The sequence below is a fragment of the Manihot esculenta genome, chromosome 10 (genome assembly GCF_001659605.2).
Source record: "Manihot esculenta cultivar AM560-2 chromosome 10, M.esculenta_v8, whole genome shotgun sequence".
Classification (NCBI taxonomy): domain Eukaryota; kingdom Viridiplantae; phylum Streptophyta; class Magnoliopsida; order Malpighiales; family Euphorbiaceae; genus Manihot; species Manihot esculenta.
The window spans coordinates 13805510-13945697 of NC_035170.2; the positions used below are offsets into that span (position 1 = coordinate 13805510).

The 140188-nt window shown below is 41.8% G+C and overlaps 3 protein-coding genes across 4 annotated transcripts; 1 reads left to right on the top strand and 2 right to left on the bottom strand.

Annotated features, from left to right (window-relative positions):
* The first annotated feature begins 33508 nt into the window (after positions 1 to 33508).
* LOC110624041 (F-box/LRR-repeat protein At1g55660) lies at positions 33509 to 36590 on the top strand. The gene is made up of 3 exons (XM_021769094.2): positions 33509 to 33660; positions 33741 to 34006; positions 34821 to 36590. The coding sequence occupies exon 3, from the start codon at positions 34854 to 34856 to the stop codon at positions 36444 to 36446; it is 1593 nt and encodes a 530-aa protein (XP_021624786.1). The 5' UTR covers positions 33509 to 33660; positions 33741 to 34006; positions 34821 to 34853; the 3' UTR covers positions 36447 to 36590.
* Positions 36591 to 37377: 787 nt separating this feature from the next.
* LOC110624483 (pentatricopeptide repeat-containing protein At2g29760, chloroplastic) lies at positions 37378 to 39730 on the bottom strand. The gene is made up of 2 exons (XM_021769661.2): positions 39536 to 39730; positions 37378 to 39366 (listed from the first exon to the last, which is right to left on the bottom strand). The coding sequence occupies exons 1-2, from the start codon at positions 39540 to 39542 to the stop codon at positions 37547 to 37549; spliced, it is 1827 nt and encodes a 608-aa protein (XP_021625353.1). The 5' UTR covers positions 39543 to 39730; the 3' UTR covers positions 37378 to 37546.
* A 16201-nt stretch (positions 39731 to 55931) lies between these two features.
* LOC110608001 lies at positions 55932 to 70232 on the bottom strand. Of its 2 annotated transcripts, XR_006352241.1 has the most exons (7): positions 69814 to 70232; positions 67847 to 68052; positions 67224 to 67506; positions 64301 to 64408; positions 63692 to 63746; positions 63221 to 63465; positions 56214 to 56294 (listed from the first exon to the last, which is right to left on the bottom strand). XR_006352241.1 is itself a non-coding variant. In XM_021747195.2 (6 exons), the coding sequence occupies exons 1-6, from the start codon at positions 70045 to 70047 to the stop codon at positions 56174 to 56176; spliced, it is 1197 nt and encodes a 398-aa protein (XP_021602887.1). In that variant the 5' UTR covers positions 70048 to 70232; the 3' UTR covers positions 55932 to 56173. The 2 variants fall into 2 exon arrangements, 1 of the variants encoding a protein (XP_021602887.1); XM_021747195.2 differs by lacking the exon at positions 63692 to 63746 and having other exon boundaries at positions 55932 to 56294.
* Between the last annotated feature and the right edge of the window lie 69956 nt (positions 70233 to 140188).

Below are 140188 nucleotides of genomic sequence, written 5' to 3' on the forward strand. Positions count from 1 at the left end.
TTCATCTCCTTCATGTTTTCATGAGTTCCATGGTTATTTTGAAGAGTTTTAAAGCTTAAACGGAGTTTTGGGAGCTTGGAGCTTTTGGAGCTTGGATTCTCCACATCTCCAAGGTTCGGATCACACCAACCCTCGATCTCCAAGAGGTTAGTGTAGATCTCTGCTTTTCTTTATGTTTTAATGAGTTTTAAGTAAGTTTTAAGGAGATTTGATGTATGTGTTTGGGTAGATATGCATGATAGGGTTTATGTGAGTTTTGTGCCCAATGTATGATTACATGATGTTTTGTTGGGGTTTTAAGTTAGTTTATGCCCCTTTATGCATGTGGGAGTGAGTATGCATGAGTGGGAGAGAGTATGTAAGGATTTGGGTGTTTTGAGTTCGGTTTTTGGCTAGGCAGAATCGGACCTGTCGTCCAGAGGGGACCAGGTTCGGCCGCCGAAAGGAGTTTCGGCCGCCGAACCTGCATGGGAGGCAGCCTTTCGGCTGCCGAACGTGCCCCCGAAGGAGGGACTTTCGTTTCTGTCCAGGGGTTTCGGCCGCCGAACCTGCCGCCGAACTTACCCGAGTTTCGTCTCTGGAAGGGACTTTCGGCCGCCGAAGGTGCCGCCGAAAGTGCCCTGTCCAGCCGTTTCTTGGGTGTTTTCCATGCATGTTTAAGTGATGTTTAGAGGGGTTTTTGGGGAGTTGTTTATGAGTTGTTAGAATGTGTTTGGCACCTCATTCGAGTCCACCTGTGTAGGATCGGACCCGAGGGATCGAGGAGGCCAGTAGTGCTAGCAGTTGCAGAGTCAGTCAGCGTCTGCCAGGAGGTGAGTAGAACTAAACTTAATCTTTTATGCACAAAATCTAATGCCTAAAGCATGTTCATGCATCATGATTATGTTTAGTAGGTTGATTGCACTAGTTCACGAATATGTTGCATTGTATTATTTCATGTTGATGCTGAGGTAGGTTTGGACCAAGGCGACTTCAATAGCCCATATCTGTCATTGAGTCTTGGGTGAGTCTTTTGAGAGCCGGACAAGTACATATAGGAAAGTCCTTGTGAGCTCTCTGTGGACTAGGCACCCTGTCATGTATGTGAAAGTCCTGTGTGAGCTCCTTTGGGGGAGCCGGGCACCGACAGAGGGATTTTTGAGGTCATGTCCGATCCTTGAGAGTAAAGATGCTAGCAATTCAAAGGAAACTCTCTAAAAACAATCCGTGGGGAATATGCATCTGCATGAACCCCGAGACGGACCAGAGAAAGTTATGTGATTTACTTGTGTTATGACGCATTTCATGAGAGCATGTAATTAATGAACTGTTTTCTATGTTTCTACTCACTGGGCTTTTTAGCTCACCCCTCTCCCCTAACCCCAGTGTTGCAGGTTTAAGTCAGAGCTCAGAAGTCAGCAGGGTAAAGATTAAGAGACGTGTGTTTTATGTAATAGTTTATGTTTATGTATCAGTTTAGTAGTTTTAGAAGTGGACATGTAATATAAGTTGATGTAATGTAAATTGAGATAATGTATGTAACTGATAGTAGAGTTTATGTTTATGGATTAGAGTGTGCTTGGCCCTATAGACTAGTTAATCCCTGTTGATGCATGGTTATGTAATGTTTTTATGTTGAGTTGAGAACCAGGCTTGTTGTATGTAATGTTGACCCAGCTAGAGCATTTGATGAGGGCTCTAGCATGGGGAAGTGTATGTTCACAGTTATGTTGTAGCATACGGATCAAGCTTGGTGTATGTTCAGTTTTACAGGTTTTATGTTAAAGTTTTGATCATGTGTGGGATTTGACCAGGTGATAGTATGTATGTTTGGCTTGCTACGGGTCCCGGCGGCCTTAAGCCGATCTGGATCCTAGCGCCGGTGGCGGTTCGGGCCGTTACAGAGGGGTATCGGTTTCCGGGTCGTTACAGAGTGGTATCAGAGCTTTGGGCCTCAAGAGTACGGTGTTTTGAGCAAGGATGCTCAGGGATGAAGGTATCCCACATCGGAAAGAGGTTAGCTTAGAGGTCGTAGAAGGGCAAGCACAATAAGAAAGATTCAGAGTAAGATCATGTCCACTAGGATAGGATGAGGAGTCCTGTCTTGCATGTTGATGTGTAATGCCATGATTTTATGCATGTGCATTAATGTTATGTATGATATGCTATGTATGCATGTATGACATGTATGTAGGTTCATGTGTTTTCATATGAACCGTATGATACTAACGATTGATTGATTGCTCGTGTGTTGTTCTTCAGAGGAGCCAGAATGCGAGGTGCTCGTCGATCTGTGGAATCGACTGGAGTTCCATCTGAGAGGGAAGGTATGGACACCTTTCCCCCTGCTCTGCCAAGAGCGCAGTCTTGGGGAGTTAGCAGATGGGAAACATCAAGGGACCCTGGAAGGTCTTTTGATGCAAGCAGAGAAGCGATGGCTCCAAGAAGGATGTCAGCTAGTATGAGGGAAGTAGAGTCAGATGTTCAGAGAAGGGATGTCAGTATGGGAGTCAGAGTACCTGAAGAAGGTATGGGAGATTCTCAGGAGGATGCTCAGACTCAGGATTCCAGGATCTCAGGTTCAGGAGGGATTGATCCCTCCATTCTGAGTACAGCCACCACTAGAAGAGTGAAGTGGGGCAGAACCCTTAGGGGTAAGAAGAAGAAGTTTTGGCAGAATTTGAAGGCTAGTTTGGGTTTTGGTGGCTCAAGCTCTGGCTCAGGCAGTTCAAGGTGCTTGAGGTGCGGAAGGCCGCACAAAGGAGCCTGTCGGTTTGGGACGACAGCTTGTTTTAGGTGTGGACAGGAAGGACACATAGCACGTGAGTGTCCTACTGTGCCCCGGTTAGCACAGTCTCAACCAGCAGCTTCAGCCATGTTTCAGGTTGGTAGTCGAGGCAGAGGAAGAGGGTCAGCCTTTTCTTCTGAGGGTTCCCGTGGAGAAAGTCCGTCAGCTCCAGCTCGGATCTTCACCCAGGCTCAGCAAGAGGCAGACACATCGAACATGGTGGTGCCAGGTATGCTCACTTTTGAATGTTCTGATGTGCATGTTTTTGTGAACCCTAGTGTTTTTCTCTTTCTTTAGTTACTCTAGGAGCCGTCGAGAGGTTGAGTTGATAGCTTCTGGGCTAGAGTGTTCTCTTTGGGTCAGCGGACTCACGTGTGATCCATCTGTGGCAGAGTCAGTCTGCTAGTTCAGTTCTGTGTCAGTTGAGGGTAGATGCCTTCCACCCGACTTTGAGGTCCTAGACTTGACTGTCTGGACGTCAGTTTAAGGTTGGACTGGGTTTTTCTGCTCGCGGTGCTATCTTGGTCTGCAGAGACAAGGTAGTCAAGTTCGGAGGACAGGATGGGTCAGCGGTAGTCTTCTGAGCACAGAGTAGGGATGCCTAGAGGTTTGATGTCAGCCTGTCAGGTTCGTAGGGTGCATAGGAGGGATTGTCAGAGGGTTCTAACCCTTGTTTGGCAGTTTAGTAGTCAGGTCAGGGAACCCGCCTCCATGCTTGTTGAAGAGAGAGAGAGAGAGAGAGAGTTCTTAGATGTCTTCCCAGATGAGTTGTCAGGTTTACCATCTGTCAGGGAGACAGAGTTTGGAATAGGAATGGTGTCTGGACGCAGAACCATTTCTTTCCATCCCTACAGGATGGCACCTGCAGAGTAGAAAGCAGTTGTGGGACTTGGTAGACAAGGGTCTTATCCGACCTAGTACCTCACCCTGGAACACTCCAGTGTTGTGCGGGAAAAGTAGGATGGATCCTTGAGTCTTTGTAGACACTGTAGACAACAGTTGGACAAGGACACTACCAGGAGTAGGTAACCTCTACTTTGGATTGATGGTCTATTGGGTCAGCTGGCAAAAGTCGGTTGTTTCCTAAGATAAATCTGAGATTCGGGTTTTGGGTTGCTGAAGGCTAGAGCAGAGGAGAGGTTAGGAACAGAAGAAAGAGAAGAACCGAGAATAGTGATAGTAGAGAGAGAAAAGGTATAGCAGAAAGAAAAGTAAGAGCAGAGAAGGAGGAAGAAGGAAAGTATCAGAGTAGCGCAGCAGGAGCCTGTAGAGTTCAGGAGCTTGGAAGTTCTTACTCCAGCGTATCGGTATCTCTCTTGGAGAGAAGTTAGGCATCGCTTGCTTGTTGTATGTTATGTGTTGTTTTAACATTCGAGGACGAATGTTTTTGTAAGGGGGGTAGAATGTAATACCCGGCTAGTTCAGGCATCGGAAACTCTTACCGTCCGGTGGAGTTTCGAATGTCGGAGTGTTCTAGAAGGGTATAACATGGGTAAAACAATGTTTAACAAAGGTTTTCTAAGTGTATTTTAATGTATGTTATGGTTTTAATGCAAAAGAAACTGAGTTTTGGAAGAAAAGACCAAGGAGGCAATTGCCAGGTTCGGCCGCCGAAAGTGAAGTTCGGCCGCCGAACATGGAAAGGCTTCGGGAGCGCCTTTGGCCTCCGAAAGTCTTGTTTGAACGAGCCAAGGTTCGGCCGCCGAAAGTCAAGTTCGGCCGCCGAACTTGCATGAGTTTAGGGGGCATGTTAGGCCGCCGAAGGTCTTCGACCAGGCCACCTATAAAAGGCCCTCAGATCGGAAATGGGAGAGTTTTCTCCCCATTCTCGAGCTCAGGTGAGTTTTGTCCTCCCTTGGCCGTTTTCATGTTCTTTCTTCATCTCCTTCATGTTTTCATGAGTTCCATGGTTATTTTGAAGAGTTTTAAAGCTTAAACGGAGTTTTGGGAGCTTGGAGCTTTTGGAGCTTGGATTCTCCACATCTCCAAGGTTCGGATCACACCAACCCTCGATCTCCAAGAGGTTAGTGTAGATCTCTGCTTTTCTTTATGTTTTAATGAGTTTTAAGTAAGTTTTAAGGAGATTTGATGTATGTGTTTGGGTAGATATGCATGATAGGGTTTATGTGAGTTTTGTGCCCAATGTATGATTACATGATGTTTTGTTGGGGTTTTAAGTTAGTTTATGCCCCTTTATGCATGTGGGAGTGAGTATGCATGAGTGGGAGAGAGTATGTAAGGATTTGGGTGTTTTGAGTTCGGTTTTTGGCTAGGCAGAATCGGACCTGTCGTCCAGAGGGGACCAGGTTTGGCCGCCGAAAGGAGTTTCGGCCGCCGAACCTGCATGGGAGGCAGCCTTTCGGCTGCCGAACGTGCCCCCGAAGGAGGGACTTTCGTTTCTGTCCAGGGGTTTCGGCCGTCGAACCTGCCGCCGAACTTACCCGAGTTTCGTCTCTGGAAGGGACTTTCGGCCGCCGAAGGTGCCGCCGAAAGTGCCCTGTCCAGCCGTTTCTTGGGTGTTTTCCATGCATGTTTAAGTGATGTTTAGAGGGGTTTTTGGGGAGTTGTTTATGAGTTGTTAGAATGTGTTTGGCACCTCATTCGAGTCCACCTGTGTAGGATCGGACCCGAGGGATCGAGGAGGCCAGTAGTGCTAGCAGTTGCAGAGTCAGTCAGCGTCTGCCAGGAGGTGAGTAGAACTAAACTTAATCTTTTATGCACAAAATCTAATGCCTAAAGCATGTTCATGCATCATGATTATGTTTAGTAGGTTGATTGCACTAGTTCACGAATATGTTGCATTGTATTATTTCATGTTGATGCTGAGGTAGGTTTGGACCAAGGCGACTTCAATAGCCCATATCTGTCATTGAGTCTTGGGTGAGTCTTTTGAGAGCCGGACAAGTACATATAGGAAAGTCCTTGTGAGCTCTCTGTGGACTAGGCACCCTGTCATGTATGTGAAAGTCCTGTGTGAGCTCCTTTGGGGGAGCCGGGCACCGACAGAGGGATTTTTGAGGTCATGTCCGATCCTTGAGAGTAAAGATGCTAGCAATTCAAAGGAAACTCTCTAAAAACAATCCGTGGGGAATATGCATCTGCATGAACCCCGAGACGGACCAGAGAAAGTTATGTGATTTACTTGTGTTATGACGCATTTCATGAGAGCATGTAATTAATGAACTGTTTTCTATGTTTCTACTCACTGGGCTTTTTAGCTCACCCCTCTCCCCTAACCCCAGTGTTGCAGGTTTAAGTCAGAGCTCAGAAGTCAGCAGGGTAAAGATTAAGAGACGTGTGTTTTATGTAATAGTTTATGTTTATGTATCAGTTTAGTAGTTTTAGAAGTGGACATGTAATATAAGTTGATGTAATGTAAATTGAGATAATGTATGTAACTGATAGTAGAGTTTATGTTTATGGATTAGAGTGTGCTTGGCCCTATAGACTGGTTAATCCCTGTTGATGCATGGTTATGTAATGTTTTTATGTTGAGTTGAGAACCAGGCTTGTTGTATGTAATGTTGACCCAGCTAGAGCATTTGATGAGGGCTCTAGCATGGGGAAGTGTATGTTCACAGTTATGTTGTAGCATACGGATCAAGCTTGGTGTATGTTCAGTTTTACAGGTTTTATGTTAAAGTTTTGATCATGTGTGGGATTTGACCAGGTGATAGTATGTATGTTTGGCTTGCTACGGGTCCCGGCGGCCTTAAGCCGATCTGGATCCTAGCGCCGGTGGCGGTTCGGGCCGTTACAGAGGGGTATCGGTTTCCGGGTCGTTACACCGTCCTCCAGCATTGCCTAGGGCAATGTCTAGCAGGTCCAACAGGGATAGAGCAGTGAGAGACCCTAGAAGGTCTTTGGATCTGGGTAGAAGCAGATCAGTAAGAGGAACAGTTCAGGGAGGAGTGTCAGAGGACATGGGGGATGATATGGATGTAGAGCAGAGAAGGGATGGCAGTTTGGGAGTCAGCTTGTCAGAAGAGGGAATGGGAGAGTCCCAAGGAGGCACTCAGGCCTCGGGATTTGTTCAGCCACCCCACTACCCACACTTCTCACAACACCCCGGGTATTCGATGGGAGGCACATCGGATTACCATAGCTTCAGCCCTTATCCCACACAGATGCCATACCCACCATACTACCCACCATATTCACAATACCCAATGTATCCACCCCCACCTTACTATCCAAATCCAGCAAACCCTACCTCAGAAAATGTTGCCCCACCTCCACCACCTACAGAACCAGCAGCCCCAGCTACCCAACCTCCTAGACCTAGCTCAACCAGAGGGAGCAAGGCCAAGATGACCGACTACATGAAGTTGGGTGCTCCTCAATATGAAAAAGGGGATGACCCGTTTGTGTATCTGGAGAGGGTCAAGGTGATCACTGATGAGATTGGGGCAGATGATAGTAGAGCCATTCAGATGGCCGGGTTCACACTCAATTGCAAGAAGGCCCGTGAGTGGTTTAAGAATTATGTGAACCCCAGAGTAGACAACATGTCTTGGGAAGAGTTTGCAAACGAGTTTGCCGGTTGGGCCTTCCCAGATAGTTCAAGGGAGCTGAAGATGATAGAGTTTGAGCAGTTGAGGCAGACCGATGAGATGAGTGTAGAAGAGTTCACAGACAAATTCTTGGAGCTGTTGCCATTTGCAGGGCAAAACCTTGACACGGATCCGAAGAAGTCAAGGAGGTATATCATGAAACTCCACTCCAGATATTCCTCCTTGATCCAGTCAGCAGATAGGGAGAGCTTCCATGCCATAGTGGATATGGCCCGGAAAATGGAGGCCAGTGCCATCGTTCAGGGAACAGTTAAACAGTCAGTGGCACAGCCTTCTGGTTCTAAGACCCCAGGCTCTTCTTCTTTTAGTGCAGCAGCTTCAGGCAGCAAGAGGTGGAGCAGTACCACCAAGAAGCAGAAGAAGAACAAGTTTTGGAACAAGGTTAAGTCCAGTCTGGGATTAGGGGGCGGCTCAAGCTTTGGTGCTGATAATGCAGTTTGTGCAAAGTGTGGTAGGCTACACAGGGGAGTTTGTCGGGCTGGGACAGCAGCCTGCTTCAAATGCGGGCAAGAGGGACACATGGCTCGGGAGTGTCCTAGGGCAGCTTTTGGAGTACAGTCTCAGCAGACAGCTTCTGGTAGTGTGGCTCAGCCAGCAGCTCCAGCCATGACTCAGGCCAGTGGCAGAGGCAGAGGGAGAGGGGCAGCCTCTTCTTCAGCGGGTTTCAGAGGTGAAGGTCCATCAGCTCCAGCACGGATCTTCACAATGACTCAGCAGGAGGCAGATGCATCTAACACCGTGGTGGCAAGTAATTTAGTCATTGGTTGTTCAGATGTGTATGCCTTGATGGACCCTGGTGCATCTCATTCTTTTATTGCTCCGAGAGCCGTTCAGAGGTTGGGGTTGATGATCTCTGAGTTAGAGTGTCCTCTCTGGGTCAGTGGACCCAAGTGTGATCCATTAGTGGCAGAGTCAGTCTGTCAGTGCAGTCCAGTCTTTGTTGAGGGACGATGCCTTTCCGCCGACCTTGTGGTTCTAGATTTGACAGATTTTGACGTCATTCTAGGGATGGATTGGTTATCTACCCATGGTGCTACCTTGGACTGCAGGGACAAAGTAGTCAGGTTCAGAGGTCAGGATGGGTCAGAGGTTGTCTTCAGAGGAGACAGGAGGGGTACACATAGAGGTCTGATATCAGCTCTTCAGGCTCGTAGGTTGCTTAGGAAGGGATATCAGGGGTATTTGGCTCATGTGAGAGAGCTTAGCAGTCAGGTTAGAGAGCCCGCCTCGGTGCCAGTAGTTAGAGAGTTTCTAGACGTTTTCCCAGACGAACTGCCAGGTTTACCACCTGCTAGGGAGATAGAGTTCGTGATAGAATTGATGCCTGGAACCCGACCGATCTCTATCCCTCCCTACAGGATGGCTCCAGCCGAGTTGAAAGAGTTGAAGGAGCAGTTACAGGAGCTGGTAGACAAGGGCTTCATCCGACCGAGTACCTCACCCTGGGGTGCTCCAGTCTTGTTTGTCAGAAAGAAGGATGGATCCCTTAGACTTTGTATCGACTACAGGCAGTTGAACAAAGTCACTACCAAGAACAAGTACCCATTGCCAAGGATCGATGATCTATTCGACCAGCTAGCAGGAGCGGGTTGTTTCTCCAAAATAGATCTGAGATCGGGGTACCATCAGCTGAGGATCAGAGAAGAAGATGTGCCAAAGACAGCTTTCAGGACCAGATATGGGCATTTTGAGTTCCTTGTAATGCCGTTCGGGTTAACCAACGCCCCTGCAGCATTCATGGATCTCATGAACAGAGTGTTTAGTCAATACCTGGATCACTTTGTTATTGTCTTCATAGATGATATCTTAGTGTATTCCAGGAATGCAGAGGAGCATGCCCATCATCTGAGGTTGGTTCTGCAGACCTTGAGGGAACATGGCTTGTATGCCAAGTTCTCCAAGTGTGAGTTCTGGCTGAGGAGCATTTCGTTCTTGGGGCATGTAGTGTCAGAGAATGGGATTGAGGTGGACCCCAAGAAGACAGAAACTGTGGCTAACTGGCCTAGACCCACTTCAGTGACGGAGATTAGGAGCTTCTTGGGTTTGGCAGGTTACTACAGGAGGTTCGTTCAGGACTTCTCAAAAATAGCAGCTCCTCTGACCAGGCTAACCAGGAAGAACCAGAAGTTTCTGTGGACCGACCAGTGCGAAGAGAGTTTCGAAGAGCTTAAGAAGAGGTTGACTTCAGCACCAGTTTTAGCTCTGCCGTCTAGTGATGAGGACTTTACAGTCTTTTGTGATGCGTCCCGTGTGGGACTGGGTTGTGTACTGATGCAGAATGAGAGGGTGATTGCTTATGCTTCTAGACAGCTAAAGAAGCATGAGTTGAATTACCCCACACATGACCTAGAGATGGCAGCAGTAATCTTTGCACTCAAGATGTGGAGGCACTACCTCTATGGGGTAAAATGTGAGATCTTCACAGATCATAAAAGCCTGCAGTACATCCTGAGTCAAAGAGATTTGAATTTGAGACAGAGGAGATGGGTAGAGCTGCTGAGTGACTATGATTGCAAGATTCAGTATCATCCGGGTAAGGCGAATGTCGTGGCAGACGCCCTAAGCCGGAAGTCACTAGGCAGTCTATCCCACATCATGGCAGAGAGGAGACCAGTGGTGAAGGAGTTTTACAAGCTCATTGATGAAGGTCTACAGTTGGAGTTGTCTGGTACAGGTGCTTTAGTGGCTCAGATGAGAGTGACACCTGTGTTTCTGGAGCAAGTGGCTCAGAAACAGCATGAGGATCCAGAGTTAGTGAAGATTGCCAGGACTGTTCAGTCAGGCAAAGACAGTGAGTTCAGGTTTGACAGTAAGGGGATCCTCCGCTATGGGAGTCGACTGTGTGTACCAGATGACATAGGGCTAAAAGGAGACATTATGAGGGAGGCTCATAATGCAAGATACAGCATTCACCCCGGAGCCACCAAGATGTACCAAGATATGAAGAAAGTGTATTGGTGGCCAGCGATGAAGAAGGAAGTGGCACAGTTCGTGTCAGCCTGCGAAGTGTGTCAGAGGGTGAAGCTGGAACATCAGAAGCCGGCTGGAATGCTTAACCCGCTACCTATTCCAGAATGGAAATGGGAGAACATAGCTATGGACTTCGTAGTGGGGTTACCGGCGACGTCCAACAGATTGGACTCCATATGGGTGATTGTGGACAGACTCACCAAATCTGCTCACTTCATCCCTGTCAGGAGTGGCTACTCTGTGGACAAGTTGGCGCAGGTGTATGTAGATGAGATCGTCAGGCTGCATGGGGTTCCTGTTTCGATAGTGTCTGATAGAGGACCCCAGTTCACCTCTAGGTTTTGGCGGAGTCTGCAGAACGCCATGGGTACCCGATTAGATTTTAGCACTGCTTTCCATCCACAGACGGACGGACAGTCGGAGAGGACCATCCAGACTATCGAGGATATGCTTAGAATGTGTGTACTGGACTTTGGCGGTTCTTGGAGGCAGCATCTACCTTTGGTGGAGTTTGCCTACAATAACAGCCATCATGCTAGTATCGGGATGGCCCCATATGAAGCTTTATATGGAAGGAAGTGCAGATCACCTGTTTGCTGGGAAGAGGTTGGAGAAAAGGCCTTGGCAGGGCCTGAGCTAGTAGAGATCACCAGCAGGGTGGTACCCATAATCAGGGAGAGAATCAAGACTGCTGCAAGCAGACAGAAGAGTTATGCAGACATCCGCAGACGGCAAGTAGAGTTTCAGGAGGGGGATCTGGTATTGCTCAAGGTGTCTCCAATGAAAGGAGTGGTTCGCTTTGGGAAGAAAGGTAAACTAGCCCCACGATACATCGGACCCTTTGAAGTCTTGCAAAAGATTGGGAATGTGTCGTACAAGCTGGATTTACCTGCTTCAATGGCAAGAATCCATCCGGTTTTCCATGTTTCAATGTTGAGGAAATTTGTGTCAGATCCGGGCAAGGTTCTTAGTGAGCCTGATGTGGAGATCCAAGAGGATCTCACCTATGTTGAGCAGCCAGTACGGATCCTAGACACCCAGATCAGGAAATTGAGGAACAAGGAAATCCCGATGGTGAAAGTCCTATGGAACCACCACAATTTGGAGGAATGCACTTGGGAGACACGGGAGTCCATGCTCCAGCAATACCCTTATCTTTTCTAAGGTTAGTTCTTGTATGTTTCATGTGTGTTATGTTTATGTTGTGATGACACTATGCATGTGCTAGTTGAGGAACATTCGGGGACGAATGTTCTTAAGGGGGGGAGAATGTAATACCCGGCTAGACTTCGGTATCAGAATTCTTACCGTCCGGTGGAATTTCGGATGTCGGAGACCTCTAGAAGGGTAAAACCATGTTTTCATGAAATGTTTTAATGTTTTTAATAATTTTAAGTAAAGAGGAAATGAGTTTTTGAATGAAAAACACCCTTGGAGGAAACTCAGGTTCGGCCGCCGAAACTCAAAGTTCGACCGCCGAACATGCATGCACTTCGGGAGTGCTTTAGGCCCCCGAAGGCATAAGTGAGGAAAGTCCAGGTTCGGCCGCCGAACCTCAAGTTCGGCCGCCGAACATGGCATGCATGCGGAGGCACTTTCGGCCCCCGAACGTGGCCTGGCCAGCCACTAGAAAAGGGTCCCTTAGCCGAAAACGGGCGAGCTTTTCCCCATTTTCAGCCAAGGTGAGCTTTTCCGCCGTTCCTCACCATCCTTGAGTTATTTCCTTTAAATCTTTCAAGATTTTCACAAGCTTTTACATTGTTTTGAAGATTTTTGAGTTTTAAAGCAAGTTTTGGAGCTTTGAGGTTCAAAAACTCAAAATCTCCCACCTCCGAGTTTAAGACGTCTCTCTCTCGATCTTCAAGAGGTAAGAGCCGATCTTAAGCTCATTTTATGTTTAAAGTAAGTTTTATGCAAGATCTATGGGGTAGAAGGCATGTTTAGCTCATAGTTAGGTTTTTGAGTTAATGTTATGTTTTTTAGCAATGTGGCATGTTTGAAGTGTTGTAGTTGGGGTATTTGATAGTTTGAGACCCCTAGGTGTGATGTATGATATGTATGCATGTTTTAGAACAAGTTTATGCATGATTTGAGGTTTTGGGAGGCAAGAGGTTCATTTGAACCAAGTTTCTGCCCATTTGGGAGAAACCAGGTTCGGCAGCCGAAGGAACTTTCGGCCGCCGAACCCCTTTGTGGAGGCAGCATTCGGCTGCCGAAGCTTGCCCCCGAAAAGAGACTTTCGTCTCTGTCTGGGACTTTCGGCCGCCGAAGGTGCCGCCGAAAGTGCCTGACTTTCGGCTCTGGAAGGACTTTCGGCCGCCGAAGGTGCCGCCGAACCTGCCCTGTCCAGCCTTCCTTTGCATGTTTTTGCATGATTGTTTTGAGGTATTTTAGGGGGTTTTTGGGGAGTAGTTTAGAGTTATGTTCATGTATGTTTGGTCCCTCACTTGAGTCCACCTGTGTAGGTTCGGACCCGAGGAACCGAGGACCCCAGCAGTGAGTCAGTCACTTCAGAGTCAGTAGAGCTTCAGCCAGAGGTGAGTGGAATAACTCTTTATGCTTCTAAATAAATAAATCAGTTTTAGCATGATTCACGCATCATGAATGCCATGAAATATACTAGGGTGTTTGCATTAGACTCACGAATATGTTGCATTGCATAATATGTTTGATGATGTGGATGAATGTTGAATGATCCTTTAGTCCCCCTATGCTATGATGATGATGATATGGTACGGAACACCAGTGAGGCCCATTCTACGCCCCTGGCACTATGTAAGAGAAAGACCAGTGAGGCCCATTCTACGCCCCTGGCACAGTTGGACCATGTTATGTTATGTTATGTAAGAGAAAGACCAGTGAGGCCCATTCTACGCCCCTGGCACAGTTGGTCCATGTAGGGGACTATTGGTGACAAATTCATCCTTGATGTGATTAGCTGTGTTGTGATGCATTCCATGTTATCATATGTTTTAAATTGTTTTATTATTCTGCTCACTGGGCTCTTGTAGCTCACCCCTCTCCCTTAACCCCCAGGCTTGCAGGTTCAGGGTAGACCAGGAGGTCAGCAAGAGTAAAGAAGTCCTTGTTTTGTAATAGATAGAAAGTGGACATGACAAATTATGTAATGATTTAATGTTATGTTTAGCCATGTTATGTAATGATGAGATTAAGGTTTAGAAGTGTGCTTGACTATAGTCTGTTGTAATCCCTTTTTGTTATATACATGATCTTGATGTCTATTGATGTTTATGTTTTACCAACTCAACTTCTGAGGTATCGCCCGTTGGGGCAAATGATGAGATCCCACAGAGGGATTAATGTTTAAGTTATGCTATGTATAGTGCATGCACAGGTTGAGTTTGGTGTATGAGGAAAAGAAAAGTTTTAAATTTTTATGTATGATTGTTGATCATGTATGGGATTGAACAGGTTCACAGGTTACATGTCAGGCTTGCTACGGGTCCCGGCGGCCTTAAGCCGATCTGGATCCTAGCGCCGGTAGCGGTCCGATTTTCGGGTCGTTACATCAGTGGACCCAAGTGTGACCCATCAGTGGCAGAGTCAGTCTGCCAGTATAGTCCAGTTTTTGTTGAGGGGAGATGCCTTTCTGCCGACCTTGTAGTTCTAGATTTGACAGATTTTGACGTCATTCTAGGGATGGATTGGCTATCTACCCATGGTGCTACCTTGGACTGCAGAGACAAGGTAGTCAAGTTCAGATGTCAGGATGGGTCAGAGGTTGTCTTCAGAGGAGACAGGGGGAGTACACCTAGAGGTTTGATATCAGCCCTTCAGGCTCGTAGGCTACTCAGGAGGGGTTGTCAGGGTTTTCTAGCTCATGTGAGAGAGCTGGATAGTCATGTTAGAGAGCCCGCCTCAGTGCCCGTGGTCAGTGAGTTCTTAGACGTTTTCCCAGACGAGCTGCCAGGTTTACCACCTGCTAAGGAAATAGAGTTCGAAATTGAATTGATGCCTGGAACCAGACCTATCTCTATCCCTCCCTACAGGATGGCACCAGCAGAATTGAAGGAGCTTAAGGAGCAATTGCAAGAGTTGGTAGATAGAGGCTTCATCCGACCGAGTACCTCAACTTGGGGTGTTCCAATGCTATTTGTGAAAAAGAAGGATGGATCCCTCAGACTTTGTATCGACTACAGACAGTTGAACAAGGTCACTACCAAGAATAAGTACCCGTTGCCAAGGATCGACGATCTATTCGACCAACTAGCAGGAGCAGGTTGTTTCTCCAAAATAGATCTGAGATCGGGGTATCATCAGCTGAGGATAAGAGAAGAGGATGTGCCGAAGACAGCATTCAGGACCAGATATGGGCACTATGAGTTCCTTGTGATGCCATTCGGGTTAACCAATGCCCCTGCAGCATTCATGGACCTCATGAACAGAGTTTTCAGTCAATACCTGGATCACTTCGTTATTGTCTTCATAGATGATATCTTAGTGTATTCCAGAAATGCAGAGGAGCATGCCCATCATCTGAGGTTAGTTCTGCAGACCTTGAGGGAACATGGCTTGTATGCCAAGTTCTCCAAGTGTGAGTTCTGGCTGAGGAGCATTTCATTCTTGGGGCACGTTGTGTCAGAAAATGGAATCGAGGTAGACCCCAAGAAAGTGGAAGCTGTAGCTAACTAGCCTAGACCCACTACAGTGACAGAGATCAAGAGCTTCTTGGGTTTGGCAGGTTACTACAGGAGGTTCATCATGGACTTCTCTAAGATTGCAGCTCCTATGACCAGACTGACTAAGAAGAACCAGAGGTTTGTGTGGACCGACCAGTGTGAAGAGAGCTTTGAGGAGCTCAAGAAGAGGTTGACTTCAGCACCAGTGTTAGCTCTGCCAACTAGTAATGAAGACTTCTCAGTGTATTGTGATGCGTCCCGTGTGGGACTGGGTTGTGTGCTGATGCAGAATGAAAGGGTGATTGCTTATGCTTTTAGGCAGCTGAAGAAGCACGAGTTGAATTACCCTACACATGACCTAGAGATGGCAGCGGTAATCCTTGCACTCAAGATGTGGAGGCATTACCTTTATAGGGTAAAATGTGAGATCTTCACGGATCATAAAAGCCTGCAGTACATCCTGAGTCAGAGAGAGCTGAATTTGAGGCAGAGAAGATGGGTAGAACTGCTCAGTGACTATGATTGCAAGATCCAGTACCATCCGGGTAAGGCGAATGTTGTGGCAGACGCCTTAAGCCGGAAATCACTTGACAGTTTGTCCCATATTTCAGCAGAGAGGAGGCCAGTAGTGAGGGAGTTCTTCGAGCTCATTAATGAAGGTCTACAGTTGGAGTTGTCTGGTACAGGTGCTTTGATAGCCCAGATGAGAGTGGCACCCATATTTCTGGAGCAGGTGGCTCAGAAACAGCACGAGGACCCAGAGTTAGTGAAGATTGCCAGGACTGTTCAGTCAGGCAAGAACGAAGAATTCAGATTTGACAGTAAGGGGATCCTCCGCTATGGGAATAGATTGTGTGTACCAGATGACGTGGGACTGAAGGGAGACATTATGAGGGAAGCTCATAATGCCAGATACAGTGTTCACCCTGGAGCCACCAAAATGTATCAAGATCTGAAGAGAGTGTATTGGTGGCCAGCTATGAAGAGAGAAGTGGCACAGTTTGTGTCAGCCTGCGAAATATGTCAGAGGGTGAAGCTGGAACATCAGAAGCCGGCTGAAATGCTTAACCCACTACCTATTCCAGAGTGGAAATGGGAGAATATAGCTATGGACTTCGTGGTGGGCTTACCGACGGCGTCCAACAGATTGGACTCCATATGGGTGATTGTGGACAGATTGACCAAATCTGCTCACTTCATCCCTGTCAGGAGTGGCTATTCTGTAGACATGTTGGCGCAGGTGTATGTAGATGAGATTGTCAGGCTGTATGGGGTTCCTATTTCAATAGTGTCTGATAGAGGGCCCCAGTTCACCTCCAGGTTTTGGCGGAGTCTGCAGAACGCTATGGATACCAAGTTGGATTTTAGCACTACTTTCCATCCTCAGACGGACGGACAGTCAGAGAGGACCATCCAGACAATAGAGGATATGCTCAGAGTGTGTGTGCTGGATTTTGGCGGTTCTTGGAGGCAGCATCTACCTTTGGTAGAGTTTGCCTACAATAACAGCCATCATGCTAGCATAGGAATGGCTCCCTATGAAGCTTTATATGGGAGGAAGTGCAGGTCGCCTGTCTGTTGGGAGGAAGTTGGAGAAAGAGCCTTGGCAGGGCCTGAGCTTGTAGAGATCACCAGCAAAGTGGTGCCCATAATCAGAGAAAGGATCAAGACTGCTGCAAGCAGACAAAAGAGTTATGCAGATGTCCACAGAAGGCTAGTAGAGTTTCAGGAGGGGGATTTGGTATTGCTCAAAGTGTCTCCAATGAAAGGGGTGATTCGGTTCAGAAAGAAAGGTAAGCTAGCTCCACGGTACATCGGACCCTTTGAAATCTTGCAAAAGATCGGGAATGTATCGTATAAGTTGGACTTACCTGCTTCTATGGAGAGAATCCATTCGGTTTTCCATGTTTCCATATTAAGAAAGTTCGTGTCAGATCCGAGCAAGGTTCTTAGTGAGCCTGATGTGGAGATCCAAGAAGATCTCACCTATGTTGAGCAGCCAGTGCGGATCATAGACACCCAGATTAGAAAGTTGAGAAACAAGGAAATCCCGATGGTGAAAGTCCTTTGGAATCACCACAACATTGAGGAGTGTACCTGGGAGACACGGGAGTCCATGCTCCAGCAATATCCTCATCTCTTTTAAAGTAAGTGTTATGTGTTTTATGTGAATGTTTATGTTTTATGCCATGTTATGTTTGTTTGGTGAACATTCGGGGACGAATGTTCTTAAGGGGGGAAGAATATAATACCCGGCTAGACTCCAGTATCGGAATTCCTACCGTCTGGTGGAATCTCGGATGTCGGAAATCTCTAGAAGGGTAAAACCATGTTTTCCTAAAATGTTTTAATGTATTTTATGGTTTTAAGCAAGAAAGGAAATGAGTTTTGTATGAAAATAGCCTTGAAGGAAGACCCAGGTTCTGCCGCCGAACCTCAAGTTCGGCTGCCGAACATGCATGCATTTCGGGAGTGCTTTAGGCCCCCGAAGGCATGAGTGAGGGAAGTCCAGGTTCGGCCGCCGAACATGGCATGCATGCGGAGGCACGTTAGGCCCCCGAAAGTGGCCTTGCCAGCCACCTATAAAGGGGTCCCCATGTCCGAACAGGTGAGCTTTTCTCCCCATTTTCGGCCAAGGTGAGTGCTCCGCCGTCCCTCATCGATTTTGAGCTTCTTCCTTCGAATCTTCATGATTTTCTTATGAGTTTTCACTTGGTTTGAAGATATTTGAGCAAAAGAGCAAGTTTTGAAGCTTGGAGACCAAAGAGTTGATTTCTCCCCATCTCCAAGCTAGGATCGTCTTTCCTCTCGATCTTCAAGAAGCTTAGATCCGACCTTCCTTATATGTTTTAAACAAGTTTTATGAAGATCTATGGGGTAGAAATGCATGATTAGGTTTATGTTGAGTTTTTGGTTTATGTTGTGTTTATGGATAATGTGGGTTGTTTGATGTGTTTTGGTTGGAGTTTAAGTTAGTTTGAGACCCTTATGTGCTTGTTGGCTTGAGTTTGCATGTTGTAGACTAGGTAAATGCATGTTGAATGAGTTGGGAGGCTTTTGTGCATGTTGGAGCTGAGTTTCTGCCCCTTTGGGAGAACTCAGGTTCGGCAGCCAAAGGCTCTTTCAGCCGCCGAACCTGCCTGTGGAGGCCAACTTTTGGCTGCCAAACCCTGCCCCCGAAAGTGGACTTTCGGCTTTGGAAGGGAGTTTCGACCGCCGAAGGTGCCGCCGAACATGCATGAGTTTCGTATCTGGAGGGAACCTTTGGCCGCCGAAAGTGCCGCCGAAGGTGCATGACTTTCGGCTCTAGAGGGCCTTTCGGCCGCCGAACCTGCCGCTGAAAGTGCCCTGTCCAGCCCTCCTTTGCATGATTTCTATGATTGTTTTAAGGTGTTTTAGGGGGGTTTTTAGGGAGTATTTTAGAGTCATATTCTAGTATGTTAGGTCCCTCATTTAAGTCCACCTGTGTAGGTTCGGACCCGAGGAACCGAGGCCCCCAGCAGTGAGTCAGCTGCTTCAGAGTCTTGTCAGAGCTAGCCAAAGGTGAGTAGAATGACTCTTTATATTTTTAAGCAAATAATAAAGGTTTTAGCATGATTCATGCATCATAATTGCCATGTTATATAATAGGTTGTTTGCACTAGAATTCACGAATATGTTGCATTGCATATGATTATGTTGGTGTGGATGGATATTGGATGATCCATAGCCCTCGATTTATGATGTGATGATATGATATGTACAGTATGGAATGAAAGACCAGTGGGACCCATTCTACGTTCGCTGGCACTATGTAAGAGAAAGACCAGGACCCATTCTATGTTCTGGCACTTTGGAATGTTATGCTTAAGTGAAAGACCAGGACCCATTTTACATTCTGGCACGATTGGATATGTAGAGGGCTACTGGTGACAAGTCCATCCTTGATATGATATGTTTGTGTTATGATGCATTTCATGATAGCATGAACTTTTAATGAAATGTTTTATTATTCTGCTCACTGGGCTCTAGTAGCTCACCCCATTTCCCTAATCCCCCAGGTTTGCAGGTACGGGATAGGCCAGGAGGTCAAGAAGAGTAAAATTATGTTATGTAATAGTTAGATGTGGACATGATGAAATGTAAAGTATTGAATAGTTATGTAATGTAATAGTGTTGTTGAGGATAGAATTGTGCCTGACCCCAGTATGTTGTTAATCCCCTTGAGTACATGGTTTTAATGATGTTTTATGTAGACCAAACTTAATGCATGTTATGTTACCCAAGTGGAGCATTGTTGCGGACTCCAGTGAGAGGTTAATAATTATGTTTATGTATAGTGCATGCACAGGTTGAGTTTGGTGAATGAATGAAAAGAGAAGTTCAAAATTTTATGTATGTGTTGATCATGTATGGGATTAAACAGGTATACAGGATGTATGTTTGGCTTGCTATGGGTCCTAGCGGCCTTAAGCCGATCTGGATCCTAGCGCTGGTAGCGGTCCGGATTTTCGGGTCGTTACATTCTTCTCCCAATCCTTTCTCCTCCTTCTCCTCCTCCTCCTCCTCCTCCTTCTTCTTCTGTGTTGGGATGGAGTGAATACTGTTTGGTTGAGTTTTTTTACTTAAAGGGTAGTTTAGTCATTTTCATTAAAATAAATGGAAGGTTAACTGAAAATTTGATGGTAGGGATTATTTTGCAGTTTTTTTAAATGTGAAGGATTAAATTGAAGGTTTTTTAAAACAGAGGGACGAAAGGTTGTATTTCACTAAACTAGATGGATTAAATTGCAGTTTACCCAAAAAATATTGATATTAAAAACTTAAATCTTTGCGAGTTTTTACATTTTAATCCAATTTTTTAGTTTTTGGCATGATAATCTATTATTCAAAATCAAATTAATTATATCCTTCTTTAAGTTCACCCCTTTTCATATCCCAATCACTCTTTTACAATCCTCTCCACTGGAACCTTAACAAGACTCTCTCCATCATCAATCAACATATATCTCCTTAAATCTAAAAGTCTATGAACCTTCAACTCGCATTATGTTGTTGATAGCTTCTTTTCATCCAAGTCATTCCAAATCTCAATTGAAGTTATGTTTGGATTTAGAAGAAGGCGGCAAAGAATGAGATCGAGCAGCAAGTGCCCACATAAAGATGGAGAGTATAAGCATGAGGCCTATTGTATTCTATAGAGTCCACTGAACATCGGCACCATTTACAAAACAACCAAAGCTAGCATATCTTTAGTGTAAAAGAAAAGAGTGGTATGGTGCCATTATCGTGTGACTAATGTAGTAGGGTGACAATGATGTTAATTTTTTTTCTTTGTCCAAAGATAAGAGATTTCATTAAAGCCTTCAACTAAAGTCCAAACAAACTGAAAAAGGCTACAAACTGCAAAAAGATGAAAAGATAAACTACAAGGTCCAATAAAAACAGCCCAGCCCATATGCAAAAATAAGAACCTTCACCCTAACAGAAGTATTTGGAGGAGCTTCTTGCAGTGCCAAAGTAGTAGCCGAGGGGCACTAAACACAGAAAACTTGGCAGCCAACATTCGACAAAAAACCTTCTAGAGGCAAAACCCTAAAAAAGATAACATGCACCCTAAAAAACTTGATCAAAACACCAGATCTAGAAGAGAGGAAGAAGATTCGGCAGAAGGAGAACCATCAATAGTGCCCGTAAGGCTAAACAACACACTGAAGATCAAAGGTTCCTTTAAAAGTGCATCTCTCAGATCTTGCTATTTCAACCGAGCTAAGAGAGAAGAGGGATGAAGCCATAAATTAGAAGTAGGGACAAAGCCAAGGTGAGAAGAAAACCAAATGGCTAAAAGAGGAAAAACACTAAAGAAAAACAAATCATAGGAGGGTGATGACCAGAGCTCCACTTACACGTCTGTAATTGAGAGTTATCAATAATGGCACAAATTCTGGTATCGACTATAGGAGAATAGCTGCCACTGCTAAAGAGAGTCCTCATTCCGATCTTCTTATTTCCATAAGTGACAACAGAATCTGAGGATACTAAGACCATACAACCCAAACTTGTAACAAAAGGTGAATGTAACAGCCCGGAAATCCGGACCGCTACCGGCGCTAGGATCCAGATCGGCGTAAGGCCGCCGGGACCCGTAGCAAGCCTGACATATATCCTGTAAACCTGTAAATCCCATACATGATCAACAAAACTCATAAACCTGTAAACATTCTCATATAACAACCAAGCTCAACCTGTACATAAACATAAACATATCATAAACCTCCACTGGAGCCTTCATCAAATGCTCCAATGGGGTATCTCATCATACATAAGCTTGGCTGAAACATAACCTCATATCTCATATCACAAAGACCATGTACATACAAATGGGATTAACAATCTGTATTGGTCAAGCACAACTCTATCCTCAATATTCAAATTACATAACATAACTTAAAACACTTTTACATTACATCATAATACAATTGTCATGTCCACAATCTAACTATTACATAACATCACTTCATACTCTGGCTAACCTCCTGGTCTACCCTGTACCTGCACATCTGGGGTTAGGGGAGAGGGGTGAGCTATAAAGCCCAGTGAGCAGAATAGAGAAAAACATATATTAAATATTTCATGCTTCCATGAAATGCAACACATCACAAACATATCACATAAGGATGGTATTGTCACCTATAGTCCTCAACATAGTCCAATCGTGCCAGGGGCGTAGAATGGGCCTCACTGGTCTTTCTCTTACATACATAACATAACATAACATTCCGATATGCCAGGGGCGTAGAATGGGCCTCACTGGTCTTTCTCTTAACATAGTCCAGGGGCGTAGAATGGGCCTCACTGGCAATCCGTACCGTATCATCATCATATCATACCATAGGAGGACTAGAGGATCATCCAATAGCCAATCCGCATCCACATCATATTATGCAATGCAACATATTCGTGAATTCTAATGCAAACAATCCTAACATATCACATGGCATATATGATGCATGAACATGCTCCAAAACATTTATATTTCATTTATTTAAAAACTTAAGGTTCATTCCACTCACATCTGGCTGAAGCTTTACAGACTCTGAAGCAGCTATTTCACTGCTGAGGTCCTCGGTTCCTCGGGTCCGAACCTACACAGGTGGACTCCAATGAGGGACCAAACATATATAAACATAACTCTAATAAACTCCCCAAAAACCCCCTAAAACATCCTGAAAATATCACATAGAGATATGCATGAAGTGGCTGAACAGGGCACTTTCGGCGGCACCTTCGGCGGCCGAAAGTCCTGGACAGAGACGAAACTCAGGTAGGTTCGGCGGCACCTTCGGCGGCCGAAAGTCCCAGACAGAGACGAAAGTCTCTTTTCGGGGGCAACTTCGGCAGCCGAAAGGCCTGCCTCCCCAGCCATGTTCGGCGGCCGAAAGTGCCTTCGGCTGCCGAACCTGGTTTCTGCCAAAAGGGCAGAAACTTGGCTCCTTTGTGCATTTTCGCCTCCAAACCCACAAATCATGCAAAAACTAGTTCTAAAACATGCATACCTCACATACATTACACCTAGGGGTCTCAAGCTATCATATACCCCAACTACAACACTTCAAACAACACATAACAAGCTACATTGTTCAAAAATCACATAAAACCTAACATAGCTCAACTAACTTAAACATGCTTTTCTACCCCATAAAACTTCTTAAAACTTCTTTAAAACATATAAGGAGTTTAAGATCGGCCCTTACCTCTTGAAGATCGAGGGTTGAGGAGATCTAAACTTGGAGATGGGAGAAGTTCCAACTTTTGGTCTCCAAGCTCCAAAACTCGTTCTAAGCTCAAAGATCTTCAAAACCAAAGTTATAAACTTGTAAAGATCATGGAAAAAGGAAGGAAAAACTCAAGATTGGGGAAAGATGGCGGAATGCTCACCTTGGCCGAAATGGGGAGAAAAAGCTCGCCCATTTTCGGCTAAGGGACCCTTTTATAGGTGGCTGGCCAGGCCACGTTCGGGGGCCGAATGTGCCTCCGCATCCATGCAATGTTCGGCGGCCGAACTTGACTTTTGGCGGCCGAACCTTGACTTCCCTCACTCATGCTTTCGGGGGCCTAACGTGCCTCCAAAATGCATGCATGTTCGGCGGCCGAACCTGCTTTTCGGCGGCCGAACCTGGGTTTTCCTCCAATGCTATTTTCATGTAAAAACTCATTTTCTTTCATACTTAAAATATTAAAATACATGAAAACATTTTATAAAACATGTTCTTACCCTTCTAGAGATTTCCGACGTTCGAGATCCCACCGGACGGTAGGGATTCCGATACCGGAGTCTAGCCGGGTATTACATTCTCCTCCCCTTAAGAACATTCGTCCCCGAATGTTCCTCGACTAGTACATAGCATAACAAACAACATGACATACATATAAAACACATAGGGACTAACCTTAAAAGAGGTGGGGATATTGCCGGAGCATAGACTCCCGTGTCTCCCAAGTGCATTCTTCTAAATTGTGGTGGTTCCAAAGGACTTTCACCATCGGGATTTCCTTGTTTCTTAACTTTCTGATTTGGGTGTCTATGATCCGTACTGGCTGCTCAACATAGGTGAGATCCTCTTGGATCTCTACATCAGGCTCACTAAGAACCTTGCTCGGATCTGACACATACTTCTTTAACATGGAAACATGGAAAACCGGATGGATTCTTTCCATCGAAGCAGGTAAATCTAGCTTGTACGACACATTCCCAATCTTTTGCAAGATTTCAAAGGGTCCGATGTATCGTGGGGCTAGTTTACCTTTCTTCCCGAAGCGAACCACTCCCTTCATTGGAGACACCTTGAGCAATACCTGATCCCCCTCCTGAAACTCTACTAGTCTTCTGCAGATGTCTGCATAACTCTTCTGTCTGCTCGCAGCCGTCTTGATTCTCTCTCTGATGATGGGTACCACCCTGCTGGTGATCTCTACTAACTCAGGCCCTGCCAAGGCCTTTTCTCCAACTTCCTCCCAGCAAACAGGTGACCTGCACTTCCTTCCATATAAAGCTTCATATGGAGCCATCCCGATGCTAGCATGATGACTGTTATTGTAGGCAAACTCCACCAAAGGTAGATGCTGCCTCCAAGAACCGCCAAAGTCCAGCACACACATTCTTAGCATATCTTCTATGGTCTGGATGGTCCTCTCTGACTGTCCGTCTGTCTGTGGATGGAAGGCAGTGCTAAAATCCAACCTGGTACCCATGGCATCCTGCAGACTCCGCCAAAACCTGGAGGTGAACTGGGGTCCTCTATCCGACACTATAGAAACGGGAACCCCATGCAGTCTGACAATCTCGTTTACATACACCTGCGCTAACTTGTCCACAGAATAGCCACTCCTGACAGGGATGAAGTGAGCAGATTTGGTGAGTCTGTCCACAATCACCCATATGGAGTCCAATCTGTTGGACGCTGCCGGTAACCCCACTACGAAGTCCATAGCTATATTCTCCCATTTCCACTCTGGAATAGGTAGCGGGTTAAGCATTCCAGCCGGCTTCTGATGTTCCAGCTTCACCCTCTGACATACTTCGCAGGCGGACACAAACTGTGCCACTTCTTTCTTCATCGCTGGCCACCAATAAACCTTCTTTAAATCTTGATACATCTTGGTGGCTCCGGGGTGAACGCTGTATCTTGCATTATGAGCTTCTCTCATAATGTCTACCTTGAGCCCTATGTCATCTGGTACACATAATCTGCTCCCATAGCGGAGGATCCCTTTACCGTCAAATCTGAACTCACTATCATTGCCTGACTGAACAGTCCTGGCAATCTTCACTAACTCTGGGTCCTCATGCTGTTTCTGAGCCACCTGCTCCAGAAACACGGGTGTCACTCTCATCTGTGCAATCAAAGCACCTGTACCAGACAACTCTAACTGTAGACCTTCATTCATGAGCTTGTAAAACTCCTTCACCACCGGTCTCCTCTCTGCCGTGATGTGGGATAAACTGCCTAGTGACTTCCGGCTTAGGGCGTCTGCCACAACATTCGCCTTACCCGGATGGTACTGGATTCTGCAATCATAGTCACTGAGCAGTTCTACCCATCTCCTCTGTCTCAAATTCAAATCTCTCTGACTCAAGATGTGCTGCAGGCTCTTATGATCTGTGAAGATCTCACATTTTACCCCATAGAGGTAATGCCTCCACATCTTGAGTGCAAAGATGACTGCTGCCATCTCAAGATCGTGTGTGGGGTAATTCAACTCATGCCTCTTCAGCTGTCTAGAAGCATAAGCGATCACCTTGCCATTCTGCATCAACACACAACCCAAACCTACTCTGGATGCATCACAGAACACTGTGAAGTCCTCATTGCTAGTTGGCAGAGCTAACACTGGTGCTGAAGTCAACCTTTTCTTAAGCTCCTCGAAACTCTCTTCACACTGGTCGGTCCATACGAACCTCTGGTTCTTTCTGGTCAATCTGGTTAGAGGAGCTGCAATCTTTGAGAAGTCCTGAACGAACCTCCTATAATAACCAGCCAAACCCAAGAAACTTCTGATCTCAGTCACTGTGGTGGGTCTAGGCCAGTTAGTCACAGCCTCCACTTTCTTGGGGTCTACCTCTATTCCATTCTCTGACACTACATGCCCCAAGAATGAGATGCTCCTCAACCAGAACTCACACTTGGAGAACTTGGCATACAAGCCATGTTCCCTCAAAGTCTGCAGAACTATCCTCAGATGATGGGCATGCTCCTCTGCATTCCTGGAATACACTAAGATATCATCTATGAAGACAATAACAAAGTGGTCCAGGTACTGTCTAAACACTCTGTTCATGAGGTCCATGAATGCTGCAGGGGCGTTTGTTAACCCGAACGGCATTACAAGGAACTCATAATGCCCATATCTGGTCCTGAAAGCCGTCTTTGGCACATCCTCATCCCTTATCCTTAGCTGATGGTACCCCGATCTTAGATCTATTTTGGAGAAACAACCCGCTTCGGCTAGCTGGTCGAATAGATCATCGATCCTAGGCAATGGGTACCTATTCTTGGTAGTGACTTTGTTCAACTGCCTGTAGTCGATACAAAGTCTAAGGGATCCATCCTTCTTTCTTACAAACAGCACTGGAGCACCCCAAGGTGAGGTACTCGGTCGGATGAAGCCCTTGTCTACCAATTCTTGCAACTGTTCTTTCAATTCTTTCAACTCAGCTGGTGCCATCCTGTAGGGAGGGATAGAGATCGGTCTCGTCCCAGGCATTAACTCTATCTCGAACTCTATCTCCCTAGCAGGTGGTAAACCTGGAAGTTCGTCTGGGAACACGTCTAAGAACTCTCTGACCACTGGCACTGAGGCGGGCTCTCTAACCTGACTGTCTAGCTCTCTCACGTGAGCTAGAAAACCCTGACAACCCCTCCTGAGCAGCCTACGAGCCTGTAGGGCCGATATCATACCTCTAGGTGTACCCCTTCTATCTCCTTTGAAGACGATTTCTGACCCATCCTGATATCTGAACTTAACTACCTTGTCCCTGCAGTCCAAGGTAGCACCATGGGTAGATAACCAGTCCATCCCTAGAATGACGTCAAAATCAGTCAACTCTAGAACCACAAGGTCGGCGGACATGCATCTTCCCTCCACAAAAACTGGACTACATTGGCAGACTGACTCTGCCACTGACGGGTCACACTTGGGTCCACTGACCCATAGGGGACACTCTAACTCAGAGACCATCAACCCTAACCTCTGCACGGCTCTCGGAGCGATGAAAGAATGAGATGCACCAGGGTCCATCAATGCATACACATCAGAACAACCAATGATGAGATTACCTGCCACCACGGTGTTGGATGTGTTCGCCTCTTGCTGTGTCATTGTGAAGATCCTCGCTGGAGCTGACGGACCTTCACCTCTGAAACCCGCTGAAGAAGAGGCTGCTCCTCTCCCTCTACCTCTGCCACTGGCTTGAGTTGGTGCTGGAGCTACTGGCTGAACTACACTGCCTGAACCTGTCTGCTGGGACTGTGCCATAACAGCTGCTCTAGGACAATCCCGAGCCATATGTCCCTCTTGCCCACATCTGAAGCAGGCTCTGGACCCATAGAGGCACACTCCCCTGTGTGGCTTACCACACTTCACACATGCTACATTGTCTGCACCTGAGCTCGAGCTACTTCCTAATCCCAGACCTGACTTGATCTTGCTCCAGAACTTGTTCTTCTTCTGCTTCTTGGTGGTACTGCTCCACCTCTTACTACCTGAATTTAAGGAAGAAGGATCCACTTTTCCCCTACCTGGGGTTTTGGAACCAGAAGGCTGTGCTGCTGACTGTTTGACTTTTCCCTCGACGATAGCACTAGCCTCCATTCTCCTAGCCATATCGACTATGGTGTGAAAACTCTCTCTATCTGCTGACTGTACCAAGGAGGAATACCTGGGATGGAGCTTCATGATATACCTCCTTGACTTCTTCTGATCTGTGCTAAGGTCCTGCCCAGCAAATGGCAGCAACTCCATAAACCTGTCAGTATATTCGTCTACACTCATGTCATCAGTCTGCCTCAACTGCTCGAATTCTACTATCTTCAATTCCCTTGAACTATCAGGGAAAGCCCACCCTGCAAACTCATTTGCAAAATCCTCCCATGGAAGACTGTCCACCCTCGGTTTGATGTAGTTCTTGAACCACTCACGGGCCTTCTTGCATTTTAGGGTGAACCCAGCCATTTGAATGGCTCTACTGTCATCCGCCCCTATCTCATCTGTTATCATTTTGACCCTTTCCAAATACGCAAATGGGTCATCACCATCATCATATTGGGGAGCACCCAGCTTCATGTAGTCGGTCATCTTGACCTTGCTCCCTCTGGATGAGCTAGGGTTAGGAGGTTGAGTAACTGGGGCTGCTGGTTCTGTGGGTGGTGGAGGTGGGGCAACATTTTCTGTGGTAGGGTTTTCTGGATTTGGGTGATAGGGTGGTGGTGGATACATAGGATACTGTGGGTATGGTGGGTAATATGGTGGGTATGGCATCTGTGTGGGGTAAGGGCTAAAACTAGGGTAATCCGACGTGCCTCCCATCGAATACCCGGGGTGTTGCGAGAAATGTGGGTAGTGAGGTGGCTGTACAAATCCCGAGGCCTGAGTGCCTCCTTGGGACTCTCCCATACCCTCTTCTGACATACTAACCCCCAAACTGCCATCCCTCCTCTGGTCCACATCCATGTCATCTCCCACATCTTCTGACATACCACCTTGAACTGTTCCTCGTACTGATCTGCTCCTACCCAGATCCAGAGACCTTCTAGGGTCTCTTGCTACTCTGTCCCTGTTGAACCTGCTAGACATTGCCCTAGACAATGCTGGAGGACGGGCGCTCGTGCCCTCATCCTCAGGTGGCACTCCAGTCAATCGCGCAGATCGACGAGTTCCTCTCATCCTATTCTCTGAAAAACAGCTCATAACAAGCAAACATTAGCATCATATGGTTCATGTGGGCACACATGAACCCGCATCACATACATCACATATCATAGTACATCATTAATGCACATGCATATTATCATGGCATTTCACATCATCATGTAAGACAGGACTCTACATCCTATCCTAGTGGACATGACCTTTCCTATTGTGCTTGACCTTCTATAACATCTATGAGCCCAACACTCTAGGTCCGATCATATGAACCTAGGGCTCTGATACCATTCTGTAACAGCCCGGAAATCCGGACCGCTACCGGCGCTAGGATCCAGATCGGCGTAAGGCCGCCGGGACCCGTAGCAAGCCTGACATATATCCTGTAAACCTGTAAATCCCATACATGATCAACAAAACTCATAAACCTGTAAACATTCTCATATAACAACCAAGCTCAACCTGTACATAAACATAAACATATCATAAACCTCCACTGGAGCCTTCATCAAATGCTCCAATGGGGTATCTCATCATACATAAGCTTGGCTGAAACATAACCTCATATCTCATATCACAAAGACCATGTACATACAAATGGGATTAACAATCTGTATTGGTCAAGCACAACTCTATCCTCAATATTCAAATTACATAACATAACTTAAAACACTTTTACATTACATCATAATACAATTGTCATGTCCACAATCTAACTATTACATAACATCACTTCATACTCTGGCTAACCTCCTGGTCTACCCTGTACCTGCACATCTGGGGTTAGGGGAGAGGGGTGAGCTATAAAGCCCAGTGAGCAGAATAGAGAAAAACATATATTAAATATTTCATGCTTCCATGAAATGCAACACATCACAAACATATCACATAAGGATGGTATTGTCACCTATAGTCCTCAACATAGTCCAATCGTGCCAGGGGCGTAGAATGGGCCTCACTGGTCTTTCTCTTACATACATAACATAACATAACATTCCGATATGCCAGGGGCGTAGAATGGGCCTCACTGGTCTTTCTCTTAACATAGTCCAGGGGCGTAGAATGGGCCTCACTGGCAATCCGTACCGTATCATCATCATATCATACCATAGGAGGACTAGAGGATCATCCAATAGCCAATCCGCATCCACATCATATTATGCAATGCAACATATTCGTGAATTCTAATGCAAACAATCCTAACATATCACATGGCATATATGATGCATGAACATGCTCCAAAACATTTATATTTCATTTATTTAAAAACTTAAGGTTCATTCCACTCACATCTGGCTGAAGCTTTACAGACTCTGAAGCAGCTATTTCACTGCTGAGGTCCTCGGTTCCTCGGGTCCGAACCTACACAGGTGGACTCCAATGAGGGACCAAACATATATAAACATAACTCTAATAAACTCCCCAAAAACCCCCTAAAACATCCTGAAAATATCACATAGAGATATGCATGAAGTGGCTGAACAGGGCACTTTCGGCGGCACCTTCGGCGGCCGAAAGTCCTGGACAGAGACGAAACTCAGGTAGGTTCGGCGGCACCTTCGGCGGCCGAAAGTCCCAGACAGAGACGAAAGTCTCTTTTCGGGGGCAACTTCGGCAGCCGAAAGGCCTGCCTCCCCAGCCATGTTCGGCGGCCGAAAGTGCCTTCGGCTGCCGAACCTGGTTTCTGCCAAAAGGGCAGAAACTTGGCTCCTTTGTGCATTTTCGCCTCCAAACCCACAAATCATGCAAAAACTAGTTCTAAAACATGCATACCTCACATACATTACACCTAGGGGTCTCAAGCTATCATATACCCCAACTACAACACTTCAAACAACACATAACAAGCTACATTGTTCAAAAATCACATAAAACCTAACATAGCTCAACTAACTTAAACATGCTTTTCTACCCCATAAAACTTCTTAAAACTTCTTTAAAACATATAAGGAGTTTAAGATCGGCCCTTACCTCTTGAAGATCGAGGGTTGAGGAGATCTAAACTTGGAGATGGGAGAAGTTCCAACTTTTGGTCTCCAAGCTCCAAAACTCGTTCTAAGCTCAAAGATCTTCAAAACCAAAGTTATAAACTTGTAAAGATCATGGAAAAAGGAAGGAAAAACTCAAGATTGGGGAAAGATGGCGGAATGCTCACCTTGGCCGAAATGGGGAGAAAAAGCTCGCCCATTTTCGGCTAAGGGACCCTTTTATAGGTGGCTGGCCAGGCCACGTTCGGGGGCCGAATGTGCCTCCGCATCCATGCAATGTTCGGCGGCCGAACTTGACTTCCCTCACTCATGCTTTCGGGGGCCTAACGTGCCTCCAAAACGCATGCATGTTCGGCGGCCGAACCTGCTTTTCGGCGGCCGAACCTGGGTTTTCCTCCAATGCTATTTTCATGTAAAAACTCATTTTCTTTCATACTTAAAACATTAAAATACATGAAAACATTTTATAAAACATGTTCTTACCCTTCTAGAGATTTCCGACGTTCGAGATCCCACCGGACAGTAGGGATTCCGATACCGGAGTCTAGCCGGGTATTACAGTGAAGCCAACAGACCACCAAACACAAGCAAAAATAATAAAAAAACACGTATATACACCTATCACCTGAAGGAGGAGAAGAAAATTCACAGATCCGAGTAAAAGGAAGAAGACTTCCTCTTCCCATAAAGGACAAAGGAAGCCGCGAAATTGACAAGTAAAAGAGAATTGGTTCCTCAACAAATCTGAGAATACTAAGACCATACAACCTAAACTTATAACAAAAGGCGAAGTCAACAGACCACCAAACACAAGCAAAAATTAAAAAAAAAAACACTTATATACACCTCTCACATAAAGGAGAAGAAGAAGAAAATTCACATATTCGAGTAAGCTCTTCCCATAAATGACAAAGGAAGCCGCAAAATAGACAAAAGAGAATTGGTTCCTCAACAAAGAAGAAAAAAAACTAGAGAGAGATTCTACAATAATGTTAATTAAAGTATTGAAGTAATCAACATTATATAACTTGCAATCGTAAGGGTTTCTAGTGATAATAATTCACGATATCATTATTTATTCAATATTTAAAAAAATAGAAAAAAAATGGAGTGCAGCATGCAAAGTGTGCTTTGCGCTCAATAATATGTTGTTATTAATTTATTTTTTTAATTATAATTAATTAATAAAATTTAGTCATAGTAATTTTTTATGCAACTCTCTTGAGTTTTACTTGAAAATAATAAAATAATTTATTGTGTCTCACTTGAGAGTAATAAAATAATTTAGTTAATATGTCATATTTTCTCATTTAAAATTTAAATTTAAATAAAACTAAAAAATATTTTAAATTTTAATGCCAAAAAATAAAAAATTAAATTAAATGTAAAAACTCCCAAAGATTTAACTTTTATGGTTTAGACACAAAAAGAGATACTCAAATAACTATATCCATTACCTATTAAATTTTGTTAGAATTTGTGGCTATAATTTTTTATGTATATTTAACATTCAAAATACTAAAAATTTTTTCTTAATTATTTAGTCTAAAGTATTTATTATATTTTCATTTCATAAATTAATAAAATAATTCAATTTATTAAAAATTATATTTAAGTAAAATTTAAAATATTAAATAGTTCAATTTTAAATTTTAACACACTGCCTTTTAGTGTAAATAAATAAAATTTTGGAAGGCTACAGTTTGATTAAAAATTATAGAGTACGCGATTATCTTTTCATCATGGATTCAATATCTCAAACATCGATTAGATGAGATTAATTAGATGAGATGAGAGACATCCTATTGAATCTAGACGAATTTTATAAAATTCAGATTTATTTTAAAAAAATTTTAAAAATTTAAATTTTAATATTTAATTTGAATTCCACTCAAAACTTAAATATTATGATCAACTCAAATTTAAACTCAATTAATAAAATTTAATTAATTTAAATTTTAAATATTAAAATTTTAAACTAAAAAATAAAAAAAAACTTTAATAAAATTAAACATAATTTAATTAAAATTTATTATAACTAAATTTTTAATTTAAAATATAACCTTCAATACTTTATTTTACTTAGTAGTGATTTAATAAAAATGGATTTATAATTTAGTGGGTAAAGAAAGATGGTTTTTTTAATATTCTAGATTCAATTTTCATCAACAGGAAATAATTAAATTTTTTATTTTTTATTTTTTTATTATTTAGATTTTAATATTTAAATTTTCTATTTTTTTATTATTTAAATTTTAATATTTAAATATTTATTTATAACATTAAATATTATTTATTATTCAAATACTAAGTATAAAACTTTTAATTAATTATATAAAATATATGTAATATAAGATTAACGATATAATATTAAATTTAATAATTATTTATTTAAATATTTTTATTATATAATAAATTAATTGAAATATATATAATAAATATATAAATTTATATATAAACAGTTTTGAAAGTTTTAATTAAATTTATGTAATTTTATTGTTAATATTAATAGATATTTTTATATAAAATTTATTAATATATTATCATAGATTCTTAATATGTTATTCTTTATTATTATATATCATTATTTATTTTTATATAAATATATAATTTATATTAAATTATTTTATATTGTATAAAAAATGCTATATATATATATATAATATATAAATATAAAATATTATATAAAATAAATATATTAATATAAATACAATCAATTTAAATTATATAATTATATATACACATTATATTTAAATTTTATTAATAGAATTATATTAATTTATATTTAAATTATACAAAAAATTTAATATATAAAATTAAAAGAATAATATTAAATAAAAAATAATTATATAAATATATATATATAAACATATAAAAAATTAATAATAATAATGATTTATTAAGAAATTTAATAATTTAAAAAAATATATTTAAAAATATATATTGTAAAAAATAAATATAAATTAATAATATAGTTATATAATTAAGATTTAGAGATATATAAATTAATAATATATATAATAATTAAAATGATATGTAATTAATTCATTAATTCTTGACGAGAGCAGCCAGCTTGCTCGACGAGACCAGCCAGCTTGCGAGACGAGACGAGCCAGCTTGACGAGACAGCTCAAATCGAATCTCAAATAGTTTGGTTTACCGCCTAGACTCACAGTACGGCAGAAGAGAAGGGACAAAGACATTACAACTCAGAAGAAACCGACGTCGTTTCTATCATCTCTCTCTGCATTTTCAATTTTCAACTTCTGAGGAGTAAGATCTTCCCTAGGGCAGCCATGGAAAACCCTAAAGTTCAAGAGGTAAGCACTCATTTCTCTGTGTATACCCTTCTGCTTTGACATCGGTTTTGTTCTCTTCGAGTCTTCCTTTGTTTTGGCAGATTATAGAGAAGCAAGTACTTACCGTAGCGAAGTACGTGGCGGACAAATTGGATGAAGAGATCACAGCACTTGAGCTTCTTGATGTCGACGATCTGGAGGCGCTGAAAGAGAGGGCGTATACAGCAGATGAAAAAGATGGCGGAGAAGCGCAGCCGTTGGATCTCCCTCGGCCATGGCGAATACTCTGAGAAGGACTTCTTCTCCGTTGTAAAAGCCAGCGAACGTTGTCGTTTGGCATTTCTATCGCCAGAATTGGCCCTCCAAGGTAAATTTCCATTACCACAATTCTTTTCTTTTTTAAGTAAAAGGACTAGTGTGAAAGTGTTGTTAAGGATTTCAATAAATTATAATTAGGCTGCATAACTTACAGTTGGAACTGAATAGGAAACTTGTTTTAAATGTATTTTTAAATAAACAAAATGCTTAAATTTTCAAAGAGAACCTTATCTGGAAGATTTTGTTGTATATCGTAATCTAGGACTATTGGGTAAATTCCATGATTATATAACCATAAATCTCCTAGATTCTTTAGCCATATTTGCGTTGTCATGAAAAAATTTGTTTTCTCTATTAGCCTCATATATTTTATATATCACTAATATACCCTTATAGCAATTATTTATTTTAACTAACTAAATTAATATCTCCAACCTAATAATCATCCGAATGTGTTATTATCAAATATTTAATATATTAAATATGATTTTTTAAATGATTTGAAGAGCTCTTGTGGAATGGAATAAATATAAAATGTGTTTAAATTATTAAAAATGAGGAATTGGATGATATTAAAAATATCATCCAAACATGGCCTTTAAGTTTTGTATTTCACTCGGGATAGTAAATCAACTCCATCCCACTTGGAAACTCTGATAAATTAATTAATTGATGATATCACCTATCCTAATGTAACTAATTTTTCTCAAAATTCTACTGGGGCTAAAAGTGGAATCCCATGGGGAACTGGAATCCTAAAACATGTTGGAAATATCATTCTGCAATACTCTTGCCTGTGCCCTAAATAAATAAACGTCTTTTCGCTCAAAAGATATATATATATATATATATACATCTTGCAGAAATTTGACGGAAACTGCCACAGACTTATTACTATGGTTCATACCTTTGAATCAAAACTCTGCAGCCTAAGGAAGAAGAAAGGGAATGCAATCCCAGCCAAGAATCGATCGCTATGTAAGCTTGATGCAACAAAAAAGAATCACGTGGGGTTGTTTGATTTTGGATCTGTTTCTTGGATTTGGGATAGAAAAAACGATGACAAGATCGAGAAGTTGTCTCTGGTGAAGGATTGCATAAGTGAATTACCAGATGATGTACTTGTTGCCATACTCTCTCGATTGAAGTTAAAAGAAGCAGCAAGAACCAGTGTTCTTTCCAAGAGATGGAGATACCTGTGGGCATTCTCTCAGGGAATTCTTGAATTTGATGTTTCCGATTTTAGGTCACTTGAGGTTTCAGTGAATAATTTCCTAAATTCCCATCGAGCTCCAACCCTAGATGAACTCAGGATTCGTTTCATAAGGCTTGGCGTCTATTGGTGGCATTTTGGAGGCCAATTCTATAGTTGGACAAATGTTGTCATCGGAAAAAGAGTGAAAAAGCTTGTGTTAGATTTCAGAAACTCCGGCTTCTATCCTTCAGAGTATGATCACTCGCTTGGATCTTCCAGCTTCAGCTCTCTCGTGTCTCTCCACATGACTCATAATAACGCATCTCCCCTGTTGATTCCCTATTTTTTATCTAATTCTCCGCTGCTTGAGGAATTATGTGTCACTGGAAGCTGTCATCTGGATCATCTCAGGATTTGTGGATCATCTCTGAAGCTAAAGCACCTTGATTTAAGGTATGACAGAATCCAAATTCTTGAAATATCTGCACCAAATCTGGAATCATTCCAGTATCATGAATCATTCCACTCTCATGAATTATTCCTGTATCATGAATCATTCTGGAATCCTGAATATGAGGAAAGGACAAGCATTTTTTTCTATGATGTTCCTCGTCTTACGCATGTATCTTTTCGCGGACGTTACTGTAATAAACTTTTAGCAGAAAATCTGCTTGATCTTTCAAGTTTCGTTACTCAGCTAAAGTCCCTCGTATTGGTGATCTCGGGCAAACATAAGTTTATGAGGAATTTCTCACAATTTCCTACAATGGAAAATCTCGAGTATTTGCAGCTCTCATTGTCTAAAGACACTGATGAAAGCTTTCTCATCTATTTCTGCTTGCTGGAGGCTTCTCCATCGTTGCGGAGATCATCATTGAAGTTGGGGTGGTCCAATTATGGCGATATAAAATTGGAGTTTACAAGGAGTCCAGAATTTACCAGGCGTCCAAAACATCAATGCCTCGAGGTGTTAGAAATAGTTGGATTTAGAGAGGATTACAATCATGACAAACTTGTAATCCACTTGGCTGAGTATGCTCCCTTTCTGGAAAAGATAATTATTGATCCCAACAGATATGGATGCGCAGACATTTCAATACACCAAGCTCAGAAGTTGCAATCAAGCCTACCCCCATCAGTGGAATTGGAGATACTTTGTTATGGACTCTTTCGTGGGGATCACATGCGAGAGGAAAGCTCAACAAGTCCAAGAGGAGTGAGTAACGACAACACTATTTTGGATCAGTCTCAAGTTTGCAGAAACACTTTGGATGGCTTTCAGTATTTTGGGTAGCTTTCAAATTCTGTTTTAGCTTTAACCTTCTTATCTGGATTATTTTTAATTTTCCATTAGACTGATTTTCTGCTTGTAAAACTAATTAATATAAATTGTTGAGATTGAATCAATAAAGGATAAGCAGAATTATTTCATTTTTAATTGAGATAGAACTCTCTCTTCCCTTAACGGCTTCAAAGGTTAGAGCCCCTCCATTGAGCAATGAGCTCATAGCAGCAACAATTAGGATCTATATCTAAGGGACTTAACATACTTCAATCTACTTGATTCCACATTTGAATTAACAACCTACTTGTGGCCCTGGTATTTTCATCCTTATCATATTCAGTTTTCTTTTTTGCTGTTCCTTATTTACTGTTCTTGTCAAAATAACTGATGAAAGTGGAACCAAAACGATAAGCAGATCATTAGACCAACGAGCATAATCTTTCTGAGTCCAAAATTTTTCCACCCGGAATTCTGTTAAATCAACAAACCAATCAGTCCCTAACTGCTTTCAACAGAATCAGAATTAAAAGGGAAAAAAAATTGTAGGTTTTGATCAACCCTTTGGAACAGGCGAATGACATCTTTCGTTCTCTCTCTTGTGGCTTCAACCCCAGAGCATACCTGGACATGCTATGATATCATCTTTTTGTAACCAGATCTTATAGCATGTAAGATTCTGTAGGTCCAAATCTCACCTATAACCATTTGTTTACACGAGAAGAATTGTTTCTCGTCTTTGCTGCTCATATCGAGTTTATGTCTCCCTTTTTAAGAGCTTAATTCAATCCACAAAGATTATGGCATAAAGCACTCTTGCATATCAATAGAGCAGAGCGATCGATTTTTTCTATATTCATAATAATTAATTATGAATAACTAAAAATAAGAAAAATAAAAAGTTAATAGCCAAAATTTCATTAATTTTCTAAATTCCTGTACAATTATGTGAGTCCGCTTAAGAATAAGAAGGCTTCTGACATCCCTTTCCCTTCTATAATTCAGTATAAAAGTTATGATCCTCACTTGTGGTCAATGGACAAAATTTTCTCAAAGAGACCATTCAATTGATTTGAGTCTATGAAACAACTCTGACACAATTCAGTGTAACATTATAACTCCAGCTTTGGAGTTTCCTGAGAACTTGCAATCTTCATATCCATTACCAATCCATGTAACATGTGATGTATGCTCTCGATTTGAGGATGCAATGGAGAACCCACTAGAAATTCATGGACAACTCCATTAATGCTGATCCAACTACATCCAGGCTGTTTCCTGACTCCTTTTTCCTTCATAAACCACCTCAGTGCTGATACATCATTCCATCGATGATCAGCGGCAAATACATTAGCCAATATCACATAGCCTGCAGAATTAGCTGGGTCTACTTCAAGAAACCTCTTGTAAACAAGTTTAGCCAAATCTACTTTCGAGTGGAGCAGGCAACCCCCAAGCAATGCTCCCCATACAAAATTGTTAGGCTTAAAAGGCATTAAGGTAGCAACCTTGATTGCTTCTTCCAAATGGCCATTTCGTGCAAGAAGATCAATATAGCAAGCATAATGTTCCAATTTAGGGAGGACGAAAAAGCTTGAGCTCATTTCTTGGAAAATCTTTCGTCCTTCATCTGATAATCCTGAGTGGCTGCAAGCCCATAGAAGGCCTAGGAATGTTCCAGCATTGGGATGTAGACCAAATTCTTTCATAGTATAGAAAAGTTTAACCGCCTCTATCCCTTCACCATTTATTGCAAGACCCATTATCATGGCATTGAATGAGACAACATCTTTGGAAACCATCTGGTTGAAAACCTCCTTTGCCTTGTCCAAACTCCCACATTTAGAGTACATGTCTATCAATGCAGTCGATAGGAATGTGTTGAATTCGAGAACACCTTTGTGTCCTTTGGATTTCAAGTATTCATGAACCCACTTTCCAAGCTCTAGATCACCAGTTTGAGCACAAGCAGAAAGCACGCTAACCATGGTAACATGGTTGGGTCTACATGTAGGATTCTCCACCATTAACCGAAAAAGACCTAAAGCCTCCAAAGGAAAACCATTTTGAACGTATGCATTTATCATAGAATTCCAAGGAAGCACACTTCTTATTCCATTACAAGAAACATTATCAAATCTTTCCCTACTCTTTTGAATCTTTCCCCATTTCCCATACAAATAGACAAGAACGTTATTGACTGAATCACAGCTAGAAGTCTTAGATTCAGTGTTGTTTGTGAATTCAGATAAAACAGTTACCCATTTCTCAATCTCGTGGAATTCAAGGTTTGAACATGCTGATAAAACACTGACCATTGTATCATTCTCTGGTCTCAAATTCTCCTTAACAATCATATCACAGAAGAGCCTCAAAACTTCCTCAGATTGACCAGACTGAGCAAAACCAGCAATCAAAGAAGTCCAACAACAAACTACACCTTTGTCAGGCATTTCATCAAACAACAAACGGGCAGATGCCAAATCTTCAAAGCACTTAGAATAAACAGCCACAAGACCATTACAAACAAAAGGATCAGTAACAAGACCAACTTTTAAGATGTGGGTATGGATTTGTTTCACATAAAGCACATTTCTGGAACCAAAACACGCCTTCAAGATAAATGAAAAGGTCAAGTCATTAGGGGAAAGGGACTGCCGCTTTAATCTGCGGAAGAGAAAGAAAGATTCTCGGAAAGGACCCTCATGAGCGAAGACTCTGATAATAGCATTAAATGGAAACAAATTGGGTCTCTGCAATTGATAAAAAACGCGAAGAGAAAGATGAGATGGGTAATGGCCAATAAGACGAGTTGCTATCAAGTCGTCTTGGTGTGCATGGAGACGGAAGACTCTGGCATGGATTTGGAGGAGATGGGTACGTGGGATGCGGCCTTGCAAGAGATTAGAGAGACCAGCGAAGCTCGGAGGACCTGCTTTGCAACAGAGAGAATGGACAAAGTTGAAATGGCGGGTTTCCAATTTCAATTTGAAGTGGTGCGGAAGTTTAAGCTGTTGAAAGATTGTATAAAAGTATGGTTTTTGAGTTGTGAAAGTGTAAAATCTCATATCAAAACTATGAAATTATTCATGAAAATTGACCTCTCATAGCGTCTTGGGCAGATTCCCGACTGGCAGCAAGTGAAGTAGATTCTGCCCAAATGATCCCGTCTTGACCTCTCAACCGTTTTCATAAATACAGCTCCTTCTGGCAGCATATGAAGCAGATTTCCGACTGGCTTCACCTCAAATACAAACGGCAGCAGGAGAGGCCGAGAGGGGATTATTCTTTTATTTATTATTATTATTATTATTTTATTTTACATTCCTTCAATCCAATGTTGTTTCTCATAGTGAAGTATATGTGTAAATTTAATCTATTATGACATCCTTTATAATAAATTATTTAAAAATTAAATAAATTTAAATAAATTATTACATAATTTATATATAAATTTTATTCTTTAATATTAATTTTTAAATTAAAAAGCTATTTTTATACTAAACATGAAAATTGAATAAAAAAATTGAATTGAATTTTTATAAATTTTTTAATTTTAAATATGGAGTATGTGATTATTGATAATGAGTTAATAGAATCATTCTTGTACAAGGATTTTCTTTTCTGCATTTTTTCACGACTGTGATAATTATAAATTATTAGTATGTTTATTCAGCATTGTCATAATATAACATGATATTGTTAATGTAGACTTTTGTTCGGGATAATTCAGTTAAAAAATTTAAAGTTTTTAAAATGTGTTAAAATTATTTTTATTTAGTTGACATATTTTTTAAATTTCTCACGAAGTTATGAATTTTTTTTAGTAGAAAGGGATAATTTAATTAAGTTATTTTTTAAAAAATAATACATTTGAATCAAACATTATCGTTGTTTTTTGCGTTTGGCTACTCAGCATTTATTTTAAACATAGCATTTATTTTGAACATATATTAAAGTGTCATTCACAATTCTTCCACATTAAAACAATGTCCTTTCAATATTAATGATCATACTAAATATGAATCGAACTGTTTCACAATATTCTAAATAGCTTATGAATCGAACTGTTTTACAGTATTCTATTCTAAATACCTTATGTACCACTTTGATGGACAAACAATCCAACCATTGAAACATGCTACAACTCAGAGGCGGTGAAAAGCCAAACATCGAGGTGCCATCTCCTATCGATGGAAGAGTCTATTATCCCTACGAGACTTGATTAAGTGAACTCTTTCCACATATATATACACACACTGGTAGAGAGGTGGAGATCTTCACGAGCAATCTGAGAGGAAGCCAAATGTAGATATAAAGACACGACATGTCGTCTCTTCCTCGGGTTGAGATAGCCAAACATTAAAGTTCTTCATACAGCAATGCCAGTTTGTGATGAAGTTACTTAGCTACTGAGCAAACAAGAACTACGGCCAGAATTGAACATGATGAGCTACTGTTTAGACAAGGAGAATAAGTTATTGTTTCCCGCGACAGTGAATGAGATGGTGCGTATCAGACAAATGCATACAGTGCTTGATTAAACTAATCAAGCAATACGGAGCGTTTTGTAAACCAAAGCAGCACTTTCATTCTCAAAGACTAATAATCAAAGCTTGTTGTTGACATGAGAATTTCGTGATGCTAAGTTAAGTTAGTTACTGTTACAGGAAATGTTATCTTAGCTGGCAAATTGAATATTTATAGAATTTTGATGATGTAACATTCAATAAATAATTATGAAAATAAATTCCAATTAAATAAAAATTAAAAAAATAAAATAAAAAGAGAAAAGAAGTGAACTATCCTTGCTAATCTATTCCATTTTTCCTTTGTCTTTGTTTCCTCTAAAGTTGCAACTTCACAGTTGTGTAAAAGACAAACTAGAATAGAGAGTCGTTATCAAGAATTGGCAACTCACGTCCTTCCTCATTTATTCTTCACTTTCTTCCATTAGCAAGATAAAATTAAATGACTTTTTATCACTAAATTAACCTCATTTTCTTACTAATCATGCTAGCCATTAATATAATCATTATTCTAAGCTTGCTTTTTGAACTGCAATCTCATTGGATTAAAGCCTATAAGGGCAAAGAAATATAAAAGGACCAAAGGCTGAGAATACACACAAAAGCCCTATAACCAAAAACCCTAACCCATCACATTCAGTGAACCCTAGCCAACTAGGAGCTTCTTTACCGCCTTAGATCACCTTTGCCATCAACACCAAATGTCTTGGACAAATAAAGAAGTTCAGAGGCATCGTCTATGGCTGCTACCCCAAATGCCAATCCATAAACGGAAAACTTCAATAAGCAAAGATAACAAAAGCTCTTCATAAACCAAAGCACTCTTCGTTAGGCAGTAAAAGGAAGAAAGGAATTTATCATACTGTGTCAAATTCACATCCAAAAAAATTATAACTAATAGTCTTGCTCCAATTTGAAAAATTAAATTTTAATTAAAAAATTCTTTAATTAAATAAAAAATCAAAATGAATTTCATTTTCTGTTCAAAGAGACATACTATAATAATAGACCGCTTTATAAAATTTTTTATTTGAATGAGAATTAAGCAAATGTAAAGTTAAAAATATTAATAAATAAATAAAAAAAGCAACAAGATTATAGTAGTCACATGTTACCACCAAACTTCCTTTTACTGCAATACGAAGTCAGCCATGAACATGTAATTGCATCATTGATCCCAAATCATAGGCTTCCTACTAAGTACACTATATTTACAAAAAGAAAAAAACCAAAAACTACAAAGGAATGAAAAAATCTTTATTATAAGAGATATAACAGAAAAGAATTGACTATAACGAATTAAAAAATGGTATGATATACTGTTACTCTAATAATTACGAGTGAGCGTTCAGTCAATTCGATTCAAAACTAAATAAATCGAAAATTGAAATTTTAATATTTATGAAAATTAAACCAAAATTGATTTCAATCAGAAATTGAATCAAATCGAATTAATTTAATTCAGTTTGATTCGATTCGATTTAATCGATTTGAATTTTTAATTAATTTTTTTTATTTTTTATATTTTATTTTTAATATTTTAAAATTTAATTGAAATATTTTAACATTAATATGATCTAATTTCTCTATATTATTGATAATAATATATTATTATTGCCTCAATTCAATAATATATTATTATCGCTAATTGGTTCAGTTCAATTTTTTTAATTTTTTTCTGATCAAAATCGAAACAAACTGAAATAACTACAATATTTAAAGTTAAAAACTAAACCGAACTAAAATAAATAAAAAATCGAACTGAATTTTTAAATTAACTCAATTTGATCAATTTTTTCAATTTTAAACCGAATACTCTTCGCCACAACCAATATCATATCCTTTAAATCATTCCAAGGGATTTTTGATAATTTTTATAACCATAAAACCAGGTTTCACAAATCTTTATAAAGAGTAGCCATCCACCATAGATATATTCTCCAAAATTACTACGATAAGGTAAATAAATAAATAAATAAATATATATATATATATATATATATATTCATGTAATATCCAATATTAATTAATTTAATATTTATATTTAAATTATAATATATTTAACGCTTAAATTTATAAAAATGATGATAATTAAATATAAATTCAATTTATATAAAAAAAAAGTCATAATAGTTTCATTTATTACTTATTATACTCTAAATTTTATTGATTACACTCTAAATTTGATATGGAATCTGAAATTAACTCGTGATCAATAATTTCATTACACGACTTGAACAAAATTAAAATATATTTCAAATATTGATCTTGTTGTCCCTTGAGGCAACCCAAGAGGGGGTGAATTGGGTTTATAAAAAATTTAATGACAAAGACAAGAAATTAGAAGAGAATGGGGAAGAGAAAAATCAACACAAAGATTTATAGAGGTTCAGCTATCCAAGCCTACGTCCTCTCCTCAAGGTCCACTTGAGAGTTCAACTCCACTATCAAATCTTCTTTGGGTGAAGATCAAAACCCTTACAATCTTAGAGCAAGCCTTTGCTCTTTACAAATCTCTTTTTTTTCACTCAAGAGCAATTCTTTGCTCAATGCCACACTCACAACAACAGAATCTCTCAATCAACCTTTACTCACTCAGAAAAGCCAACCAATTACAACTCAAAACAAGCTTTCAAGAAATCAATGCTTTGGCTCAAGGTTTTGAGAGAGAGAGAATGAAAAATGCTGTAATCTCAATAAATATTTGCTTAGATGGTTGTTGTTACCTCACAACAACAAAAACAAGTTGCATTTATAGTTCTATCATAAATATGACCGTTGGGGTGCATTAAATGCTAATAAAGCCGTTTATGTTCAGAAATAACCGTTATACCGTACCCAGAAAAACTCAGGTTCGGCGGCCGAACCATTTGAGGTGAAGAAACTATTCCTTTAAAAAAGAACTTTCGGCGGCCTAAAGTCAGAGTTCGGCGGCCGAACTTGGGTGACTTTCGTCTCTGTTCCTCTCTTTCGGAAGCCGAACTTTTGGCTTCGGAGGCAGATTTAGAACAAACTTTCGGCGGCCGAAGGTTAAAAGTTCGGCGGCCGAAAGTGCGGGACTTTCGTCTCTGTCCCTCACTTTCGGAAGCCGAAGGTTGCACTTCAGGGGGCTGGTTGAAAATCCACTTTCGGCGGCCGAAAGTCAATGTTCGGCGGCCGAACCTATGGGACTTTCGTTTCTGTCCCTCACTTTCGGAAGCCGAAGGTTGTGTTTAGGGGGCACAAAAATTCTTCTTTAAATCTTTGAAAAATCATAACTTAGGCTATAAAAATCCATTTTTCAATCCGTTTGAATATTTGTAACCTATATTTTTAGATCTTTCATTTTGATGAAAAATATTTTCAAAATCACTTCTTTTGGAAAATTTCATTTTGGTCCCTGAAAGTCAAGTACTTCAAAAAAGTGGCCATATCTAAAAGAACTTTTAGAAATGAAAGAACCCTTGAGCCATCACAATTAATTACTTGAAATTCACAATGAATAAAATGACAAGCATAATAAATAAAAATACTTTATGATCCCTTTCTCGTAGTATGCTTCCAAAATTGGCACTTTTCACTTTTGTGATTGAAGTAATATCATTTGTTTCAATAAGGGACCTGCAAGCTCAATACAAACACTCTTGGAAATAATTAGTAGCACACCAATTGTTTATTAATCATCAAAACAAGGATTAGGACATTTAGGTCCAACAATCTCCCCCTTTTTGATGATGACAAACAATTGGTAAACATTAGGATAATAATCATAAGTGTAGTGTGTGCATTTAAAAAAAATTCTCCCCCTTAATGTGCTCCCCCTGTTAAAAATACTTTATGCCATATTTAAAAAGTGAGAAGGCACATAAGGGAGGTTTTGACTCAATGCAATGCTATGAGATGTAATGGATCCTATATGAATGAATGAGTCCCAACAAAAATGCATCTCAAATGAATACACACAATATCCACAAACCAAGAGAGAAAAATATTTAATCCAGACGAGTCAAATAAAAATAGCCAATATCCATAAAAATTATCAAATGTATACATAAGTAATACCATCTCTCCCCCTTTTGACATCATCAAAAAAATATCACAATAACAAAAGGGGAAAACAAAAGTAACCAAATAAACAAACAGATCACTGAGGAGGCTGAGGAGGTGGCACTCCAGATGACTGCTGAAGAAGGTGCAAGATCTGGCTCTGCTGCTCGATCAGGGTCTGCTACTGGTCTGTAAGTCGTGCTAACTGCTGCTCCATCTGAGTCTGGCGATCAGATATCTGAGTCTGGCGATCAGATATCTGAGTCTGGTGATCAGACATCTGAGCCTGGCGATCAAACATCTGAGCAACCTGCAGCTCCAGACGACCCATGGCATCATACAGATCAGATGCAGTCCGTGAAGATGTACCCTGCTCGGTGGACCGCCCGGTACTAGCATCGCCTCTGGGAGCTCGCTCTGTCTCAAGATCAGTAGGAGAAGCATCATCTGACTCCTCATCAGAACCATCATGTGCCTGTGCTGCTCTGCGAGCTGCAAAATCTCTCCTAGAATTATAAAATTCATTGCCTCTCCTAGTCAAACCCATGTGGTGGAGGGTAGCCTCAGTATAGGGGGTGTACTCACTAGACAAAGGTAAGGCCGACTCGGTACCTGGGTCAACACCTAGGGCTCGGAGAAGAAGAGTAAGATGACGACCAAAGGGGAGACAGCCTCGACTCAGCCTAAGGGAGTCTGCTATAGAGTGAATCATAATATGTGGCAGGTTAAGGGCTCGACCCTCTAGCAGACAAGACACTACAAACATGTCAGAGTAGGAGAGTGCAGTCCTATGACCCGATCTAGGGAGAATCTCATAGGTGACTATGTGGTGAACAACTTTGGGGAGAGTGTTGAGGTCACAGGCCTTAAGCCTAGAGGACGCCTCACGATCTACGTCTCCTGAAATGACCCTAGTCTGGTGAAGGGAAGAGACCTCACCAGTGATCCACTTATGAGTGGTGGAGACAACAGCCCCAGAGTTGGGGATACCTAGGTGACGAGCAATGATGTCAGGAGTGAGGTAAACCCTCTGACCATTTACAAAACTGACTAGGTGAGGGGGAGTGTGACGGGTGAAGGTGTGTAGGTTTGCATAGAACTCCCTAACAATCCTAGGATGGGTGTCGGATGGAGTGATAAGAAGGTGCTCCCATCCTTGAACAATGAAGGGCTGTAGGAAACCCTGAGTACGAAAAAGCTGAACACTGTTGGGATGAATTGTTCTCCCAGGATGAACAAACCTGAGAGAAAAAGGCTGAAAAGCAGGATCACCCTCTCTAACAACAGGAAACTCAAAGGGTGGAGAGGTAGGAGGGTCTGGAGAGGGGGACCTAGGAGGCTCAGACTGCCTACTAGACTGACCTCTAAAGTACGGGTGTCTACGGGCTGTGGTTTTTCTACCCATTTTACCCAACCAACAGCTACAGAGGCAAATGATAAAAACAGAAAAGATACCCATAAGCAACACACTACCACAAACTCAACCCATAATCACAATCACAACCAATAAGCATCACAGTCATGTATTGATATATAAAGTTCCAGCTAACAAGATAACCCAACTAATCACAACAATAAGATAACCCAGCTACTCAGTTACTGCACCAAGGCCATATTCAGAGCCAAGGTCATGTTCAAAACCAGAGAAAAATTCTGATACTCCATCGTTTGCAAAAACATAAACAAGTATCTAAGACAAAACCAACCAACTCAATCCAGCTAACAAAATGCATTATAAAGAGAGCAAAAAGAAATATTATATGTATATATATGTATATATACCCAGCTAATTTGTGTTCAGCTAACAGAGAGCAACAAAACAGAGAAAGAATAGGCAGTTTAAAAAAAAACTGTCAATAACCCAGCTAATCAATTACTGCAAAAAAAATTGCCTACATCATTCAAAAACAATTGGTAAAACAACAAACAACCCAGCTAGCCTTATGCACATTTTAACAGAGTAATTAAAAAAAAACAGGCAGTTTTATAAATATGCAACTATCAATAGGATAACCCAGCTAATCACAACAATATCAAAGCAACAGAGTAAAACTTCAATCAACAAACCCAGCTATCAACAATATCAAAGCAACAGAAAATAAATCAAAAAAAGAAGAAAAACCGAAAACTTACCCAAATGGAAAAAACTCGAAATGGGTTCCGTGGGGAGAAACGAAGCTGATTTTTGGTGTTTCAGAGGGAAAAACAGAGTAAAAATGGAAGTTTTTGAGGGAAATGAGGCTTAAAACGGGCGATTTGGGACAGGGAGATGAGGAGAGCTACGGGGAAGAGAGGGAAAGCTTCGGGGAAAGAGAGAGTCGCGCGAGGAAGATGATGAGCTGTCGCGGGGGTTTTTAAGGAACGCGCAGTTTCGGCGGCCGAACTAATCTTCGGCGGCCGAACTAATCTTCGGCGGCCGAACCTGGGCAAGTTTAGGAGGCCGAACTTAATCTTCGGCGGCCGAACTTCACAATGTTCGGCGGCCGAATAAAATGTTAGGCGGCCGAAAAAGAAAAAGAAAAAAGACAAAAAAAAATTCCCGCTTTTCATATTGCCCTTGAAATTGAAGGTTAGGGGGCCGAAAGTGCCTCCGAACCTGGAATTTTTGGGCTTCTCCTCCCCCTTTTTGTTTAAAAAAATATCAAACAATTTTGACATGCTTTCAAAAGGATACACAAAGAAAAAAAATATACACTCAATAACCACCATCTAGCATTCCCAATTCCCTTTTAATGAAGTTAAATCTTTCTTCATTTAAAGGTTTAGTGAAAATATCAGCTAGTTGGTTGTTTGTTTCCACAAACTCAAGAACAACATCACCATTTAATACATGATCACGAATGAAATGATGTCTAATGTCAATATGCTTAGTTCTAGAATGTTGAATGGGGTTCTTGGTTAGATTGATTGCACTTGTATTATCACATTTAATAGGAATGTGATCAAGAGATACTTCAAAATCTCTTAATTGTTGTTTAATCCAAAGGACTTGACTACAACAAAGACCCGCCGCCACATATTCGGCTTCGGCGGTTGATAGTGCAACCGAATTTTGTTTCTTGCTACACCAAGAAACAAGAGATTGTCCTAGAAGTTGACAAGTACCCGAGGTACTCTTCCTATCAAGAATGCTTCCGGCAACCGAGTAGGAACATAAAGTAAAGGATGAACTTCTAGAATACCATAACCCCAAATGCAATGTGCCATGTAAATATCTAAGAATGCGTTTAACGGCATGCAAATGAGACTCTTTAGGACATGATTGAAAACGTGCACATAAACATACGGAAAACATGATATCCGGTCTAGATGCGGTGAGATATAAAAGGCTTCCAATCATACCTCTATAGAGCTTTTCATCAATAGGCTTACCCTTTTCATCCTTGTCAAGCTTGGTGTTTGTGCTCATTGGAGTTCTACTTGGCTTGCAATTCTCCATTCCAAACCTTTTGATTAGCTCCTTTGTGTATTTGGCTTGGTTGATGAAGATGCCATCCTTAGCTTGTTTGATTTGAAGCCCAAGGAAGAATTTGAGTTCTCCCATCATGCTCATCTCAAACTCGCTTTTCATAACTTTTGAAAACTCTTCACACAAGCACACATTAGTAGCACCAAATATAATATCATCAACATATATTTGTACCACAAGGATGTCATTTTCATGATTTTTGACAAAAAGAGTTGTATCCACTTTGCCTTTTGAAAAACCATTTTGCAAAAGAAAATTACTTAGTCTTTCATACCAAGCTCTAGGAGCTTGTTTTAAACCATATAAAGCTTTAGACAATTTAAAAACATGATTTGGAAAGGCATGATTTTCAAACCCCGGAGGTTGCTCAACATAAACCTCCTCCTCAATAAAACCATTTAAAAAGGCACTTTTCACATCCATTTGAAAGAGATTAAAATTCATGTATGATGCATATGCAAGCAAGATTCTAATGGCTTCTAATCTAGCTACGGGGGCAAAAGTTTCATCATAGTCTATGCCCTCCTCTTGGTTATAGCCTTTAGCTACCAACCTAGCTTTGTTCCTTATGATATTGCCATCTTCATCAAGCTTGTTTCTAAACACCCATTTGGTGCCTATGGTGGGGTGATGTTTTGGTCTAGACACTAAGGTCCAAACCTTGTTCCTTTCAAATTGGTTGAGTTCTTCTTGCATAGCAAGAACCCAACTCTCATCACCAATAGCCTCATCTATAGATTTAGGTTCTATATGAGATATGAATGCAATATTATTACATACATGTCTAAGAGAGGATCTAGTAGTTACCCCTTGTGATGTATCACCAATTATTTGATCCTTGGGGTGATCCTTCTTGTAGGCCCAATCCTTTGGCAAGTCATGTTGGACTCCTTGACTTTGTGTAATTTGCATTTGTTGCTCTTGAAGTCCAACTTCATCTTCCTTTGCCTCTATTGAATCCTCCTTGGGTTGACATTGATCTCCATGAGATTGAGGATCTTCAATGGTCAACTCATCAAGGTTACCTACAAGATCATCATCACAAGATACCTCCTTTCTAGAAGCAAAGGGATTAGATTCATCAAAAACAACATGCATTGACTCTTCAACTATCAAGGTTCTTTTATTGAATACTCTATATGATTTACTAGAGATAGAGTATCCTAGGAAGATACCTTCATCGGTTTTGGAGTCAAATTTGCCTAGATTATCCTTATTGTTTAATATGAAGCATTTGCAACCAAAAACTCTAAAATAACTAACTCTAGGTTTCCTTCCATTCCAAAGCTCATAAGGAGTTTTATTTAGGAGAGGTCTAATTAAAACTCTATTTGAAACATAACAAGCCGTATTTATGGCTTCCGCCCAAAAATAAGTAGGTAAATTATACTCTCTTAACATAGTCCTCCCCATATCTAAAAGAGTTCTATTTTTTCTTTCAACAACACCATTTTGTTGGGGAGTCCTAGGAGATGAAAAATTATGAGTGATTCCTAACTTATTGCAAAAAGTTTCAAATTTTTCATTTTCAAATTCTCTACCATGATCACTCCTTATAGAAGAAATTTGAAAACCCTTTTCATTTTGAACTTTCTTTGTAAAACTTTTAAAAGCATCAAAACAATCATCCTTATGAGCAAGGAACACAACCCAAGTATACCTAGAGTAGTCATCAACTATAACAAATCCATAATGCATGCCACCAAGACTAGCTACTCTAGTTGGACCAAATAAATCCATATGCAAGAGTTGCAAAGGTCTAGAAGAGATTACCTTATTAATAGCTTTAAAGGAACTCTTAACTTGCTTACCCATTTGACATGCATCACATACTTTGTCCTTTTCATATTTGATCTTTGGAAGACCATCAACTAGCTCATCTTTGCTCAAATTTTTGAGGAGATCCATGCTAGCATGAGAAAGCCTTCTATGCCAAATCCAAGAGTTATCACTAATAGACACAAAGCACTTCATATCTTGGTTAGTCATAGCTTGTAAGTCAATAAGATAAATATTCTCAACTCTTTCACCAACAAACAATATTTTGTTATCCAACATTCTAGACACAAAACATGATTTTGGCTCAAAGATAACTCTACAACCTTTATCACATAATTGACTCACACTTAACAAATTATGCTTCAAACCATCAACTAATAGAACTTTATCAAGAATAGGAGAGTTTTCCTTACCGACTTTACCTATACCAACAATTTTACCTTTTCCATTGTCTCCAAAGGTTACTTGTCCACTTCCGTCTTTCTTTTCAAGAGAGATGAAGTGATTTGAGTTTCCGGTCATGTGCCTTGAACATCCACTATCTAGATACCATTTGCTTTCAATTTTTGAGGATTTCAAGCGCACCTAAAAGAAAGAATTCAAACACTTTTAGGTACCCAAATGTACTTGGGTCCTTGGGGGTTAGTCATTCCACTATCCAATTTCCATATGCTACCATATCCAAGATGCAATTTTCTAATAGAGCACTTATAGTTGGTGTGACCAAACTTGCCACAATAGTGACAATGACCATTGAACCTTCTTACTCTAGGTCCATAGGTGAGTGAGTGTGTTTGAGTTCTCATGTGGCCATTTCTCCTTTGCTTATTAAAAGCATGTGAGCAAGAGATATGATTAGAGTGGTGATTTTGTGAACTAGAAGTGTGTGTTCTATAATGATCATTTCTCTTATATGCAAATTGCCTAGGTGTGTGTCTTATATGAGTGTTGTAACTAGTGGATTGGTGTACATGTGCATTCCTTGTAGGTGCATTCCTCATAGACATATCGCTACTAGAAACTTTAGGCACATTTCCATTTGAGCTAGAAACCTTAGGTTCATGTGAGTTGGTAGCTTTAACAAAAACGGTTTTAGAAAAATTTGCTTGAGTTGATTTATCATAGCCAAGGCCATACTTGATGCTAGGAGACCTTTGAGAGTCTAAAATCTCATAAAGTTTGTCCTTGCCTTTTAAAAATTTTGAAAGAGAATTTTTCAACTCAAGGATTTCATTTTTCAAATTTTTATTTTCTAGTGAGAGCTCATCTAAGGATTTTTGTAAAGAATCATTTGAGGGTAAAGGTTCCTTAAGTGAGTTCTCACTTTCCTTTTTAAAGCTAGCTAACTCACATTTCAAAATTTTACTTTTCCTATGACTCTTTTCAAGCTCATCATTCATCAATTTTAAAGCACCTACAAGTTCATCATATGAAAACTCAACATCATCATCATTTAAAGTAAAGTCATCAAGAGTAGTTACCTCATCGGAGCTTTCCTCTAGAGCCATGAAGCACATGTTGGCAATTTCATCACCAACTTCCTCTTCTTCGGAATCACTTGACTCATCCCATGTTGCTTTGAAGGCCTTCTTCTTGAACTTCTTGATAGGCTTCTTCAACTTGGGACAATCCACTTTGTAGTGACCCGGCTTATTACATTCATAGCAAATGACTACTTCTTTTTTGCTTGATTCACCCTTTTCCTTTCTAAAATTCTTCCTTGGGATGAACCTTTTATTTTGGAGAAGCAACTTCCTTATTCTCCTAGTTACCAAGGCCAATTCTTCCTCACTTATCTCTTCTTCTTCCTCACTAGTATCTTCGGAGGCTACCCTTAGAGCAATGTTCTTTTTCATCTTGCTAGGTTCCTCCACTTGCTCTCTCTTTAGAGTCATCTCATAGTCAATGAGATTCCCCAAGAGTTCATCCAATTGCACTTTGGTCAAGTCTTTGGCATCCTTTAAGGAAGTTACCTTTGGTAGCCATTCTTTAGGTAGACATCTTAGGATTTTCTTCACCAACTCTTCATTTGTGAATGTCTTCCCAAGAGATTTCATCCCTCCAATGATCTCAATGAACCTATCATACATTTGGCTAATAGTTTCATCGGATTTCATCTTGAACAACTCATATTGATAGATGAGGGATTCCATCTTGTTTTCCTTGACTTGATTGGTACCTTCATGAGTGACAACCAAAGCATCCCAAATTTCCTTGGCGATGGACTTCATGCATACTTTGTTGTATTCACTTCTACTAAGAGCACAAAACAAGATGTGAATGGCTTTGTCATTGAGGGCTACCCTTCTCTTCTCTAGCTCACTCCATTCACTCTTAGGTTTTTGCTCTTGGTTTCCATCAATGAATCTTGTGGGAAAGAAAGGCCCATTCTCTACAATGTCCCACAAATCAACTCCTTCCGATTTAAGGAAATAATACATTCTATTTTTCCAATATAGAAAGTCATTTCCATCAAAGAAAGGTGGTCTCACAACCGATTGACCTTCTTGAGAATTGAGGGCTGCCATTTGATTTTTACTCCAAGATAATTATATCTTCAAGAAAGGGAGACTTAGCTCTGATACCACTTGTTGTCCCTTGAGGCAACCCAAGAGGGGGGGTGAATTGGGTTTATAAAAAATTTAATGACAAAGACAAGAAATTAGAAGAGAATGGGGAAGAGAAAAATCAACACAAAGATTTATAGAGGTTCAGCTATCCAAGCCTACGTCCTCTCCTCAAGGTCCACTTGAGAGTTCAACTCCACTATCAAATCTTCTTTGGGTGAAGATCAAAACCCTTACAATCTTAGAGTAAGCCTTTGCTCTTTACAAATCTCTTTTTTTTCACTCAAGAGCAATTCTTTGCTCAATGCCACACTCACAACAATAGAATCTCTCAATCAACCTTTACTCACTCAGAAAAGCCAACCAATTACAACTCAAAACAAGCTTTCAAGAAATCAATGCTTTGGCTCAAGGTTTTGAGAGAGAGAGAATGAAAAATGCTGTAATCTCAATAAATATTTGCTTAGATGGTTGTTGTTACCTCACAACAACAAAAACAAGTTGCATTTATAGTTCTATCATAAATATGACCGTTGGGGTGCATTAAATGCTAATAAAGCCGTTTATGTTCAGAAATAACCGTTATACCGTGTCCAGAAAAATTCAGGTTCGGCGGCCTAAGCTTAGAGTTCGGCGGCCGAACCATTTGAGGTGAAGAAACTATTCCTTTAAAAAAGAACTTTCGGCGGCCTAAAGTCAGAGTTCGACGGCCGAACTTGGGTGACTTTCGTCTCTGTTCCTCTCTTTCGGAAGCCGAACTTTTGGCTTCGGAGGCAGATTTAGAACAAACTTTCGGCGGCCGAAGGTTAAAAGTTCGGCGGCCGAAAGTGCGGGACTTTCGTCTCTGTCCCTCACTTTCGGAAGCCGAAGGTTGCACTTCAGGGGGCTGGTTGAAAATCCACTTTCGGCGGCCGAAAGTCAATGTTCGGCGGCCGAACCTATGGGACTTTCGTTTCTGTCCCTCACTTTCGGAAGCCGAAGGTTGTGTTTAGGGGGCACAAAAATTCTTCTTTAAATCTTTGAAAAATCATAACTTAGGCTATAAAAATCCATTTTTCAATCCGTTTGAATATTTGTAACCTATATTTTTAGATCTTTCATTTTGATGAAAAATATTTTCAAAATCACTTCTTTTGGAAAATTTCATTTTGGTCCCTGAAAGTCAAGTACTTCAAAAAAGTGGCCATATCTAAAAGAACTTTTAGAAATGAAAGAACCCTTGAGCCATCACAATTAATTACTTGAAATTCACAATGAATAAAATGACAAGCATAATAAATAAAAATACTTTATGATCCCTTTCTCGTAGTATGCTTCCAAAATTGGTACTTTTCACTTTTGTGATTGAAGCAATATCATTTGTTTCAATAAGGGACCTGCAAGCTCAATACAAACACTCTTGGAAATAATTAGTAGCACATCAATTGTTTATTAATCATCAAAACAAGGATTAGGACATTTAGGTCCAACAGATCTATTATATCTCTAATCAATCAATATAATTACTAATATAAATAATTAAACAATTATAACTAAATTACAACTAGAAAATGTTACGATAAATTTTTGAGAAGTTAATTAAGTATGGAGTAAGAAAATTCATATTAAAACGCCACAAGGTTGAATTTTAATAAGTTGCTAATTTTAGAGGTACAACAAATTAATTATCTTTGTAATGAAGAACAGAAATCCTCGTTAGAGAGAAAAATAATAAATCTTTATTTATTAATTTATTTTTTTAGTATACAAAATAAATATTATTTATAGATAAATATCTCTTAATCTTAATTGAAATAGAAAACAAAATAAATCCATTAAAATAGAAAAATAAGATAAATTCTAGTTGAAATATAAAACCTTAAGGTAATTTCATTTAAATAAGAAAAACTATATCTAATTCTATTAATTTAACTTTTAATCCATACGAAATTATAAAAAATATCAAAATATATTAAAATATCTTACATATAAATTTTCAAATGTAAATAAATGATGGTTGAAAATAGACTCACAAATTTTAAGTAAATAAATTTTTTCTTTGTTTTTTTTTAAATATAATATTCAATATAAATACTCAAATTTTTCTTTATTTTTTATAATTTGAAACATTTTATATTAAATTTTTAAAAAGCGAATACTTCAAAGTACAACTTGTTATAAGAGAATGTGTCATTCTCATACTCAAAATTTTTGAAATTTTATAGTTTTTGAAAATAATAAAATTGTTCTCTTCTAATTTAGTCGATTTATAAAAATCTAATAGAGCCAACAAAAACTAAAACAATCAATTTTTATTGTTTTTCAATAAATTATTTATATTTAATTATTGTGATTTCTTGTAAGTTCATGCAATTTTAATTTAGGTATCAAATATGCTAATTCTAATTAGTACAAAGATACAACTATTCCTGATTATAATTATATAATTCCAAGTTGAGAACTTTTAGTATTCATTGTAAGAAAAAAATTTAAATATATTCTTACAAAATCATTCAAAATCCTACTTTTAAAATGGAAACTTTTATTTTTAATTCCAAACCTTGCACCTCTTTTTGTAATATACATAACCACATATCCATTGGCGTACCCTCTTAATCTCCGCAAGCAGTAAGTGTATTTACTTAAACTGTGGAGGTCCAAATTCCAAAATCCCACAATCCCTAATACCTCAATCAACCCAAAATGAAAAGACAAAAAAAGGGAAAAAAGAATGAATGAATGGAAACTGTTCAGCATTACCTTCTCAACAGATTTCTTAAATTTCAGTTGGATACTTCCAAAAAGCAAAAAAAAAAAAAAAAAGGAAGTTAGATACTAAATCACTAACAAGTATCATTTTTATTGCAATTTACACTGCATTATTGCCAAATCAACATACCATATATCAGAACTAATATCGTTAGTCAACCCGACACCTTTTTAGTTATAATAATATAATCCAGAGTACAAACAGTTGCCTAAAAACAAAAATCAATAATCTCTCAAGTGCAAATAAATACGTGAAACCAAATAACCAAAAAAGAAGTCATTTTCAATAGCAATTTACCCCAGATCAATTCACAGGACTTCTAAATCATGCAAAGACCACGGATATAGATTCAAGTAATGAGAACAGCTGAACCCTGAATAAAAGAAGACCAATTTTCTTTTTTTCCTTAACCACAATAATTACACAACAAATCTCAAAGAGAAGTATTCTTGAATTAAAGAAAAGAAGTATCCTTTTACACAATAAAAACAAATGACCTATCCATCCGCAAAGACATAGTCGACCATCTCACTTCAAGCCTTTTCACAAGGATAAACAACTTTTGTATGCACACACAAACATCTCTATGTACAGATGGAAGCATTTGAAATAGACTACCTTCATGCGACTTGATCATCTCCACAAGCATCATGTTTTTCCACATTGCTTGTCAAGGACAAAAGTTCCATTAGCTCCATCCGATATTCAAGGCCTCGAAGGTAGTGTCCCAAAAGCATACACCTTATGGATAAAAGACAAAAGGAGGAGCAAGTAATAGTATTAGGATTTAAATTAGCTATCTCAAAATGCATGAAATTTACTGCATTAGAACGTTCTCTTTGCCTTGTCTTATGCTTTTATTTGATTTGATTTTGTGGGTTACTGCCTTGATTCTATAACTAATGAGGTATCATTACTGCCACTACATGTTCAATTTGCCTTGTGAAAATGGAAGAGAGAGAGGAGTGAAAATGCAAAGCTTGATACACGAGGAACAGTAAAGAGAGAATACAAATTACTAGACACAAATCATAGGCATATCTACAGAGCTTAATTATAGCATTTAAACACGGCATACATCTCTATGATACCTCCATACTTCCCCAAAACTAGAGCATACATGTCATACGCTCCAAACTTGCTACAAATGTACTCAATTCGAGAACCTATAAGGGATACACAACTACTAAATGGCCATTCAAATGGAACTGGTAACACCACACCCAAGGTTTTAAATAATGGCAGCTACGCAGTAATGTAACGGCCTAATTTACGAGGTCCTCAAGACCTGTTATCCATTACCATGTTATTGTTAGCCATTTTTTGAGTTGTATGGGCGGTGGCCTTTACTTCCATTACTTAACGGTAAATTGTTATTTAATTTAAATAACAGTAATATCAGTAACCTCCAATAGTGCAGCTGTATAAATTGCATGCAAGCAGTGTTTTCTTCATTTCTTTCCGTTCTTTTTGTGTTTCAGCCTTCCACACCTATTGTTTCTATCACATAATTTCAAAATTCAACCAAATGTCTCATTCTTTCTACAATCTCCCTTTAAGCTTAAATCATCATAAAACTCTCTAATTCCCATAGCTAGTTATTGCAGAAGATTAATTTTGCCTTTCTTTTGTTTTTTTGCTATCTCTTTTGATTATTTTATGTATCTTAATTGTGCATCTTATGCTTACTATAGTATATCTATAATATGTTTTTAATTGATGTATTTAAGTTTATTATATAGTTCTACATATAAACTTTGTAAATTTTTTAAAAGAATTTTGATAGCGCTTGCTTGTTACTGTTACATTATGTTAGATGCAAGCTTGTTCCTAATACCCGTGATTGAGAATAAAACCATTGAGACACCCTAAATCAATCTTCCGTTTGATAAGATGACAGTCCACCTTTATAGGTTTCATTCTTTCGAGAGAAATTGAACTTGACGCACTATGAAGAACTACTTGATGGTTGCATATCCAATTGTTTAAATTCACCACATTTGAACTCTTGAAGAAGTTGCCTTAACTAGATAAGTTCCCAAGTGGTTAAGGTTATAGCTCGATATTCTACTTCACCACTTCACCTAGCTACTACATCTTGCCTTTTACTCTTCCAGAATGATAGATTTCTTCAAATCATCACAAAATATCCCAACGTAGGAAGGCCTTCCATTAGGGGGAGAATTTGCCCAATTTGCATCAAAATATACAATAATCTAATAATAACCTGTGTATTCATAGAATAGACCTTATATGAGTTCCTTTGAAATATCTAAAAATGGGTACTACTGCATCCCGAGGACTACTACATGGAGCTCAAAGAAATTGACTCATCACATATTGAACAAAAGACATGTTTGTTCAAGTGATTGTGAGGTAGTTGAGTTTACCAACTAATCAATGATATCTACTAGGATCTTCTAAATCCCAGTATCCAGGGATGAGTTTGACATTTAAATAAGGTATCCAGATGCTTGTAGTCTAACATGCCACTATCGTCCAGCATGTCAAAAGCATATCCTTTTTGTGAAATGACAATGCATGTCTTGGACTGTGCTACCTCAATCCCAAAAGATACTTCTTCCCTAGATCTTTTGTGTAGAAGTGGTTAAACAAATATTTGAGTTGAGACTTGAGAGATCCCATCATGATCACTATTTTTTATGACAATGTCAACAACACAGATTAATAGATAAATGCATTTATTATGACCATTATAACGAAAGAATACTGCATGATCAACTTCTATGTGAATCATTCGAAATTGTTGAACTTCAGTACTGAATAGCCAAACCATGCTCTTGGAGAATGTCTAAAGCCATATAGTGACTATCATAGACCCCATACCAAGCCAAACTCCTCCGAAGCAACAAACTTTGGTAGTTGCTCCATATACACCTTCTCAACCTACTTCTCATGCAAAAGGAGAATTTCTACTATTCAACTAAAGAACTAGCCAGAGATGGAATGCTGCTAAGAATATTCTTGTGTATTGTCACTACATAGTACTTTGATGTTAACACCAAATTGTTTTGCAAATCTCGGCACAAAAATTTAGAAAATAAAATATAATTCAGAATAGTTTTCATTAAAAATAGCCAAGTGCAACCATAATTGTCATAAATAGAAGTGACAAAATAATGAAAACCCATAAGTGAATTGGACAACTAGGACCCAAAATATTAGAGTGAACTCAAAAGCACAAGTAGCTGAATGATTTGCTTCAGAAAAGAAGTATGAGTGTGTTCCTTTGATAAGACTCACATTCTAAGAGATAGGAGAGAGACTATGTTGAATTCTCTAGTTAGACATCGTATCACGGGCCTGTTGACTGGAAATTCTCCTCCAGCAACCAGAATCTTCCCCTTGTTTTTATTTCTGCAACGTTTGGAAGAACCTATGGTGAAGATTGATCAGAGAAAAAAAAGGCTCAAAGGAGAGGGAGCTCTTACACCTCAAGACTCAATAGGGAGAGTCTCAGATCTCTTAAGAATTTAGGAATAATATGTTTGTCCCTTATTGCTGGAATTGATCTCCTTTAAGTAGGGATCCAATGAAATAGGAATCCTACTGAAATAAGGATAATAAATTCTACTAGCATTAGAGTTTGTCCTACCAAAGAAATTTAAAAATAGAGAACTGAATGGAAGTAAATATGGAATAAACTAAGTAAATCTAGACTAGCAAGGACTCTATTTGCCACATCAGCTATCCATCAGATTCCTGTCCTGCCTCTGATACTGTTATGAAACCAGGTTCTTGTTTACAGAAAAGAACAGAAATCAGGGAGGAGATAGAGAAAGAATAGAAGAATAGAGAAAAGAAGGAATTCTGCATTTGTTATTAACTTTTGGTATATCCTGAAGCAAGTACAACTCTCCTATTTATACTAATTCCTACTTGTTAGTTGTAACAGAATAACCACTCTACCATTACAGTCAGCTCATCTCCTTTTAGTCTACTCATCCCCTATTCATAACATTCGCCACCTCTTGAAACCATTCTTGTCCTCAAGAATGAGCAAGGGAACTGACCATGCTTCTTCAATCTGACCAGCTGCCCCTATTTATGAATAGAAAAATTGGAAATAGAGGCAGTATATCACTCTTCTTGGTATTTTTTTTTTTCAACTTCAATGCAAAAATCTCCCTCGGCAAAATGGCATTTTCTTCTTCTGCCTCCACATTTCAAATGCATTCTCTTTGAGTGTTGCATGCTTAGATGACCAGAACTCCAATATACCATTCCCAAAATTCCAAGACACTTTTCTATACCCATCTTCTCCCCAAACTTTTGCATCTCCTTGATTTGAAATATTCCCAACAAAAATAACATTCTTGTTTTCAAATACTACAACAATTTCAACATCAAGAAGACTAACTTTAAGATCATTTTCAGTAACAAAACAAAACCCAATTTCTCTCCTTGGTGAAGACCCCTTCTTCAAAGTGTTACAATCAACAAGTCCCACCCTCTTCCCATGTATTTCTTCTGAAATGTTCCCAAGCTCCAACTCTTGAGATTTTGAATCTACAAAAGATACTTCAGAAAAGTACTCATTCTCAAAAACCTGATTATTCTCATTATTTTTACCATTGACATCAGTAGGTTCTTTGCCTTCCAAAGTAACTGATTAAAGTGTAAGCAATATTTTATAAATTCCATCAGAATTAGAAGGGTTTCCCAAACTACCTTGATGCATCGGGTGAGGGCTAAATAATTCCTTAGGAGTGTGTAATAGCCCTTTGCTCTCAAATCCTCTGTCTTCCATTCCTTTATTTTCTTCTTTAGGCATTTCTTTTTCACTGCTTAAGATTCCCTTATCCTCATCCCCCATTATGATATTTATAAAGGCACACAATTCCTCCCGTAATGCATTTTGCTGTTTGGTGTACTGCCTCATATTCTCCTCTAGTCCATTCATACTTTCTCTGAGTCGCTTAGCATTCTTCTACTCGTTTTCTTTGAAACTCTTTATTTATTCCTCTAATTGTGCTTGCCTTTCCATCACTGTTATAGCCATAATTCCACCAATTCAAATTTCAAGAAAATAATGGAAGGATTTCAAAAAATGAAGTATAAAGTTGAACAAGAAAAGCCAGACAAACCCTGATTCCTAGGTTCTTGGAAAGGGAAGATCAGAAACAGGAAAATATAGGGATAAAGAATAAGAATTTCAGGAAAGAGAGAAAGAAGGAAAGAGTATTTTGCAGAAGAAAAGAAATACAGAATCACTATTTTAGGGATTTTTTTTTTGAAACTTCCAATTTGTCAAAAAGGGGGGAAAAAACCTAATTTGAGGGTTCCTGGAGAAGGAAGAAAAAATAGAAAAAGAAATCTGGATTTCAAGAAAGAAAGAAAGAAGGAGATCGGATTCTGTGAAGAAGAAAGAAACAATACTTCGATACAGAAAAGAAGAGAAACAGAAAGGGAAGAAATTTCCGAGAAGGAAGGAAAGAGTTAGAACAAGAGAAGGAAGAAGAAAAAGAGAGAGAAGGAGAAAGAAATCTTAGGAAGATGAGGAATAGAAAGAGAGAAATAGAAGGAAGAAAAAGAGAAGAAAACCTAGAATTTAGGCCTCCAAATCGTTTGCTCTGATACTATCTGTCATGAAACCAGGTTCTTGTTTACAGAAAAGAACAGAAATTAAGGAGGAGATAGAGAAAGAAAGGAGAGAAGGAATAGAAGAATAGAGGAAAGAAGGAATTCTGCATTTGTTATTAACTTTTGTTATATCCTGATGCAAGTACAACTCTCCTATTTATACTAATTCCTACTTGTTCGTTGTAACAGAATAACCACTCTGCCATTACAGTCAGCTCATCTCCTTTTAGTCTACTCATCCCCTATTCATAACAGATACCTTTTGCCAATGAATGCATCAACAACATCAGACTAGATACCAAATTTTGTAGTTTAAAGAGATTTAGATTATCCACAATGGCAAAGTGAACTAGGGGAAGTAGTGGAAGCAAATGCAACAAGAGATTTTGAAATGGTGAAGTAATACAATCCTTGTAATCTCATCCTTGGCCAATCAACTTCCATGTGACTCGGTCCTAAACAAGACTAGAATCATCTATGAAGGTTATAGAATAATCAAGGTGTTTGGTTAAGTTGCTAATGGAGATCAAGTTGTAAGGGCAACAGGAGTAAACACGACTTAGATTAAATACAGGGGAAACGACATGCCTCCCTACTCCAATCAAGAGAATTGAAGAAGAAACATAAGAGAAAAGACTTCAATTATCAGCAAGATGACCAGGAGCATTAAAATAAAGAATACATAAAGATTGAGATAAGCAACGAGAGATGACTGTTGTTTTGTGGACATACTATAGAGATTGAGTATATTCAGCTCCATCTGAGGTAATAGACTAATCTGAACATACCATCTTATAAGTCATAAAAAAGGCCATTGGGAGTTGTAACCTGCAGTGACTAGCGATTGGATATTTTGAAAAGCCATTGATGATACTCAAACTTGAAGGAAATCATGAACCACTAAAGCTTCACCCTTCAACTGCTTCAGTTTACCAAAAGAATACTCCTGGACTAGTAGGCCAAGAACATAAAAGAGGAGGAATTGAGATAGTACAGAGAAAACAAGCGACACAAAGGCCATGTTGCCCCAAACTAAGGTTCCCAGAGATTGGTGAGGTGATCATAGTAAAATGAGCAGAAAAAGGTGGCTGAATACGGCTGATGTGCCAGTGCATGGATCTAGCCAGAAAAATATCAAGTGGTGCATGCATGTTTACTCACAAATTTCCCATATTGGGGTTCCTCTGGTGTATAGGCTTTCCAAGGGCAAGGGGGATGAGATTCAAAGCACTTTCTACTTGCCTGCTACAACTAAGGCAACAGATTTCTTCTATGTAAAAATGGCTTAAGCTAGAGAAGAGAATGGAGTAAGGACCTCTAACCCATCATTAATCCCATGTGAAAATAAAAGAGCCAGATGAGTGAAAATGCAAAGCTTAATTATTCCCTCAAGAAAATTGGGAATTTATATAGATCACAAGATACAGAAAAGGATAAATACAAATTAGGAAGTGTCTAAAATCATAGCAGAATATCTACAAATCTTCATAATAGTATTTAAACATGGAATAAATCTCTGAAAAATCCAACAGGCCTGATCCTATATTTTCATTTATTTTATTTTATTTTATCTGCAGATTAATGTGTTGATTCTATACTTAATTGCTTAAAGTTTTCAGGGCGATGAAACAAGCTTAAGCTCTTCTATGTGCAACTGACGTACTTAAATGATTTTTAAAAAAAAAATTTAACACCTTAGGGGGGAGTTGTAGTAATATTGATTATAGTATTTCAAAACAAAGTTAACAAGTCTTTCAAAACAAAGTTAACAAAATGCTCCAATGGTTTAGAATGTATTTAAAAAAAAAAAAAAAAGCATGTTCCACCATTCAAATCTAACCTACTGCAATTTAGATATATCAATTCATGCCCCAACAAATGCCAAGAAATATGCAGGTAACCATAAACTATTATCATCAGTGTCCAGCTAGCTAAAGTTTTCCAATTATGAAAGTGAAAAGAGAGAAGAAAAGGGAATGAATGCAGGGAAGAAAATAGAGAATGGATGCGGCCTGGTCTGGAATGAATGCAGGGAAGAAAATAGAGAATGGATGTGGCCTGACCAGAAGAGTAGACGCGCCAGATAGTCCCTTGTTAAAGAAATGAGGGGCTGGAACTGAAGTGAAGTGTTTTCAAGAAGTTCTGCACAATCTTCACTCCCAATATTCCATGTTCCAGTCGATGCATTCTCCGACTGTGGTGGAGCCTTGGAATGCATCTTAGGTGAAAGAGTTGCAAGCAGACCATGGACTACAGAATTGATTACTTCTTTTAATTCCAGGGATGTAGGTTCTGACAACTCGGCTACCTGTTCATTTACAATTGCATTAGCTGAAATTTAATTGTGTGAGATAATGAGAGAGGGGGGAGAGATATTGGCCAAACAGGATAGAAATCACGATAACCATACTAGATACAGAAGATTCATGCTAAAAAATAATGATAAATAAAATCCATGTGCTATTGGGTATGCTAGAGGATTGTAAATCAGGATGAAGAACAGAAATGCTTGTATAAAAATGTGTTGCTGTAACCTGATAGATTGCACTAAGCAGGGCCAACAGTTAAAGCAAAAGCCATATCTTGTCCCTATACATCACCAACATAAATTAGACTAAACTTTAGTAGCATCAGCATGCAAAAATCATTGCAATCAATTTAAAAGATCATAGGAAGCTTAGCAAAGTGAGCTTTCATGCCATTCAGGATAGGTAAGAATTGAAAATATAATCAACATGCTTTAAAAAATGTCAAAGACAATCAAGAAAAGACAATTTTCAAAAGGAAACTTCCACATCATGAACTGCCAGCTGCATTTCAAGTTCAACCTTCTCTGTTTCTCCTTGTAGAGAGTAGGAGACATCAAGAAAATTTTTCAGGTAAAAAAATGTCATCACATGAAAACATCTCTCATATGTTGACTCCTTAGCATGCCAAAAAAGAAAAAAAAAAAATGGGGAAAAAGAACCCTTTACAACAGGATGTTATTAATACTAGCATTATTAGCCAGTAATCACGAACTTTATGTAATGCCTGCAACATCTGCATATGACAGTAGCACATCATTATAGGCAAAAAATCTGCAATTTAGAAAAAATTTAGCAAAAACTTTAACCAAAAGAGAAAGCTCTAGAGATTAAAACCTTTTCTGGTTGTAGTGATCTTAAGTAGTCCAGTAACTCATTCTTTTCTTCACCAACAAACTGTTGCATCTGAAGAGCAGCACTTCTCCTCTTGGCTTCATGCAGTTCCTTTGACAAACAACAAAAGAATTGTCAGGATACATCCTGACCATAACATGGACTATTAAGAACAATAACTTGATGGGAAAAAGAAAGAGTATTGGAATATTCACATCCTACAGTTTAAGTGAGGAAAAAATATTGAAACCAGCAAGGCACCAGAAAGAGTATTGGAATATTCATATTGTAGAAAATACTGCATGTAAATACATGTATCAATTTTATAATGGTAAAGCCCCCATCCAAAAATATAAATAAATACATAATATTCCAACCTAGCCATTGATGAGCATGCATCTGAAAATCAATCAACAAATAATAACTACCATTAAAAGGTCTCGATGAGGGGAAAAATAAAGAATAAGAAACACACTCTAAATGGAAATCATATTCCCTACACCTTTTGACCCTCGCATATATAGTTCCAGCACCCAAACCAAGAGGGTGTTTATCATAGGTTATAAGCTCATCAAACTAGCTTACAAGCTCTAAAAATAAGCTCACCCGTTTGTTTAGAATATTTTTTGAATTCATAAATTAAAAAAAAAAAATTGGGGGTACCAGCTATCCATTTTTGTATTTATAAGCACTAAACTTAAAAGCTGGTTTGACTAAGCAAATAATATATTGCCCCCCACCTTCAATACATACCTCATTTCATATCTTTTTTAGTAACTTTACTAATAAATGTGTTTATAAATTACTTATTATGAAACATGACAATTATTTATCAGCCACTTATAAGCATTTTAACCAAACATAAAATTGCTTAAAAATTTGTAATTGCTTATAAGTTGCAAATAGCTTATAAGCACTAAGTGGTTATAAATTAAGCCAAACACCCTCCAAGAAAGCTCAATTCTATCTGCTAAATCCTAAAAGCAATTGTGTGATGCTCATATTTGATAAAGGAAAATACTATAATATCTATATTCAATTTCCCGTTTCAAAATAAAGAGAACAAGTCCACCTTGACTGATAATTATGCAAGGGGAGGAGAGGAATTCTAAAGGGATAAAGAATGAACTAAAGTTAAAAGTACAAAACCTTAACAAGTTCTCTTCTTCTTCAGTAAAACAAGAATTTTTGCATTAATATAAACAAATAAATCAAACTAAAAAGATATGGATAAGGTGAGTACTTAGAAAAGGAAGAGAAAAAATGTTTAAAAAAAGGCTTCTTCAAAAAGAATCTAACAACTCAATATTATACATAAATATAACAAGAAATGGAATGGTTTGGCATACACACAAACTTCAATGCTCAATAGACAAGTAATTGGTTAACTATGGGTTAACTAGCATTGCTAAGGTGCCTGCAAGGCTCGCAAGGGTCCAATGCCCAATCCTAACACCCCTATAGAAGAAAGCTGAGAAACTTTTAATAAGCACTCAACTTATGCACCTAGGTGAGCAATTTACTAAAAGGGGTGCCTTCTTTATTTCCATCTCCGGCAAGCACTTACATAGGCAAAAGAACACTAGAACTAGACTTGGAGTTTGCCTAACACTATCTGGTATTGACACAATGAAATCGCAAGAATTAATGTTACCAAGGATAAAAAGTCAAGAACCTCATCAAACTATCACACCCGAGATAGAAGACAATCCATAAACAGTCATACTACTTAAGTCCCTCTATTAGTGTTACCAAGGATAAAAAGTCAAGAACCTCATCAGACTATCACACCCAAGATAGAAGACAATCCATAAAAAGTCATGCTACTTAAGTCCCTCTCGTCGTAACTTGTTTTCAATGTTCTCATTTTCTCCCTCATCTTAATTGCTTATTGGACTCCTTATTTCTTTATTTATCTGAAAATTTTTCCTCATTTTTTAACATAACTGACAATGCTAATGTGGGTCCTTTATTCCAGGATGTTTCTGAGGTTGCCTCCCACCACCACCCCCAAAAAAAAGAGAAGAGAAGAAGACAGTAACAAGCTATCATGCTATTTAGGTCTTCTTTTCCTTGATTGTTACCCTCTATTTCTTGTTTAAAAAAACTACTTATATTATTTAGGTTCTCTATTTCTAAGTTATCTAAATCATTTGTCCCCCCCTCTTTTTCTAATAGGCCATGGGGATTGTTTGTGGATATAAAAAATATAGGGTTTATTTTTGAATGTCCAAAATTTGGGTTTTATTCTATTTTCTAACAAATTATTGTAGAGTTTTCCTAAAGCGGAAAAAGAAATGACATTAATCTGAAGTATATTTTATGCTTATTAATGCTTATTAATGTTTATATTGGTAAGTTTGACAAACTCGTTTGAATAGAGCTATATCTAATGATTTATGATTATTCGATTTTGATTTTAATTTTATTTTTTATTAAATTTTATTTTTCTGAGGCTCATCTCGTTTAGGTACACACCTTGTGCAGGTAACTACAAACAACAAATTTATCCATTTTTACAATTAAGTGCTAACTATTCTTCTTCCTTTTTTTGAAATCAAGTCCCAAAACTTTTAAACTTGCTTGCCACAGGTCCAATCCATTAGTGAATACTACTTTTTTTTTTGCTAGTTAACACTAAAATTACTTTCTTTTTTATTTCAATCCTAATAATTCTAAAAATCACAAGTTGATCCTAAATCTTTTTTCACATTTTTTCCTTCTTTCCTCATAAACCCACACATGCAAACAAATAAAGACCGCATAATCTTTTGGGTCTTCAATATCCATGGAGCCTTTACAACCTCCAACCATGCCACACATATAGGTCACTCATAACAGATATCCTTAAGTAACTTATAATGAGAGATTGGAAAAATCATACTTCTGACTACTTCATTAACTGATGTAAGTTCCTAGAACACACCTTTTTTACAGAAGATAAGCGAGACTGCAAATCAAGAATATACTTTTTGGCTTCAGAGGACATTTCACCGAGGCCTTCAACACTAATATTATCAGATAGATCTGCATGTCTTTTTTCAAATTTGACATTTTTTCCACAATATTGATTTGCTTTTGCATTGTCTACCTCTGTCCCTTGCAAATTAAGTTTAGAATTTTCTGGTGCTTGGTTTTCAATATTTCCCTCATCCACATTGAGGTTTCTCTCAAGGCAAAGCCTATACTCAGCATTCCGCAATGTATACCTACGATTCAACCAAAAATAAGAATCACCAAAAAAAAAACAATATTGTACAAGAGAAGACTAGTTAAAATATTATTAAGACAGGCTACTGAAAAAGGCATCTGGTACTTCAAGCAATTAAATAATTTCAGATGAAAATGGCATTACTAACTCCTTGCTTTTAGATTGATGAGATCTGGAAATAAAGCCTTGTTCAAAATGCAAGAAACCCCATTTTTGTGAGCTAAATCCCAAAGACAATTGATGGCCCATAAACAGCAATGGATCGATCTATTCCGACTTTGAAGATAGAGGGGTGTGAACAAAATAGATCAAGTGTAATAATTACAGTATGAATATACCCAGTCATCATTGAGGAGACTAATAACTTGGAGAGGGGTTCCCATAAAGACTCAATGAAAACTTTAAAGCGATCAGATGGAAGTAAGCCCAACATCCCAGAGATGGTCCTCTTCATAGCATCCAAGGTAGTAGGCGGAACGTCTCTCTGAATAAGACTCACATCCAGTGGTTCTATCTCTTGTATCAAATCTGAGAGAACTGATTTCTGAAGGAACAAACACCCAGAATCATTGGAAAGAATAATGACTAAAAAGGATGGGCAGTTGTAAATGCAATATGCATATCAGTTTCCTAGTTTTTGATAATTGTCTTCCCATGAAACTATCAGGACCCATTGATGACAAAAAAAGCCATAGGGGCATTGGTCAATCTTCAATTAGGTTGCATCTAATGTACACGCAGTGAAAAGAAAACCCAACAAAAGCCAAATAAAAATGTCAGCATATGAAACAAACGGCATCTAACTCATACCACTCGTGGACCCTGTTCTAATTTCGAAGATTAATGCAGCAATCTAGGATTGCTAATACGAATGCAGTTTTAGGATCTAGAAAATTCTGAAATTAGTTTTATTTATTTCTCTAGCTAAAAAGTGTCCACAAATATGTACACAGTATACTTGTATATGGGTACATGTGCATACATGCAAACACAAACGTGCACGCACACAATTCAGAAGGTTCAATCCTATGGCATTCCATAAAAGAGAAACAAAGGGAAAAAAGTTTAAGCATATGGCATTGCTTTTGACTAACCATCGGGAGGTTATCACCTTCATAAACATTTTCTAGAATAAATGGCTTAACATTCAACAATTTTAATCCTACAGCAATCCTTTATCCACAAACCAACTCTTGATTATGGACGTTAAAAACTTAACATTTTATTGAATGCCACTTTGGTAAGTTTTCTGATGTTCTCAGGTGCCCACTACTGATGGAGATTTATGTCCAAACTGAAGTTTCTTAGGTTTTCCACAGTGCAGGTATCCACACCCAATCTTTTGCCAATACGTAAAGAGGAATTCCATTACTTGAAGTATAATTCAGATTGAATTGTACAGTTCAACCAATTTATAGCACCAGCAACAAATATCCCCAGTAAAGACAATGAAGATTCTTCATGTATGCTTTCAACTACATCCTCTGGCTCATTGGTACTCTATTTCCAGACCCTGAATATGTATACAGGGGTGATGTAGCACAGCGGAGAAAAATAATTTACTCTAGTTAACTAGATTAGATATGCCTCCTGGCCTGAAACAAGTAATAAGGCCATTGCATGTAGCTTTTTTGTCAGAGATTTTGTCCTATATTGATTGAAACTTAAAAGGTGATTTTGACCCAATAAAAAACCTTAAAGGTATGAATATAAGTTAATAAATGAATTCTTCTAAACACCAACGTTTAGAACTAATACTCGAGCGCATCTCACAATAAGTTGGATAGTTAAAGTTTTTATACTGATTAAATGAATCTGAATTCCCTCATGCAGATTGAGACATACAATAACATGTTTATATAACTCCAACCACTTATTAATTTTAAATTAAACAACCGAAAAGTTTCTTAAAAAAGATCAAGTTCATATTTTCAGAAAGTAAATATAAACCATTCTTCTTGAATTTAGATCCAGTTATATACATATTAAATACGAATCATAATATTTGCTCAGAATTAATCAATTTCACACTGCACTAGTCAATAACACAAACTGAATAAATCAGTCCAAACAAAGCCATTTATCGTCATGTCAAATTTCACCGTGTGAAGTCGCAAGCATTCAATATTTCCACTTTGTCACAACTTCCCAAAAACCCATCAATAAGAACACAGTAAACCAATTGAAATTGAAGTAAACTCTACCAGAGACATGAAATACACAAACCCATAACCCTGAATATACATGTATCTATAAACAATTCGATTCAATTCAATTCAATTAAAAGGAATATAAAGACACTAACCTTATCAGTAGAACCTGACTTTCCATCAAAAACGAAATCATCAAAAGAGGGAGAGGAATTGGAGGAAGCAGGGATTAGGGTTCGGATTTTTCTGGGGTTTGAGGTGAGAGTAGCAGTATTAGGAGAAACAGGGAATGAAAGAGAGAAAGAAAGGGGATTGTGGAGATTGGAAGAGGAGAGGAGCTGAGGAGGAGGAAGAGAAGAGAAGAGAAGAGAGGAGGCAAAGGTTGCCATAGAAAACAACCTTAATTTGGAGTCTCTTCTTCTTCTTCTTCTTCGTTCCTCTGCGCAGACCTCTCCGTTTCTGTATGCCAAAAGGGGAAGTGCCAGCCACAATACACTTCTGGAAGAAGACAGAGCCCAAGTGGATGAGCAATGGATGTTGGCCGGACACGTTTGGCAAATGGACTCGAACAGTCAAAATGTAGAAATAGAGTACAATTAAGGGCTGTTTGTTTGAGCAAAAATATTTTCCTCAACTTTTTTTTTTAGGTTTAGAATATTAAAAAAATTAAAAGGAAAATATTTTTTGATAAAACAAAAAATTAAATATTTTTTAAATAAATAAATAATTTTCCTTTTTTATATTTTAAAATTTTTATTAAGATATTTATATATAAATTTATTAATATATTTATTTTTAATTAAAATCAAACAATAAAAAATAAATTACTTTATCAAAAATATATTTTTTAAATACAAATTATTTTTCATAAATAAATATATAGTTTTGTTTCAGAATAAATAAGTTTAATTTAATTTTTTAATTAATTAAATCTTATATTTTGAATAAATTTTAATTTAATATAATATTTTTTAATGATAAAATTTTTTTTTTCAATTTTAAATATAAAAATTCAGTATTTTAATTTAAAATAAATATTAAAAACATTAAAAAATAGTAAATAATTTTAAAATTTAAAAAATAAATTTTTATTATAAAAAATAATATATTATTATTAATAATATATTATTATTATTAAAAATATTATTATATTATATCATAATTTATTTGACCTTTTGAATAAAAATGCAAAAACTTAATTGATTAAAAAAAATAAATTAAATCATAAAAATACAAACACTTTATTGGAGTTCAGCACTCATAATTTAGCTAACTACAATAAAAATATAAAATATATTTGAAATTAGTATATTAAACGTTTAAAATAAAATTATAATTTATTACACACTTAAATTTTTAAAAACGATAATAATTAAATATAGATTAATAGTATCAATAAAAACTTATTAAAAGAAATCTTTTTATATAAAGAAAATGGAATATATGTATTTATAAGATTAAAAAGATAGATGTGCTCCACCGTAATCTATTCGGTCGATTCGATTCAAAATTGAACTGAATCAAATAAATTAAAAATTAAAATTATAGTATTTATAAAAATTTAACTGAATTGATTTTAGTCAAAAATCAAATTAAATTGAATCAGTCTGATTCAGTTCGATTCGATTCGGTTCGATTGATTTAAATTTTTAATAAATTTTTTATTTTTTACACTTTAGTATTTTAAAATTTAATTAGAATATTTTAATCTTAATATAATTTAATCTCTATATTATTAAAAATAATATACTATTATCACTAAATCGGTTCGCTTTGATTTTTTTAATTTTTTTATCAAAATCGAACCGAAACAAAATAACCGAAATTTTTGAAATTAAAAATCAAATCAAATTGAAATGAATAGAAAATTAAATTGAATTTTTAAATTAATTCGATTCGGTACGGAATATTGCGCACTCTAATATTGCTTATTAGTCTATTACTTTTTAAATATCCATAGACTTTATCATAAAAGAAAATTTCATATATTATTAATTAGAAGTATATTTTATTACTACAAATATTTTTTTCCTGTTTTAAATTATAAATCACTTTATTTTTAAAAATATAACTTATTTATTAATTTATTAATATACTCATATTTAATATATATTGAAAAAATAAAATTTGTTAATTTTAGAATAATTGATTTGATTTATTTAATTTTAATGTAACAATATAAATAAAAAACAAATATGAAAGATTAAACAATATTATACTCTTCACTATATTAACTATAATTTTTTAATCTATGTAAATATAAATAGACGTATTTTAGTGGGAGAAAAAAGTATTTTTTGTAAAAATAAAAAACTAATGGCATAAAGTTAATAAAATAATAAGTAAAAAAATTATAATATCTTTTATGTTAATAAAATTAAAAAATGTACATTCCTCGTCAATTCCAATAGCAATAACAATTTAATTGTTAATAATTTTAAAATATAACTTTTTAATGCATGTGTCAAATAATAATTAACGAATTATTAATATTTAATATATTACGTAACTAAATATTTAGTATATTCATAATATAAAATGGTTTTTCAATGAGTATAAGTGTGAATGATAAAATCAAAATTATGAACTTATAAATTAAGATGTATAAAATATATTTACTTGCCTTTTTCATATTTTTTTTAAGTAAAAGATATAACTGTTTTTATATATTTAAAAAAAATAAATATTAATGTTGTTGAAACTAAAACGATGAGGTGATCCTAATGAAACTACGTTATGATCGGCTAATTCTATAAGATATAAAAAATATAGTATGTGTCAACTACAGTTATTTCGATATTAAGTCAGTAAACTGAAATTGTATAGAAAAATAATGTATATATCTATGATTGTTCTCATTTTATAATGTAAGAAAATAGAGATAAATATAGTATCTGTTAATAATCTTGCGATAATGTGACCGACTCATTAATAAAGAATTTTCACTCGTTAATTGGTTGGGAATTCTGTGTTCGCAGTCATAAAAGAGACTTATTGGATTGTCGCAGTTAACAATAACTTTTTTTTTTTTATGGAATTCTTTTCTATGGATGAAACCACGTATTGATATTTAAGTCTACTTTTCTATGGATGAAATCACGTATCGATTTATCAAGTTCTTATCATAGAGCTCACGTTTATTTTGAATGAATTTTACATCAAATATTAATTTTAAATTATTGAATTTAAAAAATAATAAAAAAAATCCTTTAAAATAGAAAAGGAGAAAGAGCAATAGTCTTTATCTACCACCAAACTTTGCGGCTGATAATATTGCAATTTTTCGCTCCTAATGACTAAAATTTTAGTTAATTATATTTACTATTAAGAATTTTAGCAAATTTCAGCTTTTTATTTTTTAATTTATTTACTAAGCCTTTGCATTTTAATTAAAATGTCTCAATTTTGATAAAATAGTCCTATTTTTCAAAATTTTTGAAAAATTTATCCAATTTTTTGAATTGAATTTTGTTCAGCAATTGAGAAAGGACATTATAATATAATATTTGATCCATAAATATATATTTATTCTTTTTATTCATAGATAATAATTAAAGGGAAACTTTTACATAAATCCTTATTACTATGGATTCAAAATCCTATTTATTTTCTTTCATTTACTCGTAGATTTATGAGAAATCAAGTACAGGCATGCTTTTTCTGCTAAACAAATCCAATCTAACTTTGCAATTGATGTTTTGCTTAAAGATGTAAATAGCAATTGCAAAGTTAGAGAGGGAGAACACAATATTTACATTTGTGGAAATATTCACTAATACAGTATTTACCATAATTGTTAAAGGCTCAAAACATATTCTTGCAACTATAATTTTTAATACAAATCCATAATTAGTGTCTACATCAGCCAAAACAAGCTCACAAGATTGAGTATTTAGAAATAATTAAAATAAAAAATACATTTATATCATGTTTGATACGGCAATATAATATAATTATGGAAAAATCGATTAATATGATACAATCATATTTTCAATTACAATTCTAAACAACTAAAAATGGGGTTTAAGATTCAAAATTGAAAAAAAAAACTAATTCATTCTTGAGTGCTACTATTGTGTCAAGTTTTAGCTTTTAGACTTTTATTTTTTTTTTTTATTTTCTCAAAGATATGAATTTATTGATGAAAAAGATTACAAGTCCAATTTAAACCACAAACAAATAGACCTAAGAATGTAAAGGAAAAAAAACCCAGAAATCCTAAAACTTGAAAATCAAGAAGTTGAAAATTTAGGTCCTATCTAAAAGAAACTTCTTCAGCGCCACTTTTGAAATGAGAACACTGATTGGTCGAAAAAAGGACAATTTGAAGCAGATTAACCCTTTGAAAAACTACCAAGAAGAAAAAGCATCAAGCACCTATTCAAACACAGCCGAAGACCATCAATACAAAACTCTAATGGACTGTTGTTCCGAACTCAACACCAGAATACAGATCTACAAATACAGGGGAAGGGACTAGATACCAAAGAGAGGAGAGATTCTCCCTCTACCAGCAGATAGAGAAAAGTCAACTTTTAAGGGTTTAGTTCTTTTTAAACCTATTTAACCTTAATTAGATCTTGCCACGATTTGCTTCAAACTCTAAATTAAAATAGAATCTGACTGGATAAATTCGAAACTAATCAATCAATTTTAGCTTCTGAACTAGAGAAGAACCTTATATTAGGAGGGCAGGCTCTGGGTCTGCCCTCTCAACTAAAATTGGCAACGAACAATTTGAATCGGCAATCTGAATCGATTTTGATTTGTTTTTAAATTTATAAAATAAATCTTCTACTAAAATTGTATCTTTAAGTAAGTTAATTATCAAATAATTAAGTTCAAGCTTTTATTTTACTCATAACAAATATTATTTCTGCTAAATGTCTTATTATTTATATTTTTGCAAATGTCTATATTTTGGCGAATTTACTTATTTATTCCATTATCAATTCAATAGCATTTAATATTTATATTTATTTTTTTATTTTCAATTTAATTAAAAAAATAATTTTTAAAATTCTTTTCGAATCAAAATCAGATTGACCATTTAAAATTTAGATTTAATTATAATTGGAATTAGAACTGTAAAAATTATATTATAACTACATTAAACTCGAGCCAAAACTATTTTCAAATCATTAAAATTAGGTCGATTTTGGTTCCTACATGATCATATATTTTCATAAAAACTTTAAACTTTTCATATATCAAGCTTGATCTGTGCTGTAATACCCGGCTCGAGTCCGGCCTCGGAATTCCTGTCATCTGGTGGAATCTCGGGTGTCGGAACCCTCGAGAAGGGTAAGACCTATGTTTTCATGAGTGTTTTACGAGTTTTGACGGTTTTCAAGGGTGAAAGGAAATGAGTTTTGAAAGAAAAGCAACAAGGGAGAAATGCAAAGGTTCGGCCACCGAAGGTCACTTTCGGCCGCCGAACATTGCATGGTTTCGGATTCAGTTCGGCTGCCGAAGGTGGTCTGGCCAGCCACCTATAAAAGGGCCAAGGGTCGGTGGAAGGAGGATATTTCTCCTCCACTTGCAGCTAGAGGTGAATTCCAGCCTCTCCCAAGTTGACTTTCATGTTTTTCATGTTTTTCACCAAATCTTTCAAGGGTTTTAAGAGTTTTGGTGTGTTTTGAAGGTTTTGAGCAAAAATAGCAAGTTTGGAAGTTTGGAACTTTGGAAGAGGTTTTCTTCATATCTCCACGTTAGGATCACTCATCCTCAAGTTCTTAAGGAGGTAAGGGTGGATCCTGAACTTCTTTGCTGATTTTTCAAGGTTTTATGAAAGTTTGATGGGTAGTATGCATGATTAGGTTAGGTGAGGTTTTTGGGAGATGTTTATGTTCAAGCATGTGAAGTGTTGTTTGATGTGTTTGTTTGAGGTTTTAGGCTAGTTTTGGACCTCTTTATGCATGTTTTATGGTATGTGCTAGTTGGGAGTAGTTGATATGCATGTTGGGTAAGTTTTGGGTAAGTTTTGCATGAAACAGAGTAGGGTTCTGCCCAGCGGGCAAAACCAGGTTCGGCCGCCGAACCCCTTGTGAAGGCAGTTTCGGCTGCCAAAGCTTGCCCCCGAAACTTGGGACTTTCGTCTCTGGAGGCAAGGTTCGGCCGCCGAAAGTGCCGCCGAAGGTTGAGTTTCGTCTCTGGACGAGACTTTCGGCTGCCGAAGGTGCCGCCGAACATGCATGAGTTTCGTCTCTGGAGAGGGGTTTCGGCCGCCGAACCTGCCGCCGAAAGTGCCCTGTCCAGCTTTCTGTTGCATGTTTTATGTGATTGTTTGGGGATCGTTTAGAGGGTTTTTGGGGAGTTTCTTAGAGATGTTCTTGAGTTAGTTTTGGTCCCTCATTTGTGTCCACCTGTGTAGGAACGGACCAGAGGAACCCCAGAGAGCAGCAGTGAGCACTGCTTCAGAACCTGCAAAGTTAGTACAGAGTCAGCCAGAGGTGAGTGGACTTCTCTTTTCAGAACTAAACTGCTTTGAGCATATGTCATGCATCATAAGAATATAGTAGGGTGTTTGCATTAGTTTCACGAAGTTGACGCATTGCATAATACGATGAGGCTGTGGATAGACCAAGGCGACTCCAATAGCCCAAACTCTGTTATAAAACCTGGTCGGGCCAGGCAGCCATCTGTAGGTAAGACCTGACTAGATCAGGCAGCAGAGATAGTAAGACCTGGCTGGGCCAGGCAGATAGAGTGTAAGACCTGGCCGGGCCAGGCAGATTGAGGTTGTAAGACCTGGCTAGGCCAGGCATCCTTTGAGTGGGATTGTTGGTGGTCATGTCTGATCCCTGAGATGATGTGCTGTTATGCATTCCATGAGATCATGTTTTCAACTCATGTTTTATAGTTCTGCTCATTGGGCTTGTATATCTCATCCCTCTCCCCTATCCCCCAGGTTTGTAGGTTCAGAGTTCAGAGGGAGTCCAGCAGGGTTTGCAAGAAGAAAAGTTATGTAATAGCTAGTATGGACATGTAATTGTAAAGAGATAGTGTACAGTGTAGAGACTTGTGCTTGCCTTAGAGAGTTGTAATCCCTTGTTGTATATACATTGTCAGTTTTTATATGTATGTTTCCTTTATTGATGATGTTTATGAGAAAACCAGGCTTAACACTATGAGTAGAGAGATCAGAAGTAGTGCATGCACAAGTTAAGCTCTGGGAGGAAAGAAAAGTTTTAATGTGTGACAGAAAATGTATGATCATATATGGGATTTCACAGGTACACAGACAGTATAGCAGGCTTACTACGGGTCCCGGCGACCTTAAGTCGATCTGGATCCTAGTGCCGGTGGCAGTTCGGTTTCCGGGCTGTTACAGATTGGTATCAGAGCCCTAGGTTCACATGATCGGACCTAGATAACTAGAGTTGGGCTCATAGAGGTTTAGTGGGTCAAGCACAATAGGAAAACATGTCCACAAGGATAGGATGTTAGTCCTGTCTATCTGATGATGTGCAATGCCATGCTGCATGTGTCGTTTTCCTATATGTGTTGCTTATGTGCTCTATTATGTGTTGTTTGCCAGAGAGAGTTAAGATGCGAGGAACTCGTCGATCCGCGAGATTGACTGGAGTCCCACCTGAAAGTGAGGGTACAGCTGCTCGTCCTCCTGCATTGCCAAGGGCAAGGACTCACAGGTCAAGCAGGGAGGGAACGTCACGAGACCCTAGAAGGTCTTCTGACGAGAGCAGAAGAGGAATAGGCAGAGGGGGAAGATCAGACGAAGAGAGAGTTGCTATGGAGGAGGCTCAGAGTAGAGATGTAAGTATGGGCATAGGAAGGTCAGAAGAAGGCATGGGGGAGTCCCAGGGAGGCATGCAGGCCTCGGGGTTTGGCTATCCACCCTTTCCACAGGGCCCAGGGGATCCGAAGGGAGGCACGTCGGATTTCTCCAGCTTTGCCCCATATCCACCCTATATGCCATATATGCCCTATCCTTCCTTCTATCCACCATATCACATGTATCCACCCCCACCTTTTCATCCAAGTCCAGTACAGCCTGAATCCAGAGAAACAGTACCTCCACCACCACCACCTGAACCAGTAGCCCCTGTTGTTGAAGCACAACCCAGTTCTTCAGGGGGAACAAAGGTGAAGATGACGGAGTACTTAAAGTTGGATGCTCCTAAATTCAACATGGGAGATGATCCCTTTGAGTATCTCGGTGCAGTGAGAATGATAACAAGTGAGTTGGGAGCAGATGAGAGCAGGGCCATTGAGATGGCAGGGTTCACATTAAAATGCAAGAAAGCCAGAGAATGGTTCAAGAACTATGTGGACCCTCGAATAGACAGTATGTCATGGGAAGAGTTCGCCAACGAATTTGCTGGGTGGGCTTTCCCTGACAGTTCTAGGGAGCTAAAGGTTGTGGAGTTTGAGCAGTTGAGACAGACGGAGGAGATGAGCGTTGATGAGTATACAGATAAGTTCCTGGAATTGTTACCATACGTGGGACAGGCGTATGATACGGATCAGAAGAAGGCAAAGAGATATGCCACGAGGCTTCATCCCAGGTATTTCTCCTTGATTCTCCATGCGGAGAAGGAGAGTTTCCACTCCATTGTGGATGTTGCTAGAAAGATGGAGGCCAGTGCCATAAGTCAGGGTGTAGTCAAGGCACAGTCTTCTGGTGCTAAACCAGGTTCCTCCTCACAGAATATGGCAAGTGCGAGCAAAAAGAGATGGGATAAATTCAGAGGAAAGAGAGGTAAGGTCTGGAACAGGATTAAGACGGGTCTGGGAATTAGTAGCGGCTCCAGCTCTGGCACAGATCTTCCAGTTTGCAATCGGTGTGGGAGACCGCACAGAGGAGCTTGTTTGTTGGGATCTACAGCCTGCTATAGATGTGGGCAGGAGGGACATTATGCACGAAAATGTCCTCAGGCGACTTTGGTTGCACCATCCCAGCAGATGACCTCAGGTAGTGTCGTACAGTCAGTAGCTTCAGCCCGTCCACCAAGCAGTGGCAGAGGTAGAGGAAGAGGGGCAGCCTCTTCATCAGGGATGGGTTCCCGAGGTGCAGGTCCGTTAGCTCCAGCACGGATTTTCACCATGACGCAACAAGAGGCAGACACGTCGAACACAGTGGTGTCAGGTACTCTCATCATTGGGTGTTCAGAGGTGTATGCTTTAATGGACCCCGGTGCTTCTCACTCTTTCATTTCTTCTAGAGCCGCAGAGAGATTGGGGTTGATTGTATCCGAGTTAGAGTGTCCTCTCTGGGTCAGTGGACCTAGATGTGACCCATCATTGGCAGAGTCAGTCTGTCAGTTCAGTCCAGTGTTTATAGCGGATAGATGCCTTCCAGCTGACCTTGTGGTTCTAGAGTTGACAGATTTTGATGTCATTCTAGGGATGGATTGGTTATCTACCTATAGTGCTACCTGCACTGCAGGGACAAGGTAGTGAGTCTCAGAGACCAGGATGGGTCAGAGTGTGTCTTCAGAGGAGACAGGAGAGGGACACCTAGGGGTTTGATATCAGCCCTCCAGGCTCGTAGGATGTTGAGGAAAGGATGTCAGGGGTTCCTAGCTTATGTGAGAGAGCTAGACAGTCAGGTTAGGGAACCATCCTAGTACCAGTTGTGTAACAGCCCGCTTACCGGACCATCACCGGCACTAGGATCCAGATCGGCTTAAGGCCGCCGGGACCCGTAGTAAGCCTACTGTCAACTCTGTGTACCTGATAAATCCCATACATGATCACAGTTAAACGTAAAACTGTCACGTACTCTCTCTATTTTTCTTTTTTTTTCTTTCTTTGCTTTTCTAACTTTTCTTTTCTTGAAACTTTTCTCATCAACTAAGCCTGGGCTATGCATGCTCTGTCTGTATGCACTCGAAGAGTGATACCTGCTATGGTACCATACAGTAACTACAGAGATAGAAAGACTACCATGCACCAAGCCTAGCGCATCATAACAACATTATCTCAATCATAAAATGATCATGTGCAAAGGGATAAACATACACTAGGGCCAAGCACAATTCTAGAACTCAATACATAACTTGCTATTACATCATTCTATACATTACATAAACTCTGTACTGTACATCATGTCCATTACTCTATGCTATCTCTTTCTCTTCCTCTTCTCTGAGGCCCTGAAAACATGGGGTTAGGGAGAGGGATGAGCTACTAAAGCCCAGTGAGCGGAATCCATAAAAACATTTAAAATATGCTATAATGAAATGCGTCACTGCACAACCATTTCACAGCTCAGATTGGACATGACCCCAAAACTCCCTCTGTCGGTGCCCGGCCCCCAAAGGAGCTCACACAGGTCTTTCACTAATCTGCTCATGGTGCCCGACCCTATAAGGGCTCTCACAGGACTTATCCAAGTAAAATGCCCGGCCCCAAAGGAGCTCACACAGGACATACAATAATGACAGACTTATGGGCTATTGAGGTCGCCTCGGTCCAATCCACATATACAAGTAATAATGCAATGCATCAACTTGGTGAATACTAATGCAAAGCATCCTACATAAACATGGCATAAATGATGCATGACTGATGCTAAAACATTCATTTACTTAACATAAAGGTCTGTTCCACTCACCTCTGTCAACTGTTGAGCAGTCTCTGTAACTCACCTCTGTGGGCCTTCTGGGTTCCTCGGGTCCGCACCTACACAGGTGGACTCAAATGAGGACCAAACTTACTTAAACATAACTCTTAACATCTCCCCAAAACCCCTCTAAAACATCATAGACATGCATGGAAAAATGGGCAAAAGAAGGCTGGACTGGGTACTTTCGGCGGCTGGTTCGGCGGCCGAAACCCCCCTCCAGAGACGAAACTCATGCATGTTCGGCAGCTCCTTCGGCGGCCGAAAGTCTCGTCCAGAGACGAAACTCATGCACTTTCGGCGGCCGAACTCCCTCTTTCGGCGGCCGAAAGTCCCTTTCTTACCCGAAAGCCTAGCTTTCGGGAGCAAGGTTTGGCAGCCGAAACTGCCTCCACAAGGGGTTCGGCGGCCGAACCTGGATTCTCCAGAAAGGCAGAATCCCAACTCAACTCAGGTTTCCAGCCTCCAAAACTTCAAAAACACCCATAACATGCATACCAACACTTCTCAACTAACATATAACATATCTCAGGCATATAGGGGCCTCACAACTAGCTCAAACCCCAAAAACAACAACAAAACTCATATGATCAACATATGCTCAAACTCATGCTTATACCCCAAAACATGCCCTAAACTCTCCAAAACTGCTTAAAACTTGCTTTAAACATAAGGGGAGGTGAGGATCCATGCTTACCTCTTGAAGAACTAGAGGATTGATGATCCAAGCTTGGAGATGGGGGAAAACTCAAGCAAAATCTCCAAGTGCTCAACTTTGCTTCCTTTTGCTCAAATCTCTAAACCAAAGCTAAAAACATGTTAAAACATGCAAGATTTGAGGAAAATATGAGAAATCACACCAAGGAGAGCTTGAACCCACCTTTGACCCAAAAACAGAGTGTTTGACACTCAAGTCTCGGGCAAAGGGGCTTTTGTAGTGACCACCCGACTCTTCCTTCGGCGGCCTAACGTGCATGCGAACCCATGCAACTTTCGGCGGCCGAACTTCACCTTCGGCGGCCGAACCTGGCTTTTGTCCCCTTGGCCTTTTCATTTCAAAACTCAATTTTCTTAACTCAAAACATGCAAACATGAGAAAACACATTGTAAAACCATCTTAAAAACCTTTCTTATACCCTTAGGGCAAGCTCCGACATCCTTGAATTCCGGATTCCAACGGAAAATCCGCCGGAACGTAGGAATTCCGATACCGGGGTCTAGCTGGGTATTACATTCTCCCCCCCTTAAGAACATTCGTCCTCGAATGTTTCTCTCTAACTCAAACTTACTAAAAGCATAAAAAGAACAAAAGAAGCTATAGAACTAACCTCAAAAGAGATGGGGGTACTGTTGGAGCATAGACTCCCTCGTCTCCCAGGTGCACTCTTCTATATTATGGTGGTTCCAGAGGACTTTCACCATCGGGATCTCCTTGTTCCTTAGCTTTTTGATCTGGGTGTCAAGGATCCGTACTGGCTGCTCTACATAGGTGAGATCTCCTAGGATCTCCACATCTGGTTCACTAAGAACCTTACTCGGATCTGACACAAACTTAGCATAGAAACATGGAAGACTGGATGGATTCTTTCCATAGAAGTAGGTAAATCAAGCTTATACGACACATTCCTGACCTTCTGCAAAATCTCAAAAGGCCCGATGTACCGTGGAGCTAGCTTACCTTTCCTCCCAAAACGAACCACCCCTTTCATTGGAGACACCTTGAGTAAGACCAGATCCCCCTCCTCAAACTCTATGTGCTTCCTGCGAACGTCTGCATAGCTCTTCTGCCGACTAACAGCAGTCTTGAGTCTCTCTCTGATGATGGGCACCACTCTGTTGGTGATCTCTACTAACTCAGGCCCTGCTAGGGACCTTTCTCCAACCTCTTCCCAACAAACTGGTGACCTGCACTTCCTCCCATACAGAGCTTTATATGGAGCCATCCCTATGCTAGCATGATGACTATTGTTGTAGGCAAACTCCACTAAGGGTAGATGTTGCCTCCAAGAACCGCCAAAATCTAGCACACACATTCTGAGCATGTCTTCTATGGTCTGGATGGTCCTCTCTGACTGTCCGTCAGTCTGTGGATGGAAAGCAGTGCTGAAGTCTAACCTTGTGCCCATAGCCTCCTGCAGACTTCGCCAAAATCTGGAGGTAAACTGGGGTCCTCTATCAGACACTATAGAAACAGGAGCCCCATGCAACCTCACAACTTCCTCAAGATACACCTGCGCTAGCTTGTCCACAGAGTAGCCACTCCTGACAGGAATGAAGTGAGCAGATTTAGTCAGTCTATCCACAATCACCCATATGGAGTCTAGTCTGTTGGACGTCGCCGGTAACCCCACTACAAAGTCTATGGCTATGTTCTCCCATTTCCATTCTGGAATCGGCAGGGGGTTAAGCATTCCAGCCGGCTTCTGATGCTCTAGCTTCACCCTTTGACATATCTCGCAGGCTGACACAAACTGTGCCACTTCTCTCTTCATTGCTGGCCACCAATATACTTTCTTCAAATCTTGATACATCTTGGTGGCTCCAGGGTGAATGCTATATCTCGCATTATGAGCTTCCCTCATAATGTCTCCTTTCAAACTGATGTCATCTGGTACACATAGTCTATTCCCGTAGCGGAGAATCCCTTGGTCATCGAATCTATATTCTTCGCTCTTGCCTGACTGAACAGCCCTGGCAATCTTGACCAACTCTGGATCCTCATGTTGTTTCTGAGCCACTTGCTCCAGAAACACGGGGGTCACTCTCATCTGTGCAATCAAAGCACCTGTACCAGTTAACTCTAACTGTAGCCCGTCCTCAACTAGCCTGTAAAAGTCCTTCACTACCGGCCTCCTCTCCGCTGTAATGTGAGATAAACTGCCTAGTGATTTCCGGCTTAAGGCATCGGCTACAACATTTGCCTTTCCCGGATGATACTGGATCCTGCAATCATAATCACTAAGCAATTCCACCCACCGTCTCTGCCTCAAGTTTAACTCTCTCTGACTCAGGATGTGCTGTAGGCTCTTATGATCTGTAAAGATCTCACATTTCACCCCATAGAGGTAATGCCTCCACATCTTGAGTGCAAAGATAACAGCTGCCATCTCAAGATCGTGTGTAGGGTAGTTCAGCTCGTGCTTCTTCAACTGTCTAGAAGCATAAGCTATTACTCTGTCATTCTGCATTAACACACAACCTAATCCCACTCGGGACGCATCACAGAACACTGTGAAGTCCTCATCACTAGTAGGCAGAGCTAACACCGGTGCTGAAGTTAATCTTCTCTTTAACTCTTCAAAGCTCTCTTCGCAGTGGTCCGACCATGTGAATCTCTGGTTCTTTCTAGTTAATCTGGTCATAGGAGCCGCTATTTTAGAGAAGTCCTGAACGAACCTCCTGTAGTAGCCTGCCAAACCCAAGAAACTCTTGACCTCAGTCACTGTAGTGGGTCTAGGCCAATTGGCTACAGCTTCTATCTTCTTGGGGTCCACTGCTATACCTTGCTCTGTCACTACATGCCCCAAGAATGAAATGCTCCTTAGCCAGAACTCACACTTGGAGAACTTGGCATACAACCCATGCTCTCTCAAGGTCTGCAGGACTAACCTCAGATGCTGGGCATGCTCCTCTGCATTCCTGGAATACACCAAGATATCATCTATGAAGACAATAACAAAGTGATCCAGGTACTCTCTGAAAACTCGGTTCATGAGATCCATGAATGCTGCAGGGGCGTTAGTCAACCCGAACGGCATCACTACGAACTCATAATGCCCATATCTGGTCCTGAAAGCTGTCTTAGATACATCCTCTTCCCTGATTCTCAGCTGATGATAGCCCGATCTCAGATCTATCTTAGAAAAACAACCTGCTCCTGCTAGCTGGTCGAATAGATCATCGATCCTGGGTAGAGGATACTTATTCTTGGTCATGGCTTTGTTCAACTGCCTGTACTCGATACAAAGCCTAAGGGATCCATCCTTCTTTCTGACAAACAACACTGGAGCACCCCAGGGTGAGGTACTTGGACGGATGAAACCCTTATCTACCAACTCCTGTAACTGCTCTTTCAACTCCTTAAGCTCTGCTGGTGCCATCCTGTAGGGAGGAATAGAGATCGGTCTGGTACCAGGCACTAACTCTATCTCGAACTCTAGTTCCCTATCAGGTGGTAGTCCTGGAAGCTCATCTGGAAACACATCTGGGAACTCTCTGACTACGGGCACTGAACTGGGGTCCCTAACCTGACTGTCTAGCTCTCTCACATGAGCTAGATACCCCTGACATCCCCTCCTGAGCAACCTACGAGCCTGTAGGGCTGATATCAGACCTCTAGGCGTGCCCCTCCTGTCTCCTCTGAAGACAAACTCAGATCCATCCTCATCTCTGAACTTAACTACCTTGTCTCTACAGTCCAAGGTAGCACCATATGCAGATAGCCAATCCATCCCTAGAATGACGTCAAAATCTGTCAACTCTAGAACCACAAGGTCAGCTGGAAGGCATCTACCCTCTATAAACACTGGACTATGTCGACAGACTGTCTCTGCCAACGATGGATCACACTTAGGGCCACTGACCCATAGGGGACACTCTAACCCAGACGTCATCAAACCCACTCTCTCTATGGCTCTGGGAGCAACAAAGGAATGCGAAGCACCAGGGTCTATCAAAACATACACCTCAGAACACCCAATGAGAAGATTACCTGACACCACGGTGTTAGAAGTGTTTGCCTCCTGCTGTGTCATCGTGAAAATCCGCGCCGGAGCTGACGGACCTCCACCTCGGGGACCTGCAGATGAAGAGGCTGACCCTCTCCCTCTACCTCTGCCCTGTGTCATACCTGAAGCTGGTGGCTGTGGCATGCTAGCTGGAGCTGTCTGATGGGATGGTGCCGTGAAAGATGCCTGAGGGCACTCACGAGCCATGTGTCCCTCCTGGCCGCACCTGTAACATCCTGTAATCCCCAAACGACAAACTCCTCTGTGCGCTTTACCGCACCGACCACACTCTGGAACCTCTGAGCCTGAACTCATGCCACTGCCTAATCCCAGACCTGCTTTAATCTTATTCCAGAACTTATTCTTCCTCGACTTCTGAGTGGAACCACTCCACTTTTTACCACTGGAAGCTGCTGCTCCCTGTGAAGAGGGTTCTGTCTTACCCCTACCTGGGGTCTTGGAACCTGAGGACTGTGCCGGCTGCTGTTTCACTGTACCCTGTATAATGGCACTCGCCTCCATTCTTCGTGCTAGATCTACCACGGTGTGGAAACTCTCCCTCTCGGCTGCATGGATCAAGGAGGAATACCTGGAATGCAGTTTCATAGCATACCTCCTGGCCTTTTTCTGTTCCGTATCATAGGCCTGTCCTGCATACCGCAGCAACTCCATAAACCTGTCCGTAAACTCATCGATACTCATATCCTCTGTCTGCTTGAGCTGCTCAAACTCTATCATCTTTAGCTCTTTCGAGCTATCTGGGAACGCCCATCCGGCAAACTCATTAGCAAACTCCTCCCAAGACATGTTATCCAACCTCGGGTCCACATAGACGCTAAACCATTCCTTTGCCTTCTTACATTTTAAAGTGAACCCTGCCATCTGAATGGCTCTGGTATCATCTGCCCCTAGCTCATCTGCTATCAGCTTGACTGCTTTGATGTACTCAAACGGATCATCTCCTGATTGGTACTTAGGAGCATCTAACTTTAGGTAATCAGTCATCTTTACCCTGCTCCTCACAGATGGGCCAGGTTGAGGTGTTTGGATAACTGGGGCTTCTGGTTCTACCACTGGTGGTGGTGGTGGGGGAGGTGCAGAACTCTCTGGTGTAGGATATGCTGGACTGGGGTAAAAAGGTGAGGGTGGATACATGGGATATGGTGGATATGGGGGGTAATACGGTGGATAAGGCATATATGTAGGATATGGGTGAAAACTAGGATACTCCGATGTGCCTCCCATCGAATATCCTGGGCCCGGTGGGTAGGGCTGATAGTGGGGTGGATAACCATACCCCGAGGCCTGACCGCCTCCCTGTGATGATCCCACATCCTCCTCTGTCATGCCAACACCTAACCCTCCATCCCTTCTGGGATGCACTTCCATCTCTTCCCTTGTATCACTAGATCTTCTTCTCTGTTCTGTCTCCCTCCTGCCTTCATCAAAAGACCTTCTAGGGTCCCTTGATGATCTTTCTCTGCCTGCTCTTAGGGACACAGCTCTTGGCAAAGCAGGGGGGCGCCCTTCCATACCCTCATTCTCGGGCGGAGCTCCAGTCAATCTCGCTGATTGACGGGTTCCTCTCATCTTAGCTTCTGAAGACAGAACATAAACATCATAGGAGCCATGTAAAAACATGAACCCTCAACTCAAAGCATAGCATAACAAAACACATCATACAAATGCAAATGCATAAAATCATGGCATTACACAGCATCAAGACAGGACTCAACATCCTATCCTAGTGGACATGATCTTCCTATTGTGCTTGCCCTCTAAGACAACCTCCTTCCGATGTGAGATCTCTCTAATCCCTGAGCATCTTAGCTCAGCACACCGTACTCTAGAGGCCCTATGCTCTGATACCAATCTGTAACAGCCCGCTTACCGGACCATCACCGGCACTAGGATCCAGATCGGCTTAAGGCCGCCGGGACCCGTAGTAAGCCTACTGTCAACTCTGTGTACCTGATAAATCCCATACATGATCACAGTTAAACGTAAAACTGTCACGTACTCTCTCTATTTTTCTTTTTTTTTCTTTCTTTGCTTTTCTAACTTTTCTTTTCTTGAAACTTTTCTCATCAACTAAGCCTGGGCTATGCATGCTCTGTCTGTATGCACTCGAAGAGTGATACCTGCTATGGTACCATACAGTAACTACAGAGATAGAAAGACTACCATGCACCAAGCCTAGCGCATCATAACAACATTATCTCAATCATAAAATGATCATGTGCAAAGGGATAAACATACACTAGGGCCAAGCACAATTCTAGAACTCAATACATAACTTGCTATTACATCATTCTATACATTACATAAACTCTGTACTGTACATCATGTCCATTACTCTATGCTATCTCTTTCTCTTCCTCTTCTCTGAGGCCCTGAAAACATGGGGTTAGGGAGAGGGATGAGCTACTAAAGCCCAGTGAGCGGAATCCATAAAAACATTTAAAATATGCTATAATGAAATGCGTCACTGCACAACCATTTCACAGCTCAGATTGGACATGACCCCAAAACTCCCTCTGTCGGTGCCCGGCCCCCAAAGGAGCTCACACAGGTCTTTCACTAATCTGCTCATGGTGCCCGACCCTATAAGGGCTCTCACAGGACTTATCCAAGTAAAATGCCCGGCCCCAAAGGAGCTCACACAGGACATACAATAATGACAGACTTATGGGCTATTGAGGTCGCCTCGGTCCAATCCACATATACAAGTAATAATGCAATGCATCAACTTGGTGAATACTAATGCAAAGCATCCTACATAAACATGGCATAAATGATGCATGACTGATGCTAAAACATTCATTTACTTAACATAAAGGTCTGTTCCACTCACCTCTGTCAACTGTTGAGCAGTCTCTGTAACTCACCTCTGTGGGCCTTCTGGGTTCCTCGGGTCCGCACCTACACAGGTGGACTCAAATGAGGACCAAACTTACTTAAACATAACTCTTAACATCTCCCCAAAACCCCTCTAAAACATCATAGACATGCATGGAAAAATGGGCAAAAGAAGGCTGGACTGGGTACTTTCGGCGGCTGGTTCGGCGGCCGAAACCCCCCTCCAGAGACGAAACTCATGCATGTTCGGCAGCTCCTTCGGCGGCCGAAAGTCTCGTCCAGAGACGAAACTCATGCACTTTCGGCGGCCGAACTCCCTCTTTCGGCGGCCGAAAGTCCCTTTCTTACCCGAAAGCCTAGCTTTCGGGAGCAAGGTTTGGCAGCCGAAACTGCCTCCACAAGGGGTTCGGCGGCCGAACCTGGATTCTCCAGAAAGGCAGAATCCCAACTCAACTCAGGTTTCCAGCCTCCAAAACTTCAAAAACACCCATAACATGCATACCAACACTTCTCAACTAACATATAACATATCTCAGGCATATAGGGGCCTCACAACTAGCTCAAACCCCAAAAACAACAACAAAACTCATATGATCAACATATGCTCAAACTCATGCTTATACCCCAAAACATGCCCTAAACTCTCCAAAACTGCTTAAAACTTGCTTTAAACATAAGGGGAGGTGAGGATCCATGCTTACCTCTTGAAGAACTAGAGGATTGATGATCCAAGCTTGGAGATGGGGGAAAACTCAAGCAAAATCTCCAAGTGCTCAACTTTGCTTCCTTTTGCTCAAATCTCTAAACCAAAGCTAAAAACATGTTAAAACATGCAAGATTTGAGGAAAATATGAGAAATCACACCAAGGAGAGCTTGAACCCACCTTTGACCCAAAAACAGAGTGTTTGACACTCAAGTCTCGGGCAAAGGGGCTTTTGTAGTGACCACCCGACTCTTCCTTCGGCGGCCTAACGTGCATGCGAACCCATGCAACTTTCGGCGGCCGAACTTCACCTTCGGCGGCCGAACCTGGCTTTTGTCCCCTTGGCCTTTTCATTTCAAAACTCAATTTTCTTAACTCAAAACATGCAAACATGAGAAAACACATTGTAAAACCATCTTAAAAACCTTTCTTATACCCTTAGGGCAAGCTCCGACATCCTCGAATTCCGGATTCCAATGGAAAATCCGCCGGAACGTAGGAATTCCGATACCGGGGTCTAGCCGGGTATTACAAGTTGTTAGAGAATTCCCAGATGTGTTTCCTGAAGAGCTTCCAGGACTACCACCTGATAGGGAAATAGAGTTCGAGATAGAGTTGATGCCCGGTGCTAGACCGATCTCTATTCCTCCCTACAGGATGGCGCCAACAGAGTTGAGAGAGTTGAAAGAACAGTTACAGGATTTGGTAGCAAAGGGTTTCATCCGCCCGAGTACCTCCCCTTGGGGTGCGCCAGTACTATTTGTCAGAAAGAAGGATGGACCTCTTAGACTTTGTGTCGACTACAGACAGTTGAACAAAGTCACTATCAAAAACAAGTATCCTTTACCCAGGATCGATGATCTATTCGACCAACTATTAGGAGCAGGTTGTTTTTCTAAGATAGATCTGAGATCCGGATACCACCAGTTGAAGATCAGGGAAGGAGATGTATCCAAGACTGCTTTTCGGACCAGATATGGGCATTATGAGTTCCTAGTGATGCCGTTCGGGTTGACTAATGCCCCTGCAGCATTCATGGATCTCATGAACAGGGTTTTCAGGGAGTACTTGGACCGTTTTGTGATCGTCTTTATAGATGATATCTTGGTGTACTCCAGGAATGCCGAGGAGCATGCCCAGCATCTGAGGATAGTTTTGCACACGTTGAGAAAGCATGGCTTGTATGCCAAGTTCTCCAAGTGCGAGTTCTGGCTAAGGAGCATTGCCTTTTTGGGACATGTAGTATCAGAGGAAGGAATAACAGTAGATCCCAAGAAGGTAGAGGCAGTGGCCAATTGGCCTACACCCACGACAGTGACAGAGATCAAGAGTTTTCTGGGTTTGGCAGGCTACTATCGGAGGTTCGTTCAGGACTTTTCGAAGATAGCTGCTCCTATGACCAGACTGACTAGGAAGAATTAGAAGTTCGTATGGTCAAAGGATTGTGATGAGAGTTTTAAAGAGTTGAAGAGACGGTTAACTTCAGCACCGGTATTAGCTCTGCCGAACAGTGATGATGATTTCACAGTGTTCTGTGATGCATCCCGAGTGGGATTAGGTTGTGTGTTAATGCAGAATGACAGAGTGATAGCTTATGCTTCTAGACAGCTGAAGAGGCACGAGCTAAACTACCCAACACATGATCTTGAGATGGCAGCTGTTATCTTTGCACTTAAGATGTGGAGGCATTACCTCTATGGGGTAAAGTGTGAGATCTATACGGATCATAAGAGGCTACAGCACATCTTGAGTCAGAGAGAGTTAAACTTGAGGTAGAGACGGTGGGTAGAATTGCTCAGTGATTACGATTGCAAGATCCAATATCATCCGGGTAAGGCAAATGTTGTAGCTGATGCCTTAAGCCGGAAGTCACTTGGCAGTTTATCCCACATGGCAGTAGAGAGAAGACCGGTGGTGAAGGACTTTTACAGACTCATAGATGAAGGGCTACAGTTGCAGTTATCTGGTACAGGTGCTTTGATTGCACAGATGAGAGTTACACCAGTGTTTTTAGAGCAAGTGGCTCTGAAACAGCACGAAGATCCTGAGTTAGTGAAAATTGCCAGGACTGTTCAGTCTGGCAACAGTGCAGAGTTCAGATTTGACAGTGAGGGGATTCTTTGTCACGGTAAGAGATTATGTGTACCAGATGATAGCAGTTTGAAGGAAGACATTATGTGTAATACCCGGCTCGAGTCTGGCCTCGGAATTCCTGTCGTTTGGTGGAATCTCGAGTGTCGGAACCCTCGAGAAGGGTAAGACATATGTTTTCATGTGTGTTTTAAGAGTTTTGAATGTTTTCAAGGGTGAAAGGAATTGCGTTTTGAAAGAAAAGCACTAAGGGAGAAATGCAAAGGTTCGGCCGCCGAAGGTCACTTTCGGCCGTCGAACATTGCATGGTTTCGGATTCACGTTCGGCTGCCGAAGGTGGTCTGACCAGCCACCTATAAAAGGGCCAAAGGTCGGTGGAAGGAGGATATTTCTCCTCCACTTGCAGCCAGAGGTGAGTTCAAGCCTCTCCCAAGTTGACTGTCATGTTTTTCATGTTTTTCACTAAATCTTTCAAGGGTTTTAAGAGTTTTGGTGTGTTTTGAAGGTTTTGAGCAAAAATAGCAAGTTTGGAAGTTTGGAGCTTTGGCAGAGGTTTTCTTCATATCTCCACGTTAGGATCACTCATCCTCAAGTTCTTAAGGAGGTAAGGGTGGATCCTGAACTTCCTTGCTGATTTTCAAGGTTTTATGAAAGTTTGATGGGTAGTATGCATGATTAGGTTTAGGTGAGGTTTTTGGGAGATGTTTATGTTCAAGCATGTGAAGTGTTGTTTGATGTGTTTGTTTGAGGTTTTAGGCTCGTTTTGGACCTCTGTATGCATGTTTTATGGTATGTGCTAGTTGGGAGTAGTTGATATGCATGTTGGGTAAGTTTTGGGTAAGTTTTGCATGAAACAGAGCAGGGTTCTACCCAACGGGCAAAACCAGGTTCGGCCGCCGAAGGAAGGTTCGGCCGCCGAACCCCTTGTGGAGGCAGTTTCGGCTGCCAAAGATTGCCCCCGAAACTTGGGACTTTCGTCTCTGGAGGCAAGGTTCGGCCGCCGAAAGTGCCGCCGAAGGTTGAGTTTCGTCTCTGGAGGAGACTTTCGGCTACCGAAGGTGCCGCCGAACATGCATGAGTTTCGTCTCTGGAGAGGGGTTTCGGCTGCCGAACTTGCCGCCGAATGTGCCCTGTCCAGCTTTCTGTTGCATATTTTATGTGATTGTTTGGGGATCTTTGAGAGGGGTTTTAGGGAGTTTCTTAGAGATGTTCTTGAGTTAGTTTGGTCCCTCATTTGCGTCCACCTGTCTAGGAACAGACCAGAGGAACCCCAGAGAGCAGCAGTGAGCACTGCTTCAAAACCTGCAGAGTTAGTACAGGGTCAGCCAGAGGTGAGTGGAACTTCTCTTTTCAGAACTAAACTGCTTTGAGCATATGTCATGCATCATAAGAGTATAGTAGGGTGTTTGCATTAGTTGCACGAAGTTGACGCATTGCATAATACGATGAGGCTGTGGATAGACCAAGGCGACTCCAATAGCCCAAACTCTGTTATAAGACCTGGCCGGGCCAGGCAGCCATCTGTAGGTAAGACCTGACTAGATCAGGTAGCAGAGATAGTAAGACCTGGCTGGGCCAGGCAGGCAGAGTGGTAAGACCTGGCCGGGCCAGGCAGATTGAGGTTGTAAGACCTGGCTAGGCCAGGCATCCTTTGAGTGGCATTGTTGGTGGTCATTGTAATACCCGGCTAGACTCCGGTATCGAAATTCCTACCGTCCGGTGGAATCTCAGATGTCGGAAGCCTCTAGTAGGGTAGAAGCATGTTTTCATAAAATGTTTTAAGGTATTTCATGGTTTTAAGTAAAATGGAAATGAGTTTTTGCATAAAAACAACCTTGAAGGAAAACTCAGGTTCGGCCGCCGAACCTCAAGTTCGGCCGCCGAACATGCATGCCTTCGGGAGCGCCTTTAGGCCCCCGAAAGCATAAGTGAGGAAAGTCCAGGTTCGGCCGCCGAACATGGCATGCATGCGGAGGCACGTTCGGCCCCCGAACGTGGCCTGGCCAGCCACTATAAAAGGGTCCCTTAGCCGAAAATGGGCGAGCTTTTTCCCCATTTCTGGCCAAGGTGAGTTCTCCGCCACCCCTCACCGATCTTGAGTCTTTTCCTTCAGATCTTTCAAGTTTTTCACTAGTTTTCATCTTGTTTTGAAGATTTCCAAGTTTTGAGCAAGTTTTGGAGCTTTGAGGTTCAAGAACTCAAATCTCTTCCAACTTCAAGTTAGATCGCCTCCACCCTCGATCTTCAAGAGGTAAGAGTCGATCTCTAGCTTACATTATGTTTTAAACAAGTTTTATGCAAGTTCATGGGGTAGAAAATGCATATGTAGCTTATGTTGAGCTTATGGGTTTTTGATGTGATTTTTTGAGCAATGTGAGTTGCTTGTGTGTTGTAGTTGGGGTTTTTGATGGTTTGATGCCCCTAGGAACTTGTATGTTTGCTTGTGAATGCTTGGGAATATTGTAGAATAGGTTTATGCATGAATGGTTAGTTTTGGAGGCACAAATGCATAGGGGAGCTGAGTTTCTGCCATTCTGGGAGAAACCAGGTTCGGCAGCCGAAGGAACTTTCGGCCGCCGAACATGCTTGTGGAGGCAGCCTTCGGCTGCCGAAGCTTGCCCCCGAAAGGAGACTTTCGTCTCTGTCTGGCACTTTCGGCCGCCGAAGGTGCCGCCGAACATGCATGAGTTTCGCCTCTGTCTGGGAGTTTTGGCCGCCGAAGGTGCCGCCGAACCTGCCTGACTTTCGGCTCTGGAGGGACTTTCGGCCGCCGAACCTGCCGCCGAAAGTGCCCTGTTCAGCCATTTCTTGCATGTTTTTCTATGATTATTCTATGATGTTTTAAGGGGTCTTTGGAGAATAGTTTAGAGTTATGTTCATGTATGTTTGGTCCCTCATGTGAGTCCACCTGTGTAGGTTCGGACCCGAGGAACCGAGGACCCTAACAGTGAGTCTGTTGCCCCAGTGTCTGGTCAGAGCTATCCAGAGGTGAGTGGAATATCTCATTATGTTTTAAAGCAAATGATGAACTTTTTAGCATGATTCACGCATCATGAATGCCATGTGATGAATTAGGTTGTTTGCATTAGAATTCACGAATATGTTGCATTGCATATGTTAAATGTTGATGTGGATGAATGTTGGATGATCCATAGCCCTCGATCTATGATATGACGATATGATATGTACGGTATGGAAAGTAAGACCAGTGGGACCCATTCTACGTTCGCTGGCACTATGTAAGGGAAAGACCAGGACCCATTCTACGTTCTGGCACAGTTGGACACTGTTATGTTATGATATGTAAGGGAAAGACCAGGACACATTCTACGTTCTGGCACAGTTGGACCATGTAGAGGGCTATTAGTGACAAGTTCATCCTTGATGTGATTAGCTGTGATGTGATGCATACCATGATTCATATGATTTAAATGTTTTTATTATTCTGCTCACTGGGCTCTAGTAGCTCACCCCTCTCCCATTTCCCCAGGTTTGCAGGTACAGGGTAGACCAGGAGGTTTACAAGAGTAATGAAGTCGTGTATGTAATAGTTAGTGTGGACATGATAGACGTATGAATGTTATGTAAAAGTACAGTTTCAGTCTTGTATTGATATTGAGGATTAGATATTGTGCTTGACATTGTGTATGAGGTATCCCTTTTATTACATGATAAAAAATGTTTTATAATGTTCATGAAAGCCAACTCATCTTATGATGTATCGCCCATTGGGGCATTGATGAGATCCCACAGAGGGATCATGATTATGATTATGACTATGTACAGGGTATGTTCAGGTTGAGTTGGATGGTTGAAGGAAAAGTTTTAAATTTTTATGCATGTTGTTGATCATGTATGGGATTATACAGGTTTACAGGTTATATGTCAGGCTTGCTACGGGTCCCGGCGGTCTTAAGCCGATCTGGATCCTAGCGCCGGTAGCGGTCCGATTTTCGGGTCGTTACAGAATGGTATCAGAGCCCCAGGTTCATAGGATCGGACCTAGAGTGTCGGGCTCATAGATGTTCTAGAAGGTCAAGCACAATAGGAAGATCATGTCCACTAGGATAGGATGTGGAGTCCTGTCTTGTATGAAAATGTGAAATGCCATGATTGTATACATGTGCATTGATGCTATGATATGAATGATGTATATGTGATGAGGGTTCATGTGTGCCCACATGAACCATATGATGCTAATGTTTGTATGATGTGTACTGTTTTTCAGAAAACAGGATGAGAGGAACCCGTCGATCTGCAAGATTGACTGGAGTGCCACCTGAGGATGAGGGCACGAGCGCCCGTCCTCCTACATTGCCTAGGGCAATGTCTTGTAGAGCCAACAGAGAGAGTGTGTCAAGGGACCCTAGAAGGTCTTTTGATGCTAGCAGAAGGGGGACAGATAGAGGAGGAAGTTCGGCAGATGTGAGGGAGGTTACGGAAGAGGATCAGAGGAGGGATGGGAATCTAGATGTTAGCATGGAGGAAGAAGGGACAGGGGAATCTCAGGGAGGCGTTCAGGCCTCGGGGTATGGTTTTCCACCCCACTATCCACCCTTCCCACAGGGTTCAGGGTATCCGATGGGAGGTACATCAGATTTTTCCAGCTTTAACCCCTACCTTACCTACATGCCTTATCCACCTTTCTATCCACCTTACCCACAATACCCAGCTTATCCACCCTCACCTTTCTATCCAAACCCGGCAAACCCCACCTCGGGGAATGCTGCACCTCCACCTCCACCACCTACAGAATCAGCAGCCCCAGTTACTCAACCTCCCAGACCTAGCTCAGCTGATGGGAGTAAGGTAAAGATGACATATTACCTCAAGCTGGATGCTCCCAAATACAAGTCAGGGGATGACCCCTTTGAGTATCTGAGAGTAGTGAAGACAATAACTGATGAGCTAGGGGAAAGTGACAGCAGGGCCATTCAGATGGCAGGGTTCACCTTAAAGTGCAAGAAGGCACGGGAATGGTTCAAGTGTTATGTGGACCCGAGACTAGACGGCATGACATGGGAGGAATTTGCGAATGAGTTCGCTGGATGGGCTTTTCCAGACAGTTCCAGAGAACTGAAGATGATTGAGTTTGAGCAACTGAGGCAGTCAGAGCACATGGGTGTAGAGGAGTTCACGGATAAATTCTTGGAGCTATTGCCTTTTTCAGGGCAAGCTCTAGATACAGATACGAAGAAAGCCAAGAGGTATGTTATGAAGCTGCATTCCAGGTACTCCTCGTTGATTCAGTCAGCTGAGAGAGAAAGTTTCCACACTGTGGTGGATATGGCTCGAAGGATGGAGGCGAGTGCTATAGTTGAGGGGTCAGTGAAGCAGTCAGTGACCCAGTCTTCAGGGGTTAAGACCCCAGGCAGAGGAGGACCAGGTTTCTCTTCTCAGAGCTCAAGTAAGAAGAGGTGGGATAACACCACCAAGAAGCCGAAGAAGAATAAGTTTTGGAATAAGCTGAAGTCCGGTCTGGGATTTGGCGGTGGCTCGAGCTCAGGCTCAGATGGTACAGAATGCCAGAGATGTGGAAGACCGCACAGGGGAGTGTGTCGAGCTGGGACTAATACATGTTTCAGATGTGGACAGGAGGGACACATAGCTCGGGAGTGTCCTAGAGCGCCTTTTATGGGCCAGCCCTAGCAGACAGATTCTGGTAGTGTGGCACAGCCAGCAGTTCCAGCCACAACTCAAGGCAGTGGCAGAGGTAGAGGGAGAGGGGCAGCCTCTTCTTCTGGTTCCCGAGGTGAAGGTCCATCAGCTCCAGCCAGGATCTTCACCATGACTCAGCAGGAGGCTAACACATCCAACACCGTGGTGTCAGGTAATCTCGTCATTGGGTGTTCTGATGTGTATGCTTTAATGGACCCGGGTGCATCTCATTCATTTATTGCTCCGAGAGCCGTTGAGAGGTTGGGTCTGATAGTCTCTGGGTTAGAGTGTCCCCTATGGGTCAGTGGACCCAAGTGTGACCCGTCAGTGGCAGTGTCAGTCTGCCAGTACAGTCCAGTTTTTGTTGAGGAAAGATGCCTCTCCGTCGACCTTGTGGTTCTAGATTTGACAGACTTTGACGTCATTCTAGGGATGGATTGGCTATCTACCCATGGTGCTACCTTGGACTGCAGAGACAAGGTAGTCAAGTTCAGAGATCAGAACGGGTCAGAGGTCGTCTTCAGAGGAGACAAAAGGGGTACACCTAGAGGTCTGATATTAGCTCTTCAGGCTCGTAGGTTGCTTAGGAAGGGATGTCAGGGGTATTTGGCTCATGTGAGAGAGCTTAGCAGTCAGGTCAGGGAGCCAGCCTCAGTGCCAGTTGTCAGAGAGTTTCAGGATGTCTTTCCTGATGAGCTTCCAGGTTTACCACCTGCTAGGGAGATAGAGTTCGAGATAGAGTTGGTGCCTGGAACTAGACCGATCTCTATCCCTCCCTACAGGATGGCCCCAGCCGAGTTGAAGGAGTTGAAAGAGCAATTGCAAGAGCTGGTAGAGAAGGGCTTCATCCGACAGAGTACCTCACCTTGGGGTGCTCCGGTCTTGTTTGTGAGAAAGAAGGATGGATCCCTCAGACTTTGTATCGACTACAGGCAGTTGAACAAAGTCACTACCAAAAATAGGTACCATTTGCCAAGGATCGATGATCTATTCGACCAGCTAGCAGGAGCGGGTTGTTTCTCCAAAATAGATCTGAGATCGGGGTACCATCAGCTAAGGATAAGAGATGAAGATGTGCCGAAGACAGCCTTCAGGACCAGATATGGGCATTTTGAGTTCCTTGTAATGCCGTTCGGGTTAACCAACGCCCCTGCAGCATTCATGGACCTCATGAACAGAGTATTTAGCCAATACCTGGATCACTTTGTTATTGTCTTCATAGATGATATCTTGGTGTATTCCAGGAATGCAGAGGAGCATGCCCATCATCTGCGTTTGGTCTTGCAGACTTTGAGGGAACATGGCTTGTATGCCAAGTTCTCTAAATGTGAGTTCTGGCTGAGGAGCATTTCGTTCTTGGGGCATGTAGTGTCAGAGAATGGGATTGAGGTGGACCCCAAGAAGACAGAAACTGTGGCTAACTGGCCTAGACCCACTTCAGTGACAAAGATTAGAAGTTTCTTGGGTTTGGCAGGTTACTACAGGAGGTTCGTTCAGGACTTCTCTAAGATTGCAGCTCCTCTGACCAGACTAACCAGGAAGAATCAGAAGTTTGTGTGGACCGACCAGTGCGAAGAGAGTTTTGAAGAGCTTAAGAAGAGGTTGACTTCAGCACCAGTGTTAGCTCTGCCATCCAGTGATGAAGACTTTACAGTCTTTTGTGATGCGTCCCGTGTGGGACTGGGTTGTGTACTAATGCAGAATGAGAGGGTGATCGCTTATGCTTCTAGGCAGCTGAAGAAGCATGAGTTGAATTACCCCACACATGACCTGGAGATGGCAGCAGTAATCTTTGCACTCAAGATGTGGAGGCACTACCTCTATGGGGTTAAATGTGAGATCTTCACGGATCATAAAAGCCTGCAGTACATCCTGAGTCAAAGAGATTTGAATTTGAGACAGAGGAGATGGGTGGAGCTGCTGAGTGACTATGATTGCAAGATTCAGTATCATCCGGGTAAGGCGAATGTCGTGGCAGACGCCTTAAGCCGGAAATCACTCGGTAGCTTATCCCACATATCGGCAGAGAGGAGGCCAGTGGTGAAGGAGCTCTACAAGCTCATTGAGGAAGGTCTACAGATGGAGTTATCTGGTACAGGTGCCTTGGTGGCCCAGATGAGAGTGGCACCCGTGTTTCTGGAGCAGGTGGCTCAGAAACAGCATGAGGACCCGGAGTTAGTGAAGATTGCCAGGACTGTTCAGTCGGGCAATGATAGTGAGTTCAGATTCGACAGCAAAGGGATCCTCCGCTATGGGAGCAAACTATGTGTACCAGATGACATTGGGCTAAAAGGAGACATTATGAGAGAGGCTCATAATGCAAGATACAGCATTCACCCCGGGGCCACCAAGATGTATCAAGATCTAAAGAAGGTTTATTGGTGGCCAGCTATGAAGAAAGAAGTGGCACAGTTTGTGTCAGCCTGCGAGGTGTGTCAGAGGGTGAAGCTGGAACATCAAAAGCCGGCTGGAATGCTTAACCCGCTACCTATTCCAGAATGGAAATGGAAAAATATAGCTATGGACTTTGTAGTGGGGTTACCGGCGACGTCCAACAGATTGGTCTCCATATGGGTGATTGTGGACAGACTCACCAAATCTGCTCACTTCATCCCTGTCATGAGTGGCTATTCTGTGGACAAGTTGGCGCAAGTGTATGTCGATGAGATCGTCAGACTGCATGGGGTTCCTGTTTCGATAGTGTCAGATAGAGGGCCCCAGTTCACCTCCAGATTTTGGCGAAGTCAGCAGAATGCCATGGGTACTAGGTTGGATTTCAGTACTGCCTTCCACCCACAGACGGACGGACAATCAGAAAGGACCATCCAGACCATAGAGGATATGCTCAGAATGTGTGTGCTGGACTTTGGCGGTTCTTGGAGGCAGCATCTACCTTTGGTGGAGTTTGCCTACAATAACAGCCATCATGCTAGCATCGGGATGGCTCCATATGAAGCTTTATATGGGAGGAAGTGCAGGTCACCTGTTTGCTGGGAAGAAGTTGGAGAAAAGGCCTTGGCAGGGCCTGAGCTTGTTGAGATCACCAGCAGGGTAGTACCCATAATCAGAGAGAGAATCAAGACTGCTGCCAGCAGACAGAAGAGTTATGCAGACATCTGCAGAAGGCAGTTAGAGTTTCAGGAGGGGGATCTGGTATTGCTCAAGGTGTCTCCAATGAAAGGAGTGGTTCGCTTTGGGAAGAAAGGTAAACTAGCCCCACGATACATCGGACCCTTTGAAATCTTGCAAAAGATTGGGAATGTTTCGTACAAGCTGGATTTACCTGCTTCAATGGAAAGAATCCATCCGGTTTTCTATGTTTCGATGTTGAGGAAGTTTGTGTCAGATCCGAGCAAGGTTCTTAGTGAGCCTGATGTGGAGGTCCAAGAGGATCTCACCTATGTCGAACAGCCAGTGCGGATCATAGACACCCAGATCAGAAAGTTGAGGAACAAGGAAATCCCGATGGTGAAAGTCCTGTGGAACCACCACAACTTGGAGGAATGCACTTGGGAGACACGGGAGTCTATGCTCCAGCAGTACCCTCATCTCTTTTAAGGTTAGATCTCTATGTGTTTATGTGTTATGTATGTATGTTATGTTTTATGCCATGCTTTGTGCTAGTGAGGTACATTCGGGGACGAATGTTCTTAAGGGGGGGAGAATGTAATACCCGGCTAGACTCCGGTATTGGAATTCCTACCGTCCGGTGGAATCTCGGATGTCGGAAGCCTGTAGTAGGGTAGAAGCATGTTTTCATAAAATGTTTTAAGGTATTTCATGGTTTTAAGTAAAATGGAAATGAGTTTTTGCATAAAAACAACCTTGAAGGAAAACTCAGGTTCGGCCACCGAACCTCAAGTTCGGCCGCCGAACATGCATGCCTTTGGGAGCGCCTTTAGGCCCCCGAAAGCATAAGTGAGGAAAGTCCAGGTTCAGCCGCCGAACCTCAAGTTCGGCCGCCGAACATGGCATGCATGCGGAGGCACGTTCGGCCCCCGAACGTGGCCTGGCCAGCCACTATAAAAGGGTCCCTTAGCCGAAAACGGGCGAGCTTTTTCCCCATTTCCGGCCAAGGTGAGTTCTCCGCCACCCCTCACCGATCTTGAGTCTTTTCCTTCAGATCTTTCAAGTTTTTCACTAGTTTTCATCTTGTTTTGAAGATTTCCAAGTTTTGAGCAAGTTTTGGAGCTTTGAGGTTCAAGAACTCAAATCTCTTCCAACTTCAAGTTAGATCGCCTCCACCCTCGATCTTCAAGAGGTAAGAGTCGATCTCTAGCTTACATTATGTTTTAAACAAGTTTTATGCAAGTTCATGGGGTAGAAAATGCATGTGTAGCTTATGTTGAGCTTATGGGTTTTTGATGTGATTTTTTGAACAATGTGAGTTGCTTGTGTGTTGTAGTTGGGGTTTTTGATGGTTTGATGCCCCTAGGAACTTGTATGTTTGCTTGTGAATGCTTGGGAATGTTGTAGAATAGGTTTATGCATGAATGGTTAGTTTTGGAGGCACAAATGCATAGGGGAGCTGAGTTTCTGCCATTCTGGGAGAAACCAGGTTCGGCAGCCGAAGGAACTTTCGGCCGCCGAACATGCTTGTGGAGGCAGCCTTCGGCTGCCGAAGCTTCCCCCGAAAGGAGACTTTCGTCTCTGTTTGGCACTTTCGGCCGCCGAAGGTGCCGCCGAACATGCATGAGTTTCGCCTCTGTCTGGGAGTTTCGGCCGCCGAAGGTGCCGCCGAACCTGCCTGACTTTCGGCTCTGGAGGGACTTTCGGCCGCCGAACCTGCCGCCGAAAGTGCCCTGTTCAGCCATTTCTTGCATGTTTTTCTATGATTATTCTATGATGTTTTAGGGGGTCTTTGGGGAATAGTTTAGAGTTATGTTCATGTATGTTTGGTCCCTCATGTGAGTCCACTTGTGTAGGTTCGGACCGGAGGAACCGAGGACCCCAGCAGTGAGTCTGTTGCCCCAGTGTCTGGTCAGAGCTATCCAGAGGTGAGTGGAATATCTCATTATGTTTTAAAGCAAATGATGAACTTTTTAGCATGATTCACGCATCATGAATGCCATGTGATAAATTAGGTTGTTTGCATTAGAATTCACGAATATGTTGCATTGCATATGTTAAATGTTGATGTGGATGAATGTTGGATGATCCATAGCCCTCGATCTATGATATGACGATATGATATGTACGGTATGGAAAGTAAGACCAGTGGGACCCATTCTACGTTCGCTGGCACTATGTAAGGGAAAGACCAGGACCCATTCTACGTTCTGGCACAGTTGGACACTGTTATGTTATGATATGTAAGGGAAAGACCAGGACCTATTTTACGTTCTGGCACAGTTGGACCATGTAGAGGGCTATTGGTGACAAGTTCATCATTGATGTGATTAGCTGTGATATGATGCATACCATGATTCATATGATTTAAATGTTTTTATTATTCTGCTCACTGGGCTCTAGTAGCTCATCCCTCTCCCATTTCCCCAGGTTTGCAGGTACAGGGTAGACCAGGAGGTTTACAAGAGTAATGAAGTCGTGTATGTAATAGTTAGTGTGGACATGATAGACGTATGAATGTTATGTAAAAGTACAGTTTCAGTCTTGTATTGATATTGAGGATTAGATATTGTGCTTGACATTGTGTATGAGGTATCCCTTTTATTACATGATAAAAAATGTTTTATAATGTTCATGAAAGCCAACTCATCTTATGATGTATCGCCCATTGGGGCATTGATGAGATCCCACAGAGGGATCATGATTATGATTATGACTATGTACAGGGTATGTTCAGGTTGAGTTGGATGGTTGAAGGAAAAGTTTTAAATTTTTATGCATGTTGTTGATCATGTATGGGATTATACAGGTTTACAGGTTATATGTCAGGCTTGCTACGGGTCCCGGCGGTCTTAAGCCGATCTGGATCCTAGCGTCGGTAGCGGTCCGATTTTCGGGTCGTTACAGTCATGTCTGATCCCTGAGATGATGTGATGTAGTGCATTCCATGAGATCATGTTTTCAACTTATGGTTTATATAGTTCTGCTCATTGGGCTTGTATAGCTCATCCCTCTCCCCTATCCTCCAGGTTTGCAGGTTCAGAGTTTAGAGGGAGTCCAGCAGGGTTTGCAAGAAGAAGAGTTATGTAATAGCTAGTGTGGACATGTACATGTAAAGAGATAATGTATAGTGTGTAGCTTTGTGCTTGACTTATAAGAGTTGTAATCCCTTGTTGTAGACACATGATCATTTTATGTATGTTTTCTTTTATTGTTATGACTATGAAAAAACCAGGCTTAACATTATGAGTTGATAGATCAGAAATCGTGCATGCACAGGTTAAGCCCTGGAGAAAAGAAAAGTTTTAATGGTTTGACAGAAAATGTATGATCATGTATGGGATGTCATAGGTACACAGACACTATAGCAGGCTTACTACGGGTCCCGGCGACCTTAAGTCGATTTGGATCCTAGTGCCGGTAGCAGTTCGGTTTCCGGGCTGTTACAGATTGGTATCAGAGCCCTAGGTTCACATGATCGGACCTATAGAGAGAGAGTTGGGCTCATAGAGGTTTAGTGGGTCAAGCACAATAGGAAAACATGTCCACTAGGATAGGATGTCTATCTGCTGATGTTGTGCAATGCCATGATGCATGTGTTGTTTTCCTATATGTGTTGCTTATGTGCTCGGTTATGTGTATTTTTCCAGAGAGAGTTAAGATGCGAGGAACTCGTCGATCCGCGAGATTGACTGGAGTCCCACCTGAAAATGAGGGTACAGCTGCTCGTCCTCCTGCATTGCCAAGGGCAAGGACTCACAGGTCAAGCAGGGAGGGAACGTCAAGAGACCCTAGAAGGTCTTCTGACGAGAGCAGAAGAGGAATAGGCAGAGGTGGAAGATCAGAAGAAGAGAGAGTTGCTATGGAGGAGGCTCAGAGTAGAGATGTAAGTATGGGCATAGGAAGGTCAGAAGAAGGTATGGGGGAATCTCAGGGAGGCATGCAGGCCTCGGGGTTTGGCTATCCACCCTTTCCACAGGGTCCAGGGGATCCGATGGGAGGCACGTCGGATTACTCCAGCTTTGCCCCATATCCACCCTACATGCCATATATGCCCTATCCTTCCTTTTATCCACCATATCACATGTATCCACCCCCACCTTTTTATCCAAGTTCAGCATCGCCTGAAGCCAGAGAAACAATACCTCCACCACCACCACCTGAACCAGTAGCCCCTGTTGTTGAAGCGCAACCCAGTTCTTCAGGGGGAACAAAGGTGAAGATGACGGAGTACTTAAAGTTGGATGCTCCTAAATTCAATACGGGAGATGATCCCTTTGAGTATCTCAGTGCAGTCAGAATGATAACAAGTGAGTTGGGAGCAGATGAGAGCAGGGCCATTGAGATGGCAGGGTTCACATTAAAATGCAAGAAAGCCAGAGAATGGTTCAAGAACTATGTGGACCCCATAATAGACAGTATGACATGGGAAGAGTTCGCCAACGAATTTGCTGGGTGGGCTTTCCCTGACAGTTCTAGGGAGCTAAAGGTTATGGAGTTTGAGCAGTTGAGACAGACGGAGGAGATGTGCGTTGATGAGTATACAGATAAGTTCCTGGAATTGTTACCATACGTGTCAGGCGTATGATACGGATCAGAAGAAGGCAAAGAGATATGCCACGAGGCTTCACCCCAGGTATTTCTCTTTGATTCTCCACGCGGAGAAGGAGAGTTTCCACTCCATTGTGGATGCTGCTAGAAAAATGGAGGCCAGTGCCATAAGTCAGGGTGTAGTCAAGGCACAGTCTTCTGGTGTTAAACCAGGTTCCTCCTCACAGAATACGGCAAGTGCGAGAAAAAAGAGATGGGATAAATTCAGAGGAAAGAGAGGCAAGGTCTGGAACAGGATTAAGACGGGTCTGGGCATGAGTAGCGGCTCCAGCTCTGGCACAGATCTTCCAGTTTGCAATAGGTGTGGGAGACCGCACAGAGGAGCTTGTTTGTTGGGATCTACAGCCTGCTATAGATGTGGGCAGGAGGGACATTATGCACGGGAATGTCCTCAGGAGACTTTGGTTGCACCATCCCAGCAGATGACCTCAGGTAGTGTCGTACAGTCAGTAGCTTCAGCCCGTCCACCAAGCAGTGGCAGAGGTAGAGGAAGAGGGGCAGCCTCTTCATCAGGGATGGGTTCCCGAGGTGCAGGTCCGTCAGCTCCAGCACGGATTTTCAACATGACGCAACAGGAGGCAGACACGTCGAACACAGTGGTGTCAGGTACTCTCATCATTGGGTGTTTAGAGGTGTATGCTTTAATGGACCCCGGTGCTTCTCACTCTTTCATTTCTTCTAGAGCCGCAGAGAGATTGGGGTTGATTGTATCCGAGTTAGAGTGTCCTCTCTGGGTCAGTGGACCTAGATGTGACCCATCATTGGCAGAGTCCGTCTGTCAGTTCAGTCCAGTGTTTATAGAGGGTAGATGCCTTCCAGCTGACTTTGTGGTTCTAGAGTTGACAGATTTTGATGTCATTCTAGGGATGGATTGGTTACCTACCTATAGTGCTACCTTGCACTGCAGGGACAAGGTAGTGAGTCTCAGAGACCAGGATGGGTCAGAGTGTGTCTTCAGAGGAGACAGGAGAGGGACACCTAGGGGTTTGATATCAGCCCTCCAGGCTCGTAGGATGTTGAGGAAGGGGTGTCAAGGGTTCCTAGCTTATGTGAGAGAGCTAGACAGTCAGGTTAGGGAACCATCCTCAGTACCAGTTGTTAGAGAATTCCCAGATGTGTTTCCTGAAGAGCTTCCAGGACTACCACCTGATAGGGAAATAGAGTTCGAGATAGAGTTGATGCCCGGTGCTAGAACGATCTCTATTCCTCCCTACAGGATGGCGCCAACAGAGTTGAGAGAGTTGAAAGAACAGTTACAGGATTTGGTAGCAAAAGGTTTCATCCGCCCGAGTACCTCCCCTTGGGGTGCTCCAGTACTATTTGTCAGAAAGAAGGATGGACCTCTTAGACTTTGTGTCGACTACAGACAGTTGAACAAAGTCACTATCAAAAACAAGTATCCTTTACCCAGGATCGATGATCTATTCGACCAACTGTCAGGAGCAGGTTGTTTTTCTAAGATAGATCTGAGATCCGGATACCACCAGTTGAAGATCAGAGACGGAGATGTATCCAAGACTGCTTTCCGGACCAGATATGGGCATTATGAGTTCCTAGTGATGCCGTTCGGGTTGACTAATGCCCCTGCAGCATTCATGGATCTCATGAACAGGGTTTTCAGGGAGTACTTGGATCGTTTTGTGATCGTCTTTATCGATGATATCTTAGTGTACTCCAAGAATGCGGAGGAGCATGCCTAGCATCTGAGGGTAATTTTGCAAACTTTGAGAGAGCATGGCTTGTATGCCAAGTTCTCCAAGTGCGAGTTCTGGCTAAGGAGCATTGCCTTTTTGGGACATGTAGTATCAGAGGAAGGAATAACAGTAGATCCTAAGAAGGTAGAGGCAGTAGCCAGTTGGCCTACACCCAAGATAGTGACAGAGATCAAGAGTTTTCTGGGTTTGGCAGGCTACTATCGGAGGTTCATTCAGGACTTTTCGAAGATAGCTGCTCCTATGACCAAACTGACCAGGAAGAATCAGAAATTCGTATGGTCAGAGGATTGTGAAGAGAGTTTTGAAGAGTTGAAGAGACGGTTAACTTCAGCACCGGTATTAGCTCTGCCGAACAGTGATTATGATTTCACAGTGTTCTGTGATGCATCCCGAGTGGGATTAGGTTGTGTGTTAATGCAGAATGACAGAGTGATAGCTTATGCTTCTAGACAGCTGAAGAGGCACGAGCTAAACTACCCAACACATGATCTTGAGATGGCAGCTGTTATCTTTGCACTTAAGATGTGGAGGCATTACCTCTATGGGGTAAAGTGTGAGATCTATACGGATCATAAGAGGCTGCAGCACATCTTGAGTCAGAGAGAGTTAAACTTGAGGCAGAGACGGTGGGTAGAATTGCTCCGTGATTACGATTGTAAGATCCAATATTATCTGGGTAAGGCTAATGTTGTAGCTGATGCCTTAAGCCGGAAGTCACTTGGCAGTTTATCCCACATTGCAGTAGAGAGAAGACCGGTGGTGAAGGACTTTTACAGACTCATAGATGAAGGGCTACAGTTGCAGTTATCTGGTACAGGTGCTTTGATTGCACAGATGAGAGTTACACCAGTGTTTCTAGAGCAAGTGGCTCTGAAACAGCACGAAGATCCTGAGTTAGTGAAAATTGCCAGGACTGTTCAGTCTGGCAACAGTGCAGAGTTCAGATTTGACAGTGAGGGGATTCTTCATCACGGGAAGAGATTATGTGTACCAGATGATAGCAGTTTGAAGGAAGACATTATGAGGGAAGCTCATAATGCGAGGTATAGCGTTCACCCTGGAGCCACCAAGATGTATCAAGACCTGAGAAGGGTGTATTGGTGGCCAGCGATGAAGAGGGAAGTGGCACAGTTTGTGTCAGCCTGCGAGACATGTCAGAGGGTGAAGCTAGAACACCAGAAACCGGCTGGAATGCTTAACCCACTGCCGATTCCAGAGTGGAAATGGGAGAACATCGCTATGGATTTTGTAGTGGGGTTACCGGCGACGTCTAACAGGCTAGACTCCATATGGGTGATTGTGGACAGACTGACGAAATCTGCTCACTTCATTCCAGTCAGGAGCAACTATTCTGTGGACAAGTTAGCGCAGGTCTATGTAGAAGAGATAGTCAAGCTGCATGGAGTTCCAGTGTCGATAGTATCAGATAGAGGACCGCAGTTCACCTCCAGGTTTTGGCGGAGTCTGCAAGCTGCTATGGGTATAAGATTGGATTTCAGCACTGCTTTCCATCCACAGACAGACGGTCAGTCAGAGAGGACCATCCAGACCATAGAAGATATGCTGAGAATGTGTGTGTTAGACTTTGGCGGTTCTTGGAGGCAGCATCTACCTCTGGTGGAGTTTGCCTACAACAACAGCCATCATGCTAGCATAGGGATGGCTCCTTATGAAGCTCTGTATAGGAGGAAGTGCAGAACACCTGTTTGCTGGGAAGAGGTTGCAGAGAAGGCTGTTGCAGGGCCAGAGTTAGTTGACCTTACCAGCAAGTTAGTGCCTGTGATCAGAGAGAGGATCAGAACAACTGTAAGCAAGCAGAAAAGCTATGTAGACATCCGTAGGAAGCAAATAGAGTTCCAGGAGGGGGATATGGTATTGCTGAAAGTGTCTCCAATGAAAGGAGTGGTTCGCTTTGGAAAGAAGGGTAAATTAGCTCCACGGTACATAGGTCCCTTTGAGATCTTGCAGAAGATCGGGCCTGTGTCGTATAAGCTGGCTTTACCTGCATCAATGGAACGAATTCACCCGGTATTTCATGTTTCTATGTTGAGAAAGTTTGTGTCAGATCCAGAGAAGGTTCTTAGTGAGTTGGAGGTGGAAATCTTAAGCGATCTCACCTATGTCGAGCAGCCAGTGCGGATCATTGACACCCAGATTCGAAAGCTGAGAAACAAGGAGATACCAATGGTGAAAGTCCTGTGGAACCACCATAACCTAGAAGAGTGCACCTGGGAGACACGGGAGTCGATGCTCCAGCAATATCCATATCTGTTTTAAGGTTAGGTGTTCCCCTTTTTTATGTATTTAGTTGTTGGAGGAACATTCGGGGACGAAAGTTCTTAAGGGGGGGAGAATGTAATACCCGGCTCGAGTCCGGCCTCGGAATTCCTGTCGTCTGGTGGAATCTCAGGTGTCGGAACCCTCGAGAAGGGTAAGACATATGTTTTCATGTGTGTTTTAAGAGTTTTGAATGTTTTCAAGGGTGAAAGGAATTGCGTTTTGAAAGAAAAGCACTAAGGGAGAAATGCAAAGGTTCGGCCGCCGAAGGTCACTTTCGGCCGCCGAACATTGCATGGTTTCGGATTCATGTTCGGCTGCCGAAGGTGGTCTAGCCAGCCACCTATAAAAGGGCCAAAGGTCGGTGGAAGGAGGATATTTCTCCTCCACTTGCAGCCAGAGGTGAGTTCAAGCCTCTCCCAAGTTGACTGTCATGTTTTTCATGTTTTTCACCAAATCTTTCAAGGGTTTTAAGAGTTTTGGTGTGTTTTGAAGGTTTTGAGCAAAAATAGCAAGTTTGGAAGTTTGGAGCTTTAGCAGAGGTTTTCTTCATATCTCCACGTTAGGATCACTCATCCTCAAGTTCTTAAGGAGGTAAGGGTGGATCCTGAACTTCCTTGCTGATTTTTCAAGGTTTTATGAAAGTTTGATGGGTAGTATGCATGATTAGGTTTAGGAGAGGTTTTTGGGAGATGTTTATGTTCAAGCATGTGAAGTGTTGTTTGATGTGTTTGTTTGAGGTTTTAGGCTCGTTTTGGACCTCTGTATGCATGTTTTATGGTATGTCCTAGTTGGGAGTAGTTGATATGCATGTTGGGTAAGTTTTGGGTAAGTTTTGCATGAAACAGAGCAGGGTTCTGCCCAACGGGCAAAACCAGGTTCTGCCGCCGAAGGAAGGTTCGGCCGCCGAACCCCTTGTGGAGGCAGTTTCGGCTGCCAAAGCTTGCCCCCGAAACTTGGGACTTTCGTCTCTGGAGGCAAGGTTCGGCTGCCGAAAGTGCCGCCGAAGGTTGAGTTTCATCTCTGGACGAGACTTTCGGCTGCCGAAGGTGCCGCCGAACATGCATGAGTTTCGTCTCTGGAGAGGGGTTTCGGCCGCCGAACCTGCCGCTGAAAGTGCCCTGTCCAGCTTTCTGTTGCATATTTTATGTGATTGTTTGGGGATCTTTGAGAGGGGTTTAAGGGAGTTTCTTAGAGATGTTCTTGAGTTAGTTTGGTCCCTCATTTGCGTCCACCTGTGTAGGAACGGACCAGAGGAACCCCAGAGAGCAGCAGTGAGCACTGCTTCAGAACTTGCAGAGTTAGTACAGAGTCAGCCAGAGGTGAGTGGACTTCTCTTTTCAGAACTAAACTGCTTTGAGCATATGTCATGCATCATAAGAGTATAGTAGGGTGTTTGCATTAGTTGCACGAAGTTGACGCATTGCATAATACGATGAGGCTGTGGATAGACCAAGGTGACTCCAATAGCCCAAACTCTGTTATAAGACCTGGCCGAGCCAGGCAGCCATCTGTAGGTAAGACCTGACTAGATCAGGCAGCAGAGATAGTAAGACCTGGCTGGGCCAGGCAGGCAGAGTGGTAAGACCTGGCCGGGCCAGGCAAATTGAGGTTGTAAGACCTGGCTAGGCCAGGCATCCTTTGAGTGGGATTGTTGGTGGTCATGTCTGATCCCTGAGATGATGTGATGTAGTGCATTCCATGAGATCATGTTTTCAACTTATGGTTTATATAGTTCTGCTCATTGGGCTTGTATAGCTCATCCCTCTTCCTTATCCCCCAGGTTTGCAGGTTCAGAGTTCAGAGGGAGTCCAGCAGGGTTTGCAAGAAGAAGAGTTATGTAATAGCTAGTGTGGACATGTACATGTAAAGAGATAATGTATAGTGTGTAGCTTTGTGCTTGACTTATAAGAGTTGTAATCCCTTGTTGTAGACACATGATCATTTTATGTATGTTTTCTTTTATTGTTATGACTATGAGAAAACCAGGCTTAACATTATGAGTTGATAGATCAGAAATCGTGCATGCACAGGTTAAGCCCTGGAGAAAAGAAAAGTTTTAATGGTTTGACAGAAAATGTATGATCATGTATGGGATGTCACAGGTACACAGACAGTATAGCAGGCTTACTACGGGTCTCGGCGACCTTAAGTCGATCTGGATCCTAGTGCCGGTAGCAGTTCGGTTTCCGGGTTGTTACATTATGAGGGAAGCTCATAATGCGAGGTATAGCGTTCACCCTGGAGCCACCAAGACGTATCAAGACCTGAGAAGGGTGTATTGGTGGCCAGCGATGAAGAGGGAAGTGGCACAGTTTGTGTCAGCCTGCGAGACATGTCAGAGGGTGAAGCTAGAACACCAGAAACCGGCTGGAATGCTTAACCCACTGCCGATTCCAGAGTGGAAATGGGAGAACATCGCTATGGATTTTGTAGTGGGGTTACCGGCGACGTCCAACAGGCTAGACTCCATATGGGTGATTGTGGACAGACTGACGAAATCTGCTCACTTCATTCCAGTCAAGAGCAACTATTCTGTGGACAAGTTAGCGCAGGTCTATGTAGAAGAGATAGTCAAGCTGCATGGAGTTCCAATGTCGATAGTATCAGATAGAGGACCGCAGTTCACCTCCAGGTTTTGGCGGAGTCTGCAAGCTGCTATGGGTATAAGATTGGATTTCAGCACTGCTTTCCATCCACAGACAGACGGTCAGTCAGAGAGGACCATCCAGACCATAGAAGATATGCTGAGAATGTGTGTGTTAGACTTTGGCGGTTCTTGGAGGCAGCATCTACCTCTGGTGGAGTTTGCCTACAACAACAGCCATCATGCTAGCATAGGGATGGCTCCTTATGAAGCTCTGTATGGGAGGAAGTGCAGAACACCTGTTTGCTAGGAAGAGGTTGGAGAGAAGGCTCTTGCAGGGCCAGAGTTAGTTGAGCTTACCAGCAAGTTAGTGCCTGTGATCAGAGAGAGTATCAGAACAGCTTTAAGTAGGCAAAAAAGCTATGTAGACATCCGTAGGAAGCAGATAGAGTTCCAGGAGGGGGATATGGTATTGCTGAAAGTGTCTCCAATGAAAGGAGTGGTTCGCTTTGGAAAGAAGGGTAAATTGGCTCCACGGTACATAGGTCCCTTTGAGATCTTGCAGAAGATCGGGCCTGTGTCGTATAAGCTGGATTTACCTGCATCAATGGAACGAGTTCACCCGGTATTTCATGTTTCTATGTTGAGAAAATTTGTGTCAGATCCAGAGAAGGTTGTTAGTGAGCTTGAGGTGGAAATCTTAAGCGATCTCACCTATGTCGAGCAGCCAGTGCGGATCGTTGACACCCAGATTCGAAAGCTAAGAAACAAGGAGATACCAATGGTGAAAGTCCTAAGGAACCACCATAACCTTGAAGAGTGCACCTGGGACACACGGGAGTCGATGCTCCAGCAATATCCATATCTGTTTTAAGGTTAGGTTTTCCCCTTTTCTATGTGTTTATGTGTATGTGTGTTGTTATGTGAGGAACATTCAGGGACGAATGTTCTTAAGGGGGGAAGAATGTAATATCCGGCTCGAGTCCGACCTCGGAATTCCTGTCATCTGGTGGAATCTCGGGTGTCGGAACCCTCGAGAAGGGTAAGACCTATGTTTTCATGAGTGTTTTACGAGTTTTGACGGTTTTCAAGGGTGAAAGTTGAAAGAAAAGCAACAAGGGAGAAATGCAAAGGTTCGGCCGCCGAAGGTCACTTTCGGCCGCCGAACATTGCATGGTTTCGGATTCACGTTCGGCTGCCGAAGGTGGTCTGGCCAGCCACCTATAAAAGGGCCAAGGGTCGGTGGAAGCAGGATATTTCTCCTCCACTTGTAGCCAGAGATGAATTCCAGCCTCTCCCAAGTTGACTTTCATGTTTTTCATGTTTTTCACCAAATCTTTCAAGGGTTTTAAGAGTTTTGGTGTGTTTTGAAGGTTTTGAGCAAAAATAGCAAGTTTGGAAGTTTGGAGCTTTGGAAGAGGTTTTCTTCATATCTCCACGTTAGGATCACTCATCCTCAAGTTCTTAAGGAGGTAAGGGTGGATCCTGAACTTCTTTGCTGATTTTTCAAGGTTTTATGAAAGTTTGATGGGTAGTATGCATGATTAGGTTAGGTGAGGTTTTTGGGAGATGTTTATGTTCAAGCATGTGAAGTGTTGTTTGATGTGTTTGTTTGAGGTTTTAGGCTAGTTTTGGACCTCTTTATGCATGTTTTATGGTATGTGCTAGTTGGGAGTAGTTGATATGCATGTTGGGTAAGTTTTGGGTAAGTTTTGCATGAAACAGAGCAGGGTTCTGCCCAGCGGGCAAAACCAGGTTCGGCCGCCGAAGGAAGGTTCGGCCGCCGAACCCCTTGTGAAGGCAGTTTCGGCTGCCAAAGCTTGCCCCCGAAACTTGGGACTTTCGTCTCTGGAGGCAAGGTTTGGCCGCCGAAAGTGCCGCCGAAGGTTGAGTTTCGTCTCTGGACGAGACTTTTGGCTGCCGAAGGTGCCGCCGAACATGCATGAGTTTCGTCTCTGGAGAGGGGTTTCGGCCGCCGAACCTGCCGCCGAAAGTGCCCTGTCCAGCTTTCTGTTGCATGTTTTATGTGATTGTTTGGGGATCGTTTAGAGGGTTTTTGGGGAGTTTCTTAGAGATGTTCTTGAGTTAGTTTTGGTCCCTCATTTGCGTCCACCTGTGTAGGAACGGACTAGAGGAACCCCAGAGAGCAGCAGTGAGCACTGCTTCAGAACCTGCAGAGTTAGTACAGAGTCAGCCAGAGGTGAGTGGACTTCTCTTTTCAGAACTAAACTGCTTTGAGCATATGTCATGCATCATAAGAGTATATTAGGGTGTTTGCATTAGTTTCACGAAGTTGACGCATTGCATAATACGATGAGGCTGTGGATAGACCAAGGCGACTCCAATAGCCCAAACTCTGTTATAAGACCTGGCCGGGCCAGGCAGCCATCTGTAGGTAAGACCTGACTAGATCAGGCAGCAGAGATAGTAAGACCTGGCTGGGCCAGGCAGGCAGAGTGTAAGACCTGGCCGGGCCAGGCAGATTGAGGTTGTAAGACTTGGCTAGGCCAGGCATCCTTTGAGTGGGATTGTTGGTGGTCATTTCTGATCCCTGAGATGATGTGCTGTTATGCATTCCATGAGATCATGTTTTCAACTCATGTTTTATAGTTCTGCTCATTGGGCTTGTATAGCTCATCCCTCTCCCCTATCCCCCAGGTTTGCAGGTTCAGAGTTCAGAGGGAGTCCAGCAGGGTTTGCAAGAAGAAAAGTGATGTAATAGCTAGTATGGACATGTAATTGTAAAGAGATAGCGTACAGTGTAGAGACTTGTGCTTGCCTTAGAGAGTTGTAATCCCTTGTTGTATATACATGGTCAGTTTTTATATGTATGTTTCCTTTATTGATGATGTCTATGAGAAAACCAGGCTTAACACTATGAGTAGAGAGATCAGAAGTAGTGCATGCACAGGTTAAGCTCTGGGAGGAAAGAAAAGTTTTAATGTGTGACAGAAAATGTATGATCATGTATGGGATTTCACAGGTACACAGACAGTATAGCAGGCTTACTACGGGTCCCGGCGACCTTAAGTCGATCTGAATCCTAGTGCCGGTGGCAGTTCGGTTTCCGGGCTGTTACATGTGCATGCATCATAACCGTAAACATAAAACCTCACACTAGAGCTCTCATCAAATGCTCTAGTGGGACAACATAACATACATCAAGTTTGGTTCAACATAACTCATCATTAAAACATTTCATATAGATCATGTACAAAAAGAGGTTAACCATACATTAGGGCCAAGCACAATACTAATTCTCATTACATCACTGAACAATACCTTACATTACATTACATTATTTTACATATCATGTCCACTACTAATCTATTACATATACATATCTTTTACCATTGACGACTTCTCAGTCTATCCTAAACCTGCAAACCTGGGGTTAGGGGAGAGGGGTGAGCTACAAAAGCCCAGTGAGCAGAACAGTAAAAACAATTTAAATAATATATGCTTCCATGAAATGCATCACATCATAAACAAATCACATCAATGATGGACTTGTCACCAATGGCCCTCTACATGTAATACCCGACTAGATCAGGCATCGGAATTCTTACCGTCCAGTGGAATTCGAGGATGCCAAAGGTTTCTAGAAGGGTAAGAGAAAGGTTTTCTAAAATGTTTTTAAGTATTTTACAAGTTTAGAGTGGAATAGGATGAGAGAAAAAACCAAGGAAGCTTTTGCCATGTTTGGCCGCCGAAGGTAATGTTCGGCCGCCGAAAGTGCTTTAGATTCGGCTTCCGAAAGCTCAGGTTCGGCCGTCGAACGTTGCATGGTTTTGCATGCGGTTAGGTTGCCGAAGCTGAGTCGGTTTGCCACCTATATAAACGCCTCCAGTCGGTGAAATGGATACGTATAGCTTGTCTTTTCACTTCCAGAGGTAAGGCCACGTCCTCCATGGGTATTTTTCATGGTTTTATCAAATCTTGCAACGGTTTGATTGGTTTTCATGTTGTTTTGAAGGTTTTAAGCTAAAAAGAGAAGTTTTGAGGTTTGGAGAGTTTGACGGAGAGTTGCTCCATATCTCTTAGTTCAGATCGTTCATCTTCTTGATTTCAAGAGGTAAGTGAAGATCCTGAACTTCTTTTGATGAGTTATAGAGAGTTGCATGATTAGGTTTAAAAGTGTGTTTTTGATGGTTTATGGGTGCAAGCATGTTTAGATATGTTATATGTGTTGTTTGTTGGGGTTTTAGGTAGTTTTGGACCCCTTTGTGCATATACTAGAGTATATGTATGTTGAGGAGTTGTGTTATGCATGTTTTGGGTGTTGGAAAGGATTGAGGAGCTTGGTTGCCGTCGAGGATGAGTTCTGGATGAACTCAGGTTCGGCAGCCGAAGGTACATTCGGCCGCCGAACCCCTTGAAGAGGTGGCTTCGGCTGCCAAAGCTCACCCCCGAGAGTTTTGAGTTTCGGCTCTGGAGGGGGACTTCGGCCGCCGAAGGTGCCGCCGAAGGTTAGAGGCTTTCGTCTCTGGAGTGTGTTTCAGCCCCCGAACCTTGCCCCCAAAAGGGTTCGGCTGCCGAAAGTGGAGATTCGGCCGCCGAAGGTGCTTGAGTTTCGGCTCTAGAGAGGACATTCGGCCGCCGAACCTACCGCCGAAAGTATTCTGTCCAGCCTTCTTTTGCATGCTTTATGTGCTTGTTTGAGGCTCTTTTAAGGGGTTCTTGGGGAGTTCTATAGAGTTATTATTGCGCTAGTTTGACACCTCATTCGAGTCCACTTGTGTAGGTTTGGACCCGAGAGATCGAGGAGGTCATCAGTATTAGTGGTTACAGAGTCAGTTCAGTATCTGCTAGAGGAGCAGAGGTGAGTGGAACTAAACTTAATTCTTTTAATTGAGAAATGAAATGCTTTTAGCATAATTCATGCATCATGAGTATGCAGTAGGTTGTTTGCATTAGAATCCACGAATATGTTGCATTGCATAGTTATTTGTTGATGTGGGTGAATGCTGAATGATCCAATAGTCTCTGAGAGAAGTCCAGGAGCCTTTGACTACGCCCTGGCAGGTATAGAGAAGTCCAGGAGCCTTTGACTACGCCCTGGCAGGTATAAAAAAGTCCAGGAGCCTTTGACTACGCTCTGGCAATGGTAAGTACACAGGTGTTATATACACGTATACCTATATGACAGGAAGACCAGGTGCTCGATTCTACGCCCTGGCACGGTAGAGCTACCGGGACTATGTGGTGACAGGTTTACCCTTGATGTGGCTTGTCTGTGATATGATGCATTCCATAAGATCATGTGTTAATGACTTATTTTACTGTTCTACTCACTGGGCTATAGAGCTCATCCCACTCCCTTAACCCTAGTCTTGCAGGTTTAGTGTACAGTGTACAGGGGAAGTCCAGCAGAGTACAGGAAGAGAGAAGAGTTTTGTAATAGAATATTGTGGACATGTAACATTAAAGAGATGTACAGTTGTGTATAACGTTAGAGTTGTGCTTGACTTAGTTATTTTTGTGTTGTAAATCTTTTGTATACATGGTCTGTTTATATAACTGTTTTACAGAGTATGTGAAAAAACCAGGCTTAACAGGTATGAATTAACCCATCTAGAGCAAGCTCTAGTCAGGGGTACAGAGTACAGAGATAGTGCATGCACAGGTTAAGTCTTGGTCCAGAGAAAAGTTTTTATTTTCACAGAAAATGTATGACCATGTATGAGATTTTACAAGTACTCAGAGAGTATAGCAGGCTTGCTACGGGTTCTGGCGGCCTTAAGCCGATCTGAATCCTAGCGCCGGTGACGGTCCATTTTAGGGTCGTTACAGATTGGTATCAGAGCCCAAGGTTCAAATGATCGGACCTATAGAGAGAGTGTCGGGCTCATAGCGGTTAGAGGAAGTCAAGCACAATAGGAAATCATGTCCACTAGGATAGGATGTTGCGTCCTGTCTATTTGATGCTATGATTTATGCATGTGCTTTACTGTTATATGAGTTACTTATATGTTGCGATATGTGTTGTTTTTCAGCGGTAAGATGAGAGGAACTCGTCGATCAGCTCGTCGATCAGCTCGATTGACTGGAGTCCCACCAGATAGTGAGAGAACAGCTGCTCGTCCTCCTGCATTGCCAAGGGCAAGGTCTCAAAGATCTAGCAGGGAAGGTACGTCAATAGACCCTAGAAGGTCTGTAGACGAGAGCAGAAGAGGTACAGTTAGAGGAGGAAGATCAGAGGAAGTGAGGGAGGCTATGGAGATTGATCAGTCTATAGATGAAAGCATGAGTGTAGGCAGATCTGATGAAGGTATGGGAGAGTCGCAGGGAGGCACTTAGACCTCAGGTTTTTATTATCCAGCCTTTCCTCACGACCCAGGGTATCCGATGGGAGGTATGTCGGAGTACTCTAGTTATGTCCCATATCCTACTTACATGCCATATATGCCTTATCCTCATTATTACCCACCATATCCTATGTATCCATCTTCCCCTACCCATCCAAGTGCAGCACATCCAGAGCTAAATGAACCAGTACCTCTACCACCACAACCAGAACCAGTAGCTCCTGTTGCCCAAAGACATCAACCTAGCTCATCTGGAGGTAAGGTGCAAATGACAGAGTACTTGAAATTGGATGCTCCTAAATTCAATCCGGGAGATGATCCATTTGAATATCTCAGATCAGTTAGGATGATAACCAGTGAGTTGGGAGTAGATGATAGCAGAGCCATAGAAATGGCGGGGTTTACACTTAAATGTAAGAAAGCTCGAGAATGGTTCAAGAACTATATGGAACCCAAGATGGACAGTATGTCATGGGGAGAGTTCGCCAATGAGTTTGCAGGGTGGGCTTTTCCTGATAGCTCCAGGGAGATGAAAGTAATAGAATTTGAGCAGTTGAGACAGACAGATGAGATGAGTGTTGACGAGTTTACAGATAAGTTCCTGGATTTGCTTCAGTATGTGGGTCAAGCCTATGATACTGATTAGAAGAAGGCAAGGAGATATACTATGAGATTGCATCCCAGGTATTCTTCCTTGATTCTTCCAGCAGAAAAGGAAAGTTTCCACTCTATATTGGATGCCGCCGGGAAAATGGAGGCTAGTGCTAATATTCAGAGACAGTCAAAAGTACAGGCTTCGGGTTCTAAGGCCCCAGTTCAGGAACTTCAGGCAGCAAGAGATGGGATAGAGTAAAAGGAATGAAGAACAAGTTCTGGAGTAAAGCTAAGTCTAGTCTGGGAATGGGTAGTGGCTCAAGCTCTGGCACAGCTTATCCAGTATGCAGAAGATGCGGAAGACCACATGGAGGAGCTTGTCGGTTGGGATCTATAGCTTGCTATCGATATGGACAGGAAGGGCATATTGCTCGGGATTGTCCTCAGGTGACTTTTGTGGCACCATCCCAGCAGATGAGTTCAGGCAGTGTGGTACAGCCAGTAGTACAGCCTGCAGCTCCAGTCATGCCTCAGAGTAGTGGCAGAGGTAGAGGGAGAGGGGCAACCTCTACTTCAGCAGCAGGTTCCCGAGGTGGAAATCCGGTAGCCCCAGCACAGATTTTCACTGTGACACAGGAGGAGGCAAACACGTCGAACACAGTGGTGTCAGGTAATCTCATCATTGGGTGTTCAGATGTGTATGCTTTGATGGACCCCGGTGCTTCTCATTCCTTTATTGCTTCGAGAGCCATAGAGAGATTGGGTTTGATCATTTCTGATTTAGAGTATCCTCTCTGGGTCAATGGACCCAAGTGTGACCCATCAGTGGCAGCGTCAGCCTGTCGTTTCAGTCAAGTGTTCATAGAGGGTAGATGCCTTCCAACTGACCTTGTGGTTCTAGACTTGACAGATTTTGATGTCATTCTAGGGATGGATTGGCTGCATATAGTGCTACCTTGGACTGTAGAGAGAAGGTAGTTAGTCTCAGAGACCAGGATGGGTCAGAGTGTGTCTTCAGAGGAGATAGGAGGGGCATACCCAGAAGTTTGATATCAGCCCTACAGGCTCATGAGTTCTTTAGGACAGGTAGTCATGGGTTTCTTACTCTTGTTCGAGAGCATAGTAGTCAGGTCAGAGAACCAGCCTCAGTGCCGTAATCAGAAAGAGAGAAAGAGTTTTATATGTTGTCCCAGACAAGCTAGCAGGTCTACCATTGGGAAAAAAAAAAACATATAGAGCACTAGGCTCATCTTCACCTCTTCCTTCGAAATAGTACCTGTAGAATGCAAGAGTTGAAAAAGTTGTCAGAGCTAGAAAAGCAGTTGCAAGATTGAGAGAGATATTAGCGCAGTTGTGCACTTGGTAGATAAGGATTGTATCCGACTTAGTACCACACCCTGGAATGTTCTAGTGTCGTTGTGAGAAACGAAGGAAGAAACCTTGAGACTTTGTCATGACTGTGAGCAGGTGAACAAGGTCACTAGCAAGGACAGGTGTTCCCATGCAGGATTGATACTCTATGGAGACAGCTAGTAGAAGCTGATTGTCTTCCATGATAGATCTGAGATTCGGGAACTATATGTTGAGAGTTAGAGAAAAAGCTAGGTTAGTAGAGATAAAGAGAGAAAGATAAAGATCAGAGTGAGCAGCAGAAGCGTAGAATAGTTCAGGAAAAACAGAGAAGCATGCCCATTATCTACTGAGTGTGGTAGATTTGAAGAGAACATGGCATAGAGGCTGTAATACCCGGCTAGACTCCGGTATCGGAATCCCTACCGTCCGGTGGGACCTCGGATGTCGGAAACCTCTAGAAGGGTAAAACTATGATTTTATGAAATGTTTTCATGTATTTCATGTTTTTAAGTAAGAAATTAAATGAGTTTTTACATGAAAAGTCTTTGGAGGAAAACCCAGGTTCGGCCGCCGAAAGTCAAGTTCGGCCGCCGAACATGCATGCGTTTTGGAGGCACGTTAGGCCCCCGAAAGCATGAGTGAGGGAAGTCCAGGTTCGGCCGCCGAACCTCATGTTCGGCCGCCGAACATGGCATGCATGCGGAGGCACATTCGGCCCCCGAACGTGGTCTGGCCAGCCACTATAAAAGGGTCCCTTAGCCGAAAACGGGCGAGTTTTTCCCCATTTTCGGCCAAGGTGAGCTTTCCGCCGCCCCTCACCCATTTTTGATGTTCTTCCTCTAAATCTTTCAAGATTCTCACTTGTTTTCCCTTGGTTTTGAAGATTTAAGCTTTTGAAACAAGTTTTGGAGCTTGGAAGTCTTGGAGCTAAATCCCTCCATTTTCCGAGCTAGGGTCGTTCTTCCTCTCGATCTTCAAGAGGTAAGCTTCGATCTATGCTTCTTTTATGTTTTATGAAAGTTTTATGCAAGTTGATGGGGTAGAATGCATGTTTAGGCTTGTTGTTAGGTTTATGGGTTTATGTTGTGATTTGAACAATGTATGTTGGAAATGTGTTGTTTGAAGTGTTGTAGTTGGGGTATATTATAGTTTGAGACCCCTAGGTGTGATGTATGATGTGTATGCATGTGTAGAAACAAGTTTATGCATGTTTTGAGGCGTTTTGGAGGCTGTGGACACAAGGGAGCCAAGTTTCTGCCCTTCGGCAGAAACTCAGGTTCGGCCGCCGAAGTGACTTTCGGCCGCCGAACCCCCTTGTGGAGGCAGTTTCGGCTGCCGAATCCTGCCCCCGAAACTTAAGTTTCGTCTCTGTCTGGGAGGTTCGGCCGCCGAAAGTGCCGCCGAACCTGCATGACTTTCGGCTGCAGAGGGACTTTCGGCCGCCGAACCTGCCGCCGAAAGTGCCCTGTTCAGCCATTTCTTGCATGTTTTCATGTGATGTTTTCAGGATGTTTTAGGGGGTTTTTGGGGAGTATTTTAGAGTCATGTTCATGTATGTTTGGTCCCTCATTTGAGTCCACCTGTGTAGGTTCGGACCCGAGGAACCGAGACCCCCAGCAGTGAGCCAGCTGCTTCAGAGTCTCTTCAGAGCTAGCCAGAGGTGAGTGGAATAAACTTTAAGTTTTAAAGCAAATTAATGAAATGTTTTAGCATGATTCACGCATCATGAATGCCATGAGATATATTAGGCTGTTCGCATTAGAATTCACGAATATGTTGCATTGCATACTTTGTTGTTGATGTGGATGAATGTTGAATGATCCATTAGCCCTTGGATGTCATGATAGCCTATGTGAGACCAGGTGTGCCTGCTACGGCTCTACGCCCCTGGCACTATGACGAATTATGGAAGTCCGGGTGTGCCTGCTACGGCTCTACGCCCCCGGCATGTATAAGTAAGAAAGATAGGGGCTAAATGGTGACAAGTTCATCCTTGTTGTGAAATGTTTGTGTTATGGCGCATACATGAAAGCATGATTTAAATTGATGTTTTATTATTCTGCTCACTGGGCTCTAGTAGCTCACCCCACTCCCTTTATCCCCAGAGTTGCAGGTACAGGATAGATCAGGAAGTCGGCTAGAGTGAAGTTAAGTCATGTATGTTGTAATAGATAGTAGTGGACATGAACATGATGTAATGAGTATTTATGACCATGTAATGTAATGAATGATTTGATGATGTATTGAGGATTATAGTAGTGCTTGACCTAGAGGTGTGTGAATCCCCATTATGTACAGAGTGTTTAATGAGTAATGATGTTAATGACCATGATTATCCAAGCTGATATGTATGATGATGATACCCCATTGGAGTATTTGATGAGGACTCCAGTGTGGGGTTTATGTATGATTTTGTGCATGCACAGGTTTTGCTTGGATAAGAGAAAAGAAAAATTTTTACAGATCATGTATATGTTGTTATGTATGGGATTCCACAGGTTTACAGGAGGTATGTAGGCTTGCTACGGGTCCCGGCAGCCTTAAGCCGATCTGGATCCTAGCGCCGGTAATGGGTCGGATTTCCGGGTCGTTACAGAGTGGTATCAGAGCCCTAGGTTCATATGGTCGGACCTAGAGTGTCGGGCTCATAGATGTTCTAGAAGGTCAAGCACACTAGGAAAATCATGTCCACTAGGATAGGATGTAGAGTCCTGTCTATATGATGATATGATATGCCATGATGATATGCATGTGCATAAATGCTATGATGTGATGCTATGTATGTGATGAGGGTTCATGTGTTTCCACATGAACCATATGATGCTAATGATTGCTTGTGCTATGTGCTGTTTTTCAGAAGATAGAATGAGAGGAACTCGTCGATCTGCACGATTGACTGGAGTGCCACCTCAGGACGAGGGCGCTGATGCCCGTCCTTCAGCTTTGCCTAGGGCAATGTCCAGTAGGTCCAATAGAGACAGAGTAGCTAGAGACCCTAGAAGGTCTTTGGATCTGGGTAGAAGCAGATCAGTAAGGGGAACAGTGCAGGGAGGAATGTCTGAAGATATGGAAGTAGATCAGAGGAGGGATGGCAATCTCGGTGTGAGCATGCCGGAAGAGGGCATGGGAGAATCAGAAGGAGGCACTCAGGCCTCGAGTTATGTCCAGCCACATCACTACCCACCCTATTCACACCATCCAGGGTATTCGATGGGAGGTACATCGGATTACCCCAGTTTTAGCCCTTATCCTTCACATATGCCATACCCACCTTACTACCCACCATACTCTCAGTACCCCATGTACCCACCTCCACCTCCCTATCAAGGTACAGCAAACCCTACCCCAGGGGATGTTGCACCTCCACCACCACCAGAACCTACTGTCCCAGAGACACAAGTACCCAAACCTACCTCATCTGGAGGGAGCAAGGTCAAGATGACCGATTACATGAAGTTGGGTGCTCCCCAGTACCGAGCAGGTGATGACCCATTTGAGTATCTGAGCAGGGTCAAGACTATTACAGATGAGATAGGGGCTGATGACAGTAGAGCCATTCAGATGGCTGGGTTCACACTGGAGTGCAAGAAGGCACGTAGTTGGTTTAAGAACTATGTGAACCCGAGAGCGGACAGTATGTCCTGGGAGGAGTTCGCAAATGAGTTTGCAGGATGGGCTTTCCCTGAGAGCTCTAGAGAGCAGAAGATGATAGAATTCGAACAGTTGAGGCAGACTGAACAGATGAGTGTGGAGGAGTACACAGACAGGTTCCTGGAGTTGTTGCCATATGCTGGGCAGAATTTGGACACAGATCAAAAGAAGTCAAGTAGATATATTATGAGGCTGCACTCCAGGTATTCCTCTTTGATACAGTCAGCAGAGAGGGAGAGTTTCCATGCCATAGTGGATATGGCTAGAAGAATGGAGGCTAGTGCTATCGTTGAGGGGAAGGTAAAACAATCAGTGGCACAGTCTTCTGGTTCCAAGACCCCAGGTGGGGAAAGGTTAGACTCTTCTTCTCTGAATACAGCAGTTGCAGGCAGTAAGAAGTGGGACAGAGGCCACAGAAAATCTAAGAAGAATAAGTTCTGGAACAAGATCAAGTCAGGTCTGGGTTTAGGCAGTGGCTCAAGCTCTAGCGCAGAGGTTACAGCATGTATGAGATGTGGGAGACCACACAAAGGAGTATGTCTAGCAGGGACAAACACATGTTTCAGGTGCGGACAGGCGGGTCATTTGGCTCGAGATTGTCCTAGAGCAGCCTTTGCAGCACCATCTCAGCAGACAGCCTCCGGCAGTGTAGTGCAGCCAGTAGCTCCAACCGCAACACAGGCCAGTGGCAGAGGCAGAGGGAGAGGGTCAGCCTCTTCATCAGCAGGATACAGAGGTGAAGGTCCATCAGCTCCGGCACGGATCTTCACTATGACTCAGCAGGAGGCCAACACATCCAACACCGTGGTGGCAGGTAATCTCGTCATTGGTTGTTCTGATGTGTATGCCTTAATGGACCCGGGTGCATCTCATTCTTTTATTGCTCCGAGAGTCGTGGAGAGGGTAGGATTGATGGTCTCTGGGTTAGAGTGTCCCCTATGGGTCAGTGGACCCAAGTGTGACCCGTCAGTGGCAGAGGCAGTCTGCCAATGTAGTCCAGTTTTCATAGAGGGAAGATGCCTTTCCGCCGACCTCGTGGTTCTAGATTTGACAGATTTTGACGTCATTCTAGGGATGGATTGGTTATCGACAAATGGTGCTACCTTGGACTGTAGAGACAAGGTAGTCAGATTCAGAGATCAGGATGGGTCAGAGGTTGTCTTCAGAGGAGACAAGAGGGGTACACCTAGAGGTCTGATCTCAGCTCTTCAAGCTCGTAGGTTGCTTAGGAGGGGATGTCAGGGGTTTCTAGCTCATGTGAGGGAGTTAGATAGTCATGTCAGAGAGCCCGCCTCAGTGCCTGTGGTGAGTGAGTTCTTAGATGTTTTCCCAGACGAGCTTCCAGGACTACCACCTGCAAGGGAGATAGAGTTTGAAATAGAGCTGATGCCTGGAACTAGGCCTATCTCTATCCCTCCCTACAGGATGGCACCAGCAGAGTTGAAAGAACTGAAGGAACAGTTGCAAGAGCTGGTAGATAAGGGTTTCATCCGACCGAGTACTTCACCTTGGGGTGCTCCGGTTTTGTTTGTGAGGAAGAAGGATGGATCCCTCAGACTTTGTATCGACTACAGACAGTTGAACAAGGTCACTACCAAGAACAAGTACCCTTTGCCGAGGATCGACGATCTATTCGACCAGCTAGCAGGAGCAGGTTGTTTCTCCAAAATAGATCTGAGATCAGGGTACCATCAGTTGAGGATAAGGAATGAAGATGTACCGAAGACAGCTTTCAGGACCAGGTATGGGCACTATGAGTTCCTTGTGATGCCGTTTGGGTTGACCAACGCCCCTGCAGCATTCATGGACCTCATGAACAGAGTATTCAGTCAGTATCTGGATCACTTCGTTATTGTCTTTATAGATGATATCTTAGTGTACTCCAGAAATGCAGAGGAGCATGCCCATCACCTGAGGACAGTTTTGCAGACCTTGAGAGAGCATGGCTTGTATGCCAAGTTCTCCAAGTGTTAGTTTTGGCTTAGGAGCATTTCATTCTTGGGGCACATTGTGTCAGAACAGGGTATTGAAGTAGACCCCAAGAAGGTAGAGGCTGTAGCTAACTGGCCTAGACCCACCACAGTGACCGAGATCAAGAGTTTTCTGGGTTTAGCAGGTTACTACAGGAGGTTCGTTCAGGACTTCTCAAAGATTGCTGCTCCTATGACCAAATTGACAAAGAAGAGTCACAAGTTCATATGGACCGATCAGTGTGAGGAAAGCTTTGAGGAGCTTAAGAGGAGGTTGACTTCAGCACCGGTGTTAGCCCTGCCAAAAAGTGATGATGACTTCTCAGTATATTGTGATGCGTCCCGTGTGGGACTGGGTTGTGTGCTAATGCAAAATGAGAGGGTGATCGCTTATGCTTCTAGGCAGCTGAAGAAGCATGAGCTGAATTACCCCACACATGACCTCGAGATGGCATCAGTGATCTTTGCACTCAAGATGTGGAGGCATTACCTTTATGGGGTAAAGTGTGAGATCTTCACAGATCATAAGAGCCTGCAGTACATCCTGAGTCAGAGAGAACTGAACTTGAGGCAGAGGAGATGGGTAGAGCTGTTGAGTGACTATGATTGCAAGATTCAGTACCATCCGGGTAAGGCGAATGTTGTGGCAGACGCCCTAAGCCGGAAATCACTCGGCAGTCTATCCCACATTTCAGCAGAGAGGAGGCCGGTGGTGAAGGAGTTCCACAGACTTATGAGTGAGGGATTACAGTTGGAGTTGTCTGGCACAGGTGCCTTAGTGGCTCAGATGAGAGTGACACCCGTGTTTCTGGAGCAGGTAGCTCAGAAACAGCATGAGGACCCAGAGTTGGTCAGGATAGCCAGAACGGTTCAGTCAGGCCAGAGTAATGAGTTCAAGTTTGATGATAAGGGGATCCTCCGCTACGGGAACAGATTATGTGTGCCAGATGACATTGGTCTGAAGGGAGATATTATGGGAGAAGCCCATAATACCAGGTATAGTGTTCACCCTGGAGCCACCAAGATGTATCAGGATCTGAAGAGAGTGTATTGGTGGCCAGCTATGAAGAAGGACGTGGCACTGTTCGTGTCAGCCTGCGATGTGTGTCAGAGGGTGAAACTAGAGCATCAGAAGCCGGCTGGAATGTTGAATCCACTACCGATTCCAGAGTGGAAATGGGAAAATATAGCTATGGACTTCGTAGTGGGGTTACCGGCGACGTCCAACAGATTGGACTCCATATGGGTGATTGTGGACAGACTCATCAAATCTGCTCACTTCATCCCTGTCAGGAGTGGTTACTCTGTGGACAAGTTGGCGCAGGTGTACGTAGATGAGATTGTCAGACTGCATGGGGTCCCGGTATCTATAGTGTCAGATAGAGGGCCCCAGTTCACCTCCAGGTTTTGGTGGAGTCTGCAGAACGCTATGGGTACCAGATTAGACTTCAGTACTGCCTTCCACCCATAGACAGACGGACAGTCAGAAAGGACCATCCAGACAATAGAGGATATGCTCAGAATGTGTGTGCTAGATTTTGGCGGTTCTTGGAGGCAGCATCTACCTTTGGTGGAGTTTGCCTACAATAACAGCTATCATGCTAGCATAGGGATGGCTCCATATGAAGCTTTGTATGGGAGGAAGTGCAGATCACCTATCTGCTGGGAGGAAGTAGGAGAGAGGACTCTTGCGGGTCCGGAGTTAGTAGAGCTTACCAGCAGGGTGGTACCCATAATCAGAGAGAGGATCAAGACTGCTGCTAGTCGGCAGAAGAGTTATGCAGATATCCGCAGAAGACAGCTAGAGTTTCAGGAGGGGGATTTGGTTTTGCTCAAGGTGTCTCCTATGAAAGGAGTGGTTCGGTTCGGGAAGAAGGGTAAGTTAGCTCCACGGTACATCGGTCCTTTCGAGGTGCTTCAGAGGGTCGGTAATGTGTCGTACAAGCTAGACTTGCCTGCTTCGATGGAGAGAATCCATCCGGTTTTCCATGTTTCTCTGTTACGGAAGTACGTGTCAGATCCGAGCAAGGTTCTTAGTGAGCCTGATGTAGAGATCCAAGAGGATCTCACCTATGTAGAACAGCCAGTGAGGATCCTAGACACTCAGATCAGAAAGCTGAGGAACAAGGAAATCCCGATGGTGAAAGTCCTTTGGAACCACCACAATATTGAAGAATGCACCTGGGAGACACGGGAGTCCATGCTCCAGCAATACCCCCATCTGTTTTGAGGTGAGTGTTAGTTGTTCTATGTGTTGCATGTATGATATATTGTATGCTATGTTGTATGTTATGATTGATGCCATGCTTTGTATGTTACTTAAGGAACATTCGGGGACGAATGTTCTTAAGGGGGGGAGAATGTAATACCCGGCTAGACTCCGGTATCGGAATCCCTACCGTCCGGTGGGACCTCGGATGTCGGAAACCTCTAGAAGGGTAAAACTATGATTTTATGAAATGTTTTCATGTATTTCATGTTTTTAAGTAAGAAATTAAATGAGTTTTTACATGAAAAGTCTTTGGAGGAAAACCCAGGTTCGGCCGCCGAAAGTCAAGTTCGGCCGCCGAACATGCATGCGTTTTGGAGGCACGTTAGGCCCCCAAAAGCATGAGTGAGGGAAGTCCAGGTTCGGCCGCCGAACCTCATGTTCGGCCGCCGAACATGGCATGCATGCGGAGGCACATTCGGCCCCCGAACGTGGTCTGGCCAGCCACTATAAAAGGGTCCCTTAGCCGAAAACGGGCGAGTTTTTCCCCATTTTCGGCCAAGGTGAGCTTTCCGCCGCCCCTCACCCATTTTTGATGTTCTTCCTCTAAATCTTTCAAGATTCTCACTTGTTTTCCCTTGGTTTTGAAGATTTAAGCTTTTGAAACAAGTTTTGGAGCTTGGAAGTCTTGGAGCTAAATCCCTCCATTTTCCGAGCTAGGGTCGTTCTTCCTCTCGATCTTCAAGAGGTAAGCTTCGATCTATGCTTCTTTTATGTTTTATGAAAGTTTTATGCAAGTTGATGGGGTAGAATGCATGTTTAGGCTTGTTGTTAGGTTTATGGGTTTATGTTGTGATTTGAACAATGTATGTTGGAAATGTGTTGTTTGAAGTGTTGTAGTTGGGGTATATTATAGTTTGAGACCCCTAGGTGTGATGTATGATGTGTATGCATGTGTAGAAACAAGTTTATGCATGTTTTGAGGCGTTTTGGAGGCTGTGGACACAAGGGAGCCAAGTTTCTGCCCTTCGGCAGAAACTCAGGTTCGGCCGCCGAAGTGACTTTCGGCCGCCGAACCCCCTTGTGGAGGCAGTTTCGGCTGCCGAATCCTGCCCCCGAAACTTAAGTTTCGTCTCTGTCTGGGAGGTTCGGCCGCCGAAAGTGCCGCCGAACCTGCATGACTTTCGGCTGCAGAGGGACTTTCGGCCGCCGAACCTGCCGCCGAAAGTGCCCTGTTCAGCCATTTCTTGCATGTTTTCATGTGATGTTTTCAGGATGTTTTAGGGGGTTTTTGGGGAGTATTTTAGAGTCATGTTCATGTATGTTTGGTCCCTCATTTGAGTCCACCTGTGTAGGTTCGGACCCGAGGAACCGAGACCCCCAGCAGTGAGCCAGCTGCTTCAGAGTCTCTTCAGAGCTAGCCAGAGGTGAGTGGAATAAACTTTAAGTTTTAAAGCAAATTAATGAAATGTTTTAGCATGATTCACGCATCATGAATGCCATGAGATATATTAGGCTGTTCGCATTAGAATTCACGAATATGTTGCATTGCATACTTTGTTGTTGATGTGGATGAATGTTGAATGATCCATTAGCCCTTGGATGTCATGATAGCCTATGTGAGACCAGGTGTGCCTGCTACGGCTCTACGCCCCTGGCACTATGACGAATTATGGAAGTCCGGGTGTGCCTGCTACGGCTCTACGCCCCCGGCATGTATAAGTAAGAAAGATAGGGGCTAAATGGTGACAAGTTCATCCTTGTTGTGAAATGTTTGTGTTATGGCGCATACATGAAAGCATGATTTAAATTGATGTTTTATTATTCTGCTCACTGGGCTCTAGTAGCTCACCCCACTCCCTTTATCCCCAGAGTTGCAGGTACAGGATAGATCAGGAAGTCGGCTAGAGTGAAGTTAAGTCATGTATGTTGTAATAGATAGTAGTGGACATGAACATGATGTAATGAGTATTTATGACCATGTAATGTAATGAATGATTTGATGATGTATTGAGGATTATAGTAGTGCTTGACCTAGAGGTGTGTGAATCCCCATTATGTACAGAGTGTTTAATGAGTAATGATGTTAATGACCATGATTATCCAAGCTGATATGTATGATGATGATACCCCATTGGAGTATTTGATGAGGACTCCAGTGTGGGGTTTATGTATGATTTTGTGCATGCACAGGTTTTGCTTGGATAAGAGAAAAGAAAAATTTTTACAGATCATGTATATGTTGTTATGTATGGGATTCCACAGGTTTACAGGAGGTATGTAGGCTTGCTACGGGTCTCGGCGGCCTTAAGCCGATCTGGATCCTAGCGCCGGTAATGGGTCGGATTTCCGGGTCGTTACAGAGGCCAAGTTCTGTAAGTATGAGTTTGATTAAGGGGCATGTCAGTTTGACTCATGATGTGTCAAAATAAGGATTTGGAGGTAAATAGAAAGTGGAAGCTTGAGGAGGTTCATCTAGAATTGCCTTAAAGTTGTTGCTCCTAGGATCAGACTGAGTAAAGCGAATTAGAGGTTAGTGTGATCAGAACAACGTGAATAAAGGTAAAAAGTTAAAGAGAAGGGTAATGTCGGGATAAGAGTTGACTCTGTCTATCAAGGATACAGTCTTTACAGAGTTTGATGATATTCTGTATAGGATTAGATTGTGTGTTAAGGGTACTTACTTGTATTTCTGAACGGTTAAAGGAACATCAGTGAAATTTCCCCACACAAAGATCGAAGCAGGATAGTTAAATCCAAAGAGAAGGGAAAGGCAATAGTCGGAATGAAGAGTCAGGTCGGCTGTGTGTCGACAGGAATAATAAGCAGTCAGTGTAGAGTGTGGGCACAGATCAAAAAAAAAAAGATAAGAAACAAGAAAGTCAGATAGTGAGTGTATTAAACGACCCGGGAGGTTTTACTCCAGTAGTATCTGTGTCTCTTCTCAGAGGAAGGTTTTAGGCTTTCATTAATTGCTTGTTTGCATGTTTGTTTGTTGTGTGAACATTCGAGGACGAATGGTCTTAAAGGGGGGAAGAATGTAATACCCGGCTAGATCAGGCATCAGAATTCTTACCGTCCGGTGGAATTCGAGGATGCCAGAGGTTTCTAGAAGGGTAAGAGAAAGGTTTTCTAAAATGTTTTTAAGTATTTTACAAGTTTAGAGTGGAATAGGATGAGAGAAAAGGCCAAGGAAGCTTTTGCCATGTTCGGCCGCCGAAAGTGCTTTAGATTCAGCTTCCGAAAGCTCAGGTTCGGCCGCCGAACGTTGTATGATTTTGCATGCGGTTAGGCTGCCGAAGCTGAGTCGGTTTGCCACCGATATAAACGCCTCCAGTCGGTGAAATGGATACATATAGCTTGTCTTTTCACTTCCAGAGGTAAAGCCACGTCCTCCATGGGTATTTTTCATGGTTTTATCAAATCTTGCAATGGTTTGATTGGTTTTCATGTTGTTTTGAAGGTTTTAAGCTAAAAAGAGAAGTTTTGAGGTTTGGAGAGTTTGACGGAGAGTTGCTCCATATCTCTTAGTTCAGATCGTTCATCTTCTTGATTTCAAGAGGTAAGTGAAGATCCTGAACTTCTTTTGATGAGTTATAGAGAGTTGCATGATTAGGTTTAAAAGTGTGTTTTTGATGGTTTATGGGTGCAAGCATGTTTAGATATGTTATATGTGTTGTTTGTTGGGGTTTTCGATAGTTTTGGACCCCTTTGTGCATATACTAGAGTATATGTATGTTGAGGAGTTGTGTTATGCATGTTTTGGGTGTTGGAAAGGATTGAGGAGCTTGGTTGCCGTCGAGGATGAGTTCTGGATGAACTCAGGTTCGGCAGCTGAAGGTACATTCGGCCGCCGAACCCCTTGAAGAGGTGGCTTCGGCTGCCAAAGCTCACCCCCTAGAGTTTTGAGTTTCGGCTCTGGAGGGGGACTTCGGCCGCCGAAGGTGCCGCCGAAGGTTAGAGGCTTTCGTCTCTGGAGTGTGTTTCAGCCCCCAAACCTTGCCCCCGAAAGGGTTCGGCTGCCGAAAGTGGAGATTCGGCCGCCGAAGGTGCTTGAGTTTCGGCTCTGGAGAGGACATTCGGCCGCCAAACCTACCGCCGAAAGTATTCTGTCCAGCCTTCTTTTGCATGCTTTATGTGCTTGTTTGAGGCTCTTTTAAGGGGTTCTTGGGGAGTTCTATAGAGTTATTATTGCGCTAGTTTGACACCTCATTCGAGTCCACTTGTGTAGGTTTGGACCCGAGAGATCGAGGAGGTCATCAGTGTTAGTGGTTACAGAGTCAGTTCAGTATCTGCTAGAGGAGCAGAGGTGTAACAGCCCGCTTACCGGACCATCACCGGCACTAGGATCCAGATCGGCTTAAGGCCGCCGGGACCCGTAGTAAGCCTACTGTCAACTCTGTGTACCTGATAAATCCCATACATGATCATACTTAAGCTTAAAACTGTTACTTACTCTTCTTTTTTTTTTTTTCTTTGTTTGACTATCTTTTCTTTTCTTGAAACTTTTCTCATCAACTAAGCCTGGACTATGCATGCTCTGTCTGTATGCGCTCGAAGAGTGATACCTGCTATGGTACCATACAGTAACTACAGAGATAGAAAGACTACCATGCACCAAGCCTAGCGCATCATAACAACATTATCTCAATCATAAAATGATCATGTGCAAAGGGATAAACATACATTAGGGCCAAGCACAATTCTATAACTCAATACATAACTTGTTATTACATCATTTCTATACATTACATAAACGCTGTACTATACATCATTCTCATGTCCACTATTCTATACTATTACATATGCCTTTTACCCTTGCTATCTCTTTCTCTTTCTCTTCTCTGAGGCCCTGAAAAATGGGGTTAGGGAGAGGGATGAGCTGCTAAAGCCCAGTGAGCGGAATCTATAAAAATCACATTTAAAACATGCTATCATATGATGCATCACTGCACAAACATTTCACATCTCGGATTGGACATGATCCCAAAACTCCCTCTGTCAGTGCCCGGCCCCCAAAGGAGCTCACACAGGTCTTTCACGAACTACTCATGGTGCCCGACCCTATAAGGGCTCTCACAGGACTCATCCAAGGTAAATGCCCGGCCCCAAAGGAGCTCACACAAGACATACAATAATGACAGACTTATGGGCTATTGAGATCGCCTCGGTCCAATCCACATATACAAGTAATAATGCAATGCATCAACTTGGTGAAAACTAATGCAAAGCAGCCTACATAAACATGGTATTAATGATGCATGAATCATGCTAAAACAGTTCTTAACTTTTACAATAACGTTCTGTTCCACTCACCTCTGTCAACTGCTGAGCAATCTCTGTAACTCTAACTCTGTGGGCCTCCTTGGTCTCTCGGGTCCGTACCTACACAGGTGGACTCAAATGAGGACCAAACTTACTTAAACATAACTCCTACTATCTCCCCAAAACCCCTCTAAAACATCATAGGCATGCATGGAAAAATGGGCAAAAGAAGGCTGGACTGGGCACTTTCGGCGGCTGGTTCGGCGGCCGAAACCTCCCTCCAGAGACGAAACTCATGCATGTTCGGCGGCACCTTCGGCGGCCGAAAGTCTCATCCAGAGACGAAACTCATGCACTTTCGGCGGCCGAACTCCCTCTTTCGGCGGCCGAAAGCCCCTTTCTCACCCAAAAGCCTAGCTTTCGGGGGCAAGGTTTGGCAGCCGAAACTGCCTCCACAAGGGGTTCGGCGGCCGAACCTTGCTTCGGCGGCCGAACCTGGATTCTCCAGAAAGGCAGAATCCGAGCACAACTCATGCTCTCAGCCTCCAAAATCCTATCAACCACCCATAACATGCATACCAACACTTCTGAACTAACATATAACATATCTCATGCATAAAGAGGCCTAAAAACTAGTTCAAGCCCTAAAAACAACAACAAAACGCATATGCTCAACATATGCTCAAACTCATGCTTATACCCCAAAACATGCCATAAACTCTCTAAAAACTCTTAAAACATACTTTAAACATAAAGGGAGGTGCGGATCCATGCTTACCTCTTGAAGAACTAGAGGATTGATGATCCAAGCTTGGAGATGGGGAAAAACTCAATCAAAATCTCCAAGTGCTCAACTTTGCTTCCTTTTGCTCAAATCTCTAAACAAAAACTCAAATCAAGTTAAAACATGCAAGATTTGAGGAAAACATGAGAAATCACACCAAGGAGAGCTTGAACCTACCTTTGACCCAAAAACAGAGTGTTTAACACTCAAGTCTCGGGCAAAGGGGCTTTTGTAGTGGCCAACCGACTCTTCCTTCGGCGGCCTAACGTGCATGCAAAACCATGCAACTTTCGGCGGCCGAACTTCACCTTCGGCGGCCGAACTTGGCTTTTGTCCCCTTGGCCTTTTCATTTCCAAACTCAATTTTCTTAACTCAAAACATGCAAACATGATAAAAACACTTAAAAACATCTTAAAAACCTTTCTTATACCCTTAGGGCAAGCTCCGACATCCTCGAATCCCGACTTCCAACGGAAAATCCGCCGGAACGTAGGAATTCCGATACCGGGGTCTAGCCGGGTATTACAAGAGGTGAGTGGAATTAAACTTAATTCTTTTAATTGAGAAATGAAATGCTTTTAGCATAATTCATGCATCATGAGTATGCAGTAGGTTGTTTGCATTAGAATCCACGAATATGTTGCATTGCATAGTTATTTGTTGATGTGGGTGAATGCTGAATGATCCAATAGTCTCTGAGAGAAGTCCAGGAGCCTTTGACTACGCCCTGACAATGGTAAGTACACAGGTGTTATATACACGTATACCTATATGACAGGAAGACCAGGTGCTCGATTCTACGCCCTGGCACGGTAGAGCTACCGGGACTATGTGGTGACAGGTTTACCCTTGATGTGGCTTGTCTGTGATATGATGCATTCCATAAGATCATGTGTTAATGACTTGTTTTACTGTTCTACTCACTGGGCTATAGAGCTCATCCCACTCCCTTAACCCCAGTCTTGCAGGTTCAGTGTACAGTGTACAGGGGAAGTCCAGCAGAGTACAGGAAGAGAGAAGAGTTTTATAATAGAATATTGTGGACATGTAACATTAAAGAGATGTACAGTTGTGTATAACGTTAGAGTTGTGCTTGACTTAGTTATTTTTGTGTTGTAAATCTTTTGTATACATGGTCTGTTTATACAACTGTTTTACAGAGTATGTGAAAAAACTAGACTTAACAGGTATGAATTAACCCATCTAGAGCAAGCTCTAGCCAGGGGTACAGAGTACAGAGATAGTGCATTCACAGGTTAAGTCTTGGTCCAGAGAAAAGTTTTTATTTTCACAGAAAATGTATGACCATGTATGAGATTTTACAGGTACTCAGAGAGTATAGCAGGCTTGCTACGGGTTCTGGTGGCCTTAAGCCGATCTGAATCCTAGCGCCGGTGACGGTCCATTTTGGGGTCGTTACACTACATAATCCAACCGTGCCAGGGGCGTAGAATGGGCCTCGACCTGGACTTCCATACCATATCATATCATATTGGTGATATTGCTAGATTATACAATTTCCTTAGTTTTTACGCCAAGTGTTCTTGTGTTTGAATAATCCAAGCAATTACGGACTCACAACTATCCAAACCAACAAATTATTACTTTGCAATCAAGAATCAACGTAGATCTAAACAACAAAGCAACAATGGAATTAAGCATGAAATTGCATAAATATTGAAAAATAAAAGATAAACAATGTATGTTCAGATCTCCCAATCCATAAAACAACTAAAGTTTCACCTAATCTTCAACTAGAAAAAGAGGTTTCAGCCACTCATGGCTGAAACAAAACCAAAAATAAAGAAAGAGATGAAAGAGAGAGATGGCCGAATGGTCTTCAAGGGGGAGAGCCTTGTGCGCCGAATGTCCAAGGGTGAATAAGATGTGATGGGCAGCACTCCTTATGCTTTTATAGTGTGGAAGTGTTGCCCTAGATGAGGTGAAGCCTTCTTTTGAATTTTAAATTTTGAATCTTGATTACTTGGGAGGCAAGTATGTCTTCTTGAGATTTGGCTTCTTGAATAAGGGAAAGACTTCTTGAAGATTTGAAATTTGAATTTCAAATTACTCTGCTGAATGTACTTTCCTTATTTACCACTTTCCTTATTTATCTTCACTTCAGCTGCAATTTGACTTGGGCAACAAGCTTGTTCTCCTTTATCTCTTTTTAGGCAATTTTAAGAGCATTTTCTCCAAATTACCCTTTTACACCATTTTCTGCAAAATAAGATCAAAACCACAAAATTAGATAGAAAAAGTGTAAATTAACATTAATAACATCATGATAAAATGGTTTAAATTTGGACTGATCAATGGGTGCTATGTGTTTTAAGTTACCAACTCCAAGAGGGTTAGTGGTAGTCCGAGACAACAAGAAGTTAACCTAGGAATGTTACAAACACTCTGAAAAAGCCTCGGGAAAGCGACGATCCCCATCAAATTATTAGAGAAGCCTGATTACCACCAAAAATCAAAACTAACAGACTTAATAAAAGTGGTCCAGTTAGGTAAGGATCAAACGATATGATTTGGTACTGCTTGGTGAGATAAAGAATCATTTAATAGAACTACTAAAATGCAGAGTGACCAATTTTTCTTGGTCTCCATAAGATGTAACTGGAGCGGACCCGACTCTTATCACCCATAAGCTGTCTATTGATAAAATAATAAAATCGGTGCAACAAAAGAAAAAAGTTTATACTAGAGGCCGCAGCTGATTAAGGAGGAAATTAATAAGTTGTTAAGTGTAAAATTAATAAAAGAGGTTTAGTATCCTACATGGCTCGCCAATGTAGTACTGGTAAAGAAGGCCAACAGGAAATGAAGGATGTGCGTGGATTTTAATAAAGCATATCAAAAGGACCATTACCCACTCCCATCTATCAATAGGTTAGTAGACTCGATCTCGGATCATGCAGTTATTTTCTTTCTTGATGCCATTTTAGGTTACCACCAGATCATGATGGATACTGAAGATGCAGAAAAGACCATGTTCATTATCGTTGTAGGAGTTTTCTACTACAAAGTGATGCCATTTGGACTAAAGAATGCATGGGTGACTTATCAAAGTCTAGTGTCAGGCATCTTCAAGGACATGGTGGAGTCAACAGTCGAGGTGTACATAGATGATATGGTAGCAAAGAGTCGATCCTTAGAAGATCATCTAGATGATAAGGCAGATATAAAACTAAACCCTAAAAAATACACATTTGGGATAAAAGCTGGAAAGTTTTTAGGGTATATAGTATCAAAAAGAGGCATAGAACCAAACCCTAAAAAAAATTAGAGTCATCCAAAATATGGAGGCACCTAAAACCATTAATGAAATACATAAGTTGAATGGGCGAGTCATAGCTCTTGGCCGATTTATATCATGCTCGATCAGAAGGTGTCTCTCATTCTTTAAAGTCTTAAAAGATAAAAATAAGTTTGTTTAGGGGGAAGAGTGCATAGAAGCTTTTGAAAGTTTAAAAATATTTTCATCATCTTTCCCTTTGCTAAGCTAGCCCGTCGAAGGCGAGGTTTTATTTTTATACTTGTCTGTGACGCAGGAAATAGTAAATTCAGTACTCGTTCGCGAGAAAAAAGGGGAGCAAAACTGAACTATCCTCCTCTAAAAAAATTGGCATTGGCAGTTCTGATGTCTGCTACAAAGTTATGTTCATACTTAGAGTCACGCACCATAGAAGTTGGGATAGATTATCCTTTGCAAAAGATTTTACATAGGTCGGAGCTTTCAGAGCGGTTGTCCACCTGGACAGTAATACTGTCAGCCTTTGATATTAGGTATGTCCTAAGAAAGGTCATGAAAGCCTAAGCAGTAGCCGATTTTATTGTAGAAATGACTCCATTGTGAGACTTCAGAATTTCCTGAATCAACCATCAAGGAGTAGAAGGTTTGGACGGATAGAGCTTGCAGAGCTGGGGGTTCTAGAATTCGAATCCTCTTGCAAATTCGCGTCGCGATAAAGCTTCGCTGCGCGGTAAAACTCACTTTCAATGCTATCAATAATGTATGGCCCTAAAGATCATCAAGGGAATAGGTATATAGAAATCTTCTGTTTTTAGTAACTCATATTTGGTTATTAATCAGTGCTAGGGACAATTTAAAATTCGAGAACCAAACCTCGTCAAATATGAAGAAAAGGTTTGCTCCTTAATGAAGAGGATCAAAGACAGGTAGCGCAACTGTGAACTTCACTAGGTGGCTAGAGGTGATAATGAAGAGGCCGATTTTCTGGTCAAGATGATGGCAGTAGGTGAATAGCACTGAACTCAACCATTTCATTTTGAAGAGCTGCACACTCCTGCAACGGATGAGGAAGAGTCTTTTCCCATAGAGGAAGGAGAATCATGGATGACACCCGTGTATAAGTTTTTAACATAGGATGATTTGTCGGCAGATGAATTGATGGCTAAATAGGTAATAAGAAAATCCTCTAAGTATGCACTAATTGATGGTTGGTTGTACATGAGGTCCTTAACTCAACTATAGCTGCAATGCGTAACGGAAGAGGAGGGCCAGGAATCCTAAAGGACATTCATGAAGGTGATTACGGGAGCAATGAAAGAGCTCAGACGATTGCTCGAAAAGTATTCAGATAAGGATACTATTAGCCAACGATAATGCAAGATGCAAAGCAGCTTGTCCAGAAGTGTCAAAGATGTCAAGTACATGCGAGCATTTCAAGGACCCTGGGAGAGATGCAATCGGCAATTGGAAGCCCCTGACCTTTCTTTCCATGAGGGCTAGACATCCTTGGCACGTTCCTGAAGGCAGTCAAGTCAAGAAAATTCATAATTGTGGTAGTGAATCATTTCAGTCAGTAGGCTAAGGCTGAGTCAGTTCAGTCCATTACCACCCAATAAGTGATCTCTTTCATCAGTAAGAACATCTTCACTCGATTTGGAATCCTAAAGGTAGTAATCATTAACAATGAAACTCAGTTTACGAGTTTCAAGTTTAGAGATTTATGCAGGAAATGGGAGATTGACTTAAGGTTCAGTTTGGCCTAACACCCATAGACTAATGGAATGTCCGAGATTATAAACAGAACTATCTTATAAGGACTAAAGAAAAGACTAGATAAATCTAAGGGCAATTGGCTCGAGTATCTGTCAGGCCACACATCCTAGTGTGGAGCCCATTTTTTCAAGTTATTTATTTTATGGCCACAAAAAAGGCACTAGTTAGGCCAGTGACCATGTGTTATATTTTAAATCTTGTTTTAATCATTTTTTGGCAAAGGCAATGTTTACCAGGTTCTTTGGTTGGGTATCAACCCCTTAGCCAATTTTTTAAATGATTATTTAAGTCTCGATTGGATAAGGATCCCAGACGAGTCAGTACAGATAATGCAGAATATGTAAAAAATATATGTTCATTACAAAAGATTACATGGGAGGAGGGATATCTTCAGTTTCCTCCTCCTGAGCCTCCATTACATTTACATTCTCTACGTCTATTACATTTTCTGCAAAGACTCGGTTGATGTCTTCAATCCTCTCCTCCTCTTGCTCGTCTTCCTTTTCTAGGAAAATATCATCTATCCAAGAAAAGTTCTCAAAGGAAAACTGCTTCACCAACTCCTTTTTTACTGAGTCTTGGCCTTCGACGAACATCTCCCCTCCCCAGGCCACTGTTTCTTGAAGTTCTGCTTTTAGTTCATTGATCCTGGTAGAGGCAGCTCAAGCCCCCTCAGTTTGAGACTGTAGCTCCTAGACTTGGCGCTGAAGTATGGCCACTTGATCCTCGACACTGTTTGCCCGACTCTAAAGGACAAGCTTGGAAGTGTTGGCCTCATTCAGGTCCGCCTAGAGCTTGTATACCGACTTCAATGTCTCTTTCATGGTACCCTCCACTTCATCAACCCGAGCCTTCAACCTCGAGCACTCCTTTTGTAGGAGTTTTTTATCCATTTCTTGCACCCTGAACTCTCACCTCAGAGCCTTGTTGCTCTCCTTGGCTATGTAGGCACAAAGAGCTCTCTTCATGGTGGAGTGCATAATGTTGTCATAGAGGTCATCGATCTCAATCTCATTTAATCGGTGGTGATCCCTGGGCCTTAGAGCACTTTTGGCAATTAGAACAGACAGGCGGGGCTCCTCGAGAAGGAAAGTGAAATGAGTTAGAGCCAATGCCAGGTGCTGGATACCCCAAGGCCATTTGGCTCCAACATCAGCTTCTTCTTACAGAGCATCAGTTTGAGTAGGGGTTGTAGGAGGAATAACCCTTGTAAAAGACTCGAGCTGAATGGGAGTTGATTCTTCAATTGTAGGAGGGGGAGGAGGAAGAGGAAGCATGATGATCTCCTTGGTGTAATGAGCATGCTTAGGTGGAGGCATGGTCGCTCCAACAACAAACTTGCCTTTCTGGGCAGTACATGTCACTTCGGCGAATTTGTTTCTTGATTCGGTCATATCTATATAGAGCAAAAAGTGAGTAAGTAAGACAGTTTAAAGTATAAAAGAATTCAAAAAGAAAAATACCTCGCTTGCTAGCCAGGGAGGTGCTTTTCCCAAAGCTGGGAAGGTCAGATGAGTGAGGGCCTCGAGGCTGACTCGCCTAGAGATGGCTCTGCCAAGATAAAATGATGTTCCTCACCGCCTTGGTAATGTCCCTTTTTTTGGGACATGGCCATTGTCTGAAGAAAGTCCAAAATCTCTTCCTTACTACTCCATGGCCAGACCTCATCCTTTCTCAGTTCCACATACATATTCCAGCTAGTATGGATGGGACCAAAACCCCTGGACACCGTGTGACGGAGGATGAAAAACTTATTCTTCCATCGCTTTAGGGATGAGGGTATCCAGTCGAATAATGTTTGGTATTTTCTCCCACTAAAAAATCAGAACTCTTCGTTCTTTCGAGTACCCAGATGGTACAATTGAGAGAAGAAGGTCACGTTTGGCTCATTGTTGTTATTAAACAAACGAACCGAAAGGCTACCAAGATCCTTCAGCTATTGGGGTACAGCTGGGCGACTGACAGCTTGTGGAATTGAAGGAGTTCAGTAAAAAAGAGTCCATGGGGAATCAAAGACTTGGCTTTAGCTGCTCTTCATAGACCATGATGGTGTCCTCCGTAGGGATTTGGTCCTCCATATGAACGCTCGGAGATGGAGCGAAGACGCGGAAGATTTCTCGAGAGATTTGGTACTTTTAGTGAAGGCGATCTATATCCTTCTTTGTCAGTATGGAAAAGATGTTGCTGATCAGGTTGCCTTCACTTTCATACCCTCAGTGGAACGATAGGAGCTGGAGCGTAGATGGGGTCGTCAGAGGAGGAGCTTGAGACAGGACTTTCACCAGAAGAAAAAGAAGAAGAGGAAGTATTCCTACTCATTTTAAAAGGGATAGCAAATAGAAATTACCTTGAAAGCAAGGAAGTGTGAATGAAAAATGGGAGTGGCGAGTCTTTTCTAAAGCAAAGATGTTAATTTGTGAGCAAAAGTGATATTCGAAAGAGAAGAAGGGTTCTTATATGGCGGTTTCGATGGTAGACTT

Bases quoted from the DNA above. Each gene is read 5' to 3' on its own strand.
- LOC110624041 (XM_021769094.2), top strand. From the start codon at position 34,854: ATGGTTCATACCTTTGAATCAAAACTCTGCAGCCTAAGGAAGAAGAAA.
- LOC110608001 (XM_021747195.2), bottom strand. From the start codon at position 70,047: ATGGCAACCTTTGCCTCCTCTCTTCTCTTCTCTTCTCTTCCTCCTCCT. The intron at 68,053-69,813 runs GTTAGTGTCTTT...TTGTTCCTTCAG, and splicing joins AGTCAGGTTCTACTGATAAG to AAATCAGTTCTCTCAGATTT. The intron at 64,409-67,223 runs GTGTGTTCTAGG...TGTTTGTCAAAG, and splicing joins GCTTATCTTCTGTAAAAAAG to GAACTGCATGAAGCCAAGAG.